Here is a 121,896-nt window from a genome sequence, read left to right as displayed (position 1 = left end):
CATGTCATTATTAATTGACGGTATGTTCATTCACTTTTTCGTTCATTCATGCAGTCAGCCATTCGCTTAATCGTTCATTCCTCCTCATTCAAGACTTCAACGCAGGAGTCTTTACCGACAAAGCGGGACGCAGACTCGGACATGGCGCCAGGCCATCGCAGAACATGCTTTTAATGTGTTAGAAGGAAAGCGTTGAACGTCAGCTCCCTTCTCCTTAATATAAGTCAATGTGTAATGAGTTCTGCCTGCTCCTCTATTATTTAACTGAAGTAAATAATGTATCTTCGTTTGCCCTGTTTGAGTTACACGCCTCCTTTATAAACCACAGTTTGCTGCTCTGATAGTAGTTGATGGGGAGACGCACCCGGCCGCTGTCCTTCGCGCCGCACTTTGCACCGTAGATCTTTGATGCGTCTTTGTGCACGTGTCCTCGTGCACCGCGAGACGTTCACGCGCACGCCGCTCGCGCAGGGACCTACAAGTTATGCTCAGAAACACTGTTTAGAGCGCTTACAACGCCAGCAAACGCTGTTTTGAACGCCTTAATGCAAGACTTACTACTTGTTTGGAAATGCATGTGTAACATTACAAACATGATAAAACAGCTTGTTATCACATCCAAACACTGTTTTGAAACAAAATATGAGTTTTCAGCGGCCGCTGTCCTTCGCGCCGCACTTTGCACCGTAGATCTTTGATGCGTCTTTGTGCGCGTGTCCTCTTGCACCACGAGACGTTCACACGCACGCCGCTCACGCAGGGACCTACATGTCTGTGTACTCTCCTCGAGTGTCCTGGTAAAGATGTGTAGTCTTTTGTGTTCGTTAAACGTAGGCTGTAATGAACAACAGGTATCGCAGTTTGGCAATGAATGGATAATTTGGTTTTAAAATGAATGAAAACGCCGTTTAGAAGATACTTTTAATGTAGACACTTTTTTTAGAAGGCTCTAGTACAGGGCTATTCAACTATATTTATCTGCGGGCCAGATTTGGCAGAGGGCCAGAACGTAATTTGTTGACGGGGGGGGGTGGCGAACGTAAAGCCTGGTTATACGCGTCCGCGCGGCGAAAATTACATAATCGCTGTGGCACCGCCCGTGCGCGAGGGCCTCGCGCGCTGTCGATTCGCGAGTTTGTCCTGGATACAATGGATCCCGGCTGCAGAAACATTTCAGCTGAAGACTGCCAGGGGTGAATAAGGCATACCAAGCGTTTCTATCTCAGGTGCATGGCAAGGGCCAACATCTGATGTGATGTGGATGAAAACATGTGGCCAACTGCTGAAGACCACTTACATTACACATAACAAGACTGTTCAGGGGTGGGTTTCCCGAAACGTTCGTAGCGCCAAGTACTTCGTAACCTCGTATGAAACGTACGAGGTTAAGAAGTACTTAGCGCTATGAACGTTTCGGGAAACCCACCCCAGTTTTGTATTCTGTTTTTCCCCCTTGTGTGCCTTTTTTTTGTATATGTGTATTTTTACACATATGGGACCATGGCTAATTATGTTTACAATTACAGTAATTATTTTTTGGGTTAGGCCACAATTCACAGTAATGTCCCAAATACAGTAAAATATACCCTTTACTGCAAAACTGTTACTGACTCCTTTTTTGTCTAATCTACATTCCATATAGTACCTAACTGTCACGTTGTGGGGGGGCCCCCTACCGGTCGCCCCCGGTTACAGCGGCAGCGGTCCTGTTTTTGGTCACGTGATGTTCGTCCCTCAGGTGGGCGGGACCCGTGATCCGTCTCACCTGAGGGTCGTTTGTTCGTCTATATATGTCTTGTCTTTGTACCAGTTGACTGCTGGTTATTATTTCCTTCATTTGGAACAATGCACGGGTTTTTGGTTTGCACACTTTCTATTAAACCATCCTCTTTCCCTGAGACTTGGCGTGATCGCTTCCTTTTTGAGTTGCTCACCCTGCCCGTCACACTAACAGTAAATATCACTCATTGTGTAGACAGTATGCTGCCAAAAATGCACACATTTGAAAAAAGTCCAAACAAAGCGGATTACAGTAAAAATAAACTGACTAAGAAAACAGTTCTGTTTTCTTAGTACTGTTTCTGTATTGCCATCAAATGTTAGTTTTTTACAGTGGTTATGCAGTGATTGATTATGTTCATCTCAAATAGAGAATCTGTGCTAGTGTTTGAAAGAATGATTGGATACTGAACCAGGTTTGCTGTGTTTTAACAAAGTGGTGTATAAAGAGAAAACCTTGCTGTGTTTTAACAAAGTGGTGTATAAAGAGAAAACTTTGTTTGCGTTGTGAAATGCAGAGTTGTTATTTAGTTAAGAAAATGCACTTTTGAACATGATATTAACCATATATACCCATTCATTTCCTGTGACGGTCACATTTGACCGACAACAACACAGATGTAAAACGTTGGTTTAAAACACTCAAAATTCAATGAAAAATATGATCATCACTTTTATATGTTCCAGTGCATAGTGTGGAGGATGGCATAAGGCCTTGCAGCAATCAGATGTAAAACACAATATTTATGAGTGGTTTAAGTTGTAAATCGGTCAGATTTGACCCGAACACGTCATTCATCTGGTAAAGAGGGGCTTGCTTTCCTCTCTTGTTACCACTGACTGCTTTTTCTCTGGGTGATGGAAGACATAGTGAGTCTGGTTTGGACCAAGGAGGGCTTCGGGAGCAGTAGCGTGCTTTGACCCGTTTCATCGCTTTGACTTTGATTTCAGGAATAAATGCGGATGTAGTGGCTCTGCAATCCAGCATATTTCTGGCATGTGTGGGAAGAAAACTCAGTTTAATTATTTAGAAACTTGTATTTTAAATCTATGAACACTTTTTTTTTTTTTTTTTTTTTCATTTTGTCATTAATCTCAAACATAAACATGGAGGTTGTGTGAAATTTTATCTAAAATAAGAACAGCAAGATACTTTTTTTACCTAATTACCCAAATGAATATATGAAGGCATGGATGTGGAACGTGTAAAGAAGGAATAACAAAAGAAGGAATTATAAGAAGGAACGTATTAGCAACCAACAAAGCCAAGCTTAGCACTTCCATCTCAATGACGGGTTAACTATTAAAGATAAGATAAGATAAGATAAGATAGTCCTTTATTGATCCCGCAGCGGGGAAATTTGCAATATTACAGCAACAGAGAGGAAGAGACAAGGAGAGGGAGTAAAAAGACAATATATAAGGTAGATAATAATTTAAAAAAACAAAAAAATGTATGTATATTGGTTACAGAAATATGTGCTATTAAAAATGTAGTAATCTTATGTAAGGTGTTATTGCACATAGAAGTAGTAGCTATTGCACATTAGCCATATTGAAAGAAGAATTGCACAGTTTGTCCGGCATGTGGTAGCAATGTTAAACATTAACTACAGATTATTGAGTGCAGTGCGTGTTGAACAGTCTGACGGTGTGTGGAAGGAAGGACCTGCGGTATCTCTCCTTCACACACCACGGGTGCAGCAGCCGGGCACTGAAGGAGCTGCTCAGTGTGGTCCGAGAGTGGTGCATGGGGTGGGACAGGTTCTTTAGCATGTGTTTTAGCTTAGACCTCATTCTCCTGTCTCCCACCACCTCCACTGGGTCAAGAGGACACCCGAGGACAGAGCTGGACTTCCTTATGATCCTGTCCAGTCTCTTCCTGTCAGCGGTGGAGATGCTGCTACCCCAGCAGACCACTCTGTAGAATATGGCTGATGCCACCACAGCATCAAAGAAGGACCTCAGGAGTGACCCCTGCACACCAAAGGATCTGAGTCTCCTTAGGAGATACAGTCTGCTCTGACCCTTCCTGTAGAGAGCAGCTGTGTTGTCAGTCCAGTCCAGCTTGTTGTTAAGGTGGACACCAAGGTATTTGTAGGACCAATTGTGAGAGTGTGCTTATGTGTGCGCGCCTGTGTGTGTGTGTGTGTGTGTGTCTCAGATACAACTTCCTAAAGCATTGATGTTATGTGTCCTGCCAAAGGACTTCTCTTTAAACAGAATTATGAAGAGAAGAAATATTGTCTCAACATAAACATGTCAGAACTGTTCCAAAGAGCAACAGTGATTTACTTATTTATTATTTTTTTCTATCTTATGTAAATGTTTGAAAAAAATTAAAATGGTATATATAATTGGAATGGGTTCAAGGGTTTATATCAAAATGTTTGTCCTAAAAAAAATTATAAAATGCATATATGAAAGTATAAAATGTTTTTGTTTATTCCAAAATGAATCCCACTGATCATAACTTGTCACTGAAGAGTGTAGGAAGGTTACAAAAACTGAACCTCGACTCCAAGTATGCAATGTAATCGGTTTCTTTTCACAGAATAAAAGTTACTAAACTACTCTTGTATCGCTTAGCGGCTACCGAGACGTGTGAGGTGTTGGGCCTGACATCCTCACACTGTCCACTAGGGGCGCTACTGCCGATATGGACGGTTGTGCCAGCGGGACAGAACGTATGAAATCACATGCAGCCATAGCAGCCAGAGAACGCTGCGTAAACAGCAACCAAAGCGTCTTGTTTGGATTCTAAAGTTAGCTAGCGCTACCTTTAACAATCGTGGATCGACAAAGTTTAATACATACAGCTTTATTTCTTGATTTTATATCTGTGTTTAAATTGTATTTAGTTGGACTGGTTATTAAGACCAGTGTGTGATCGTGTTTTGGTGACCATTTAGGCTTTCAGGGTGAACGCTGAATTATAAAGTTCAGTGTGATGGCGAGCTGCTGCAGCTGGTTGAAGAGGTGGCGTAAGCCTGCAAAGTAAGTCAGTGTATTTTGATTATACTGTCCATACATCGCTGATGTCTGAATTGTACTTTAACTTTTAATCCGCACGACCACGTAATTGCCGCGTAGATGAGCTTAAATCTGTTTTTCTTAATAGTACTATGTATTTAGACAAAGTATTGTATATACAATGGCATACATGTGTTTGTAAATGTGGTCTGTACATTTCTGTACTGATCTGTACTATATGAGGTGTGTTGTGGGTTCCACCTCATCAACTCCTTCAACTGTTCTTTAAGGTTTATATACGGTTAACCCTCAGTCATTAAGGTGTTTGAGAACAAATTGTGATGTATTGACATTTATTGCAATATCATTTTAAATCTAGATTACCATCACTAAGTTAGACTTGACAGTGTTTTCGAGAGACCATTTTGTTCTGAAGAAAATCTGTCTGATTACTGAGAACTAATACCAAGTTCAGAGAAAATTCTTCTTATGTAGGCGACACTATAGACATGATATGTGATATAGTGAGTGTGTAGGCTACACTATAGACATGATATGTGGTATAGTGAGTGTGTAGGCTACACTATAGACATGATATGTGGTATAGTGAGTGTGTAGGCTACACTATAGACATGATATGTGGTATAGTGAGTGTGTAGGCTACACTATAGACATGATATGTGGTATAGTGAGTGTGTAGGCTACACTATAGACATGATATGTGGTATAGTGAGTGTGTAGGCTACACTATAGACATGATATGTGGTATAGTGAGTGTGTAGGCTACACTATAGACATGATATGTGGTATAGTGAGTGTGTAGGCTACACTATAGACATGATATGTGGTATAGTGAGTGTGTAGGCTACACTATAGACATGATATGTGGTATAGTGAGTGTGTAGGCTACACTATAGACATGATATGTGGTATAGTGAGTGTGTAGGCTACACTATAGACATGATATGTGGTATAGTGAGTGTGTAGGCTACACTATAGACATGATATGTGGTATAGTGAGTGTGTCTTTCTCTTTCAATGTTGGAAACATGGCCTCCACCTTGGAAGCAGTTTAAGTTGGTTTGTGAACACTAACAGAGCACCTCTGTTCTTCATAACATCTCTCTGCTTCAGCCCTGTTTGTTGGAGAAATGACCAAAAACACAGTGTGCACACATACTAAACACAAAGCTCCCTCTGTTGGGGGTACAGATTATTTCTTACCTTTCACTAGCTGTGCAGTGAACTTGGTGAACTTTCTTGGCATGGAAAACTTTGAATTTCATAGTAAAGATCTTTCCAAAACTGGTGCACTCTCACTATTGGCCAATGTTCTACTGTTTCCTGGTGTAAGTTGTTTTATGGTGAGAGTGAATTGGGTAAAATATTAGTTAATATTAGTTAAATATTAAATATTAGTTAATCCCAGTTGCAGCTATACCCTAAGAGGTGGAAGACCCAGAGTCTTTCCCTTGATTGAGTATACAGCTCAAACCACAACCCCAACGTAAAGAGTACTCCAAAATCAGTGATAAAGCTTGCTGCCTACTGCTAATTTAGTGTCACCGAATGCTAAACACTAACACTGCCCTCCAACAACCTGGCCACTAATCCTTCAGGACTAAAGTGCAAATCCCCAGCTAATCCCAGAATAGTGTGACAGTCCTGGGCCAGAACATTTCACGGGGCAGTGCCCACACGCAGCCTGAGTCATTGTCTGTGCGTGCTATCGATGGAAGGAGGTAGGGCACAGGCGGACCACTATCAAGAGCCCCGTGCTAGCGTTGTGTTTGTGTGTGCTCACAGGAAGGTGACGTTGTTGATGGTGGGCCTGGACAACGCTGGCAAGACTGCAGCCGTGCGGGGCATTCAGGGAGGTGAGGCTACACTTGGTGTGTGTGAGTGTGTGTGAGTGTGTGTGTGTGAGTGTGTGTGTGTGTGTGTGTGTGTGTGAGTGTGTGTGAGTGTGTGTACGTGTGAGTGTGTGTGGTATGCCATTCATCCATCACCTTAAACTCCTAATGCCAAGGTGCAGATGCCATAGTGTTTTATACCCACCCTTTCATACAGCATATCGTGATTAATATACTGGTTTGTCATTTGTAGCTGCTATTTCTTGCTTTTATTTACTTATTATTCTCTTCTTTTTCAAAGTCTATCTTTTCTTCAAGTTCAGCTCGCTCCAAGGTTAAAGCTACTGCGGGTCGCTAAGCGCACCGTAGTCTCACAGTAACGCATGTCTCTCCCTCAGAGAACCCAGTCAATGTGGCCCCCACGGTGGGCTTCTCCAAGGTGGACCTGAAACAAGGCAAGTTCCAGGTGACCATCTTCGACCTCGGCGGCGGGACGCGCATCCGCGGCATCTGGGAGAACTACTACTCAGAGTCGCATGGCGTGGTGTTCGTGGTGGACTCCAGCGACATCCAGCGGATCCATGAGACCAGAGCCACCCTGGCCGAGGTCCTCCGACACCCTCGCATCGCCGGCAAGCCCGTGCTAGTGTGAGTGGCACGTCTCTCGTTACGTCTCACACGCGTCTCACGCACGTCTCGTTTCCCGCACCTCCTCGCAGCCTTCAGAGCACCCCTGCACTTCAACACCATAGTTCCTACAACGTCACTGTGAGAAGCACAGACCTTAGATCATCCACATGACATCTCCTGTCATAGATGTTTCTCCAACGTGATATTGTGGTAACAGACATCACGAGACACAACATCGCAGACGGCAGACACCATGAGGATGTATTGGTTGTCCAGTGTTGTTTGTGTTTTGTCCGTGTTAGGCACATACACGCACACACACACACACACCTCTTCAGTGCTCTGAAGTGCAGACCTTGAGTCATGTGTTTGTGACAGCTTTCACTTGGTGGCGTACACATACAGCTCACTCTAACCCCCCTCCCCCTCCCCTTAGACTGGCCAATAAGCAGGACCGGGACGGAGCATTGCTTGAAGGCGAAATCATTGAGAGCCTGTCATTGGAGAAGCTGGTCAATGAGCATAAATGTCGCTGTCAGCTTGTGAGTATTTATTCAGTGAGCATCCTCACAGCAGTGAGAAACTTGGCAGCCTACAAGGTTTTCCTGTGGGGTGGGGGGGTTGCTAGCTTACTGCAGACTTTGGCAGCACTCTGCTAGCTAACAGCAAGGCTGCCATTTGATGAGTGAAATCCAGCTGTAGAAAACAAGCCAACGAGACGAGGCTGAACTTGTGCTGACCTCACCAGGAGCCGTGCTCGGCGGTGTTGGGCTACGGCCGGACGGTGGACAAGTCCATCAGGAGAGGCCTGAAATGGCTCCTGAGCAACATCGCCGAGGACTACGAGGCGATCGCCGAGCGCGTGCGGAGGGACACGGCCAAGCAGCGGGCCTGGGAGGAGCAAGACAGGAAGGAGCGAGCGGAACGAGTGCGGCAAATACGGGAGGAGAGGTCAGGAAACCGCGTGTGTGTGAGAGACAGTACTGTTTTGGTTCTGGTGAAATATATATTTTGAAGGGTTTACTCTTCCTGTAGGGACAGGAAAGAGCGTGAGGAGGCGGAGCAGGAAGAGAGGCGAGTGAAGGAGAAGAAGGAGGAGGAGGAGGGTGCCAACATGCCCAACCCGTTCCAGCCAATTTACAATGTTGTTCATGAGGCAGGTTTCCCTCCCAGCCAATGAGGTGTTTAATGTGCCTCAATGTTCCTCTTAATCAGACCACTGTTCAAACTTCAGTTAATTTAGTAAATTATTTCAGGAGGACAATAAGGAGACGGGAAAGGGAGAGGACGCCCTGCAGGGCGGCGCTCTGAATTGCAGGAGCAAACCGAAGGAGGATGTTGAGAGCACCAAATCAGGTCAGAATGTTTCATATGATCCAAATAAAATGTATTAAGTTGTTTTAAAGTGATTACTCTTTTTGCTGTTGTGGAAGGGTGTCTGTTGGGTGTGGGATTACTTATCTCCTTCATCTTGGTAGTACCAGTATCCTAGGCCCACGCTCTAGTCCCCTAGGCCCATGCTCTAGTCCCTTAGGCCCACACTCTAGTCCCCTAGGCCCACACTCTAGTCCCCTAGGCCCACACTCTAGTCCCCTAGGCCCACGCTCTAGTCCCCTAGGCCCATGCTCTAGTCCCCTAGGCCCACACTCTAGTCCCCTAGGCCCACACTCTAGTCCCCTAGGCCCACCCTCTAGTCCCCTAGGCCCACGCTCTAGTCCCCTAGGCCCACGCTCTAGTCCCCTAGGCCCACGCTCTAGTCCCCTAGGCCCACACTCTAGTCCCCTAGGCCCACCCTCTAGTCCCCTACGCCCACGCTCTAGTCCCCTAGGCCCACGCTCTAGTCCCCTAGGCCCACGCTCTAGTCTGTTCTGATCTGCAATACATCCCTCAGCATTTTCCCCTCTTAACACACCTGACTCACCTCAGCGAACACTTGATTCGCTGATTAAATTAATCACTAATGTTAAAACATGTCGCGCACTAAGTTATACAGAGCTGCGGGCTTCTACCAGTAGAACTTGATAGCCTTGCTTTAGATAATTAACCTGAATTAACACTTAAAATGACAGCTTTAATAAAAACTACAATTGCTATTTAATTAGGGTCAACAAACAGTCAGCAGAACTGAGACACCCTGGGAAACAGATCGTTGGCTGCCTAATCTAGGCTGCTAAAAGGCTTTATCTCCTCCTCAGGGCCAGCAGACCAAGCCCAAAAGAAGAGCAGGAAACTGCGTCTGAGGTGGAGAAACAACAGGGTTGAACCTCTGAGGGTTGAGGACTCCACCTAGAGCCCCACTCCACCACCTTCACCAGGTGAGAGTTCTAGCCAAACTTACTTAAGCAGCACTGAAACACGTGACACTCACTGGACTTCACTGTTTTTTTGTTTTACACAATGTGTAATTTATTTTTTGTAGCATTTATAATTCCAATTGTGCTTGTAGAAAACAATATGTTACCTTATAACTACGGTGAAACCAACATGGAAGTCTACTCCAAAGAATCCCTAATCTGACCTCAGATTTTCAATAACATGCCTTTTGTGTTTTGGTGGAGTTTTTACAAAAGCGTCATTTTACTTCTGTTTGTAATTGGATGGGCAACTCCCAAAGTTTCTAGACTTCCTAAACTTGAGCCGCTTGGAGATACACGGCACTCTGGCACTCTGGTAACTGTTCAAACCCCCCCCAAAAGCGCGTCCTCCTGCATGAGCCACTAACACCTTTTTTCCCCCCTCCCAGTTTTATGTTGTGACCAGGTCTCCTTGCACTCGCCCCGTCACTAACGACCCCCTCGCCGTCTCTCCCATACGATCAGTGCTGAACCAACAAGCGTACTTACTGTTCTACATCCGGTAAGTTCAACCTAATGTTTAAACCAGCTCCAGATTTTTGAATAGTGGAATATTTAGAAAGGCATTTTATACACTTTTATTCCCCCCCCCCCCAATCCATCATGTTTAGGTCAACAGATCTTAAACTGAGACTGTAACTCTGTGACCCATGGTCCCGGTCATTGCTCCCCTCGCCCGGTCACCACGGCCAAGGTGAACGGGCCTCAGTTCACCTCCAACGTCTTCATCGGTCCACAGCTTCCTCCTCACATGGGGAAGGTATCACCACACCACTGCACCATGCCAGGAAATCTGACTGGGAACTGGTTGTTATTGTTCACTAGTATAATTGAGAGGGCTGTGTTTTGTTTGTTTACACTGTTAAACTCTTACTTTCTGTTCCTGATATTCAGATTTCCCATAACTGACCGCTGTTCACTTTGCAGAATAACTCTCCCGTGAAGGCTCAAAGCCTGGCAGCAGCAACAGCAGCAGCGTCCCGAAGACGGGCCCTGGATCGGGCCGGGGAAAGACAGCGCGGCCGAGCCAGAGCCAGCCCAGCTCCTGCAGTTCTTCGGCAGTTGAAGTGGACATCGGTGGAGAACCCATGCCACGACAGCCTAAGAAGAAAAGGCCAAGACACTAACATCATTATTATTATTATTATATTACACTTACTATAATATTTACTATTACGTCTACATTTCTATAATCATTAACTTCATATTTTACAATTAGATATTCTGTATTTGTCACGGTACGCCGGCCCCCTACCGGTCGCCTCCGTCCACAGTGGCAGTTGTCGTTGTTGTTGTGGTGTTTGTCCCTGAGGTGGGCGGAGCCCGCGATCCGTCTCACCTGAGGGTGAGCTAATGTATGTTTTGTGTTCTGTGTTTCAGCTGCTGGACTGCAGGGGGTGTGTCCCTGCCTTGTCCCTGCCTTCCTGCCCCTTCATGTTTTGTGTGCTGCCGCTGTGTGCCACACACCTAGTGGAGGGGAGTGTGGCTTGGTGGGGGTGGGGGGCCTGTCTCCGTACGGGGGCCCCCTACCGGTCGCATCCGTCCACAGCGGCAGTTGTCGTCGTTGTTGTTGTGGTGTTCGTCCCTCAGGTGGGCGGAGCCCGCGATCCGTCTCACCTGAGGGTCGTTTGTTCGTGGTCATGTCTCGTGGTAAGTGTTTCTCTGTGTGATGTTTGTGTGAAGAGTTCCGCCGTGCTTATGTGTTGTGTGTGTGGCACGGCGAGGACCAGGGCTGTCTTCCCTGGGAAAACTCTTCATGTTGTGTGGGTGTTTAAAGTGTGTACGTATGAACGGGACGTGTGGATCAGTGTGCGTGCTCGTTATGTTAAATGTTAAATGGTTTGTGTGTGACGCTGATACCGCTCGTCACTGTCGCCTCGCTCCCCGTGTTGTCTTGTGTTTCATGTGGGGAGCGACTGCGAACATGAGCGGCGCGTCACTATTTTGTATGTACGTAGAGCGCGCATTTGTGGGTCCCGTCTGTTCGTTATTTGTACCGTTTTTTTGTGTCTAGTCTTTGCGTGTGTGTTTTGTCCTAGCGTGTTTGTGATTTGTTATGTTAAATGTAATTCCACGCATGCTCCTCCCCTTAAATGTGTGTTGGGGGGGACCGGCTGTGGTCCCGTGCCACGGAGTGTGGCACGGAGGGTGTAGCTCCCGAGGGAGGCCCTGACCAGGAACGTGGGGGGTTCTCCTGAATTGGAGGAGACCCCTCCCCCATGGTAGGGGGATCAGGGTAAGTGCGCATGTGTGTTTTGTGTTGGTGTGTGTATGGGTGTGTGTGTATGTGTGTGTTTTTTATGTGCAGGTCTTCTCCCTGGCGGCGGATCGTGGTTTTCCTGGACCTTGTTGGGGTTTCTACCTGGCAGGAGCCCCCTTATGTTGTGGGGTGACCGGAGCCTGGTCTTAAAGAGCCTCTCCCTATAGGGCTGGGGCCCCCGGCTGTTTGGTGACCATGGGGCTCTGGTCTGAAGAGCTCCTGCTGAAGATGCAGATCCTCCCTCCTGCCCGGGGTGACCAGGAGGCCCTTGGGGCTGTACCCCAGCCCGCGATGGGGGTGCTTTGGGCCTCGGTCTCTGGCGCTCCATGGTTGGGTGGAGGAGTCCACCTCGTGATGGGAGGCCCCGGCTGGGGCTGACTCCCCAGGAGGCTGGGGTGACCCCTAGCAGAAGGCAGGGGTCAGCTCCGGGAGGAGGTAGGTCCAGGAGGGGACGTAGCCACACCCCAGGGAGGTAACCTGCACATACGTACACCACGGACGAATAAGGAGCCGTAGCTCCTCGTCCTCACACCTGTGGGGCTAAGCGGCCAAATGCCGGTTAGGGCGTGAGGGCCCTGTGACCGACTGGGGCGTGGTTTTGTGTTGTTGACGGCCCAGTCGGTCCAGGGTCCCGCCCAGGTAGGTGAGCTAATGTATGTTTTGTGTTCTGTGTTTCAGCTGCTGGACTGCAGGGGGTGTGTCCCTGCCTTGTCCCTGCCTTCCTGCCCCTTCATGTTTTGTGTGCTGCCGCTGTGTGCCACACACCTAGTGGAGGGGAGTGTGGCTTGGTGGGGGTGGGGGGCCTGTCTCCGTACGGGGGCCCCCTACCGGTCGCATCCGTCCACAGCGGCAGTTGTCGTCGTTGTTGTTGTGGTGTTCGTCCCTCAGGTGGGCGGAGCCCGCGATCCGTCTCACCTGAGGGTCGTTTGTTCGTGGTCATGTCTCGTGGTAAGTGTTTCTCTGTGTGATGTTTGTGTGAAGAGTTCCGCCGTGCTTATGTGTTGTGTGTGTGGCACGGCGAGGACCAGGGCTGTCTTCCCTGGGAAAACTCTTCATGTTGTGTGGGTGTTTAAAGTGTGTACGTATGAACGGGACGTGTGGATCAGTGTGCGTGCTCGTTATGTTAAATGTTAAATGGTTTGTGTGTGACGCTGATACCGCTCGTCACTGTCGCCTCGCTCCCCGTGTTGTCTTGTGTTTCATGTGGGGAGCGACTGCGAACATGAGCGGCGCGTCACTATTTTGTATGTACGTAGAGCGCGCATTTGTGGGTCCCGTCTGTTCGTTATTTGTACCGTTTTTTTTGTGTCTAGTCTTTGCGTGTGTGTTTTGTCCTAGCGTGTTTGTGATTTGTTATGTTAAATGTAATTCCACGCATGCTCCTCCCCTTAAATGTGTGTTGGGGGGGACCGGCTGTGGTCCCGTGCCACGGAGTGTGGCACGGAGGGTGTAGCTCCCGAGGGAGGCCCTGACCAGGAACGTGGGGGGTTCTCCTGAATTGGAGGAGACCCCTCCCCCATGGTAGGGGGATCAGGGTAAGTGCGCATGTGTGTTTTGTGTTGGTGTGTGTATGGGTGTGTGTGTATGTGTGTGTTTTTTATGTGCAGGTCTTCTCCCTGGCGGCGGATCGTGGTTTTCCTGGACCTTGTTGGGGTTTCTACCTGGCAGGAGCCCCCTTATGTTGTGGGGTGACCGGAGCCTGGTCTTAAAGAGCCTCTCCCTATAGGGCTGGGGCCCCCGGCGGTTTGGTGACCATGGGGCTCTGGTCTGAAGAGCTCCTGCTGAAGATGCAGATCCTCCCTCCTGCCCGGGGTGACCAGGAGGCCCTTGGGGCTGTACCCCAGCCCGCGATAGGGGTGCTTTGGGCCTCGGTCTCTGGCGCTCCATGGTTGGGTGGAGGAGTCCACCTCGTGATGGGAGGCCCCGGCTGGGGCTGACTCCCCAGGAGGCTGGGGTGACCCCTAGCAGAAGGCAGGGGTCAGCTCCGGGAGGAGGTAGGTCCAGGAGGGGACGTAGCCACACCCCAGGGAGGTAACCTGCACATACGTACACCACGGACGAATAAGGAGCCGTAGCTCCTCGTCCTCACACCTGTGGGGCTAAGCGGCCAAATGCCGGTTAGGGCGTGAGGGCCCTGTGACCGACTGGGGCGTGGTTTTGTGTTGTTGACGGCCCAGTCGGTCCAGGGTCCCGCCCAGGTAGGTGAGCTAATGTATGTTTTGTGTTCTGTGTTTCAGCTGCTGGACTGCAGGGGGTGTGTCCCTGCCTTGTCCCTGCCTTCCTGCCCCTTCATGTTTTGTGTGCTGCCGCTGTGTGCCACACACCTAGTGGAGGGGAGTGTGGCTTGGTGGGGGTGGGGGGCCTGTCTCCGTACGGGGGCCCCCTACCGGTCGCATCCGTCCACAGCGGCAGTTGTCGTCGTTGTTGTTGTGGTGTTCGTCCCTCAGGTGGGCGGAGCCCGCGATCCGTCTCACCTGAGGGTCGTTTGTTCGTGGTCATGTCTCGTGGTAAGTGTTTCTCTGTGTGATGTTTGTGTGAAGAGTTCCGCCGTGCTTATGTGTTGTGTGTGTGGCACGGCGAGGACCAGGGCTGTCTTCCCTGGGAAAACTCTTCATGTTGTGTGGGTGTTTAAAGTGTGTACGTATGAACGGGACGTGTGGATCAGTGTGCGTGCTCGTTATGTTAAATGTTAAATGGTTTGTGTGTGACGCTGATACCGCTCGTCACTGTCGCCTCGCTCCCCGTGTTGTCTTGTGTTTCATGTGGGGAGCGACTGCGAACATGAGCGGCGCGTCACTATTTTGTATGTACGTAGAGCGCGCATTTGTGGGTCCCGTCTGTTCGTTATTTGTACCGTTTTTTTTGTGTCTAGTCTTTGCGTGTGTGTTTTGTCCTAGCGTGTTTGTGATTTGTTATGTTAAATGTAATTCCACGCATGCTCCTCCCCTTAAATGTGTGTTGGGGGGGACCGGCTGTGGTCCCGTGCCACGGAGTGTGGCACGGAGGGTGTAGCTCCCGAGGGAGGCCCTGACCAGGAACGTGGGGGGTTCTCCTGAATTGGAGGAGACCCCTCCCCCATGGTAGGGGGATCAGGGTAAGTGCGCATGTGTGTTTTGTGTTGGTGTGTGTATGGGTGTGTGTGTATGTGTGTGTTTTTTATGTGCAGGTCTTCTCCCTGGCGGCGGATCGTGGTTTTCCTGGACCTTGTTGGGGTTTCTACCTGGCAGGAGCCCCCTTATGTTGTGGGGTGACCGGAGCCTGGTCTTAAAGAGCCTCTCCCTATAGGGCTGGGGCCCCCGGCGGTTTGGTGACCATGGGGCTCTGGTCTGAAGAGCTCCTGCTGAAGATGCAGATCCTCCCTCCTGCCCGGGGTGACCAGGAGGCCCTTGGGGCTGTACCCCAGCCCGCGATAGGGGTGCTTTGGGCCTCGGTCTCTGGCGCTCCATGGTTGGGTGGAGGAGTCCACCTCGTGATGGGAGGCCCCGGCTGGGGCTGACTCCCCAGGAGGCTGGGGTGACCCCTAGCAGAAGGCAGGGGTCAGCTCCGGGAGGAGGTAGGTCCAGGAGGGGACGTAGCCACACCCCAGGGAGGTAACCTGCACATACGTACACCACGGACGAATAAGGAGCCGTAGCTCCTCGTCCTCACACCTGTGGGGCTAAGCGGCCAAATGCCGGTTAGGGCGTGAGGGCCCTGTGACCGACTGGGGCGTGGTTTTGTGTTGTTGACGGCCCAGTCGGTCCAGGGTCCCGCCCAGGTAGGTGAGCTAATGTATGTTTTGTGTTCTGTGTTTCAGCTGCTGGACTGCAGGGGGTGTGTCCCTGCCTTGTCCCTGCCTTCCTGCCCCTTCATGTTTTGTGTGCTGCCGCTGTGTGCCACACACCTAGTGGAGGGGAGTGTGGCTTGGTGGGGGTGGGGGGCCTGTCTCCGTACGGGGGCCCCCTACCGGTCGCATCCGTCCACAGCGGCAGTTGTCGTCGTTGTTGTTGTGGTGTTCGTCCCTCAGGTGGGCGGAGCCCGCGATCCGTCTCACCTGAGGGTCGTTTGTTCGTGGTCATGTCTCGTGGTAAGTGTTTCTCTGTGTGATGTTTGTGTGAAGAGTTCCGCCGTGCTTATGTGTTGTGTGTGTGGCACGGCGAGGACCAGGGCTGTCTTCCCTGGGAAAACTCTTCATGTTGTGTGGGTGTTTAAAGTGTGTACGTATGAACGGGACGTGTGGATCAGTGTGCGTGCTCGTTATGTTAAATGTTAAATGGTTTGTGTGTGACGCTGATACCGCTCGTCACTGTCGCCTCGCTCCCCGTGTTGTCTTGTGTTTCATGTGGGGAGCGACTGCGAACATGAGCGGCGCGTCACTATTTTGTATGTACGTAGAGCGCGCATTTTTGGGTCCCGTCTGTTCGTTATTTGTACCGTTTTTTTGTGTCTAGTCTTTGCGTGTGTGTTTTGTCCTAGCGTGTTTGTGATTTGTTATGTTAAATGTAATTCCACGCATGCTCCTCCCCTTAAATGTGTGTTGGGGGGGACCGGCTGTGGTCCCGTGCCACGGAGTGTGGCACGGAGGGTGTAGCTCCCGAGGGAGGCCCTGACCAGGAACGTGGGGGGTTCTCCTGAATTGGAGGAGACCCCTCCCCCATGGTAGGGGGATCAGGGTAAGTGCGCATGTGTGTTTTGTGTTGGTGTGTGTATGGGTGTGTGTGTATGTGTGTGTTTTTTATGTGCAGGTCTTCTCCCTGGCGGCGGATCGTGGTTTTCCTGGACCTTGTTGGGGTTTCTACCTGGCAGGAGCCCCCTTATGTTGTGGGGTGACCGGAGCCTGGTCTTAAAGAGCCTCTCCCTATAGGGCTGGGGCCCCCGGCTGTTTGGTGACCATGGGGCTCTGGTCTGAAGAGCTCCTGCTGAAGATGCAGATCCTCCCTCCTGCCCGGGGTGACCAGGAGGCCCTTGGGGCTGTACCCCAGCCCGCGATGGGGGTGCTTTGGGCCTCGGTCTCTGGCGCTCCATGGTTGGGTGGAGGAGTCCACCTCGTGATGGGAGGCCCCGGCTGGGGCTGACTCCCCAGGAGGCTGGGGTGACCCCTAGCAGAAGGCAGGGGTCAGCTCCGGGAGGAGGTAGGTCCAGGAGGGGACGTAGCCACACCCCAGGGAGGTAACCTGCACATACGTACACCACGGACGAATAAGGAGCCGTAGCTCCTCGTCCTCACACCTGTGGGGCTAAGCGGCCAAATGCCGGTTAGGGCGTGAGGGCCCTGTGACCGACTGGGGCGTGGTTTTGTGTTGTTGACGGCCCAGTCGGTCCAGGGTCCCGCCCAGGTAGGAGAGCAAATGTATGTTTTGTGTTCTGTGTTTCAGCTGCTGGACTGCAGGGGGTGTGTCCCTGCCTTGTCCCTGCCTTCCTGCCCCTTCATGTTTTGTGTGCTGCCGCTGTGTGCCACACACCTAGTGGAGGGGAGTGTGGCTTGGTGGGGGTGGGGGGCCTGTCTCCGTACGGGGGCCCCCTACCGGTCGCATCCGTCCACAGCGGCAGTTGTCGTCGTTGTTGTTGTGGTGTTCGTCCCTCAGGTGGGCGGAGCCCGCGATCCGTCTCACCTGAGGGTCGTTTGTTCGTGGTCATGTCTCGTGGTAAGTGTTTCTCTGTGTGATGTTTGTGTGAAGAGTTCCGCCGTGCTTATGTGTTGTGTGTGTGGCACGGCGAGGACCAGGGCTGTCTTCCCTGGGAAAACTCTTCATGTTGTGTGGGTGTTTAAAGTGTGTACGTATGAACGGGACGTGTGGATCAGTGTGCGTGCTCGTTATGTTAAATGTTAAATGGTTTGTGTGTGACGCTGATACCGCTCGTCACTGTCGCCTCGCTCCCCGTGTTGTCTTGTGTTTCATGTGGGGAGCGACTGCGAACATGAGCGGCGCGTCACTATTTTGTATGTACGTAGAGCGCGCATTTGTGGGTCCCATCTGTTCGTTATTTGTATTTGTTCGTTATTTTTTTGTGTCTAGTCTTTGCGTGTGTGTTTTGTCCTAGCGTGTTTGTGATTTGTTATGTTAAATGTAATTTCACGCATGCTCCTCCCCTTAAATGTGTGTTGGGGGGGACCGGCTGTGGTCCATGGCACGGGACCACAGCCTGTCCCCCCCAACACACAGGGCGTAGCTCCCGAGGGAGGCCCTGACCAGGAACGTGGGGGGTTCTCCTGAATTGGAGGAGACCCCTCCCCCATGGTAGGGGGATCAGGGTAAGTGTGCGTGTGTGTTTTGTGTTGGTGTGTGTATGGGTGTGTGTGTGTATGTGTGTGCAGTGGCGGACTTAGCAATTTGGGGGCTCAAGGTGAATTTAGCTAGGGGGCCAATCAACATTAATATGCGAGAAATAAGTTAGCTAGTCAGGGGGGCCCTACAGTGGGCTGCAGTGGGAGGGGCCCAAGGCAATTGCCTACCAATGCCTCTATGCAAAGACCGCCTCTGTGTGTGTGTATGTGTGTGTGTGTGTGCGCGTTTGTGCACAGGGTGTGTGTGAGGCGTCTAGTGCAGTAGTGTAAAAGTTCTTGTAGTTAGTGCATGTCTCTTTCTGCTCGCAACTTTCTCCTTTCAGCTACTGCCGCTGGCTAGCCCCCTCACCGGGGGTAAAACGAGGAGCTGAGTGCGTAAGTCTCCTCTGCCAGTACACAGCCTGTCCACGCCAAGACTCCTGCAGTGCCTCCTCGCGGCCACACACGTAAACTGGGTCCTCGTGGTCCCAGGCTAAACTGCAGGGGATCTCGGAGCAGCAGTGGGCCCCAGAGATGCGGTGTGTAGGCCCACCACAGGGTGGACACGTCCTAGCACCCATCAACCACTGCCCCAACTATGGGCAAATAGCCCCACTGCCTTGTGGGTAGCCTTTTTTCAGGCAAGGGCTAAGGGAGCACACCCTGACAGAAAAGTAAGGCGCTGGTGGCGCGCAATAGGCGGACCTGAACAGAAACAGGACCCGGCAGCCTCCTGCAGATAGCGCACCCCCTACAGCACTTAAAAATCTCCTGGCGCAGGTATCCACCTCTGACCAATGGTGATATTACCGATCCACATCTGGTTGAAGTCTGACAGCGATGGGGTGTCTGGCGACGGGGGCAGGTTTGAATTGGCTGGGAGCTCCTAGTCAGAGCCCTACATGTCAGCGTCATAGGGTATTGGTCGCTCACAGCTGGGGCTGAGTGGCAGCTGTTCTCGGCAGACCCCTGTGTGACTGAGCAGCCCTATTTAGGGACCGCACTGCTCACCTCAGTTTTGAGGAGGGACCTTGAAAAGGTGGTCTAAAAAACGCCCGCGTAACTTGTACCTGGACAGGCTACCTCACCTGCCGGGTTATTCCATATCTGCGGTCGAAAAAGGAAAAATCGACGAAATATTGTAGAAGTGTTTTTCTTTGAATTTCCTCATAGCTACAATTGATAACAAAAAAGAGAAAATAAATAAAACAAGGAGAGGGTCAAGGGGGAAAGGTGGAAAGATCAACTACAAGAAGAGAGATCCAGTCTGTTAGGAGAATAAAGGTAAGAGTAAAAATGAAATAACTGTTCCAGGGAAAGCACCTGATTGTCTGGACAACAAGGAGGTAAACCTCACACAAAGATAAACATACACATACAAAATTTCTTCACTCTGGTATGTGGATGCTGGCCTCTAACCCAGCAAAAGACATTCATCCCATGTTGATAACACATTTGCTAATTTGCTGTCATCTACCTGTTCAATAGCTATTAATATCAACAACATTCAAACTTACAGTTCAGCTGAAAAACATTCACCTGTTATTACCATGTAATATTTAATTAGAGTTTATTGATAAATTCTTTTTTTTGCAGAAGCATCTTTGAAGAGTTCTGAGGTTGTGGCTTTTGAGGACATCGAACAGGCAAATATAAGCACTATGCAACCACCCAGTGAGTCAAGCACATATACATCACATCCCATAATACTGGGATGATACTGGTATTATGTTTTACCATAATATTCGCTCCAGGGGGATAAAAGGTCCAGGAGTGTAGAGTCTTTTTCTTCTTTGAATTTCCTCATAGCTACAACTGAGAAAAGAAAAACAAGGAGAGGGTCAAGGGGGAAAGGTCGGAAAATCAACTACAGGAAGAGAGATCCAGCCTGTGAGGAGAATAAAGGTAAGAGTAAGAATGAAATAACTGCTCCTGGATAATCACCTGATTGTCTGGGTGATAGTGAGGCAAACCTCACACAAAGATAAACACATACACACAAACTCTCTGCTGAATGAGTTGAACAGGTGATAAAGAGATTAATTTGAATTTGGTGTGTGTGTATAACTTTGACTCAGTCCCTATCATGACTCCACTCTATGGTAGGTGCAGGACGGCCACTTGCCCAACACTAGAGCTCCTCCTCCAGCTCTGCTACTGCTGTGATCTCCTGCACAACTGACACACCGCAGATTCCTGGACAAACTACACACGCACATAAACACAAAAATACACACATGGTGCAAATAAACTACAGCATTATGAAAATGAATTCACTTGTGACAATTCTTCTTAATAACATGAGATTCAGTGTCAGTGACTGTTTGAAGTCCAGTATTCTGCGATATATTGTTAACTAAACACAAAAAATATATTGATTACTTAAATAGCAATATTAAATGAGACCTAACTGTTCACTGTTCACTTTAGGTGATTAAACTATAAACAGGTGTGCTTGACAAGTGGTGTTTGTGGTTTCATTCATGAATGAATGAAATGAAAATTTAAATTGGTCCATTCCACAGCTTTTAAAAAAATAATGCCCCGGGTACAGCCGCTAACTCCTCCCTTTGGACGTGTATGTCTCCCATGTGGAGTTGGAGTATTTGGGGGATGGCGGTGTGAAGAGAGGGGAGCCCCATGTCTTCTATTCAGGGGGGGGGGAAGTTGGAATGCTCAGAAGAGGAAGATCTGAAGATGGAGCAACCCCCCCCCCCCCCCCCCCCCCCACCTCTGCCTCTGAGGGTGGAGACATGCACACTCAACAAAGAGAAGGTGCACAGCGGCACGCAATCCCGGCCCGTCTAACATACCATAACATCATAACGTCATAACATACCCTGGTCAAGAAGGCTGGAGACCTCCCTCCAGATACCAGTGGGGGATCTACCAGGACCCAGAAAGCAGCTACGCAGGTGCTAAGGCAGCTGGTGCGGAGGCTGGGGTGTGCTCTGAGAGGGTGCCCAGGGGTGGAGCACGACTCCCAGCTGCTCTTACTCCCAGTGTGCCTCTCCGAGGCTCAGTCCCAACCGTCGCAGGGTTTCCTCCCTTGGCGGCGTTTAGGGGTTTGCCGCCCCTGCTCGGTACAGGGGTTCAGGGGTAATAATAATACCTCCTCTGCACCCCAGCCTCATCTGTGCCATGTTTTCTAAGGTGGGAGAAAGAGTAAGCCAAAGAAGAAACAGGATTAGTCCCCATACAGTTGAGAAAACTTTTATTCTTAAATAAAAATTGTTCTTTGTAACATTGTTCATCTGGTCTCAGTTTATTGAGCATGTTTGTGTTGTCATGTATAAGTCCATCTTGGTGTGGATTTATAAACATGAGTTCTTTATGCAATTCCTGTACAGTCCCAAACTTCTTGATAGTTGGTAATGTTATACATGAGTCCTTTATGTAATTCCTGTTTAGTCCTATCCATCATCCACACTGGTTACTCAGGGCAGTGGGTTGATCCTCCCTCATATCTGGTTAGGCAGGAGGTGGCTGGCCCAGGATGGATCTTTGGAAAGGCTCGTCTCTCCTCATCTCGGTGTGCCTCGAGTAGGCAGGCAGCCATGTGGAGAAGATAGAACAGGGAAAATTAGCTCTGTATAAGGACATATACGTGACAGATGAAATTATAAACATTTCTGGAGTGTGGCAGCAACTCCTTCATTAAACTAAATTACTACAGCCTAGCTTAAAAAGGCAGACCCAGAAGGTAACATAGACTTGGGAGCATTCTGAGACATTAGCATCCATCCACTGCACTGTCAACAAACTTGAGTGACCACGTGCAGTGACAGGATGACAGCACCAGCGCTCCAGTCTACCATAAAACCCTTCGCCTATGAACCCCTGGATCTGTACCTTTATCTAAGGGGGCTTATTAGTTACCAAACGCTAAACTTAATAAGTGGGTTTTCAACCTAGACTTAAAGATTGAGACTGTGTCAGAGTCTGGGACGCATTTTGGAAGATTATTCCAAAGCTGGGGGGGGCTTACAAGAAAAGGCTCTTCCCCCTGCTGTTACTTTATTAATTGTTGGAACTAACCAATCTACTCAGAAGAATCTCATTATCAAGACTGCTTAAAAACATTTTGAGATTTGCATATAGTCTGGTTGTCACATGTCAATCAATAGCTCTGAGGTGTGGCAAAATTTACTTCAGCAGCTATATCTCAGCAATGCTTTGACCAATCTTCATGAAAATTGATCAGCTAATAGGGCACATGACTTTGAGGTCACAGGTCCAAGATGACCATGATTGTCCAATAGGGGGCGCTAAAAACATGGGAAAAACTGTTTCTCAGAAACCATTAGACACAACAAGCCAAAACTTTACATGCATCATCAGGGGCCCAAGTGGTATCAAGGCACACAATGATGACATCATCACTCAAAAAAAACATGGCCGCCATGAGCCAATTAATTTAAATTTTTATTAATTGGCCATTTGACAGACTTACTATTGGCCAATCAACATGAAACCTCACCACTGTGCATATCTCAAGACTCTGTTACGCTGTGCAGTTTCGAAACATTTGTGAAAACCATGCATAACACCTCCATATTTTCGCTTAGGATTATGAAACTTGATTCTTTTGATTCCTTGCACTACACCTGACAACTTTGCAATTACAAGTTCTATTTAAAAATGCATAGTTTTGTCACATTCATCAATTGTTTGAAAACAGCTCTTTACGAACTAGTCCTAGGAATTTTATCCAATTATGGCAAAATTGGTATGAGCATAATCTGTAGACTCTGGAGGTAAAAACTGCCTCCATAACTTTGCAGTTACATCTCATAACAAAAAGTGCACTGCCTGACCAGAAATAAACCTTTTATTTCACCAAAATGTCCTATTTCATTTCTGAGATTAATGAGATATCAGTATGGTAGTACTTGGGCTCCATCTAGTGGCCAAATTCCAGAACTGAATAAAAACTATTGCTCACATGAAATACCACACAAACACACCACAAAGCTGATCTCAGCATGTGATTTAGTTCTGTGATCTAATAATTTCAGTGGCATTTTTTTCCACTGAAACAGCTTTCTTTCAACTTTTGGGTCTAAAGGACCTTTTGGGCTTCTTTATGCCTATTAAGGCCAAAAAGCCTATTCGTGTGTGAACCCGCCAATCGCCGCTTGCGGCTATATTTGCATTTGCAACTGTTGCTTCATTCATCATAGCTTGAATAAAATATTTCGGAAGAAAACGTGTATCAAAATATTTTGGTTGTCTGAAAAGTTTGGTGTACATACTAAATAGTAATCATCATATACCTGCAGACTCACTTATTTACAGCGCAACTTTTAATATGAAGGCCTGAAAAACATCCTTAACCAGTCATTAAGACTTATGCACTTAAAAATTCCTTAAGTATGGGAACAGAATTCATAAGGAAGTCATACATGATTTTGCTTGTTTGACCTGTTCAGACAACAAGAATTCCTTTTGGCTCTCTTTTGCCATCCTAGAAAAAAAAGTGGCTAATACTGAGCACTTGAGAACTCTCCAGGATGATACAGAGACCACACGCCTCATCAAGAATCCTCCACAAGATGAGACAAAACCATCAAAGATATGCTCATTATGCATGAGATAAATTATCATTTGGAAAATTACTGGCACTGTAGCTTGCAACCGCTCTAGATGTTGCACACAAATTTATGAAAAAAAATCTGAACTTTTCTCAGAGAAATCAGAACTTTCTTTTACCACACACTGTTTCTCATGCAGGATCCTATATTACTTGCAAGAGATAATCGAGAGAAGGCTTACTTATTGATTTGTTGAACACTCTAGTTAACACTTTCGCATCCCACTTGCAATCTATTTCTACTATTATGGGATGCCTATTCAAATAGATTGCAAGTGGGATGTTTTATGATTACCGATCCCACTTCCAATCTATTTCTACTATTATGGGATGCCTATTCAAATAGATTGCAAGTGGGATGTTTTGTGATTACCGATCCCACTCTCTCTCTTTTCACACACACACACTCTCTCTCTCTCTCCACACATACACACAAACACTCTCTCTCTCTTCACGCACACACACACACACACACACACACACACACACACACACACACACACTCTCTCTCTCTCTCAACAGACACACACAAACACACTCTCTCTCTCTTCACACACACACACAAACACTCTCTCTTCACACACACACACACACTCTCTCTCTCTTCACACACACACAAACACTCTCTCTCCACACACACACAAACACTCTCTCTCTCTTCACACACACAAACACTCTCTCGCTCTCTTCACACACACACACATACTCTCTCTCTCCCACTTCCAATCTATTTCTACTATTATGGGATGCCTATTCAAATAGATTGCAAGTGGGATGTTTTGTGATTACCAATCCCACTTCCAATCTATTGCCAGTATATTCAAATAGATTGCTAGTGGGATGTTTTGTGATTACAGATCCCACTTGCAATCTATTTCTACTATTATGGGATGCCTATTCAAATAGATTGCAAGTGGGATGTTTTGTGATTACCGATCCCACTTCCAATCTATTTGAATGGGATCCCACTTCCAATCTATTTTCATGTGTCAAGTAGATTGGAATTGGGATGATTCATGATTACCATCCCTCTTCCAATACACACACACACACATACACACTCACTCATACACACTCACTCACACACACACACACACACAAATTCATACACACACTCACTCACACACACACATACACACTCATGCACACACACTCACTCACACACACACTCACACACACATACACACTCACTCACACACACACACACACACACACACACACACACACTCTCTCTCTCTCACACACACACACACACACACACACACACACACACACACACACACACACGTCAGAGTCCCCCTGACTCACTGTGTGAGTTTGATTAAATTTGCACAAAGTAAAAATTTTGGCTGAAAAAACTGCATCCCAATTCCAATCAATTCAAATCAATTGGGATGATTTGTACTTACCAATCCCACTTCCAATCTATTTGAATAGGATCCCACTTCCAATTTATTTTCATGTGCCAAATAACTTGGAATTGGGATGCCATTCACATAGATTGACTTCTAAGTATTTTATTTAAAATAAATGACTGAAACACTTCAAAAACCATTTATTCATCTTCCCCATGTCTGGTTTATGCAAGCTAACTCCTAGGCGATTTCTCATGTAAAATTACAAAAAATTATCAGTGTTTTGAAACGTCTGAACTTGGCAGCGAATAGCTCCGCCATTATGATGCTAACTTCCGCTAGCATCTATATGGGATTTCGCATATAACGTTAGCATCAAGCTAACTCCTAGGCGATGTGCATGTTACAATAAAGCTTTGAATCCTTTGAATCAAGCAAATTGTGTTGTATTATTTCTTAGCTAACCAGCACAGTCAATAACACAATATATAATGAGTAGTTCTAGCCTGCTGTTTAGATCACAAACAATTATCAGTGTTTTGAAACGTCTGAACTTGGCAAAGAATAGCTCCGCCATGATAATGCTAACTTTCGCTAGCATCTATATGGGATTTCGCATATAACGTTAGCATCAAGCTAACTCCTAGGCGATTTCTCATGTAACATAAGCAGATATCTAAATCCAAAGGGATCTCCCATATAATATTAGCATCAAGCTAATTGTTACAGAAGTGGTGAAGTGCAGAACCAGCAGATTAAAGAACTCTTTTCCCCACTGCCATCAGACTCTCAAACTCTTTTTTTTGCACTGTCATTTGCACTACACTATGGGCTACAGCAATATATTTATATTTATTACTAAGGAATCCCATGTTGGTGGAGGGAACAGTGGTGATGAGGAGGTGTTGGGTAGATGTTAAAGAAAGGAATACGGAAGGACAAGTGGTCCCCAAATGTATGAACATTTGTGTTTAAACTTTAGGCCTATGCCTACAGCGCAATAGCTTAGGCTATTGGCTGCCAAACGCCAACGCTTCGAGCTACGGACTTCATGCTCGGGATGCTGCATCAGGCCATCACAGAGATGACCTCCACCGATTTTGGGACCTCTACGTCAAAATTTGGGCCCTCAGCGTCCCCAAATGTATGCACATTTGTGTTTAAACTTTAGGCCTACGACTACAGGGCAATAGCTTATTGGCTGCCAAACACCAACGCTTCGAGCTACGGACTTGCAACTTGGGATCCTGCATCAGGCCTTCACAGAGACGACCTGGACCGATTTTGGGACCCCTATGTCAAATTTTGGCCCCTCAGCGTCCCCAAATGTATGAACATTTGTGTTTGACCTTTAGGCCTACGACTACAGCGCAATAGCTTATTGGCTCCCAAACGCCAACGCTTCGAGCTACGGACTTGCAACTCAGTATCCTGCATCGGGCCATTACAGAGATGACCCCGACCAATTTTGGGACCTCTACATTACATTTTGGCCCCTCAGCGTCCCCAAATGTATGAACATTTGTGTTTAAACTTTAGGCCTACGACTACAGCGCAATAGCTTATTGGCTGCCAAACGCCAACGCTTCGAGCTACAGAGTTGCAACTCAGGATGCTGCATTGGGCCATCACAGAGACGACCTCGACCGATTTTGGGACCTCTACGTCATTTTTTGGCCCCTCAGCGTCCCCAAATGTATGCTTGTGACCGCTCTGTGTTAGAAAAAAAACACCTTCAAAACTTAGCCACGCCCATTAAAGTGAATGGAGAAGGCCCAAACGCATGCTACGCCCAAACCGTGTGACCTAGGGGTCTGTGCTTCGGTTTGGTTCATCAGTGGGGTGTCCACATAAAGCTTGTTTAACGGCGTGCGGCTGCGTCCAGCCGTTTGGAAGCACTGGTACACCATGTCTGCAATTTCTAAAATGGCAGACAGCATGCCGTGCCATGTGCTTTTTTTTAGGTTTAGGGTTGCGGTGAGGCTTCTGAAGCACGTAGGGTCATGACATTTTTTATGTGGGTTGTCTGAGGGCCCATAAATGACATATTGGAGCCCCACCCCCCTAAGTGGGCGGGAACAAAAAATTGCCTTTTTACCTGTCCGTGAAAAATGAATGGAAATAGATTGGGAGCGGGATGTGGCCAATCAGGGCTTAGGGAGGTGCTTTGACATTGGGGCTTCGAATGCTGGTTTGTCCCGGGGCCCTCGACCACATATCCGAAAACCGCGTGGCTAGGACCTTCCAGAGCCTTGTAAAAAAATCTGAAAAAAATATTCCTGAAAAATATTTTCAATGGACTTTTGAATGGACTGGGAAAAGGGATCTGTGTCCAGATAAATTGGAAGTGGGATGCGATAGGGTTAGGGTTAGTGGTGTGAAAATTCCGTGAAAATTCCGCTTGGTTTTCGGACTCATGCTTACAGTATGTTGTTCCAGAGCCCTCCCAGACATCCCCTATGAAATTTCATGACCCTACGACCTCGGGAAAGTCACTTCCTGTTCCACTTACTGGTTCGTTTTTCGACTTCCCGACCGCTTACGGACACGAGCTTTTAGTATGTTGTTTCTGGTCCCCTGCAAAGTTTCGAGCCGATTGGCCCATGGGAACACCTACTTCCGGGCCACGCCCACTTTGGGGGGCGGGGCTTAAATATGTTGTTCCAGGCCCCCCCCCCCCCACTACTCCCCTATCAAGTCTCAAGCCGATCGGCCAATGGGAACACCTACGTCCGGGCCACGCCCATGTTTGGGGGCGGGGCTTCAATATGTTGTTCCAGGGGCCCCCCACTACCCCCCTATCAAGTTTCAGACCCCTACGACATTCGGTTCTCTTCCTGCGCTCCTACCTCTAATTCCTGAACTTGTACACGCCCACCTGGGGTGGGTAGTGGCCAACCATCCCACTTGCAATCTATTTCAATACCAAGCAAACACATGGAATAAACTGGAAATGGGATGTGGGTGGGGTGTGTCCAAACGTCCCACTTACAATCTATTTGAATAGCATGCCAACACATAGAATAAATTGGAAATGGGATGCCATGCCCGTTTGCCCATTATGCCACGTGTTAGGTCTTAAAACTGACTCTGGATCAGTGTGCGGTATTGGGTGTGGTCCACAAATAGCTCGAGAGCGCCCCTACAGGCGTCCGCGAACCCACTATTGACCGTGGTAATCTGGTCAGTAAAGGTAATCGCATCGTGTCCAATCTGCAATTTAGTTAAAACAGCAACTGGGATCCGTGTTCGGGTTGCGATACCACTTGGCCACTATGGCGCCCACTGGCAATCTATCTGAATGGGAAGTGGGATGTGAAATAGGGGTACTTTACTTACTCTGGAAAGCCTTGAGTACTTCACTGCAATTTAGGTAGTGAAGGTTTTTATTAGTCTCTATATCTTTTTCTTTAGTACACTTGTTAGACACCTGGAATCTTCTTGTGTATGTGTGTGTTCAAATGTAATCATTAGAGCTTACAGAAATAAACATTTTATTATATATATAAAATCAATCTCTGTCTTACCCCATCTTGAAAAACATTCCATATAACTGAACATTAGATACGGAATGAGAATTACAGCTCTGGGCATGACTTTATTTACTATAAATGTATGTTAGTGTGATGCTAGATTTCAGCAAATGTTTTGCTTGTTACAATTCACCAAAAATACATCTGTTTTATATCCAAAGTTATTCAAACATCTGTGCATGAAAATACATCTAAAGTACAAACATATTCTGTTTACTCCACCAATATACCTGGTCATGCAAAAGTGTAGGACAGGTCCCACTTATAACATAGACCAAAATCAATTAGTCAGTACCTCATTAAAGGAGTGTTCATCTATCTGCAAAATGTACATTACATACTGCAACATCATACAGCATATATTAAGCTAATACTGTGCCATTACTCTTATTAGCTATACAGTACAAAAGTAATTTTGTGAATCATAGCTTTTTCTTTTTTTAAAACAACCATTCAAGACTCTTCATTGAAAAGTAACATTACTCATACCAAACAACATAAAGACTATAGATCCTTGTAATTTATTACATGCACAAAAAACATTCTGCATAGTTACCTCAGGATATGTCAACAGAAAATAACAATCATAGAACAATATATAACTATAGTCACCATGACAACAGTTATCATAAGTGTTAGTATTTCAAAGTGCAAACAGAGCAGAGTTCCTAGGCGTGTTAAACCTGATGTGATTCGCTAAAATCGGTGCTCCTTATTTAAAAGGACTTCTGAGTTTAAGGATTTAGCTTTTTGCTAATTCAAAATGTTAAAAATGTTTGACTTTCTTCCTCTCTCTTTCATTTAAAGTGCAGGCACAGTAAGAAATGCACAAACATCTCCATCTTCAAGTAAAATCCATGTTGGGGTTTATTTTGGTCTGTAGGTCTGGCTGGCAGCTCTCAGGTGATCGGGAGGTTCTTCACAAACTCTCTTAAGCTCTTGTGGATATTGGAAGTTTGGGAAGCAGCACAGTCCAGCAGCGCGGGGCCCATGACTATTAATCCATCCAATGTAAACAGTACAACTTTTAGCTTCTATAAAGAAACTTAATACCCTTATGTATGATCTAAGTGCACAATCAAATGATCATATTCTATTCGATGGCTTAGTTTGCACCAGTTAGTGTACATCTGTATTTTTTTAACAGAAAATGTTTGCATGTCCTCTGTAATCTAGCTAACTATCCTATTTTTTAAGCAGTTTGAAGGGCAGTTTGGATCAGCAGAGCGGAGATGGAACACAATAAAAAATAATATATAAGAGGATAAATAACTAAAAATATTGATATAGGCCAGGGCAATATTTTGAAAGAACAATGGAGAAGTAAAAACTGCAGCCAAAATCAGTGCTGTGTTAGCTTCTTGTGACTGTTGTTGCTATCTGAAAGCCACAGTTTAAAGCTCACTGCAGGCTAACTGACCGGAGTCCTCCAGCGAGAAGGGCGTTCATGCTCCAAATGGGGGTGCAGTTCTGCACCATGCTGTCCAGAGCTTGGGAGGACCAAGACTCAAAAGGGAACCCATCGTCCATTGGGCGGCCCGTTAACACACAAATTACACAAAAACAAATTATACAGATGAATACACAAGTCACAAATAAATCACACAATCAGGCTAAGTATAAGGTAACTAGAATGAAAGTTCTGGGTGTTGATATTGTCAATTTAAATGTCTTGTCATGAACGCCAGGTTTTCATTCCGTGTCGGAGTGATGATACTGGTATTGTAGGCTCCAACTGCAGTGTTACTCCCCAGGTGAACCTCGGAGAAGAAAGATATGTGATGTGGTAAATATGTAACAGATAAGAGGATCTAGACCTCTACAAGACATTTCAGACCTTGACAACACAAGTCAGATGTCGACAACACAACACAGACCCCCATCACAGCACAGAAACTTATAATACAAGAAAACGCAGACCCTTCGAACACAAATCAGACTACTACAACAATTTCAGACCTCTGCAATACGTAAGATATAAATACTATATAATTTATTAATAATCGAAAATTCTTTATACCTGCATATGGATCCTCACTCTCATTCATTGTCCATTTTGTGGACATGTCAGACCTCTACAACACAGCAACTTTCAGACCTTTGCAACAAGACTGAATTGTGTTGTAGATATCTGACCTACATTGCAAAGGTCTCACTTGTTAATGAGAAAAAAACGAACATCTCTCCAAACTTAATGCAAATGGATAAATCTTTTTTACAATAAAATCTGTAGCGAAGTCCATGAATGAACTACGGATTGAGCAGAGAGGGACTGAACATCCAGTAACAAAATATCTCACCATATATACATTTGAAAATACCTTGAGGCTGCTTCTGCCTGTACTGCCAAAGGGCAGAGAAAGGCTCAACTCATTTATTGTAGTTTGCTGTGAAAATCCCTGCCTGTATTGATTGATTCATGGAGTATCAAAACGTCAAACTTCATGTGTGCAACTGGAAAAAATATCACAGCAGCTATAAAAAACAAACAAAAAACTATAGAGAATTGGAACGTCAGCAGACACGAAAGACGCAATGCATTATGGGAGTTTAGGACACAGAAGCTACAGTAGCGACTGGTTAACTAAGAGGCTCAATTACTTTAATTCAGTACGAATTACGATGAAATGGTGAATGCTTGCTGTGTTATCAAGTGCCACAATCGCTCTCACGACAGGAGAGGGAAATGTATCGAAAATGGAGTATGTGTTTTCAGCTACAAAACCTACAAAAAATGTGTACAATCAATACTACTACTACTACAATAATAATACATATAGTATATAATATATATACACACAGAGTATATGGAAATGTATAAAATCAATACTACTACTACTACAATAATAATAGTCAAAGTCAAAGTCAAATTTATTTATATAGCGCTTTTCACAACACACGTTGTCACAAAGCAGCTTTACAATCGTATGGGTCCAGAATCCTAATGAGCAAGCCAAAGGCGACAGTGGCGAGGAAAACTCCCTATAAGGTGGGGATTAGGAAGAAACCTCGGGAGGACCAAGACTCAAAAGGGAACCCATCCTCCATTGGGCGGCCCGTTAACACAAGTCCGTGGCCGCAATGTGGTTTCAAAGTTCCACAGCAACAGTCAAGGCTCCTGTTCCCCGGCCAAGCAGCCTCAGTCCCCTCGGTGCAGGCGGTGGGCCTCAGGCGGGCCAGCATCAGCACGACCCCTCGTGCCAACGGCTCATCCAACCCCGGCATCAGCACATTCACCGGCAAGCCAGACCATCCCCCAGGTGCCTGTATCCAATCGTCTTGGGTGGAGGCATGCAAGAAGATAGACAATACAGACTGAGTGGACATGAATTTAAACCACCATTGATTTAAATGTACATAGCTCACGTGCCAGTGATGAGCATGTGGCTCCGGCAGGCTAATCTATAGCAGCATAACTAAAGGGAGGGGTTCAGAGGTGACCACAGGCATGAGGGCTCACTGAGACATTGCTTTCCAGTCAAGTCATTGTCACAAATAGAGTGATGCCATGACACAGCTGGAGGACAGCATCAACATCTCAGATCACCAGAAATCTCAACGTCTGGGGGCCCCCAAGCCCCTACACCTTACAAGGGAAATATTAGCTGAAGGCTTGATTAAATAGGTGAGTCTTAAGTCTAGGTTTAAAGATTGGAACTGTGTCAGAATCTCGGATTGGAGCTGGAAGGCTATTCCATAATACATGGGTCATTCTACAGAAATGTCAGTTTTTCTGTACCTAGACTTAACAGGGCAGTTGCATTTTAAAATCCCTCAAATTTAGGGATTTATTTACATTTTAAGACAAAACAACATGATATTTGAACAATTATATCTTTTTGAACCACTTATGAGTCAGTTTTTCTTTTCAACCATTTTAGTGTTTTTCCAAGTTCTGTCCTCGTTGTCATGCTGGGAAACTAAGGGCTTTAATTTTTGAATGGAAAACATTTTCTGTTTAAATTGTTGTTGTTGTCATGCTGACCGGTGTCAGCCAGAGGAGGATGGGTTCCCCCCCTGAGTCTTGGTTCCTCTCAAGGTTTCTTCCTCATGTAAAAAAAACTAGGGAGTTTTTCCTTGCCACTGTCACCCTTGGCTTGCTCACTGGGGGCTAGGACTCGGCACTTGTAAAGCTGCTTTGTGACAACAACTGTTGTAAAAAGTGCTATATAAATAAAATTAGATTGATTGATTGATTGATTGATATACTTTATTAACTCAACTGCAGTTATGTGTCCATAAAGGTCCAATATGTCACACAAAATATAAAAAAAAAACACAATATTGCAAATAAATATAATAAAATACATAATAAATGTGTACGTCCCCTATATTCATGTTACTGTATGACAAAAGACTATTATTTTAATATAGAAAGCCATGCTGATGACATCACAGGAAGTCATTTTGTTTCCTCTCTGAAGATTATATTGAAAACAGACACATTGTATGTTCAATGTCATTTTTCATTTTTTTATAAATTTTATCAACTACCCTAAGATTTCCTTCGAAGCTTCAGTGCAAGTCACTGGTATGCCCTACTTTAATCTTTGGAAAATGAACATAGAATTATAAAAATTGATTAATTTATACATAATTCAGTGAGTAGTTCATGACAGTCAACATGTGGTTTGATTCCCTGTGGCAGCTATTTTGTAAAAAAAAACTGTTATGACAGTTGTCACCGGTGTTACTGTCACGATGGGTAACGGTACATGAAATCTTCAAATAAATGTACAAAAAAGGCAAAAAGCCATTTAGGTGTACCTTATGTATGTTCTTATAGCCAATCAGTACAGTAATAATGTAGTATAATTTAAAATCCTAAAAAAATAAATTTATGTAGGAAAAATGTCCACCTGTCAAAAGTGGACGTTTTTGTAGAATGACCCACATATAGTATATATGTATATACATATATACAGTATATAGAAATGTGTACAATCAATACTTCTACTACTACTATAATAATAATGAAGGGAAACGTTAATTCCCTTTATTTTGTCAAAATACCAGTTTTTTTTCTTCTGTATTTATCTCGTGGCGGTGAGTGATATCACATGCACGGTCCATTTATTCTTGGATGCGTGTCCTAAAACATGGCGGCCACTACCCAGCATGCAATGCGTCGTGACGTAGATTCCCATTCTATATACAGAGCAGTGATCATAGCCAAAACATCCATTCATCTAGATTATTCTATACTATACTTTCACACTCTGCAATCTACAGAGCAAACATTTAGGCAAAAGTCAAAAACGAAATAATAAAATAATAATTGTATCAAGAATAAATGACATAAATTTTGCACAGAAGCAGCTTCTATCTATCCAGCCAGCTAGCTAGTAGCACACATGGTGAACCTAGCTGTGTACGTCCGCTATTATAGTGAGAGATATTGCAAAATAACATCCATTTATCCTTCCATCTTTTATGGTTCTTCATCAAACCCCTCAGGACTTCAAAGCACCTTCATGACTGTTATGTATATGACTACACAGTAGTGGTGAAGTGTACTTACTGGCCATGGTCCTTCACTAGACAGAGACAAATGAAGACATGAGCGTAGTATTAAAACACCTCATAACACTGTTGTCCTCATCGCCTCTACTATGTGCAACCTACCTACACAACTTCTCACTCACAATTCCTTCACAAATGGCAGCAAATTATTAATAGCTGGACACTTACTTATTATAAACGTACCGATTCGCTGACAATATCCTGCGATTCCATCCTTTCCGCTTGTAAAACCTCACGGTAGTGCTGGCTAGGAGCTGCTAACTAGTTAGCACACGAGCTAAAAGCTCACGAGACACTAACCACGCAGAACTGACACACGAGGACCAGCACGCCTCCACCCTTCTAATTCAAATATGATTGGTTGATTAAGCTGCCAATCCATAATAAAAGCTCTCAATGTAATAGGTCCTTTCTCTCTTTTACCTAGAAACAACGGTGTGAAATATTCTGATTGGTTGATTTTTTTATTTCACTGCTAATGTTTTTTTTTCCAGCAACGAAAAGTGGATTTGAAAGCCGATTTAGAGGAAAAATACAAATTATTGGTGAAGCGTTATTAACATATATTACATATAATAGACAAATCATTTTTTCAAGATTAATGGACCTTCAGAGAAGGCCTTGAAGTCCCTGACGGTTCGCCACTGCTACACACTAGCTAGCTAGTAGGAGATGTGGCTGTAGGAGGTTAAGAGGATGTTTACAGCTCGCCAGCGCGAGGGGCGGTACTTAGTAAGGTCATCGGTCATGTAATGAATGACACCCGAATCACCCAATCACACAAGGATATAAGCTCAACATTCTATTTGCCAATGTCCATGTATTTCTCATGGATACTGTAGCTATGAATACATTTGGAATTTTCAAAAGAATACTGGTAATGGCAACCAAGCTTAAACAAAATATCAGTTTCAATCTTGAGTCAGATATCAACACACAGATTCAAGACTTTTCAACAAGAACATTGACATTTTAACTATCAAAAGCAATGGTAATCTTTCTCATGTTACTTCTCATGTAGATTAACATTTTAAAGTGTAACAGCATAAAATGGATGTTCATTGATGTACAGTGAATTAAGATAAAAACTGTGATGTTTAATGTGTTGTTTCAGAACACTAAGAAGCGTACTTCTACAGCTGTATACGGCCTAGGAAAGAACATATCACCTTCAAAGCGGCTTAGGGATTATTTGGTGGATGGAGTTTCAACATTTACAAGTGAAGGTCCCAAGTCTGAAGCCACAGAGAAAACTCCTCAGATGAAGCCAGACACCTCCTTTAAAACTGAGGTAAATTCAGATGTAGGTGAACAATTGTGATAAATGGTTCTAAAGCCTCAAGCCTGAACTGTAGTAGCAGGTTAGAAATATGCCCTCCATTTTGTGCAGGTAGTGAATGATCGATGAAAATAACTTTTTTATTGTCTTGATTTAGCCTGCAAAGAGGAGGAAGAGGGAGACTGAGATGCTGGAGAGTCTGGGAAAGCCCTCAGAGTTTGTGGAGGAGTGCTATATGAACAACGCTGCTATTCTTCCACACCTCTGTTCACTCCCAACCACTGCTCACTCATCCAACACAGCCATGAGCTCCATCTGTGGCCAGCTGAGCAGAGACGATCCCTTGATGATCCACGGCCACAGTGTGCAGGGGTACCAAGACATCTACCACCGTGTCGTGGATCCCATGCTCAGGACTCCCTCCGGACAGCCTCGGCCCTACAGCTTGGATCTGGGCCGCAGGATTAAGCAGCGCCTGTGGGAGGTGCTGTACTGTCCCAGTCAACAAGAGGAAGTGCAGCCTGATGGACAGCTCCGTGTTTCTGAGACCTTCTCCACACCTACTCTACAAAGCTTCGCGCCACATGTTGAAGTGGACATCAGTGGAGAGCCCATGCCGCGACAGCCTAAGAAGAAAAGGCCAAGACACTAACATCATTATTATTATTATTATATTACACTTACTATAATATTTACTATTACTTCTACATTTCTATAATCATTAACTTCATATTTTACAATTAGATATTCTGTATTTGTCACGGTACGCCGGCCCCCTACCGGTCGCCTCCGTCCACAGTGGCAGTTGTTGTTGTTGTGGTGTTTGTCCCTGAGGTGGGCGGAGCCCGCGATCCGTCTCACCTGAAGGTGATCTAATGTATGTTTTGTGTTCTGTGTTTCAGCTCCTGGACTGCAGGGGGTGTGTCCCTGCCTTGTCCCTGCCTTCCTGCCCCTTCATGTTTTGTGTGCTGCCGCTGTGTGCCAGTCGCATCCGTCCACAGCGGCAGTTGTTGTTGTTGTGGTGTTTGTCCCTCAGGTGGGCGGAGCCCGCGATCCGTCTCACCTGAGGGTGATCTAATGTATGTTTTGTGTTCTGTGTTTCAGGTGCTGGACTGCAGGGGGTGTGTCCCTGCCTTCCTGCCCCTTCATGTTTTGTGTGCTGCCGCTGTGTGCCACACACCTAGTGTAGGTGGACACCAAGGTATTTGTAGGACCAAGTGTGAGAGTGTGCTTATGTGTGCGCGTGTGTGTGTGTGTGTGTCTCAGTCATACAACTTCCTAAAGCATTGATGTTATGTGTCCTGCCAAAGGACTTCTCTTTAAACAGAATTATGAAGAGAAGAAATATTGTCTCAACAGAAACATGTCAGAACTGTTCCAAAGAGCAACAGTGATTTACTTATTTATAATTTTTTTCTATCTTATGTAAATGTTTGAAAAATAATTAAAATGGTTTATATAATTGGGATGGGTTCAAGGGTTTATATCAAAATGTTTGTCCTAAAAAAAATTATAAAATGCATATATGAAAGTATAAAATGTTTTTGTTTATTCCAAAATGAATCCCACTGATCATAACTTGTCACTGAAGAGTGTAGGAAGGTTACAAAAACTGGACCTCGACTCCAAGTATGCAATGTAATCGGTTTCTTTTCACAGAATAAAAGTTACTAAACTACTCTTGTATCGCTTAGCGGCTACCGAGACGTGTGAGGTGTTGGGCCTGACATCCTCACACTGTCCACTAGGGGCGCTACTGCCGATATGGACGGTCGTGCCAGCGGGACAGAACGTATGAAATCACATGCAGCCATAGCAGCCAGAGAACGCTGCGTAAACAGCAACCAAAGCGTCTTGTTTGGATTCTAAAGTTAGCTAGCGCTACCTTTAACAATCGTGGATCGACAAAGTTTAATACATACAGCTTTATTTCTTGATTTTATATCTGTGTTTAAATTGTATTTAGTTTGACTGGTTATTAAGACCAGTGTGTGATCGTTTCTTGGTGACCATTTAGGCTTTCAGGGTGAACGCTGAATTATAAAGTTCAGTGTGATGGCGAGCTGCTGCAGCTGGTTGAAGAGGTGGCGTAAGCCTGCAAAGTAAGTCAGTGTATTTTGATTTAACTTTTTAAATTTTTTTTAAACTAATTGTACTTTAACTTTTAATCCGCACGACCACGTAATTGCCGCGTAGATGAGCTTAAATCTGTTTTTCTTAATAGTACTATGTATTTAGACAAAGTATTGTATATACAATGGCATACATGTGTTTGTAAATGTGGTCTGTACATTTCTGTACTGATCTACTATATGAGGTGTGTTGTGGGTTCCACCTCATCAACTCCTTCAACAGTTCTTTAAGGTTTATATACGGTTAACCCTCAGTCATTAAGGTGTTTGAGAACAAATTGTGATGTATTGACATTTATTGCAATATCATTTTAAATCTAGATTACCATCACTAAGTTAGACTTGACAGTGTTTTCGAGAGACCATTTTGTTCTGAAGAAAATCTGTCTGATTACTGAGAACTAATACCAAGTTCAGAGAAAATTCTTCTTATGTAGGCTACACTATAGACATGATATGTGGTATAGTGAGTGTGTCTTTGTCTTTCAATGTTGGAAACATGGCCTCCACCTTGGAAGCAGTTTAAGTTGGTTTGTGAACACTAACAGAGCACCTCTGTTCTTCATAACATCTCTCTGCTTCAGCCCTGTTTGTTGGAGAAATGACCGAAAACACAGTGTGCACACATACTAAACACAAAGCTCCCTCTGTTGGGGGTACAGATTATTTCTTACCTTTCACTAGCTGTGCAGTGAACTTGGTGAACTTTCTTGGCATGGAAAACTTTGAATTTCATAGTAAAGATCTTTCCAAAACTGGTGCACTCTCACTATTGGCCAATGTTCTACTGTTTCCTGGTGTAAGTTGTTTTATGGTGAGAGTGAATTGGGTAAAATATTAGTTAATATTAGTTAAATATTAAATATTAGTTAATCCCAGTTGCAGCTATACCCTAAGAGGTGGAAGACCCAGAGTCTTTCCCTTGATTGAGTATACAGCTCAAACCACAACCCCAACGTAAAGAGTACTCCAAAATCAGTGATAAAGCTTGCTGCCTACTGCTAATTTAGTGTCACCGAATGCTAAACACTAACACTGCCCTCCAACAACCTGGCCACTAATCCTTCAGGACTAAAGTGCAAATCCCCAGCTAATCCCAGAATAGTGTGACAGTCCTGGGCCAGAACATTTCACGGGGCAGTGCCCACACGCAGCCTGAGTCATTGTCTGTGCGTGCTATCGATGGAAGGAGGTAGGGCACAGGCGGACCACTATCAAGAGCCCCGTGCTAGCGTTGTGTTTGTGTGTGCTCACAGGAAGGTGACGTTGTTGATGGTGGGCCTGGACAACGCTGGCAAGACTGCAGCCGTGCGGGGCATTCAGGGAGGTGAGGCTACACTTGGTGTGTGTGAGTGTGTGTGAGTGTGTGTGTGTGAGTGTGTGTGTGTGTGTGTGTGTGTGTGAGTGTGTGTGAGTGTGTGTACGTGTGAGTGTGTGTGGTATGCCATTCATCCATCACCTTAAACTCCTAATGCCAAGGTGCAGATGCCATAGTGTTTTATACCCACCCTTTCATACAGCATATCGTGATTAATATACTGGTTTGTCATTTGTAGCTGCTATTTCTTGCTTTTATTTACTTATTATTCTCTTCTTTTTCAAAGTCTATCTTTTCTTCAAGTTCAGCTCGCTCCAAGGTTAAAGCTACTGCGGGTCGCTAAGCGCACCGTAGTCTCACAGTAACGCATGTCTCTCCCTCAGAGAACCCAGTCAATGTGGCCCCCACGGTGGGCTTCTCCAAGGTGGACCTGAAACAAGGCAAGTTCCAGGTGACCATCTTCGACCTCGGCGGCGGGACGCGCATCCGCGGCATCTGGGAGAACTACTACTCAGAGTCGCATGGCGTGGTGTTCGTGGTGGACTCCAGCGACATCCAGCGGATCCATGAGACCAGAGCCACCCTGGCCGAGGTCCTCCGACACCCTCGCATCGCCGGCAAGCCCGTGCTAGTGTGAGTGGCACGTCTCTCGTTACGTCTCACGCGTCTCACACGCGTCTCACGCACGTCTCGTTTCCCGTACCTCCTCGCAGCCTTCAGAGCACCCCTGCACTTCAACACCATAGTTCCTACAACGTCACTGTGAGAAGCACAGACCTTAGATCATCCACGTGACATCTCCTGTCATAGATGTTTCTCCAACGTGATATTGTGGTAACAGACATCACGAGACACAACATCGCAGACGGCAGACACCATGAGGATGTATTGGTTGTCCAGTGTTGTTTGTGTTTTGTCCGTGTTAGGCACATACACGCACACACACACACACACACCTCTTCAGTGCTCTGAAGTGCAGACCTTGAGTCATGTGTTTGTGACAGCTTTCACTTGGTGGCGTACACATACAGCTCACTCTAACCCTCCTCCCCCTCCCCTTAGACTGGCCAATAAGCAGGACCAGGACGGAGCATTGCTTGAAGGCGAAATCATTGAGAGCCTGTCATTGGAGAAGCTGGTCAATGAGCATAAATGTCGCTGTCAGCTTGTGAGTATTTATTCAGTGAGCATCCTCACAGCAGTGAGAAACTTGGCAGCCTACAAGGTTTTCCTGTGGGGTGGGGGGGTTGCTAGCTTACTGCAGACTTTGGCAGCACTCTGCTAGCTAACAGCAAGGCTGCCATTTGATGAGTGAAATCCAGCTGTAGAAAACAAGCCAACGAGACGAGGCTGAACTTGTGCTGACCTCACCAGGAGCCGTGCTCGGCGGTGTTGGGCTACGGCCGGACGGTGGACAAGTCCATCAGGAGAGGCCTGAAATGGCTCCTGAGCAACATCGCCGAGGACTACGAGGCGATCGCCGAGCGCGTGCGGAGGGACACGGCCAAGCAGCGGGCCTGGGAGGAGCAAGACAGGAAGGAGCGAGCGGAACGAGTGAGGAAAATACGGGAGGAGAGGTCAGGAAACCGTGTGTGAGAGAGAGACAGTACTGTTTTGGTTCTGGTGAAATATATATTTTGAAGGGTTTACTCTTCCTGTAGGGACAGGAAAGAGCGTGAGGAGGCGGAGCAGGAAGAGAGGCGAGTGGAGGAGAAGAAGGAGGTGGAGGAGGGTGCCAACATGCCCAACCCGTTCCAGCCAATATACAATGTTGTTCATGAGGCAGGTTTCCCTCCCAGCCAATGAGGTGTTTAATGTGCCTCAATGTTCCTCTTAATCAGACCGCTGTTCAAACTTCAGTTAATTTAGTAAATTATTTCAGGAGGACAATAAGGAGACGGGAAAGGGAGAGGACGCCCTGCAGGGCGGCGCTCTGAATTGCAGGAGCAAACCGAAGGAGGATGTTGAGAGCACCAAATCAGGTCAGAATGTTTCATATGATCCAAATAAAATGTATTAAGTTGTTTTAAAGTGATTACTCTTTTTGCTGTTGTGGAAGGGTGTCTGTTGGGTGTGGGATTACTTATCTCCTTCATCTTGGTAGTACCAGTATCCTAGGCCCACGCTCTAGTCCCCTAGGCCCATGCTCTAGTCCCTTAGGCCCACACTCTAGTCCCCTAGGCCCACACTCTAGTCCCCTAGGCCCATGCTCTAGTCCCCTAGGCCCACACTCTAGTCCCCTACGCCCACGCTCTAGTCCCCTACGCCCACGCTCTAGTCCCCTAGGCCCACGCTCTAGTCCCCTAGGCCCACGCTCTAGTCTGTTCTGATCTGCAATACATCCCTCAGCATTTTCCCCTCTTAACACACCTGACTCACCTCAGCGAACACTTGATTAGCTGATTAAATTAATCACTAATGTTAAAACATGTCGCGCACTAAGTTATACAGAGCTGCGGGCTTCTACTAGTAGAACTTGATAGCCTTGCTTTAGATAATTAACCTGAATTAACACTTAAAATGACAGCTTTAATAAAAACTACAATTGCTATTTAATTAGGGTCAACAAACAGTCAGCAGAACTGAGACACCCTGGGAAACAGATCGTTGGCTGCCTAATCTAGGCTGCTAAAAGGCTTTATCTCCTCCTCAGGGCCAGCAGACCAAGCCCAAAAGAAGAGCAGGAAACTGCGTCTGAGGTGGAGAAACAACAGGGTTGAACCTCTGAGGGTTGAGGACTCCACCTAGAGCCCCACTCCACCACCTTCACCAGGTGAGAGTTCTAGCCAAACTTACTTAAGCAGCACTGAAACACGTGACACTCACTGGACTTCACTGTTTTTTTGTTTTACACAATGTATAATTTATTTTTTGTAGCATTTATAATTCCAATTGTGCTTGTAGAAAACAATATGTTACCTTATAACTACGGTGAAACCAACATGGAAGTCTACTCCAAAGAATCCCTAATCTGACCTCAGATTTTCAATAACATGCCTTTTGTGTTTTGGTGGAGTTTTTACAAAAGCGTCATTTTACTTCTGTTTGTAATTGGATGGGCAACTCCCAAAGTTTCTAGACTTCCTAAACTTGAGCCGCTTGGAGATACACGGCACTCTGGCACTCTGGTAACTGTTCAAACCCCCCCCAAAAGCGCGTCCTCCTGCATGAGCCACTAACACCTTTTTTCCCCCCTCCCAGTTTTATGTTGTGACCAGGTCTCCTTGCACTCGCCCCGTCACTAACGACCCCCTCGCCGTCTCTCCCATACGATCAGTGCTGAACCAACAAGCGTACTTACTGTTCTACATCCGGTAAGTTCAACCTAATGTTTAAACCAGCTCCAGATTTTTGAATAGTGGAATATTTAGAAACTTTTATTCCCCCCCCAATCCATCATGTTTAGGTCAACAGATCTTAAACTGAGACTGTAACTCTGTGACCCATGGTCCCGGTCATTGCTCCCCTCGCCCGGTCAGCACGGCCAAGGTGAACGGGCCTCAGTTCACCTCCAACGTCTTCATCGGTCCACAGCTTCCTCCTCACATGGGGAAGGTATCACTACACCACTGCACCATGCCAGGAAATCTGACTGGGAACTGGTTGTTATTGTTCACTAGTATAATTGAGAGGGCTGTGTTTTGTTTGTTTACACTGTTAAACTCTTACTTTCTGTTCCTGATATTCAGATTTCCCATAACTGACCGCTGTTCACTTTGCAGAATAACTCTCCCGTGAAGGCTCAAAGCCTGGCAGCAGCAACAGCAGCAGCGTCCCGAAGACGGGCCCTGGATCGGGCCGGGGAAAGACAGCGCGGCCGAGCCAGAGCCAGCCCAGCCCCTGCAGTTCTTCGGCAGTTGAAGTGGACATCGGTGGAGAACCCATGCCACGACAGCCTAAGAAGAAAAGGCCAAGACACTAACATCATTATTATTATTATTATATTACACTTACTATAATATTTACTATTACTTCTACATTTCTATAATCATTAACTTCATATTTTACAATTAGATATTCTGTATTTGTCACGGTACGCCGGCCCCCTACCGGTCGCCTCCGTCCACAGTGGCAGTTGTCGTTGTTGTTGTGGTGTTTGTCCCTGAGGTGGGCGGAGCCCGCGATCCGTCTCACCTGAGGGTGATCTAATGTATGTTTTGTGTTCTGTGTTTCAGCTGCTGGACTGCAGGGGGTGTGTCCCTGCCTTGTCCCTGCCTTCCTGCCCCTTCATGTTTTGTGTGCTGCCGCTGTGTGCCACACACCTAGTGGAGGGGAGTGTGGCTTGGTGGGGGTGGGGGGCCTGTCTCCGTACGGGGGCCCCCTACCGGTCGCATCCGTCCACAGCGGCAGTTGTCGTCGTTGTTGTTGTGGTGTTCGTCCCTCAGGTGGGCGGAGCCCGCGATCCGTCTCACCTGAGGGTCGTTTGTTCGTGGTCATGTCTCGTGGTAAGTGTTTCTCTGTGTGATGTTTGTGTGAAGAGTTCCGCCGTGCTTATGTGTTGTGTGTGTGGCACGGCGAGGACCAGGGCTGTCTTCCCTGGGAAAACTCTTCATGTTGTGTGGGTGTTTAAAGTGTGTACGTATGAACGGGACGTGTGGATCAGTGTGCGTGCTCGTTATGTTAAATGTTAAATGTTTTGTGTGTGACGCTGATACCGCTCGTCACTGTCGCCTCGCTCCCCGTGTTGTCTTGTGTTTCATGTGGGGAGCGACTGCGAACATGAGCGGCGCGTCACTATTTTGTATGTACGTAGAGCGCGCATTTGTGGGTCCCGTCTGTTCGTTATTTGTACCGTTTTTTTGTGTCTAGTCTTTGCGTGTGTGTTTTGTCCTAGCGTGTTTGTGATTTGTTATGTTAAATGTAATTCCACGCATGCTCCTCCCCTTAAATGTGTGTTGGGGGGGACCGGCTGTGGTCCCGTGCCACGGAGTGTGGCACGGAGGGTGTAGCTCCCGAGGGAGGCCCTGACCAGGAACGTGGGGGGTTCTCCTGAATTGGAGGAGACCCCTCCCCCATGGTAGGGGGATCAGGGTAAGTGCGCATGTGTGTTTTGTGTTGGTGTGTGTATGGGTGTGTGTGTATGTGTGTGTTTTTTATGTGCAGGTCTTCTCCCTGGCGGCGGATCGTGGTTTTCCTGGACCTTGTTGGGGTTTCTACCTGGCAGGAGCCCCCTTATGTTGTGGGGTGACCGGAGCCTGGTCTTAAAGAGCCTCTCCCTATAGGGCTGGGGCCCCCGGCTGTTTGGTGACCATGGGGCTCTGGTCTGAAGAGCTCCTGCTGAAGATGCAGATCCTCCCTCCTGCCCGGGGTGACCAGGAGGCCCTTGGGGCTGTACCCCAGCCCGCGATGGGGGTGCTTTGGGCCTCGGTCTCTGGCGCTCCATGGTTGGGTGGAGGAGTCCACCTCGTGATGGGAGGCCCCGGCTGGGGCTGACTCCCCAGGAGGCTGGGGTGACCCCTAGCAGAAGGCAGGGGTCAGCTCCGGGAGTAGGTAGGTCCAGGAGGGGACGTAGCCACACCCCAGGGAGGTAACCTGCACATACGTACACCACGGACGAATAAGGAGCCGTAGCTCCTCGTCCTCACACCTGTGGGGCTAAGCGGCCAAATGCCGGTTAGGGCGTGAGGGCCCTGTGACCGACTGGGGCGTGGTTTTGTGTTGTTGACGGCCCAGTCGGTCCAGGGTCCCGCCCAGGTAGGAGAGCAAATGTATGTTTTGTGTTCTGTGTTTCAGCTGCTGGACTGCAGGGGGTGTGTCCCTGCCTTGTCCCTGCCTTCCTGCCCCTTCATGTTTTGTGTGCTGCCGCTGTGTGCCACACACCTAGTGGAGGGGAGTGTGGCTTGGTGGGGGTGGGGGGCCTGTCTCCGTACGGGGGCCCCCTACCGGTCGCATCCGTCCACAGCGGCAGTTGTCGTCGTTGTTGTTGTGGTGTTCGTCCCTCAGGTGGGCGGAGCCCGCGATCCGTCTCACCTGAGGGTCGTTTGTTCGTGGTCATGTCTCGTGGTAAGTGTTTCTCTGTGTGATGTTTATGTGAAGAGTTCCGCCGTGCTTATGTGTTGTGTGTGTGGCACGGCGAGGACCAGGGCTGTCTTCCCTGGGAAAACTCTTCATGTTGTGTGGGTGTTTAAAGTGTGTACGTATGAACGGGACGTGTGGATCAGTGTGCGTGCTCGTTATGTTAAATGTTAAATGGTTTGTGTGTGACGCTGATACCGCTCGTCACTGTCGCCTCGCTCCCCGTGTTGTCTTGTGTTTCATGTGGGGAGCGACTGCGAACATGAGCGGCGCGTCACTATTTTGTATGTACGTAGAGCGCGCATTTGTGGGTCCCATCTGTTCGTTATTTGTATTTGTTCGTTATTTTTTTGTGTCTAGTCTTTGCGTGTGTGTTTTGTCCTAGCGTGTTTGTGATTTGTTATGTTAAATGTAATTTCACGCATGCTCCTCCCCTTAAATGTGTGTTGGGGGGGACCGGCTGTGGTCCATGGCACGGGACCACAGCCTGTCCCCCCCAACACACAGGGCGTAGCTCCCGAGGGAGGCCCTGACCAGGAACGTGGGGGGTTCTCCTGAATTGGAGGAGACCCCTCCCCCATGGTAGGGGGATCAGGGTAAGTGTGCGTGTGTGTTTTGTGTTGGTGTGTGTATGGGTGTGTGTGTGTGTATGTGTGTGCAGTGGCGGACTTAGCAATTTGGGGGCTCAAGGTGAATTTAGCTAGGGGGCCAATCAACATTAATATGCGAGAAATAAGTTAGCTAGTCAGGGGGGCCCTACAGTGGGCTGCAGTGGGAGGGGCCCAAGGCAATTGCCTACCAATGCCTCTATGCAAAGACCGCCTCTGTCTGTGTGTATGTGTGTGTGTGTGTGCGCGTTTATGCACAGGGTGTGTGTGAGGCGTCTAGTGCAGTAGTGTAGAAGTTCTTGTAGTTAGTGCATGTCTCTTTCTGCTCGCAACTTTCTCCTTTCAGCTACTGCCGCTGGCTAGCCCCCTCACCGGGGGTAAAACGAGGAGCTGAGTGCGTAAGTCTCCTCTGCCAGTACACAGCCTGTCCACGCCAAGACTCCTGCAGTGCCTCCTCGCGGCCACACACGTAAACTGGGTCCTCGTGGTCCCAGGCTAAACTGCAGGGGATCTCGGAGCAGCAGTGGGCCCCAGAGATGCGGTGTGTAGGCCCACCACAGGGTGGACACGTCCTAGCACCCATCAACCACTGCCCCAACTATGGGCAAATAGCCCCACTGCCTTGTGGGTAGCCTTTTTTCAGGCAAGGGCTAAGGGAGCACACCCTGACAGAAAAGTAAGGCGCTGGTGGCGCGCAATAGGCGGACCTGAACAGAAACAGGATCCGGCAGCCTCCTGCAGATAGCGCACCCCCTACAGCACTTAAAAATCTCCTGGCGCAGGTATCCACCTCTGACCAATGGTGATATTACCGATCCACATCTGGTTGAAGTCTGACAGCGATGGGGTGTCTGGCGACGGGGGCAGGTTTGAATTGGCTGGGAGCTCCTAGTTAGAGCCCTACATGTCAGCGTCATAGGGTATTGGTCGCTCACAGCTGGGGCTGAGTGGCAGCTGTTCTGGCCAGACCCCTGTGTGACTGAGCAGCCCTATTTAGGGACCGCACTGTTCACCTCAGTTTTGAGGAGGGACCTTGAAAAGGTGGTCTAAAAAATGCCCGCGTAACTTGTACCTGGACAGGCTACCTCACCTGCCGGGTTATTCCATATCTGCGGTCGAAAAAGGAAAAATCGACGAAATATTGTAGAAGTGTTTGTCTTTGAATTTCCTCATAGCTACAATTGATAACAAAAATGAGAAAATAAATAAAACAAGGAGAGGGTCAAGGGGGAAAGGTGGAAAGATCAAGAAGAAGACTACAAGAAGAGAGATCCAGTCTGTTAGGAGAATAAAGGTAAGTGTAAAAATGAAATAACTGCTCCAGGGAAAGCACCTGATTATCTGGACAACAAGGAGGTAAACCTCACACAAAGATAAACATACACATACAAAATTTCTTCACTCAGTATGTGGATGCTGGCCTCTAACCCAGCAAAAGACATTCATCCCATGTTGATAACACATTTGCTAATTTGCTGTCATCGACCTGTTCAATAGCTATTAATATCAACAACATTCAAACTTACAGTTCAGCTGAAAAACATTCACCTGTTATTACCATGTAATATTTAATTAGAGTTTATTGATAAATTCTTTCTTTTTGCAGAAGCATCTTTGAAGAGTGCTGAGGTTGTGGCCTTTGAGGACATCGAACAGGCAAATATAAGCACTATGCAACCACCCAGTGAGTCAAGCACATGTACATCACATCCCATAATACTGGGATGATACTGGTATTATGTTTTACCATAATATTCGCTCCAGGGGGATAAAAGGTCCAGGAGTGTAGAGTCTTTTTCTTCTTTGAATTTCCTCATAGCTACAACTGAGAAAAGAAAAACAAGGAGAGGGTCAAGGGGGAAAGGTCGGAAAATCAACTACAGGAAGAGAGATCCAGCCTGTGAGGAGAATAAAGGTAAGAGTAAGAATGAAATAACTGCTCCAGAAAAATCACCTGATTGTCTGGATGATAGTGAGGCAAACCTCACACAAAGATAAACACATACACACAAAATCTCTGCTGAATGAGTTGAACATGTGATAAAAAGATTAATTTGAATTTGGTGTGTGTGTATAACTTTGACTCAGTCCCTATAATGACTCCACTCTATGGTAGGTGCAGGACGGCCACTTGCCCAACACTAGAGCTCCTCCTCCAGCTCTGCTACTGCTGTGATCTCCTGCACAACTGACACACCGCAGATTCCTGGACAAACTACACACGCACATAAACACAAAAATACACACATGGTGCAAATAAACTACAGCATTATGAAAATGAATTCACTTGTGACAATTCTTCTTAATAACATGAGATTCAGTGTCAGTGACTGTTTGAAGTCCAGTATTCTGCGATATATTGTTAACTAAACACAAAAAATATATTGATTACTCAATATTAAATGAGACCTAACTGTTCACTGTTCACTTTAGGTGATTAAACTATAAACTGGTGTGCTTGACAAGTGGTGATTGTGGTTTCATTCATGAATGAATGAAATGAAAATTTAAATTGGTCCATTCCACAGCTTTTTAAAAATAATGCCCCGGGTACAGCCGCTAACTCCTCCCTTTGGACGTGTATGTCTCCCATGTGGAGTTGGAGTATTTGGGGGATGGCGGTGTGGAGAGAGGGGAGCCCCATGTCTTCTATTCGGAGTGGGGAAGTTAGAATGCTCAGAAGAGGAAGATCTGAAGATGGAGCAACCCCCCCCCCCCCCCACACCTCTGCCTCTGAGGGTGGAGACATGCACACTCAACAAAGAGAAGGTGCACAGCGGCATGCGCTCCCGGCCCGTCTACACTGAATTTCCTACTCGTGGGTTCCATAAAGTACAGTATAACATAACATAACATACCCTGGTCAAGAAGGCTGGAGACCTCCCTCCAGATACCAGTGGGGGATCTACCAGGACCCAGAAAGCAGCTACGCAGGTGCTAAGGCAGCTGGTGCGGAGGCTGGGGTGTGCTCTGAGAGGGTGTCCAGGGGTGGAGCACAACTCCCAGCTGCTCTTACTCCCAGTGTGCCTCTCCGAGGCTCAGTCCCAACCGTCGCAGGGTTTCCTCCCTTGGCGGCGTTTAGGGGTTACAAGAAAAGGCTCTTCCCCCTGCTGTTACTTTATTAATTGTTGGAACTAACCAATCTACTCAGAAGAATCTCATTATCAAGACTGCTTAAAAACATTTTGAGATTTGCATATAGTCTGGTTGTCACATGTCAATAAATAGCTCTGAGGCGTGGCCAAATTTACTTCAGCAGCTATATCTCAGCAATGCTTTGACCAGTCTTCATGAAAATTGATCAGCTAATAGGGCACATGACTTTGAGGTCACAGGTCCAAGATGGCCACGATTGTCCAATAGGGGGCGCTATAACATGGGAAAAACTGTTTCTCAGAAACCATTAGACACAACAAGCCAAAACTTTACATGCATCATCAGGGGCCCAAGTGGTATCAAGGCACACAATGATGACATCATCACTCAAAAAAACATGGCCACCATGAGCCAATTAATTAAAATTTTTATTAATTGGCCATTTGACAGACTTACTATTGGCCAATCAACATGAAACCTCACCACTGTGCATATCTCAAGACTCTGTTACGCTGTGCAGTTTCGAAACATTTGTGAAAACCATACATAACACCTCCATATTTTCACTTAGGATTATGAAACTTGATTCTTTTGATTCCTTGCACTACACCTGACAACTTTGCAATTACAAGTTCTATTTAAAAATGCATAGTTTTGTCACATTCATCAATTATTTGAAAACAGCTCTTTATGAACTAGTCCTAGGAATTTTATTCAATTATGGCAAAATTGGTATGAGCATAATCTGTAGACTCTGGAGGTAAAAACTGATTAAAAATTTTTGCATTTTTACATTTTCAGGTGGGTCCATTTTCCCACTATATTATTGTGGCCATGCCATATATGACCTATATTGCTAGAACTCATAAACCATGTAAGCGATGAACTCCCAATTTGAAAGCCTTTTATAGCTTGAGGTCCTTGTGAGGTATGCCAAGTCTGTTTCAAATCGGGGGCGCTACAGTACCCAAAAACCTTAAAAATCATTTAAACTCATGCTGCAATCCTGTTATGCAGAATACAGACAAGTAATGGGTCTTGTATGATTCAGATCAATGAGTTCTATAACTTTGCAGTTACATCTCATAACAAAAAGTACCCTGCCTGACCAGAAATAAACCTTTTATTTCACCAAAATGTCCTATTTCATTTCTGAGATTAATGAGATATCAGTATGGTAGTACTTGGGCTCCATCTAGTGGCCAAATTCCAGAACTGAATAAAAACTATTGCTCACATGAAATACCACACAAACACACCACAAAGCTGATCTCAGCATGTCATTTAGTTCTGTGATCTAATAATTTCAGTGGCATTTTTTTCCACTGAAACAGCTTTCTTTCAACGTTTGGGTCTAAAGGACCTTTTGGGCTTCTTTATGCCTATTAAGGCCAAAAAGCCTATTCGTGTGTGAACCCGCCAATCGCCGCTTGCGGCTATATTTGCATTTGCAACTGTTGCTTCATTCATCATAGCTTGAATAAAATATTTCGGAAGAAAACGTGTATCAAAATATTTTGGTTGTCTGAAAAGTTTGGTGTACATACTAAATACTAATCATCATATACCTGCAGACTCACTTATTTACAGCGCAACTTTTAATATGAAGGCCTGAAAAACATCCTTAACCAGTCATTAAGACTTATGCACTTAAAAATTCCTTAAGTATGGGAACAGAATTCATAAGGAAGTCATACATGATTTTGCTTGTTTGACCTGTTCAGACAACAAGAATTCCTTTTGGCTCTCTTTTGCCATCCTAGAAAAAAAAGTGGCTAATACTGAGCACTTGAGAACTCTCCAGGATGATACAGAGACCACACGCCTCATCAAGAATCCTCCACTAAGATGAGACAAAACCATCAAAGATATGCTCATTATGCATGAGATAAATTATTATTTGGAAAATTACTGGCACTGTAGCTTGCAACCGCTCTAGATGTTGCACACAAATTTATGAAAAAAAATCTGAACTTTTCTCAAACAGAGAAATCAGAACTTTCTTTTACCACACACTGTTTCTCATGCAGGATCCTATATTACTTGCAAGAGATAATCGAGAGAAGGCTTACTTATTGATTTGTTGAACACTCTAGTTAACACTTTCGCATCCCACTTCCAATCTATTTCTACTATTATGGGATGCCTATTCAAATAGATTGCAAGTGGGATGTTTTGTGATTACCGATCCCACTCTCTCTCTTTTCACACACACGCACACACACACACACACACACACAAACTCTCTCTCTCTTCACACACACACACACACAAACACTCTCTCTCTCTCTTCACACACACACACAAACACTCTCTCTTCACACACACACACACTCTCTCTCTCTCTCTCCACACACACACACAAATACAAACACACTCTCTCTCTCTTCACACACACACACACTCTCTCTTCATACATACACACACACACACTCTCTCTCTCTCTTCACACACACACAAACACTCTCTCTCTCTTCACACACACACACATTCTCTCTCTCTCTCCCACTTCCAATCTATTTCTACTATTATGGGATGCCTATTCAAATAGATTGCAAGTGGGATGTTTTGTGATTACCGATCCCACTTCCAATCTATTGCCAGTATGTTCAAATAGATTGCAAGTGGGATGCTTTCTGATTACCGATCCCACTTGCAATCTATTTCTACTATTATGGGATGCCTATTCAAATAGATTGCAAGTGGGATGTTTTGTGATTACCGATCCCACTTCCAATCTATTTGAATGGGATCCCACTTCCAATCTATTTTCATGTGTCAAGTAGATTGGAATTGGGATGATTTATGATTACCATCCCTCTTCCAATACACACACACACACACATACACACTCACTCACACACACACACACACACACACACACACAAATTCATACACGCACACACTCACTCACACACACACATACACACTCATGCACACACACTCACTCACACACACACTCACACACACATACACACTCACTCACACACACACACACACACACACACACACACTCACACACACACACACACACACACACACACACACACACACACACACACACACACATGTCAGAATCCCCCTGACTCACTGTGTGAGTTTGATTAAATTTGCACAAAGTAAAAATTTTGGCTGAAAAAACTGCATCCCAATTCCAATCAATTCAAATCAATTGGGATGATTTGTACTTACCAATCCCACTTCCAATCTATTTGAATAGGATCCCACTTCCAATTTATTTTCATGTGTCAAATAACTTGGAATTGGGATGCCATTCACATAGATTGACTTCTAAGTATTTTATTTAAAATAAATGACTGAAACACTTCAAAAACCATTTATTCATGTTCCCCATGTCTGGTTTATGCAAGCTAACTCCTAGGCGATTTCTCATGTAAAATTACAAAAAATTATCAGTGTTTTGAAACGTCTGAACTTGGCAGCGAATAGCTCCGCCATTATGATGCTAACTTCCGCTAGCATCTATATGGGATTTCGCATATAACGTTAGCATCAAGCTAACTCCTAGGCGATGTGCATGTTACAATAAAGCTTTGAATCCTTTGAATCAAGCAAATTGTGTTGTATAATTTCTTAGCTAACCAGCACAGTCAATAACACAATATATAATGAGTAGTTCTAGCCTGCTGTTTAGATCACAAACAATTATCAGTGTTTTGAAACGTCTGAACTTGGCAAAGAAGCTCCGCCATGATAATGCTAACTTCCGCTAGCATCTATAAGGGATTTCGCATATAACGTTAGCATCAAGCTAACTCCTAGGCGATTTCTCATGTAACATAAACAGATATCTAAATCCAAAGGGATCTCCCATATAATATTAGCATCAAGCTAATTGTTACAGAAGTGGTGAAGTGCAGAACCAGCAGATTAAAGAACTCTTTTCTCCACTGCCATCAGACTCTCAAACTCTTTTTTTGTCATTTGCACTACACTATGGGCTACAGCAATATATTTATATTTATTACTAAGGAATCCCATGTTGGTGGAGGGAACAGTGGTGATGAGGAGGTGTTGGGTAGATGTTAAAGAAAGGAATACGGAAGGACAAGTGGTCCCCAAATGTATGAACATTTGTGTTTAAACTTTAGGCCTATGCCTACAGCGCAATAGCTTATTGGCTGCCAAACGCCAACGCTTCGAGCTACGGACTTCATGCTCGGGCTCCTGCATCAGGCCATCACAGAGATGACCTCCACCTATTTTGGGACCTCTACGTTAAAATTTGGGCCCTCAGCGTCCCCAAATGTATGCACATTTGTGTTTAAACTTTAGGCCTACGACTACAGGGCAATAGCTTATTGGCTGCCAAACACCAACGCTTCGAGCTACGGACTTGCAACTTGGGATCCTGCATCGGGCCATTACAGAGATGACCACGACCAATTTTGGGACCTCTACATCACATTTTGGCCCCTCAGCGTCCCCAAATGTATGAACATTTGTGTTTAAACTTTAGGCCTACGACTACAGCGCAATCGCTTATTGGCTGCCAAACGCCAACGCTTCGAGCTACGGACTTGCAACTCAGGATCCTGCATCGGGCCATTACAGAGATGACCACGACCAATTTTGGGACCTCTACATCACATTTTGGCCCCTCAGCGTCTCCAAATGTATGAACATTTGTGTTTAAACTTTAGGCCTACGACTACAGCGCAATCGCTTATTGGCTGCCAAACGCCAACGCTTCGAGCTACAGAGTTGCAACTCAGGATCCTGCATCGGGCCATCACAGAGACGACCTCGACCGATGTTGGGACCTCTACGTCATTTTTTGGCCCCTCAGCGTCCCCAAATGTATGCTTGTAACCGCTCTGTGTTAGAAAAAAAACACCTTCAAAACTTAGCCACGCCCAAACCATATGACCTAGGGGTCTGTGCTCGGAGTCTGGGTGGCGTATAATAACACTCTGGAAGCACGTGCAGATACGTGCAGGTTTGGTCCTTCAGGGGCCCCACACTCATGGTCTTGTGCTTTAAAAGTGTTAGAAGAGATTCTGCCTAAAAGGGCAAATTCAAACGTTAGCCACGCCCACACCGTATGACCTAGAGGTCTGTGCTTACAGTATGTTCATCGGGGAGAGGGGTGGATGCACAGGCCATAAGTGTGTGCAGCTAAGTGCAGGTTGAGGCCCCCAAGGGCCCCTTTGGAGTGTTTTTTACATTAAAGTGAATGGAGAAGGCCCAAACGCATGCCACGCCCAAACCGTGTGACCTAGGGGTCTGTGCTTCGGTTTGGTTCATCAGTGGGGTGTCCACATAAAGCTTGTTTAACAGCGTGCGGCTGCGTCCAGCCGTTTGGAAGCACTGGTACACCATGTCTGCAATTTCTAAAATGGCAGACAGCATGCGTGCCATGTGCTTTTTTTTTAGGTTTAGGGTTGCGGTGAGGCTTCTGAAGCACGTAGGGTCATGACATTTTTTATGTGGGTTGTCTGGGGGCCCATAAATGACATATTGGAGCCCCACCCCCCTAAGTGGGCGGGAACAAAAAATTGCCTTTTTACCTGTCCGTGAAAAATGAATGGAAATAGATTGGGAGTGGGAAGTGGCCAATCAGGGCTTAGGGAGGTGCTTTGACATTGGGGCTTCGAATGCTGGTTTGTCCCGGGGCCCTCGACCACATATCCCAAAACCGCGTGGCTAGGACCTTCCAGAGCCTTGTAAAAAAATCTGAAAAAAATATTCCTGAAAAATATTTTCAATGGACTTTTGAATGGACTGGGAAAAGGGATCTGTGTCCAGATAAATTGGAAGTGGGATGCGATAGGGTTAGGGTTAGTGGTGTGAAAATTCCCTGAAAATTCCGCTTGGTTTTCAGACTCATGCTTACAGTATGTTGTTCCAGAGCCCTCCCAGACATCCCCTATGAAATTTCATGACCCTACGACCTCGGGAAAGTCACTTCCTGTTCCACTTACTGGTTCGTTTTTCGACTTCCCGACCACTTACGGACACGAGCTTTTAGTATGTTGTTTCTGGTCCCCTGCAAAGTTTCGAGCCGATTGGCCCATGGGAACACCTACTTCCGGGCCACGCCCACTTTGGGGGGCGGGGCTTAAATATGTTGTTCCAGGCCCCCCCCCCCCCCACTACTCCCCTATCAAGTCTCAAGCCGATCGGCCAATGGGAACACCTACGTCCGGGCCACGCCCACGTTTGGGGGCGGGGCTTCAATATGTTGTTCCAGGGGCCCCCCACTACCCCGCTATCAAGTTTCGGGCCCCTACGACATTCGGTTCTCTTCCTGCGGTCCTACCTCTAATTCCTGAACTTGTACACGCCCACCTGGGGTGGGTAGTGGCCAACCATCCCACTTGCAATCTATTTCAATACCAAGCAAACACATGGAATAAACTGGAAATGGGATGTGGGTGGGGTGTGTCCAAACGTCCCACTTGCAATCTATTTGAATAGCATGCCAACACATAGAATAAATTGGAAATGGGATGCCATGCCCGTTTGCCCATTATGCCACGTGTTAGGTCTTAAAACTGACTCTGGATCAGTGTGCGGTATTGGGTGTGGTCCACGGATAGCTCGAGAGCGCCCCTACAGGCGTCCGCGAACCCACTATTGACCGTGGTAATCTGGTCAGTAAAGGTAATCGCATCGTGTCCAATCTGCAATTTAGTTAAAACCGCAACTGGGATCCGCGTTCGGGTTGCGATACCACTTGGCCACTATGGCGCCCACTGGCAATCTATCTGAATGGGAAGTGGGATGTGAAATAGGGGTACTTTACTTACTCTGGAAAGCCTTGAGTACTTTACTGCAATTTAGGTAGTGAAGGTTTTTATTAGTCTCTATATCTCTTTCTTTAGTACACTTGTTACACACCTGGAATCTTCTTGTGTATGTGTGTGTTCAAATGTAATCATTAGAGCTTACAGAAATAAACATTTTATTATATATATAAAATCAATCTCTGTCTTACCCCATCTTGAAAAACATTCCATATAACTGAACATTAGATATGGAAATAGCTAAGACTGGCACAATACGGAATGAGAATTACAGCTCTGGGCATGACTTTATTTACTATAAATGTATGTTAGTGTGACGCTAGATTGTAGCAAATGTTTTGCTTGTTACAATTCACCAAAAATACATCTGTTTTACATCCAAAGTTATTCAAACATCTGTGCATGAAAATACATCTAAAGTACAAACATATTCTGTTTACTCCACCAATATACCTGGTCATGCAAAAGTCTAGGACAGGTCCCACTTATAACATAGACCATAATCAATTAGTTAGTACCTCATTGAAGGAGTGTTCATCTATCTGCAAAATGTACATTACATACTGCAACATCATACAGCATATATTAAGCTAATACTGTGCCATTACTCTTATTAGCTATACAGTACAAAAGTAATTTTGTGAATCATAGCTTTTTCTTTTTTTAAAACAACCATTCAAGACTCTTCATTGAAAAGTAACATTACTCATACCAAACAACATAAAGACTATAGATCCTTGTAATTTATTACATGCACAAGAAACATTCTGCACAGTTACCTCATGATATGTCAACAGAAAATAACAATCATAGAACAATATATAACTATAGTCACCATGACAACAGTTATCATGATAAGTGTTAGTATTTCAAAGTGCAAACAGAGCAGAGTTCCTAGGCGTGTTAAACCTGATGTGATTCGCTAAAATCTGTGCTCCTTATTTAAAAGGACTTCTGAGTTTAAGGATTTAGCTTTTTGCTAATTCAAAATGTTAAAAACGTTTTGAGAAAGAGAGACTTTCTTCCTCTCTCTTTCATTTAAAGTGCAGGCACAGTAAGAAATGCACAAACATCTCCATCTTCAAGTAAAATCCATGTTGGGGTTTATTTTGGTCTGGAGGTCTGGCTGGCAGCTCTCAGGTGATCGGGAGGTTCTTCACAAACTCGCTTAGACTCTTGCGGATATTGGAAGGTTGGGAAGCAGCGCAGTTCAGCAGCGCAGGGCCCATGTGATCATGAAGGGCTTGGCACAGGTGGACAGTGGCCCCTCTCACGCTTCCACCCCTCCCGTGGACCGTACCACTGTTGCTGGAGGTCCCCAGGAGCTACCAGAGCAGAGGGAGCACCTTCTGCTCAACCAGTTGTGGCTTGCGGGGGTAGAGTTCCCTAACCAGCTCTATAAAAAGAACATTTAAAAGGAACAATGATAAATAAATCAACCCTGGACAGCACTGGGTTATTACAGAAGCATTTTCTTAACCTAGAAAGATTTCATTCAATTAAAGTGACAGTATTTGGTAACTATGGTAACTCTCTGGAATGATTATTATCAATATTATAAATATTATTAATTAATATAGGAATTATAGTATTTCTGGTAAATCTTTTATCTTTTTTTTAATCTCTGGCATCTCTTAGCATATCAGTGGAATGACTTTCTGAAAGAAAAGTTTTTTGATAAATGTATTTGAATTTGTAGAATATTTCTGTATACACAACCACAAAAGATTAGACACTGTATATTGTTTACTTACCTGCAACTTTATCAACAAGATCCACTTTAGCTTTTCCACTGAGATATTGAGCCTTTGTGCAAAACGGTTGAAGTTATCTGAAAAAAAAGACAGATCAAGGATAGTGTTGGTCAAGTTTAGCAATATTTAGCAGGGATGTAGTTTTCCACCATCTTATCAAAGTCGTGGTGGGAGGACAGGAACAGCAGGATACGCCGGCCAAAGCGCCTGAGACGAGGAACAGACCCCAAAACAGGAGAGAACTATTTATCTTACCAGGGCACAATTTTACAAGGCTGTCTGTGTCTAGAAAACACGACAGTGCTTCTATTACTCTACAATTTAGCAGCATTTGCTGACTTCAGAGTATCAGACTAGGAGACTAAAAGAATCAGCAAAAGATTACTATCTGGGAAACTGAATAAGCTTTGTAGAATTCTCCTTCTGATCCCAGTACTAACCTGGTTTCTTGGGAAGAGTCCTGTGCCAACTTGGAGACTGCAGGAATAATTCGCTCTGCACCAATCTTCTCTACCAAAGTAGCCAAGTGCCTAGCAGTACACTTTCTTACTGCAGCATTCTGATGACTTTTGAGGAAAACAGAAGGAAAAAAATTAGGGCATTCAAAAAAAGAAGGTAATAACTATTAATCCATCCAATGTATACAGTACAACTTTTAGCTTCTATAAATAAACTTAATACCCTTATGTATGATCTAAGTGCACAATCAAATGATCATATTCTATTTGATGGCTTAGTTTGCACCAGTTAGTGTACATCTGTATTTTTTAAACAGAAAATGTTTGCATGTCCTCTGTGAGCTAGCTAACTAGCCTATTTTTTAAGCAGTTTGAAGGGCAGTTTGGATCAGCAGAGCGGAGATGGAACACAATAAAAATAATATATAAGAGGATAAATAACTAAAAATATTGATATAGGCCAGGGCAATATTTTGAAAGAACAATGGAGAAGTAAAAACTGCAGCCAAAATCAATGCTGTATTAGCTTCTTGTGACTGTTGTTGCTATCTGAAAGCCACAGTTTAAAGCTCACTGCAGGCTAATTGACCAGAGTCCTCCAGCGAGAAGGGCGTTCATGCTCCAAATGGGGGTGCAGTTCTGCACCATGCTGTCCAGAGCTTGGGAGGACCAAGACTCAAAAGGGAACCCATCCTCCATTGGGCGGCCCGTTAACACAAATTACACAAAAACAAATTATACAGATGAATACACAAGTCACAAATAAATCACACAATCAGGCTAAGTATAAGGTAACTAGAATGAAAGTTCTGGGTGTTGATATTGTCAATGTAAATGTCTTGTGATGAACGCCAGGTTTTCATTCCGTGTCGGAGTGATGATACTGGTATTGTAGGCTCCAACTGCAGTATTACTCCCCAGGTGAACCTCAGAGAAGAAAGACATGTGATGTGGTAAATATGTAACAGATAAGAGGATCTATACCTCTACAAAACATTTCAGACCTTGACAACACAAGTCAGAACTCGACAACACAACACAGACCCCCATCACAGCACAGAAACTTATAATACAAGAAAACGCAGACCCTTCGAACACAAATCAGACTACTACAACAATTTCAGACCTCTGCAACACGTAAGATATAAATATTATATAATTCATTAATAATCGAAAATTCTTTATACCTGCATATGGATCCTCACTCTCATTCATTCATGTCAGACCTCTACAACACAGCAACTTTCAGACCTTTGCAACAAGACTGAATTGTGTTGTAGATATCTGACCTACATTGAAAAGGTCTCACTTGTTAATGAGAAAAAAACGAACATCTCTCCAAACTTAATGCAAATGGATAAATGTTTTTTACAATAAAATCTGTAGCGAAGTCCATGAATGAACTACGGATTGAGCAGAGAGGGACTGAACATCCAGTAACAAAATATCTCACCATATATACATTTGAAAATACCTTGAGGCTGCTTCTGCCTGTACTGCCAAAGGGCAGAGAAAGGCTCAACTCATTTATTGTAGTTTGCTGTGAAAATCCCTGCCTGTATTGATTGATTCATGGAGTATCAAAACGTCAAACTTCATGTGTGCAACTGGAAAAATATCACAGCAGCTATAAAAAACTAACAAACAAAAACTATAGAGAATGGGAACGTCAGCAGACACGAAAAACGCAATGCATTATGGGAGTTTAGGTCACAGAAGCTACAGTAGCGACTGGTTAACCAAGAGGCTCAATTTTCTTTACTTTAATTCAGTACGAATTACGATGAAATGGTGAATGCTTGCTGTGTTATCAAGTGCCACAATCGCTCTCACGACAGGAGAGGGAAATGTATCGAAAATGGAGTATGTGTTTTCAGCTACAAAACCTACAAAAAAATGTGTACAATCAATACTACTACTACAATAATAATACATATAGTATATAATATATATACACACAGAGTATATGGCAATGTATACAATTAATACTACTACTACTACAATAATAATAGTCAAAGTCAAAGTCAAATTTATTTATATAGCGCTTTTCACAACACACGTTGTCACAAAGCAGCTTTACAATCGTATGGGTCCAGATCCCTAATGAGCAAGCCAAAGGCGACAGTGGCGAGGAAAACTCCCTATAGGGTGGGGATTAGGAAGAAACCTCGGGAGGACCAAGACTCAAAAGGGAACCCATCCTCCATTGGGCGGCCCGTTAACACAAGTCCGTGGTCGCAGGGTGGTTTCAAAGTTCCACAGCAACAGTCAAGGCTCCTGTTCCCCGGCCAAGCAGCCTCAGTCCCCTCGGTGCAGGCAGTGGGCTTCAGGCGGTGTGGGCCTCAGGCGGGCCAGCATCAGCACGACCCCTCGTGGCAACGGCTCATCCAACCCCGGCATCAGCACATTCACCGGCAAGCCAGACCATCCCCCAGGTGCCTGCAGGTGCCTGTCTCCAATCGTCTTGGGTGGAGGCATGCAAGAAGATAGACAATACAGACTGAGTGGACATGAATTTAAACCACCATTGATTTAAATGTACATAGCTCACGTGCCAGTGATGAGCATGTGGCTCCGGCAGGCTAATCTATAGCAGCATAACTAAAGGGAGGGGTTCAGAGGTGACCACAGGCATGAGGGCTCACTGAGACATTGCTTTCCAGTCAAGTCATTGTCACAAATAGAGTGATGCCATGACACAGCTGGAGGACAGCATCAACATCTCAGATCACCAGAAATCTCAACGTCTGGGGGCCCCCAAGCCCCTACACCTTACAAGGGAAATATTAGCTGAAGGCTTGATTAAATAGGTGAGTCTTAAGTCTAGGTTTAAAGATTGGAACTGTGTCAGAATCTCGGATTGGAGCTGGAAGGCTATTCCATAATACATGGGTCATTCTACAGAAATGTCAGTTTTTCTGTACCTAGACTTAACAGGGCAGTTGCATTTTAAAATCCCTCAAATTTAGGGATTTATTTACATTTTAAGACAAAACAACATGATATTTGAACAATTATATCTTTTTGAACCACTTATGAGTCAGTTTTTCTTTTCAACCATTTTAGTGTTTTTCCAAGTTCTGTCCTCGTTGTCATGCTGGGAAACTAAGGGCTTTAATTTTTGAATGGAAAACATTTTCTGTTTAAATTGTTGTTGTTGTCATGCTGACCGGTGTCAGCCAGAGGAGGATGGGTTCCCCCCCTGAGTCTTGGTTCCTCTCAAGGTTTCTTCCTCATGTAAAAAAAACTAGGGAGTTTTTCCTTGCCACTGTCACCCTTGGCTTGCTCACTGGGGGCTAGGACTCGGCACTTGTAAAGCTGCTTTGTGACAACAACTGTTGTAAAAAGCGCTATATAAATAAAATTTGATTGATTGATTGATATACTTTATTAACTCAACTGCAGTTATGTGTCCATAAAGGTCCAATATGTCACACAAAATATAAAAAAAAACACAATATTGCAAATAAATATAATAAAATACATAATAAATGTGTACGTCCCCTATATTCATGTCACTGGTGTTACTGTATGACAAAAGACTATTATTTTAATATAGAAAGCCATGCTGATGACATCACAGGAAGTCATTTTGTTTCCTCTCTGAAGATTATTGAAAACAGACACATTGTATGTTCAATGTCATTTTTCATTTTTTATAAATTTTATCAACTACCCTAAGATTTCCTTCGAAGCTTCAGTGCAAGTCACTGGTATGCCCTACTTTAATCTTTGGAAAATGAACATAGAATAATAAAAATTTATTAATTTATACATAATTCAGTGAGTAGTTCATGACTGTCAACATGTGGTTTGATTCCCTGTGGCAGCTATTTTGTAAAAATAGGGTTGTTAGGGTTGTTTGACAGTTGTCACTGGTGTTACCGTCACGATGGGTAACGGTACATGAAATCTTCAAATAAATGTACAAAAAAGGCAAAAAGCCATTTAGGTGTACCTTATGTATGTTCTTATAGCCAATTAGTACAGTAATAATGTAGTATAATTTAAAATCCTAAAAAAAGAAATGTATGTAGGTGTCCACCGGTCCAAAATGTCCACCGGTCAAAAGTGGACGTTTTTGTAGAATGACCCACATATAGTATATATGTATATACATATATACAGTATATAGAAATGTGTACAATCAATACTTCTACTACTACTATAATAATAATGAAGGGAAACGTTAATTCCCTTTATTTTGTCAAAATACCAGTTTTTTTTCTTCTGTATTTATCTCGTGGCGGTGAGTGATATCACATGCACGGTCAATTTATTCTTGGATGCGTGTCCTAAACCATGGCGGCCACTACCCAGCATGCAATGCGTCGTGACGTAGATTCCCATTCTATATACAGTGCAGTGATCATAGCCAAAACATCCATTCATCTAGATTATTCTATACTATACTTTCACACTCTGCAATCTACAGAACAAACATTTAGGCAAAAGTCAAAAACGAAATAATAAAATAATAATTGTATCAAGAATAAATGACATAAATTTTGCACAGAAGCAGCTTCTATCTATCCAGCCAGCTAGCTAGTAGCACACATGGTGAACCTAGCTGTGTACGTCCGCGATTATAGTGAGAGATATTGCAAAATAACATCCATTTATCCTTCCATCTTTTATGCTTCTTCATCAAACCCCTCAGGACTTCAAACCACCTTCATGACTGTTATGTATATGACTACACAGCAGTGGTGAAGCGTACTTACTGGCCATGGTCCTTCACTAGACAGAGACAAATGAAGACATGAGCGTAGTATTAAAACACCTCATAACACTGTTGTCCTCATCGCCTCTACTATGTGCAACCTACCTACACAACTTCTCACTCACAATTCCTTCACAAATGGCAGCAAATTATTAATAGCTGGACACTTACTTATTATAAACGTACCAATTCGCTGACAATATCCTGCGATTTCATCCTTTCCGCTTGTAAAACCTCACGGTAGTGCTGGCTAGGAGCTGCTAACTAGTTAGCACACGAGCTAAAAGCTCACGAGACACTAACCACGCAGAACTGACGCACGAGGACCAGCACGCCTCCACCCTTCTAATTCAAATATGATTGGTTGATTAAGCTGCCAATCCATAATAAAAGCTCTCAATGTAATAGGTCCTTTCTCTCTTTTACCTAGAAACAACGGTGTGAAATATTCTGATTGGTTGATTTTTTAATTTCACCGCTAAGGTTTTTTTTTCCAGCACAAGCACGAAAAGTGGATTTGAAAGCCGATTTAGAGGAAAAATACAAATTATTGGTGAAGCGTTATTAACATATATTACATATAGTAGACAAATATTTTTTTCAAGATCAATGGACCTTCAGAGACTACACACTAGCTAGCTAGTAGGAGATGTGGCTTTAGGAGGTTAAGAGGATGTTTACAGCTCGCCAGCGCGAGGGGCGGTACTTAGTAAGGTCATCGGTCATGTAATGAATTACACCCGAATCACCCAATCACACGAGGATATAAGCTCAACATTCTATTTGCCAATGTCCATGTATTTCTCATGGATACTGTAGCTATGAATACATTTGGAATTTTCAAAAGAATACTGGTAATGGCAACCAAGCTTAAACAAAATATCAGTTTCAATCTTGAGTCAGATATCAACACACAGATTCAAGACTTTTCAACAAGAACATTGACATTTTAACCATCAAAAGCAATGGTAATCTTTCTCATGTTACTTCTCATGTAGATTAACATTTTAAAGTGTAACAGCATAAAATGGATGTTCATTGATGTACAGTGAATTAAGATAAAAACTGTGATGTTTAATGTGTTGTTTCAGAACACTAAGAAGCGTACTTCTACAGCTGTATACGGCCTAAGAAAGAACATATCACCTTCAAAGCGGCTTAGGGATTATTTGGTGGATGGAGTTTCAACATTTACAAGTGAAGGTCCCAAGTCTGAAGCCACAGAGAAAACTCCTCAGATGAAGCCAGACACCTCCTTTAAAACTGAGGTAAATTCAGATGTAGGTGAACAATTGTGAAAAATGGTTCTAAAGCCTCAAGCCTGAACTGTAGTAGCAGGTTAGAAATATGCCCTCCATTTTGTGCAAGTAGTGAATGGTCGATGAAAAGAACTTTTTTATTGTCTTGATTTAGCCTGCAAAGAGGAGGAAGAGGGAGACTGAGATGCTGGAGAGTCTGGGAAAGCCCTCAGAGTTTGTGGAGGAGTGCTATATGAACAACGCTGCTATTCTTCCACACCTCTGTTCACTCCCAACCACTGCTCATTCATCCTACACAGCCATGAGCTCCATCTGTGGCCAGCTGAGCAGAGACGATCCCTTGATGATCCACGGCCACAGTGTGCAGGGGTACCAAGACATCTACCACCGTGTCGTGGATCCCATGCTCAGGACTCCCTCCGGACAGCCTCGGCCCTACAGCTTGGATCTGGGCCGCAGGATTAAGCAGCGCCTGTGGGAGGTGCTGTACTGTCCCAGTCAACAAGAGGAAGTGCAGCCTGATGGACAGCTCCGTGTTTCTGAGACCTTCTCCACACCTACTCTACAAAGCTTCGCGCCACATGTTGAAGTGGACATCGGTGGAGAGCCCATGCCGCGACAGCCTAAGAAGAAAAGGCCAAGACACTAACATCATTATTATTATTATTATATTACACTTACTATAATATTTACTACTACTTCTACATTTCTATAATCATTAACTTCATATTTTACAATGAGATATTCTGTATTTGTCACGGTACGCCGGCCCCCTACCGGTCGCCTCCGTCCACAGTGGCAGTTGTCGTTGTTGTTGTTGTGGTGTTTGTCCCTGAGGTGGGCGGAGCCCGCGATCCGTCTCACCTGAGGGTGAGCTAATGTATGTTTTGTGTTCTGTGTTTCAGCTGCTGGACTGCAGGGGGTGTGTCCCTGGCCTTGTCCCTGCCTTCCTGCCCCTTCATGTTTTGTGTGCTGCCGCTGTGTGCCACACACCTAGTGGAGGGGAGTGTGGCTTGGTGGGGGGTCTGTCTCCGTACGGCGGCCCCCTACCGGTCACATCCGTCCACAGTGGCAGTTGTTGTTGTTGTGGTGTTTGTCCCTCAGGTGGGCGGAGCCCGCGATCTGTCTCACCTGAGGGTCGTTTGTTTGTGGTCTTGTCTCGTGGTGTTTCTCTGCGTGGTGTTTGTGTGAAGAGTTCCGCCGTACTTATGTGTTGTGTGTGTGGCACGGCGAGGACCAGGGCTGTCTTCCCTGGGAAAACTCTTCATGTTGTGTGGGTGTTTAAAGTGTGTACGTATGAACGGGACGTGTGGATCAGTGTGCGTGCTCGTTATGTTAAATGTTAAATGTTTTGTGTGTGACGCTGATACCGCTCGTCACTGTCGCCTCGCTCCCCGTGTTGTCTTGTGTTTCATGTGGGGAGCGACTGCGAACATGAGCGGCGCGTCACTATTTTGTATGTATGTAGAGCGCGCATTTGTGGGTCCCATCTGTTCGTTATTTGTATTTGTTCGTTATTTTTTTGTGTCTAGTCTTTGCGTGTGTGTTTTGTCCTAGCGTGTTTGTGATTTGTTATGTTAAATGTAATTCCACGCATGCTCCTCCCCTTAAATGTGTGTTGGGGGGGACCGGCTGTGGTTCTGTGGTAGCTCCCGAGGGAGGCCCTGACCAGGAACGTGGGGGGTTCTCCTGATTTGGAGGAGACCCCTCCCCCATGGTAGGGGGATCAGGGTAAGTGCGCATGTGTGTTTTGTGTTGGTGTGTGTATGGGTGTGTGTGTATGTGTGTGTTTTTTATGTGCAGGTCTTCTCCCTGGCGGCGGATCGTGGTTTTCCTGGACCTTGTGGGGGTTTCTACCTGGCAGGAGCCCCCTTATGTTGTGGGGTGACCGGAGCCTGGTCTTAAAGAGCCCCTCCCTATAGGGCTGGGGCCCCCGGCTGTTTGGTGACCATGGGGCTCTGGTCTGAAGAGCTCCTGCTGAAGATGCAGATCCTCCCTCCTGCCCGGGGTGACCAGGAGGCCCTTGGGGCTGTACCCCAGCCCGCCATGGGGGTGCTTTGGGCCTCGGTCTCTGGCGCTCCATGGTTGGGTGGAGGAGTCCACCTCGTGATGGGAGGCCCCGGCTGGGGCTGACTCCCCAGGAGGCTGGGGTGACCCCTAGCAGAAGGCAGGGGTCAGTTCCGGGAGGAGGTAGGTCCAGGAGGGGACGTAGCCACACCCCAGGGAGGTAACCTGCACATACGTACACCACGGACGAATAAGGAGCCGTAGCTCCTCGTCCTCACACCTGTGGGGCTAAGCGGCCAAATGCCGGTTAGGGCGTGAGGGCCCTGTGACCGACTGGGGCGTGGTTTTGTGTTGTTGACGGCCCAGTCGGTCTAGGGTCCCGCCCAGGTAGGTGAGCTAATGTATGTTTTGTGTTCTGTGTTTCAGCTGCTGGACTGCAGGGGGTGTGTCCCTGCCTTCCTGCCCCTTCATGTTTTGTGTGCTGCCGCTGTGTGCCACACACCTAGTGGAGGGGAGTGTGGCTTGGTGGGGGGGGGGTCTGTCTCCGTACGGCGGCCCCCTACCGGTCGCATCCGTCCACAGCGGCAGTTGTCGTTGTTGTGGTGTTCGTCCCTCAGGTGGGCGGAGCCCGCGATCCGTCTCACCTGAGGGTCGTTTGTTCGTGGTCATGTCTCGTGGTAAGTGTTTCTCTGTGTGATGTTTGTGTGAAGAGTTCCGCCGTGCTTATGTGTTGTGTGTGTGGCACGGCGAGGACCAGGGCTGTCTTCCCTGGGAAAACTCTTCATATTGTGTGGGTGTTTAAAGTGTGTACGTATGAGTGGGAAGTTTGGATCAGTGTGCGTGCTCGTTATGTTAAATGTTAAATGGTTTGTGTGTGACGCTGATACTGCTCGTCACTGTCGCCTCGCTCCCCGTGTTGTCTTGTGTTTCATGTGGGGAGCGACTGCGAACATGAGCGGCGCGTCACTATTTTGTATGTACGTAGAGCGTGCATTTGTGGGTCCCATCTGTTCGTTATTTGTATTTGTTCGTTATTTTTTTGTGTCTAGTCTTTGCGTGTGTGTTTTGTCCTAGCGTGTTTGTGATTTGTTATGTTAAATGTAATTTCACGCATGCTCCTCCCCTTAAATGTGTGTTGGGGGGACCGGCTGTGGTCCATGACACGGGACCACAGCCGGTCCCCCCCAACACACAGGGCGTAGCTCCCGAGGGAGGCCCTGACCAGGAATGTGGGGGGTTCTCCTGAATTGGAGGAGACCCCTCCCCCATGGTAGGGGGATCAGGGTAAGTGTGCGTGTGTGTTTTGTGTTGGTGTGTGTATGGGTGTGTGTGTGTATGTGTGTGCAGTGGCGGACTTAGCAATTTGGGGGCTCAAGGTGAATTTAGCTAGGGGGCCAATCAACATTAATATGCGAGAAATAAGTTAGCTAGTCAGGGGGGGCCCTACAGTGGGCTGCAGTGGGAGGGGCCCAAGGCAATTGCCTACCAATGCCTCTATGCAAAGACCGCCTCTGTGTGTGTGTATGTGTGTGTGTGTGTGCGCGTTTGTGCACAGGGTGTGTGTGAGGCGTCTAGTGCAGTAGTGTAGAAGTTCTTGTAGTTAGTGCATGTCTCTTTCTGCTCGCAACTTTCTCCTTTCAGCTACTGCCGCTGGCTAGCCCCCTCACCGGGGGTAAAACGAGGAGCTGAGTGCGTAAGTCTCCTCTGCCAGTACACAGCCTGTCCACCGCCAAGACTCCTGCAGTGCCTCCTCGCGGCCACACACGTAAACTGGGTCCTCGTGGTCCCAGGCTAAACTGCAGGGGATCTCGGAGCAGCAGTGGGCCCCAGAGATGCGGTGTGTAGGCCCACCACAGGGTGGACATGTCCTAGCACCCATCAACCACTGCCCCAACTATGGGCAAATAGCCCCACTGCCTTGTGGGTAGCCTTTTTTCAGGCAAGGGCTAAGGGAGCACACCCTGACAGAAAAGTAAGGCGCTGGTGGCGCGCAATAGGCGGACCTGAACAGAAACAGGATCCGGCAGCCTCCTGCAGATAGCGCACCCCCTACAGCATTTAAAAATCTCCTGGCGCAGGTATCCACCTCTGACCAATGGTGATATTACCGATCCACATCTGGTTGAAGTCTGACAGCGATGGGGTGTCTGGCGACGGGGGCAGGTTTGAATTGGCTGGGAGCTCCTAGTTAGAGCCCTACATGTCAGCGTCATAGGGTATTGGTCGCTCACAGCTGGGGCTGAGTGGCAGCTGTTCTGGCCAGACCCCTGTGTGACTGAGCAGCCCTATTTAGGGACCGCACTGTTCACCTCAGTTTTGAGGAGGGACCTTGAAAAGGTGGTCTAAAAAATGCCCGCGTAACTTGTACCTGGACAGGCTACCTCACCTGCCGGGTTATTCCATATCTGCGGTCGAAAAAGGAAAAATCGACGAAATATTGTAGAAGTGTTTTTCTTTGAATTTCCTCATAGCTACAATTAATAACAAAAATGAGAAAATAAATAAAACAAGGAGAGGGTCAAGGGGGAAAGGTGGAAAGATCAAGAAGAAGACTACAAGAAGAGAGATCCAGTCTGTTAGGAGAATAAAGGTAAGTGTAAAAATGAAATAACTGCTCCAGGGAAAGCACCTGATTGTCTGGACAACAAGGAGGTAAACCTCACACAAAGATAAACATACACATACAAAATTTCTTCACTCAGTATGTGGATGCTGGCCTCTAACCCAGCAAAAGACATTCATCCCATGTTGATAACACATTTGCTAATTTGCTGTCATCGACCTGTTCAATAGCTATTAATATCAACAACATTCAAACTTACAGTTCAGCTGAAAAACATTCACCTGTTATTACCATGTAATATTTAATTAGAGTTTATTGATAAATTCTTTCTTTTTGCAGAAGCATCTTTGAAGAGTGCTGAGGTTGTGGCCTTTGAGGACATCGAACAGGCAAATATAAGCACTATGCAACCACCCAGTGAGTCAAGCACATGTACATCACATCCCATAATACTGGGATGATACTGGTATTATGTTTTACCATAATATTCGCTCCAGGGGGATAAAAGGTCCAGGAGTGTAGAGTCTTTTTCTTCTTTGAATTTCCTCATAGCTACAACTGAGAAAAGAAAAACAAGGAGAGGGTCAAGGGGGAAAGGTCGGAAAATCAACTACAGGAAGAGAGATCCAGCCTGTGAGGAGAATAAAGGTAAGAGTAAGAATGAAATAACTGCTCCAGAAAAATCACCTGATTGTCTGGAAGATAGTGAGGCAAACCTCACACAAAGATAAACACATACACACAAAATCTCTGCTGAATGAGTTGAACATGTGATAAAAAGATTTATTTGAATTTGGTGTGTGTGTATAACTTTGACTCAGTCCCTATCATGACTCCACTCTATGGTAGGTGCAGGACGGCCACTTGCCCAACACTAGAGCTCCTCCTCCAGCTCTGCTACTGCTGTGATCTCCTGCACAACTGACACACCGCAGATTCCTGGACAAACTACACACGCACATAAACACAAAAATACACACATGGTGCAAATAAACTACAGCATTATGAAAATGAATTCACTTGTGACAATTCTTCTTAATAACATGAGATTCAGTGTCAGTGACTGTTTGAAGTCCAGTATTCTGCGATATATTGTTAACTAAACACAAAAAATATATTGATTACTCAATATTAAATGAGACCTAACTGTTCACTGTTCACTTTAGGTGATTAAACTATAAACTGGTGTGCTTGACAAGTGGTGATTGTGGTTTCATTCATGAATGAATGAAATGAAAATTTAAATTGGTCCATTCCACAGCTTTTTAAAAATAATGCCCCGGGTACAGCCGCTAACTCCTCCCTTTGGACGTGTATGTCTCCCATGTGGAGTTGGAGTATTTGGGGGATGGCGGTGTGGAGAGAGGGGAGCCCCATGTCTTCTATTAGGAGGGGGGAAGTTAGAATGCTCAGAAGAGGAAGATCTGAAGATGGAGCAACCCCCCCCCCCCACACCTCTGCCTCTGAGGGTGGAGACATGCACACTCAACAAAGAGAAGGTGCACAGCGGCATGCGCTCCCGGCCCGTCTACACTGAATTTCCTACTCGTGGGTTCCATAAAGTACAGTATAACATAACATAACATACCCTGGTCAAGAAGGCTGGAGACCTCCCTCCAGATACCAGTGGGGGATCTACCAGGACCCAGAAAGCAGCTACGCAGGTGCTAAGGCAGCTGGTGCGGAGGCTGGGGTGTGCTCTGAGAGGGTGTCCAGGGGTGGAGCACAACTCCCAGCTGCTCTTACTCCCAGTGTGCCTCTCCGAGGCTCAGTCCCAACTGTCGCAGGGTTTCCTCCCTTGGCTGCGTTTAGGGGTTTTCCGCCCCTGCTCGGTACAGGGGTTCAGGGGTAATAATAATACCTCCTCTGCACCCCAGCCTCATCTGTGCCATGTTTTCTAAGGTGGGAGAAAGAGTAAGCCAAAGAAGAAACAGGATTAGTCCCCATACAGTTGAGAAACTTTTATTCTTAAATAAAAATTGTTCTTTGTAACATTGTTCATCTGGTCTCAGTTTATTGAGCATGTTTGTGTCGTCATGTATAAGTCCATCTTGGTGTGGATTTATAAACATGAGTTCTTTATGCAATTCCTGTACAGTCCCAAACTTCTTGATAGTTGGTAATGTTATACATGAGTCCTTTATGTAATTCCTGTTTAGTCCTATCCATCATCCTTTATCCATCATCCACACTGGTTACTCAGGGCAGTGGGTTGATCCTCCATCATATCTGGTTAGGCAGGAGGTGGCCGGCCCAGGATGGATCTTTGGAAAGGCTCGTCTCTCCTCATCTCAGTGTGCCTCGAGTAGGCAGGCAGCCATGTGGAGAAGATAGAACAGGGAAAATTAGCTCTGTATAAGGACATATACGTGACAGATGAAATTATAAACATTTCTGGAGTGTGGCAGCAATTCCTTCATTAAACTAAATTACTACAGCCTAGCTTAAAAAGGCAGACCCAGAAGGTAACATAGACTTGGGAGCATTCTGAGACATTAGCATCCATCCACTGCACTGTCAACAAACTTGAGTGACCACGTGCAGTGACAGGATGACAGCACCAGCGCTCCAGTCTACCATAAAACCCTTCGCCTATGAACCCCTGGATCTGTACCTTTATCTAAGGGGGCTTATTAGTTACCAAACGCTAAACTTAATAAGTGCGTTTTCAACCTAGACTTAAAGATTGAGACTGTGTCAGAGTCCGGGAGGCATTTTGGAAGATTATTCCAAAGCGGGGGGGGGCTTACAAGAAAAGGCTCTTCCCCCTGCTGTTACTTTATTAATTGTTGGAACTAACCAATCTACTCAGAAGAATCTCATTATCAAGACTGCTTAAAAACATTTTGAGATTTGCATATAGTCTGGTTGTCACATGTCAATAAATAGCTCTGAGGCGTGGCCAAATTTACTTCAGCAGCTATATCTCAGCAATGTTTTGACCAATCTTCATGAAAATTGATCAGCTAATAGGGCACATGACTTTGAGATCACAGGTCCAAGATGGCCACGATTGTCCAATAGGGGGCGCTATAACATGGGAAAAACTGTTTCTCAGAAACCATTAGACACAACAAGCCAAAACTTTACATGCATCATCAGGGGCCCAAGTGGTATCAAGGCACACAATGATGACATCATCACTCAAAAAAACATGGCCGCCATGAGCCAATTAATTAAAATTTTTATTAATTGGCCATTTGACAGACTTACTATTGGCCAATCAACATGAAACCTCACCACTGTGCATATCTCAAGACTCTGTTACGCTGTGCAGTTTCGAAACATTTGTGAAAACCATGCATAACACCTCCATATTTTCACTTAGGATCATGAAACTTGATTCTTTTGATTCCTTGCACTACACCTGACAACTTTGCAATTACAAGTTCTATTTAAAAATGCATAGTTTTGTCACATTCATCAATTGTTTGAAAACAGCTCTTTATGAACTAGTCCTAGGAATTTTATTCAATTATGGCAAAATTGGTAATCTGTAGACTCTGGAGGTAAAAACTGATTAAAAATTTTTGGATTTTTACATTTTCAGGTGGGTCCATTTTCCCACTATATTATTGTGGCCATGCCATATATGACCTATATTGCTAGAACTCATAAACCATGTAAGCGATGAACTCCCAATTTGAAAGCCTTTTATAGCCTGAGGTCCTTGTGAGGTATGCCAAGTCTGTTTCAAATCGGGGGCGCTACAGTACCCAAAAACCTTAAAAATCATTTAAACTCATGCTGCAATCCTGTTATGCAGAATACAGACAAGTAATGGGTCTTGTATGATTCAGATCAATGAGTTCTATAACTTTGCAGTTACATCTCATAACAAAAAGTGCCCTGCCTGACCAGAAATAAACCTTTTATTTCACCAAAATGTCCTATTTCATTTCTGAGATTAATGAGATATCAGTATGGTAGTACTTGGGCTCCATCTAGTGGCCAAATTCCAGAACTGAATAAAAACTATTGCTCACATGAAATACCACACAAACACACCACAAAGCTGATCTCAGCATGTGATTTAGTTCTGTGATCTAATAATTTCAGTGGCATTTTTTTCCACTGAAACAGCTTTCTTTCAACTTTTGGGTCTAAAGGACCTTTTGTAAGTAAGTAAGTAAGTAAAGTAAAATACATTTATATAGCACTTTTCACAGGCACAAGCCACAAAGTGCTTTACAACGGAAAATAAAATAAAATAAATCAAAGACACAAAAACACACACTATAAAACAGAAATAAAATACAGTGTACAAGGTCAACGGCTGCAACCTCCACCACTAACCAAACGCCTGCGTAAAAAGGAAAGTCTTTAGCTGTTTTTTAAAAGTATCTACAGTGTCAGCTGATCTTAAATGTGGAGAAAGTGTGTTCCACAGTTTTGGAGCAACCACCTTAAATGCTCGGTCTCCACGAGTCTTTAGACATGAGCGTGGCACAGACAGTAAACTCAGGTTGTTTGACCTGAGTAATCGTGATGAAGTGTAGGGGTGAAGCAGGTCAGCGACATACACAGGAGCTGTGTTGTGTAGTGCTCTGTATGTTAAAGTTAAAATCTTGAACTGGATCCTGAATTCTACAGGAAGCCAGTGTAAGGATTTTAAAATGGGTGTTATGTGAGACCGTCTGCTTGACTTGGTCAGTAACCTCGCTGCAGCGTTTTGAATTATCTGTAAACGACCACGAGCTGATACACTGAGAGATGAAAACAAGGCATTACAGTAGTCTATGTGAGATGAAATAAACGCATGGATCAGCATCTCTAGATCTGCTGTTGAAACCATAGATCTCAGTTTACTGATATTTCTCAAGTGGAAGAAACAGGATCTTGACAGCTGTTTAACATGAGAATCAAATGCTAAAGACTGATCGAAGATAACTCCCAGATTTCGGAGGCTAGTGTGGACAGCAGAGGAAAGAAGTCCAAGATTTTGCTTAATCGTTTGACTAAGCCTATCAGGAGCAATGATCAATACCTCAGTCTTGTTATCATTTAGCTGTAGGAAGTTATTTTTGGGCTTTTGGGCTTCTTTATGCCTATTAAGGCCAAAAAGCCTATTCGTGTGTGAACCCGCCAATCGCCGCTTGCGGCTATATTTGCATTTGCAACTGTTGCTTCATTCATCATAGCTTGAATAAAATATTTCGGAAGAAAACGTGTATCAAAATATTTTGGTTGTCTGAAAAGTTTGGTGTACATACTAAATACTAATCATCATATACCTGCAGACTCACTTATTTACAGCGCAACTTTTAATAAGAAGGCCTGAAAAACATCCTTAACCAGTCATTAAGACTTATGCACTTAAAAATTCCTTAAGTATGGGAACAGAATTCATAAGGAAGTCATACATGATTTTGCTTGTTTGACCTGTTCAGACAACAAGAATTCCTTTTGGCTCTCTTTTGCCATCCTAGAAAAAAAAGTGGCTAATACTGAGCACTTGAGAACTCTCCAGGATGATACAGAGACCACACGCCTCATCAAGAATCCTCCACTAAGATGAGACAAAACCATCAAAGATATGCTCATTATGCATGAGATAAATTATCATTTGGAAAATTACTGGCACTGTAGCTTGCAACCGCTCTAGATGTTGCACACAAATTTATGAAAAAAAATCTGAACTTTTCTCAAACAGAGAAATCAGAACTTTCTTTTACCACACACTGTTTCTCATGCAGGATCCTATATTACTTGCAAGAGATAATCGAGAGAAGGCTTACTTATTGATTTGTTGAACACTCTAGTTAACACTTTCGCATCCCACTTCCAATCTATTTCTACTATTATGGGATGCCTATTCAAATAGATTGCAAGTGGGATGTTTTGTGATTACCGATCCCACTCTCTCTCTTTTCACACACACGCACACAAGAGAGAGAATAGAGGGGGGCTTATTCCAAAAAGATTTACGACTTTGACCTCTAGTTGACCCCGCCCCTTAACTCACCGGAGCCGTATAACCCTAGACACCTGCGACACACACACACACACACATAAACAAACATGTGCACAAACCCTAGTCACACAGACCAGCGCTAAAAGATAGGGATCTCAGACACACACACCCGTAGTCTCACACACACCCACTCCCCTGAACAGAACAGGAGGATCTCAGACACACGCACACACACACACACACACACATGTCAGAGTCCCCTTGACCCACTGTGTGAGTTTGATTAAATTTGCACAAAGTAAAAATTTTGGCTGAAAAAACTGCATCCCAATTCCAATCAATTCAAATCAATTGGGATGATTTGTACTTACCAATCCCACTTCCAATCTATTTGAATAGGATCCCACTTCCAATTTATTTTCATGTGTCAAATAACTTGGAATTGGGATGCCATTCACATAGATTGACTTCTAAGTATTTTATTTAAAATAAATGACTGAAACACTTCAAAAACCATTTATTCATGTTCCCCATGTCTGGTTTATGCAAGCTAACTCCTAGGCGATTTCTCATGTAAAATTACAAAAAATTATCAGTGTTTTGAAACGTCTGAACTTGGCTGCGAATAGCTCCGCCATTATGATTCTAACTTCCGCTAGCATCTATATGGGATTTCGCATATAACGTTAGCATCAAGCTAACTCCTAGGCGATGTGCAGGTTACAATAAAGCTTTGAATCCTTTGAATCAAGCAAATTGTGTTGTATAATTTCTTAGCTAACCAGCACAGTCAATAACACAATATATAATGAGTAGTTCTAGCCTGCTGTTTAGATCACAAACAATTATCAGTGTTTTGAAACGTCTGAACTTGGCAAAGAATAGCTCCGCCATGATAATGCTAACTTCCGCTAGCATCTATATGGGATTTCGCATATAACGTTAGCATCAAGCTAACTCCTAGGCGATTTCTCATGTAACATAAGCAGATATCTAAATCCAAAGGGATCTCCCATATAATATTAGCATCAAGCTAATTGTTACAGAAGTGGTGAAGTGCAGAACCAGCAGATTAAAGAACTCTTTTCCCCACTGCCATCAGACTCTCAAACTCTTTTTTTGCACTGTCATTTGCACTACACTATGGGCTACAGCAATATATTTATATTTATTACTAAGGAATCCCATGTTGGTGGAGGGAACAGTGGTGATGAGGAGGTGTTGGGTAGATGTTAAAGAAAGGAATACGGAAGGACAAGTGGTCCCCAAATGTATGAACATTTGTGTTTAAACTTTAGGCCTATGCCTACAGCGCAATAGCTTATTGGCTGCCAAACGCCAACGCTTCGAGCTACGGACTTCATGCTCGGGCTCCTGCATCAGGCCATCACAGAGATGACCTCCACCGATTTTGGGACCTCTACGTCAAAATTTGGGCCCTCAGCGTCCCCATATGCACATTTGTGTTTAAACTTTAGGCCTACGACTACAGGGCAATAGCTTATTGGCTGCCAAACGTCAACGCATCGAGCTACGGACTTGCAACTTGGGTTCCTGCATCAGGCCTTCACAGAGACGACCTGGACCGATTTTGGGACCCCTATGTCAAATTTTGGCCCCTCAGCGTCCCCAAATGTATGAATATTTGTGTTTAAACTTTAGGCCTACGACTACAGCGCAATAGCTTATTGGCTGCCAAACGCCAACGCTTCGAGCTACAGAGTTGCAACTCAGGATTCTGCATCGGGCTATCACAGAGACGACCTCGACCGATTTTGGGACCTCTACGTCATTTTTTGGCCCCTCAGCGTCCCCAAATGTATGCTTGTGACCGCTCTGTGTTAGAAAAAAAACACATTCAAAACGTAGCCACGCCCAAACCGTATGACCTAGGGGTCTGTGCTCGGAGTATGTTCATCATTGGGTGGCGTATAATAACACTCTGGAAGCACGTGCAGATACGTGCAGGTTTGGTCCTTCAGGGGCCCCACACTCATGGTCTTGTGCTTTAAAAGTGTTAGAAGAGATTCTGCCTAAAAGGGCAAATTCAAACGTTAACCACGCCCAAACCGTATGACCTAGAGGTCTGTGCTTACAGTATGTTCATCGGGGAGAGGGGTGGATGCACAGGCCATAAGTGTGTGCAGCTAAGTGCAGGTTGAGTCCCCCAAGGGCCCCTTTAGAGTGTTTTTTACATTAAAGTGAATGGAGAAGGCCCAAACGCATGCCACGCCCAAACCGTGTGACCTAGGGGTCTGTGCTTCGGTTTGGTTCATCAGTGGGGTGTCCACATAAAGCTTGTTTAACGGCGTGCGGCTGCGTCTAGCCGTTTGGAAGCACTGGTACACCATGTCTGCAATTTCTAAAATGGCAGACAGCATGCCGTGCCATGTGCTTTTTTTTAGGTTTAGGGTTGCGGCTTCTGAAGCACGTAGGGTCATGACATTTTTTATGTGGGTTGTCTGAGGGCCCATAAATGACATATTGGAGCCCCACCCCCCTAAGTGGGCGGGAACAAAAAATTGCCTTTTTACCTGTCCGTGAAAAATGAATGGAAATTGGGAGTGGGATGTGGCCAATCAGGGCTTAGGGAGGTGCTTTGACATTGGGGCTTCGAATGCTGGTTTGTCCCGGGACCCTCGACCACATATCCCAAAACCGCGTGGCTAGGACCTTCCAGAGCCTTGTAAAAAAATCTGAAAAAAGATTCCTGAAAAATATTTTCAATGGACTTTTGAATGGACTGGGAAAAGGGATCTGTGTCCACGAACCATCTATCAGATAAATTGGAAGTGGGATGCGATAGGGTTAGGGTTAGTGGTGTGAAAATTCCGTGAAAATTCCGCTTGGTTTTCGGACTCATGCTTACAGTATGTTGTTCCAGAGCCCTCCCAGACATCCCCTATGAAATTTCATGACCCTACGACCTCGGGAAAGTCACTTCCTGTTCCACTTACTGGTTCGTTTTTTGACTTCCCGACCACTTACAGACACGAGCTTTTAGTATGTTGTTTCTGGTCCCCTGCAAAGTTTCGAGCCGATTGGCCCATGGGAACACCTACTTCCGAGCCACGCCCACTTTGGGGGGCGGGGCTTAAATATGTTGTTCCAGGCCCCCCCCCCCCCCCCCCCCCCCACTACTCCCCTATCAAGTCTCAAGCCGATCAGCCAATGGGAACACCTACGTCCGGGCCACGCCCACGTTTGGGGGCGGGGCTTCAATATGTTGTTCCAGGGGCCCCCCACTACCCCCCTATCAAGTTTCGGGCCCCTACGACATTCGGTTCTCTTCCTGCGCTCTTACCTCTAATTCCTGAACTTGTACACGCCCACCTGGGGTGGGTAGTGGCCAACCATCCCACTTGCAATCTATTTCAATACCAAGCAAACACATGGAATAAACTGGAAATGGGATGTGGGTGGGGTGTGTCCAAACGTCCCACTTACAATCTATTTGAATAGCATGCCAACACATAGAATAAATTGGAAATGGGATGCCATGCCCGTTTGCCCATTATGCCACGTGTTAGGTCTTAAAACTGACTCTGGATCAGTGTGCGGTATTGGGTGTGGTCCACGGATAGCTCGAGAGCGCCCCTACAGGCGTCCGCGAACCCACTATTGACCGTGGTAATCTGGTCAGTAAAAGTAATCACATCGTGTCCAATCTGCAATTGAGTTAAAACAGCAACTGGGATCCGCGTTCGGGTTGCGATACCACTTGGCCACTATGGCGCCCACTGGCAATCTATCTGAATGGGAAGTGGGATGTGAAATAGGGGTACTTTACTTACTCTCTGGAAAGCCTTGAGTACTTCACTGCAATTTAGGTAGTGAAGGTTTTTATTAGTCTCTATATCTTTTTCTTTAGTACACTTGTTACACACCTGGAATCTTCTTGTGTATGTGTGTGTTCAAATGTAATCATTACAGCCTACGTTTAACGAACACAAAAGACTACACATCTTTACCAGGACACTCGATGACAGTACACAGATATGTAGGTCCCTGCGCGAGCGGCGTGCGCGTGAACGTCTCGCGGTGCACGAGGACACGCGCACAAAGACGCATCAAAGATCTACGGTGCAAAGTGCGGCGCGAAGGACAGCGGCCGGGTGCGTCTCCCCATCAACTACTATCAGAGCAGCAACCTGTGGTTTATAAAGGAGGCGTGTAACTCAAACAGGGCAAACGAAGATACATTATTTACTTCAGTTAAATAATAGAGGAGCAGGTAGTACTCATTACACTATGACTTAAGGAGAAGGGAGCTGACGTTCAACGCTTTCCTTCTAACACATTAAAAGCATGTTCTGTGATGGCCTGGCGCCATGTCCGAGTCTGTGTCCCGCTTTGTCGGTAAAGACTCCTGCGTTGAAGTCTTGAATGAGGAGGAATGAACGATTAAGCGAATGGCTGACTGCATGAATGAACGAAAAAGTGAATGAACATACCGTCAATTAATAACGACATGTTATTTTGTGTTTTATTGCGTTTTATTGCTAGCAATAATTAATAATTATTAATAATCAAACCAAATCTAATATTGTTTTGTTACATTTTAACAAGGATTTATTTGTTTCAAGACACAAGAAACCGGAGGGGGATGATATATTTAAAATTGTCATTTATTTAAAAAAAGATAATCCACAGCACCATCTGCTGGGCACGCAAAGTGTTACGTGCGAGACCAGCCTGCCCCCTACTGTGTTTTTATATGAAAACCACATTACATTTCTTGGGACTATGATGACTTTGAACAGGTTTACAAATCGTAGAGGCGTATGGTTTATCTAGAGCTAATGAAAGTGTCCCAAGAGAACATATAACAGGAAAAATAATATAACAGAAAAAAAAATTGCTGGATAGACTATGGTAATGGTTATACGTACATGGGAAAAGGTCTTCAAACGGGGTTCTTTCCTGGGGTGTGTTTGTAAGAACGTGTCTGGGTTTGCTGAGTAGAACAGGTGTACAGAAGGGTGAGGTTCTTCTCCTTTACTAATACAGAGTAACTACTGATATTCAGAAAGTATGAGGAACTGACACACACCCACACACACCCCTCCCCAACTGCTCTGTCTGTCTCTAGCACCTTTTTATAAGGAACTGTGTGTAGGAACACTCACGAAGTCTCTGCTGTTCGATGCTGAGGGAAACATGGTGTGTGCCAGCTGCGTTTCTCTGACTGGCCCCCTGCTCACTGTGACCACTAAGAGCTTCTCAAAGCGATATCACTGAAGGACCGTTCTTCTGAGCGCATGGAAATTATGAGTTTGCTGTCAGATTACAGATTTTCCTTTGCGCTTTCTCTTTTATACTTTTTGTAAATATTACTTTGCCTGATTCTGTTTATGTAATAGTTTATTTATCAGTTTTCACTTCATTCGGGTTTGGCTGCCTACAGCTTGTCTCAAGAAAATCCATGAATCTGTGAGAGATGAAGAAGAAACGTTGCACTGCACCACATTTCATGGTAGGAACAAACATTGGCAGCCCTCCATTTCTGCTCAGAAACACCCAAAAACTGTAAAAACATTAAATAAAGATTATTTGACAATAAAGAACATGAATTAAACAACATTGAAATAAATTGTAAAAATAAAATCATTTTATAAAACACAGGAGCCAATCATTAACATTCTGAATTGAAGTTTCTGCACTTTTTCCTGAACATGTGACTTGTCATGGTTGACCTTCCACCCCACTAGCTGTATATGAAAAAATTAGTGGTGGGACTTTAACGCGTTAATTTCGATTAATTAATTACAGGAAAATTAACGCACTAAAAAAAATTAACGCATTTTAACGCATTTAACGGACGAGACACTTTTGCACCGTGGAATGTTTCTCAGTGCGCGAGTTCCAGACATACAGTACAGATATGGACGCACAATAAGATCATGATGGATATGACTGAAGAGGCTACGCTGGTGGATGGGAAATTTAAATATAAACTTCCAGATGGAAGTAGGCTACAAACAAAAATAGTGTTATTTACACTTTATGTAGGAAGGAGTTCGCTTATCACAGGAGCACTTCCACCCTTCGTTACCACCTCAACGCAAAACATGTTGCAGCTAAAGCTGGGCGTATACTGTGCGATATTTTAAATCGTGTACTCAGCTCCAGCTCAAACTACGACTAAATCGCAGGGAGAGTCGGCTCGTGGAGCTGCTTCAACAGTGCGATACTCTCACGAGGAGCGATTTGAATTTCAAACATGTTTGATATTCTTGCGACGCTGTGATTTCTGATCGGGAGTTGTGAATCGCTCCTCGTATACCTGTGTAAACTATACGATGCACGACACGCGATTGAGCCGAAACGAGAGAAAAATCGGCTGAAAATGGGCCAAAAATCGCACAGTGTACGCCCAGCTTAATGCGCAGGTCAGTAATGATAACTTAGCTGCTAAATGTATTCCTAATACGATAGGGTGACCAAACGTCCGTAATTCATATCCTGTGAGGAAATGTCCTGGTTTTTAAATTACCTTCATTGGACCATTAAGACTGGATTAAACTTTCGCGAGTGACCGTAGCGCGCGACTCCGCCGCGTTTATACATGATGCGTCACATTGTTTGTGTTGTCCGCTCCCTGTGATCGAAGATAAAGACTTACAAGAAGCGCTGCGAATTGCGTCAACTGATGCAAGTTACGAACTACCGTCCAGGGGTGAGTTTCCCAAAACGTTCTTAGCGCCAAGTACTTCTTAACCTCGTACGTAAGAATGAGGTAACGAAGTACTTGGCGCTAAGAACGTTTAAGGAAACTCACCCCAGAAAGACAATGTCGAAGAAAATCCAGCAGCTGTATGATGAGGAATAGGAAGTAAAACAGGTTATTGTGAAGAGCGCCACAAATGTGGCTCTGACTGGGGATCACTGGACCTCTGTTAGAAACAAGAATTATCTTGGTGTGACAGCTCATATAGATGATGACTCTATAGATGATGAAGATCCAGTCATTTGCTTTGAGCATGCAGAAGACCACTTCTAGGCACTATGGAGATGCCTGTGGCAGAAGCCTGGGAAATTAAAGAAATTGCTAAAATGCTATTAAAAACATCTTCTGATTTACTTCAATTCTTCCAATATCCTGAGCAAAACTCCCAAAATGAAACAATATTTTTGATCAGAATTTCCAATGTTCTGAACTGTTTTCTGCACACTACACATATATTGGTCTGTGTAGTAGACTGGTGGAAAAATAAACAAGATGTTGAAGTTTATGATTATGTTCATTGATTCATTCATCATTCAAACTTAAATTAATATTTCTCATGTTAAATACTGAAATGCGATTAAAATGCGATTAATTTCGATTAATTAATTACAAAGCTTCCGATTAATTCGATTAATTTTTTTAATCGCGTCCCACCCCTAGAAAAAATATAATAATAATGTGCAGGTCATCATCATTTAGCATTCTGTAGCATTTTGTTCACCTCTCTCTTTCTCTCACTGTGTGTGTGTGTGTGTGTGTGTGTGTGTGTGTGTGTGTGTGTGAGGTGGTGATGGGGTGTGTGTGTGTGTGTGTGTGTGTGTGTGTGAGAGAGAGAGAGAGAGAGAGAGAGAGGAGAGAGAGAGTGAGAGAGAGAGAGTACACTGGCTCTGTTTATAAGAAGCAGTGTGTGTGTGTTCTGCTATGAAGGAAGTCCCAGGCTCATCTCTCGTCTTTGAAGACTCAACATGATCCTGAACGTGATCCTCAACACTGTGTCCTTCTCTGCTCTCCTGCAGTCTCTGTCTGGTAACTCACAGCCAGCGTCAACCATGCTCACTTCTGATGTGGAACATTTTACATTTCTTCTTCGCCTGTAGAAGATAGCTGTAACACTCTGCAATTGGTTATGTAATGATAATGAGAGACTTCGATCACACTGCAAACGTTTTTATGTCCGATTTTGGTGTGTTTGCAGGGTTCGAGGCCATCGTGCATCTAACCCAAGAGAAGACTATGGACGTCAGTGTTGGACAGAATGTAAAAGTTCTGTGTAAAAAAGATCAAAGTAGATGGGCAATATCATGGTACCAACAGAAGCAGGGAGATGTTCCAAAGTTCTTACTTGCTGACAGCAGCAGGGCCAGTGGTCTACCCAGCAGGTTCACATACACCGACAACGGCATGGATGAATACCTGAATATCAACGGGATGCAGGTGGAAGATGAGGCAGTTTACTACTGCGGCTGCATCATCTGTGAGGACCATCACAGTGTTGCAGCCTGTCACACTGCCTGTATAAAAACCTCCAGTGTCCTGAAACTACTCTGACTCCGTCTGGTACATGAGATCTAGCACAGGACGCCGTTGATTACGTGCTGGTCGGGGATGTCTGGGTTCCAGGGTTCTGGGTGGGGGTGTTGGGTGTGGCCGTGGGACGCTGGGCTTCATGACTGAGGGGTTTTTGTACAGCGTTGTCACACAGTGACACGGCAGCATTGGGGTCGGGACGGAGCTGAGACTCGGTAGGTCCTCACCACTCTCTCACCGCACAAATCACAAATCCATGTGAGATTTTACAATTGTTTGAAACATGCTGAGTTGTGTCTCAGCTGAACAAAGTCAGTTTTCTTTGGTATGTTGTTCCCTTTGTATCTGTCAGTTAGCCCATCTGTGCAGTTAGAACACACACACACACAAACACACACACACACACACACACACACACACACACACTCGTGATTACTAGGGGGCTGAGGTGCACACGTGCCCAGAGCGGTGGGCAGCCCTAGCCCGGGGAGCAGTTGGGGTTAGGTGCCTTGCTCAAGGGCACCTCAGTCATGGCCTCAGGTCTGGGAGTTGAACCCACGACCCTCCGGTCACAAGACCAGTTCCCTAACCGCCAGGCCATGACTGCCCCTAAATTTTGCCTTCAAAATTGGAATTTGAACTCTAATACAAAAATGATGACTGCATCATGTATGTTTAACTCGTCATAATAATGATATTTGTTTTGTGTTGCCATTAAAATTTTTTTATTATTATTTTGAATTTTTTTATTACTTGTTAAAAGCGGAGGACAAATTTCGATTGCGGTGTAAAAATCACAATTGCCAAAATATGGCACATTTTTATGTATTTATTAGTTTGCTTATTCTACTGACCGATTGTAACATAACTGCTGTTCATTATAATACATGTTCAGTGGAAAACCTTATAGAGAACAGACAGATACAATAGGTTACTTTGAATTGCTACAGACTAAATGACCTTCACGCATGAACCCATCATGTAGACTGACTGGTGATTGAAGGTCAATCAAGGATCCTTTTCCATATGTTCATCAGATCTAGTTGGAAATGTACTAAAGAACTTTGGTTACATTTCTACAGAGGCACAAATAATTAACAAACCATTGGTTTAATGTCATGGGATTCCCCAAATGTTAATGTTAGGTTAGGTTAATGTTAGAGTTATGTTTAGAATTAGGATTGGGTTTTGGATTGATGCTTCAGATTGGGGATAGGTTTAGAGTTTAGAATTAGATTTACAATCTTTTTATTCCATTTAGATTTCAGCTGCTTTTATTTGATATTTAGATGAATGTTAGAGAATGATAAAATAATCATCTACAAAGTGTCAACATTACCAGAAGTATTACCAGGACTTGTATTATATAATTATAAAGCTCTGAAGACAGAAATACATGGCAAATGAAAAAAAATGAAGTTATAATGAGCCATAATGAAATGTTTCTGCTCATGTCCAGCTCGTCCCGCATCTCCCCAGACCCTATTGGTCCTGGCTCCCTCCCAGGCTCCACCCTCTGGGGGCGTGGCCAGCATGCTGTGCCTCGCTCGGGGTTTCTACCCTGATGACGCCACCCTGTCCTGGCCCGAGGACGGCACCACCATGGCGGGTCCCGTGGTCCAGACGGTGGCGTCTCGGCGCCAGACCGATGGCACGTTCTCACGGAGCAGCTTCCTGAATCTCAGCACCGAATGCTGGAATTCTGGACACAGCTACACCTGCACCGTCAGACACTCCGCCCTGACCAGCCCTGTGAGCTCCACCACCGGGATGGAGAAGTGTAGTTAGACGGGTGGAGGAGATGATGCAGCGCTCACGCTGTACTCCTAAACGCAGACGGGAAAAAAGGTGGAGAAACACGTCTACAGAACATCTGAGTTAATGTCACTTCAGCTCCTGGTTTCTTCTTTGTAGATGTTGTTTTGTTTAGTAGCTCACTGGACCTGTACTGACAGCTGCATGTGTTTCCCTTAATAAAATACATCTCAAACATTTAAAGTGATGTGTGAGGTTTTGTGAGCGATTGTACCACGGATGATATTTGCGTGTTCAGTAATTACAACCTGCACTGTCCTGCTAGACAGTTGGGATTTCCATGTGAGTTAACTGTGAAAATTTGCTCTGTTTAGTTCATATGCAACAAATTCATACATTTTTAAAACAATATTATGACATTTAGAATTTCAATATAACAAGAATCCTAAGACATCTCGTAATCCAGTATGCTAATAACCTCTTGCTGCTTCAACTCTATTTCCACATTTAATCTTAATGTGTGTCCTGCAAATTACATTTGACTTGTACATTCACAGGAGACAAAGAAATTCCAATGCTGTCAAAAACTGTCAGATTTTTCATAGTGTATCTCAATAATAAATGATTTAAATGTGATATTAGTCTTGATAACCACACTACATTATTGTTGTGTAAGTTAATTACACTGATATGCTGACTTGCTGTTTATGTACAGGGGTAGAAAAATGAACATTAATGCAAATGAATTTTTCATGATATGATTAGGAGAACTAGGTGAACAGCAGATGATTGTTACACCAGTACTGCGGTTTGTCTGTGCAAGTGCAAAATCCGTAGGGCTCTCGTAACATGAGGCCACTAGAATTAAACCCAAATCTTCTTTTGGAAGATTTTTTAATCCAATTCAATCCTGTGCAACTTGACAGTTAATTGAATGAGTTGACAGGTTGTGAGCTACATCTTAAAAGGTGGATGCATTTCTTGAGAATCAGATAGAAACACAGCATTCAAGGAGAGATCTATAAATACCCCCACTATCTCCTCAGTGATCACATTTACATAGAATAGTTTCTGTCCATTTTCACACACCTGTTATGGTTGATGTCTTACTTCCTGTCCGTGTGTGTGTGTGTGTGATGGAGATATATTCAAGCGTGTGCCGTGGGAGTGAGTTGATCTGGGAAGACATTGAAGACTCCTCTTTGATCGTCTAGAGGACAGGACACCATGGACATCCATTTCTCCTCCATCAGCTTTCTGCTCCTGTTCACATTGTCTGGTGAGCGTAGCCCGTCTCTGAGCCTTGTGCTGAGCGCGTAACTACAAATAACATGAACAAAAAACTGTTGAACTGCTTATGAGTTTTGTGTTATGTTGAATAATGCAACTTGTTTTTTCTTTTCTCCTAAAGGTTTGGAGGCTCTTGTGCTCACCCAGGAAAAATCTCTATCAGTTAACGTTGGCCAGAATGTGAAGCTTCTGTGTTCAGACAGCTCTGGAAACAGGTACATAGCCTGGTACCAGCAGAAACCTGGTGAACGTCCGAAGTTCTTGCTGGTTAGCAGCACTCGAGCGAGTGGACTGCCTGGTCGGTTCACTTACAGTGAGTCCGGGTCCCAGGAATACCTTCACATCAACGGCGTCCAGGTTGAGGATGAAGCACATTATTACTGTGCTTGCCATGGTTGTGAGGACTCACACACAGTGTTGCAGTGTAGATTCCCTCCTGTACAAAAACCCCAGCGAGAGCTGAACTGGAGCAAAACTGGCTGAAGATGCCGGACTCTGCCTGGTACCAGTAACTGCAGTTGGGGGGAGCTGAGCAATGAATCCCACATCACTTCCTGTCCCAGCCGTGGTCATTTTTTGCCTGTTTGGCTTGTTTGAACTAAACAGTCGTGATCACTGAAGCATTCAGTTAATGCAGTTATATAAAATAAAACTTTAATAATTTTACAATACAGCATGGGACACTGATTTTCTAGGTTGGCTTGTAGCCGTGTCACTGATTTCTGTCTGTGTCTGTCTGTAGCTGCTTCCTCGGACAAGGCAGTGGGCCTGCTCAGTGGCCCAGGGTCAGTGCCCTCGTCGAGGCCATTTACCCGGCGCTTTGTTGCCTTCACCCTGGCAGGCAGACCATCACCGGCGTCAGAGTGAACAGGTGGGCTGCCATTATGAGGGACTATGGCGTCAACAGGGGCGTAGTCCTGGGCAGCCCTGGCTTCGTGGCCCGGACCAGAATACAGCTCTTTGAGCTGAATCAGAGGACGCTGACCCAGTGGTGAGTTTACCCACCTTTAAGTCTTTTTGGTTTGAAATTGATCTCGTCGACACTGTGAGCTATACAGGCTGATTACTGATAGGCTGTGTTGCATTTCTGTTACAGGTACAACGCCAGGAAGAAGAAGCAGGAACAAGACGTTCTGTGAGCGTTGGCCAGTCCAGCACTCCAGCACTGGCCTCAGAACCCCTCCCTCCCGCGCTGAGCTAGCTCCCGGAGCGTCCCACGCACGCCCAACCAGCCTATGACTTCAACATCAAGGCGGACGCTTCCGGACAGGCTTCCCAGTGCGTCTGAGGCCACCTTCCTCCAATCTCCGACGATGCTCCAGCCATCCCTGCTCCACAAGATGGGGTGCCTTCTGCCACTCCCACTGGCCCCGCCACACAGCCTGGGCCTAAAGTGCCCCGGACCACAGCATCCCCAGAGGACATGAAAAAAAAATTCCTTTAGAATTCCAAGACTATCCTGATACTCGGGTTATCTTGGACTGCACTGAGCTCAGGTGTCAGACACCATCATCACCACTCCTACAAAGTGAGATGTACTCCACATACAAGTCTCACTGCACCATGAAGGGCCTAGTTGGCATCGCCCCACACGCTGCAGTGACATTTGTCTCCTCACTTTACGCTGGGTCAGTCAGTGACAGTTATTCAAACAGTCAGGATTGGCCAAGTTGCTCACAGAAGAAATGGCGGTGATGGTTGACAAGGGCTTGCTAATTACTGATTGTGTTAAGTACAAAGTCTACTGCCCACCATTTTTGTCAAAGCAAAGTCAGATGCCTGCATACCAGGTATCTGAAACACAATCCATAGCCCGTCTTAGTGTACGCGTAGAACATGTTATAAGGAGAATAAAAAAAAAACAAGTTGTTTGATGGCATAATTTCCCTTTCCCACACAGTAAACATTAACCAGTTATTTACAGTGGCATGCCTGTTGTCAAACTATCAAAACAAAGCACTAGTTAAGTCATGGGTTAAATAAAGCTCATGTTAGGAACAGCACGTGACCTCCCGGATTATTCCATACACCTGCTGCTCCTTAACTCACCATTTCACGAATACTTAAGCTTCTCTCTCTCACTTCCGGGTTGCGAAGTATTGTTGGCATGCCACTTACCAAGCGTTCTACCTCCGTGATTGATCTCCTGTGTACTGACCTCTGCTCTCATTCCAGATCTCGTTCCCAGCCTAGCCCTTGTGTGTATTTTAATTAAAATAATTAACACCCTTGAGCCAGTGTGGCTTTGGAGATAATGCCGTTTGCCCTGATGGATAATTAAAGTCTAGTTCTTAGCATAGAAACGTAAATCGACAATATCATCTGTATCGTCTTTATGCACGGATAAACGAAGGGAGTCGGAATTTGGCACAACACTGGCTGAAAGCCAAATCTGTCGCACGTGAAATGCTACATGTACCGTTCAGAAACTGATCAGTTCAGTAGATATACGCGGCTTTTAGCCTGGTGCGGCTTATACAACATTTAACATTAAAAAAAACAAAACGTTGTAGTATTAAGTTTAATATAATCTTGGATTGTTTCATTAAAATGGAATTCTGCACTTAAAATCAATTCAATAACTAAAAATTATTTATTTTATGCCTATATTCATATTTTCCTTTAACTGCTTACACCCCCACGTCCCACAGTAAAATGGTTTGATCCTGCACTGACTGTGGCTGGACTGTACACAGCAGTGGGAATTTAACATTTCTGATAGGCCTACTACACCAATCTGATCTAGATATCTGACAGATAAAAATGGCCAGTTGTTACAACTATGGAGCACAAAAAAGAAATGACAAAAGGAAAGGAGAAGAAGCTCATAGAGGTGAAAGAGATTATATGAAGAGGCTTTTAAAAGAGAGAAAGGACAGCAGGCCACGCAAGACTTTGTACATGTTTCTGTAATATGACAGTTTTTAAGAATTTATTTTAAAAAGTGAGAGAATGTCATGACCATAAAAATGTCAGAACCATAAAAAATGAACTGAGAATGATTTTTAGAAAATTACAACATTGTTTTTATTGGTTCACAATGAGCAAAAATGTGTTTCATTAATTTTATTATTAACAAAAAAAATGCACATCTGTCACGTTGTCACGTCTGTGTCTATGGATCTCCGTGGGTGCGGTTACGTCTTGTGATAATTCGTCTCACCTGTGGCTCGTCTCGTCATCACGTGGGGTTTATGTGGTTTGTCTACTTAATGTGCGTTTGCGCAATGTCCTGTGCTCGTCGTTGTTTGAGTCTTACACGCGTCTGTATGTGTAGGTGTTATACGTGCGCTTAGGGCAGGCATGTCAAACTCAGTTTGGCTGTGGGGCCGGATCCAGACTTTCTGTTCTCAGGAGGGCCGGATCAGTAAAAGAATGTCAACTCCAAATATTTAGCTTTGTATTTCAGTACTATGCTTTATCGTTCAGCCTACATTTTTAGCCTACCCTACATATTATAATCATGGATGAAAAGGGATCTTTTCTAAGCACAACACATTTATTCACAAACAATGAAAAAAAAAAAGATTTGAAAAGAATGCAGTTTTACACCTGAAGCAACTCACCACATTAACAAACTCAAGTGGGAGCTATGAAAAAAAATATTTTCACCTTAATTGTCATACTGCTTTGAAATAAATTAAAAAAGAAATACAAAATAAAAGTTATAGCAGTGCATGGGTAGTCAAACTACTAGGCTGGGCCTACTGAAGCTGAGAACATACTGCACAATATTAATTATCTTTAATATGAAACCAGATGAATCTTATTTTTAATGATCTGTATTCATGAGTGCAAACAAATTTCGTGTCATCACACTTTTTTTCTCTCTCTCTCACTGCATTCCTGCAGTCTACTTGCTGCTGCTGGCTCCTGTAACTTGGCATCTTTTTGCCTTCACAAGTGCATCGATATAAGGTGTCAAATCCTGAGTAGCAGCACATTTAACAATGTCATTCAAGTGTTTATTTGTTAACCTTGAGCGCTGCTTTGTTTTATTATTGTTCATTACGGAGAACACCTGTTCACAAAGATAAGTAGTCCCAAACATGGATAGAACTTATGCAGCCATGGCTGTTAATTTGGGGTAACCTGGCACGAGATATTGATAAAACGTATTCAATTCCACAGACCCAAATTTATCCTTCGTAGCGGAATCGCATCCTGTGACTGAATCCTTAACTCTTGTCAGTGCTGTATGCTGTCATTTACTGCCCTCTAGCGACCGGAGAGAGCATTTGATTTGTATTCATTTTTTTTAAATCACAACTTTTGATAGAAATGAGCTAGAGACTCGCTTCTTTTTTTGACATAATCAGAAATTTATGCCGGGCCGTATGTTTGACATGCCTGGCTTAGGGCGTCATCTGTGTGTTGAAATAAACCGTGACGTTCGTCTGAAAGAGGATTTCTGTCTCGTCCTTCGCCACCCTCCGGACGTCACAGAATGACAAGCCGAATCAGAGACAGTATGTCAGGCTATACCACCCAGGCAAAGAAGGGCCGGAGACCCAGCAAGCGACATCATGCCTCTTCCCCTGCCCAGCACCGCAAAGCCACGATGACTCCTGAGATGATGCAGCAGGAGAGCTCCACCGCTGAGATGGCGGAGTATTACTGCGAGACCGTGGAACGGATGTGGAGAGAACGACACCCCTCTCCTTCCTGAGACCGCTCACCTCCATGGGTAGGTGCCGTCGAGATCTGCGCCACAGAGAAAACCCTGGAGGGTGAGTTCTCGGAAGAGGGCTCGGAAGGCAAGGAAGAAGAGGAGGAAGAAGAGGTAGAGCACTATCCCCCCTCCATATGCTCCGCCCCTACCGTGGATTACGGTCAGGGTGAGGAGGAAGAGGAAAGCGAAGAGGAAGACCAGGCTCCCTCGGTTTGTTTGTATACTACGGTGAGGGTGAAGAGGGAGAAGAGGAGGCTTATCCCCCCTCCGTATGCTCCGCCCCCACTGAGTATTACGGTGAGGGCGAAGAGGAGGACCATCCTCTGTGGACTCCGCCCCCACCGAACGCTACGGTGAGGGTGTGGAAGAAGATTATACAGAGTACACGGACGACGAGCAGTACACGGAGGAGGAAGAGGGGAGTTCGCTCCTCTCGGAGTACTCTGCTGGGACCGTGAAGGGGAGGAGGACTCCTGGGGAAGACGTGTCCTCCGCACGCTCAGAGGCCAGCGCTATGGGCTACTCCCGGTGTGAGAGCCCGGCAGAGCCCATGAACTGGAGCCTGGGCAGCGAGGAGGAGGAGATGGAGACCGAGGAGACTCCCGCTGTCAGGCTCAGTGAAGAAGCACGGGGAGGAGGGGGGTTTCCCCGATGTGAGTCACCACCGAGGAGAGAGAGAGAGCGTGGGCGGAGCCATCCTGCAGCCCCCTCGGGGGCTACTGGAGAGACCAGTCGCGCTGCACCAAGCGCGTCGGCCAGCCGCGCCGCACCCGGTGGAGGGTTTGCGGCGAGGGCAGGAAGAGGACCGCCCACCGCAGCTCCTGCAGCTCCTGTGTTCTCCCCACTGGCAGCTCTTCTCAAGGCGTGAAGCCTGGTGCCATTTACATGTTTGTCTGTTCCTGTGTTCGTGAATATTCCCGTATGTCTGCCTAACCCCCTTTTCCCTCTCGTACCTCTGTGTGTGAATGTGCCTGTTTGTGTGTTCGTCAATGTCCCGTTGTGTTTGTCTAACGCGTTTTCCCCCGTCTTCCCAGAAAGGGTGTTCTAGGCGGTTTGTGGCGTGGCGGACTCTTCACCGAGGGCGGTCATCTCCCAGACGCAGGACGGAGCGCTGCGGATCCGCCCATCGTTGTGGGTTCGGGGCACTTGGTCCTGTTGGCACCCCGGGACGGGTAGTGCCCTTGGTGGGGGAGTCTGTCACGAGGTCCCCGACCCCTCCCTTTTGGGCGTGTGTTTACGTTGTCTGCGTCTACTCGTCTGCGTCTATGAATCTCCGTGGGTGCGGTTACGTCTTGTGACAATTCGTCTCACCTGTGCCTTGTCTCGTCATCACGTGGGGTTTATGTGGTTTGTCTACTTAATGTGCGTTCGCGCAGTGTCCTATGCTCATTGTTGTTTGACTCTTACACGTGTCTGTAGGTGTTATACGTGCGCTTAGGGCGCCATCTGTGTGTTGAAATAAAGCGTGATGTTCGTCTGAAAGAGGATTTCTGTCTCGTCCTTCGGATGTCACAACATCAATAAAGTTTAGCTGAATAAATGTTTGTTACTCAGTGGAAGAATAATTTTCCAGCAATTCAAAAAATAAAAGCTTTTAGTGTGTCATCATCTTTAAATCCAGTGTAAAATATGATCAGTTTAGGCTCACTCTGGAAGCGTTGTAGATTAAACCGCTCACACTTGAGGTTTCGATTTTCTTCCTCCAGATGAGCAATCTCGCTCTTTGCTGCCTCAAGCTGTTCTTCTACAAACAGAGTCTCCTCCAGATAGTCATGATCACCCAGTGCCTCTATGACCTGCTTAGAACTGTGTTGGAGGAGAGACAAAAGAAAATGGGAATAAAAAAGCATTTACACAAACTACCTTTGACTTAAAGTGCTTTGATAATAATGTTATGGATTACCAGACCTTACTTCATGCACTGCACCAACTCCACCAGTTGAGTACCCCTGGTCTATACAGTACCTTTTAGTTATAACAAGCATTCTGTTGTACATTTGAAGATCTTGATGTAGACTCAAGCAGTATGCAAAAAGAAAACTCAACATGACCAATCAGAATATTATACACTAGTGTCACATCAATTACTGTTCAATGTGGAAATTTCATATTGTACACATGTTGCATTCAATGTCACTTTGATTACCTTCATCTTTTAATGCTTGATGTATCCTCTTCTGTTCCATTCATGTTGTGCTCAAATAGTAAGGTAGGAAAAATGAAAAAGACCACGTAAGCCAAAACTCAGAGTGAAACATTTTAAATGTCATTCCATCAATCATGATACAATAATCAAAATGTTGGTGTCCTGTATGAAATTGTCTTCAATGTCTATACAGTACCTTTTAGTTATAACAAGCTGTAACGTTTCAGGGGGACAGGCGTGACGCAAGTGCAAGATAGGACTAGTTTAATAAAGAAACAAGAAACAGACTAGACAGACAAAACTATCGGGTACGCTAACATTAGCTTAACAGAAACATATACAACGAGACGGCCAAACTGAGCAACAACACAGAGAGGAAACTAATAAATACAACGAGACCAAACGGGAAGCTGTAAACAGACACAGAGTAAAACTGAGACAGATAATGGACACAGAAAACACATACGGTGAGGTAAACCAGAGCGAGGGCAAGGAAGACAGAGGGATGCACTTACTAACAATGACCGACACGGAGGACAGAAACAGAAGGGAAGATATACACTGAACAGGGGAGTGAAACGAGGTTCAGGTGTGGCCACTAACGACGGGGCGGAGCAGACAGCACAGAACTGGGGAACTAGGCGGGACCAGGGAGGAGGGCGGAGCTGGACGTAACACAAGCATTCTGTTGTACATTTGAAGATCTTGATGTAGACTCAAGCAGTATGCAAAAAGAAAACTCAACATGACCAATCAGAATATTATACACTAGTGTCACATCAATTACTGTTCAATGCAGAAATTTCACAATGTACACATGTTGCATTCAATGTCACTTTGATTACCTTCATCTTTTAATGCTTGATGTATCCTCTTCTGTTCCATTCGTGTTGTGCTCAAATAGTACGGTAGGAAAAATGAAAAAGACCACGTAAGCCAAAACTCATAAAGAGTGAAACATTTTAAATGTCATTCCATCAATCATGATACAATAATCAAAATGTTGGTGTCCTGTATGAAATTGTCTTCAATGTCTATACAGTACCTTTTAGTTATAACAAGCATTCTGTTGTACATTTGAAGATCTTGATGTAGACTCAAGCAGTATGCAAAAAGAAAACTCAACATGACCAATCAGAATATTATACACTAGTGTCACATCAATTACTGTTCAATGTGGAAATTTCATATTGTACACATGTTGCATTCAATGTCACTTTGATTACCTTCATCTTTTAATGCTTGATGTATCCTCTTCTGTTTCATTCGTGTTGTGCTCAAATAGTAAGGGAGGAAAAATGAAAAAGATCAAGTAAGCCAAAACTCAGAGTGAAACATTTTAAATGTCATTCCATCAATCATGATACAATAATCAAAATGTTGGTGTCCTGAATGAAATTGTCTTCAATGTCTATACAGTACCTTTTAGTTATAACAAGCATTCTGTTGTACATTTGAAGATCTTGATGTAGACTCAAGCAGTATGCAAAAAGAAAACTCAACATGACCAATCAGAATATTTTACACTAGTGTCACATCAATTACTGTTCAATGCAGAAATTTCATATTGTACACATGTTGCATTCAATGTCACTTTGATTACCTTCATCTTTTAATGCTTGATGTATCCTCTTCTGTTCCATTCGTGTTGTGCTCAAATAGTACGGTAGGAAAAATGAAAAAGACCACGTAAGCCAAAACTCATAAAGAGTGAAACATTTTAAATGTTATTCCATCAATCATGATACAATAATCAAAATGTTGGTGTCCTGTATGAAATTGTCTTCAATGTCTATACAGTACCTTTTAGTTATAACAAGCATTCTGTTGTACATTTGAAGATCTTGATGTAGACTCAAGCAGTATGCAAAAAGAAAACTCAACATGACCAATCAGAATATTATACACTAGTGTCACATCAATTACTGTTCAATGTGGAAATTTAATATTGTACACATGTTGCATTCAATGTCACTTTGATTACCTTCATCTTTTAATGCTTGATGTATCCTCTTCTGTTCCATTCGTGTTGTGCTCAAATAGTACGGGAGGAAAAATGAAAAAGACCACGTAAGCCAAAACTCAGAGTGAAACATTTTAAATGTCATTCCATCAATCATGATACAATAATCAAAATGTTGGTGTCCTGTATGAAATTGTCTTCAATGTCTATACAGTACCTTTTAGTTATAACAAGCATTCTGTTGTACATTTGAAGATCTTGATGTAGACTCAAGCAGTATGCAAAAAGAAAACTCAACATGACCAATCAGAATATTATACACTAGTGTCACATCAATAACTGTTCAATGTGGAAATTTCATATTGTAGACATGTTGCATTCAATGTCACTTTGATTACCTTCATCTTTTAATGCTTGATGTATCCTCTTCTGTTCCATTCGTGTTGTGCTCAAATAGTACGGGAGGAAAAATGAAAAAGACCACGTAAGACAAAACTCATAAAGAGTGAAACATTTTAAATGTCATTCCATCAATCATGATACAATAATCAAAATGTTGGTGTCCTGTATGAAATTGTCTTCAATGTCTATACAGTACTTTTTAGTTATAACAAGCATTCTGTTGTACATTTGAAGATCTTGATGTAGACTCAAGCAGTATGCAAAAAGAAAACTCAACATGACCAATCAGAATATTATACACTAGTGTCACATCAATTACTGTTCAATGTGGAAATTTCATATTGTACACATGTTGCATTCAATGTCACTTTGATTACCTTCATCTTTTAATGCTTGATGTATCCTCTTCTGTTCCATTCGTGTTGTGCTCAAATAGTACGGTAGGAAAAATGAAAAAGACCACGTAAGCCAAAACTCATAAAGAGTGAAACATTTTAAATGTCATTCCATCAATCATGATACAATAATCAAAATGTTGGTGTCCTGTATGAAATTGTCTTCAATGTCTATACAGTACCTTTTAGTTATAACAAGCATTCTGTTGTACATTTGAAGATCTTGATGTAGACTCAAGCAGTATGCAAAAAGAAAACTCAACATGACCAATCAGAATATTATACACTAGTGTCACATCAATTACTGTTCAATGTGGAAATTTCATATTGTACACATGTTGCATTCAATGTCACTTTGATTACCTTCATCTTTTAATGCTTGATGTATCCTCTTCTGTTTCATTCGTGTTGTGCTCAAATAGTAAGGGAGGAAAAATGAAAAAGATCAAGTAAGCCAAAACTCAGAGTGAAACATTTTAAATGTCATTCCATCAATCATGATACAATAATCAAAATGTTGGTGTCCTGAATGAAATTGTCTTCAATGTCTATACAGTACCTTTTAGTTATAACAAGCATTCTGTTGTACATTTGAAGATCTTGATGTAGACTCAAGCAGTATGCAAAAAGAAAACTCAACATGACCAATCAGAATATTTTACACTAGTGTCACATCAATTACTGTTCAATGCAGAAATTTCATATTGTACACATGTTGCATTCAATGTCACTTTGATTACCTTCATCTTTTAATGCTTGATGTATCCTCTTCTGTTCCATTCGTGTTGTGCTCAAATAGTACGGTAGGAAAAATGAAAAAGACCACGTAAGCCAAAACTCATAAAGAGTGAAACATTTTAAATGTTATTCCATCAATCATGATACAATAATCAAAATGTTGGTGTCCTGTATGAAATTGTCTTCAATGTCTATACAGTACCTTTTAGTTATAACAAGCATTCTGTTGTACATTTGAAGATCTTGATGTAGACTCAAGCAGTATGCAAAAAGAAAACTCAACATGACCAATCAGAATATTATACACTAGTGTCACATCAATTACTGTTCAATGTGGAAATTTAATATTGTACACATGTTGCATTCAATGTCACTTTGATTACCTTCATCTTTTAATGCTTGATGTATCCTCTTCTGTTCCATTCGTGTTGTGCTCAAATAGTACGGGAGGAAAAATGAAAAAGACCACGTAAGCCAAAACTCAGAGTGAAACATTTTAAATGTCATTCCATCAATCATGATACAATAATCAAAATGTTGGTGTCCTGTATGAAATTGTCTTCAATGTCTATACAGTACCTTTTAGTTATAACAAGCATTCTGTTGTACATTTGAAGATCTTGATGTAGACTCAAGCAGTATGCAAAAAGAAAACTCAACATGACCAATCAGAATATTATACACTAGTGTCACATCAATAACTGTTCAATGTGGAAATTTCATATTGTAGACATGTTGCATTCAATGTCACTTTGATTACCTTCATCTTTTAATGCTTGATGTATCCTCTTCTGTTCCATTCGTGTTGTGCTCAAATAGTACGGGAGGAAAAATGAAAAAGACCACGTAAGACAAAACTCATAAAGAGTGAAACATTTTAAATGTCATTCCATCAATCATGATACAATAATCAAAATGTTGGTGTCCTGTATGAAATTGTCTTCAATGTCTATACAGTACTTTTTAGTTATAACAAGCATTCTGTTGTACATTTGAAGATCTTGATGTAGACTCAAGCAGTATGCAAAAAGAAAACTCAACATGACCAATCAGAATATTATACACTAGTGTCACATCAATTACTGTTCAATGTGGAAATTTAATATTGTACACATGTTGCATTCAATGTCACTTTGATTACCTTCATCTTTTAATGCTTGATGTATCCTCTTCTGTTCCATTCGTGTTGTGCTCAAATAGTACGGGAGGAAAAATGAAAAAGACCACGTAAGCCAAAACTCATAAAGAGTGAAACATTTTAAATGTCATTCCATCAATCATGATACAATAATCAAAATGTTGGTGTCCTGTATGAAATTGTCTTCAATGTCTGTACAGTACCTTTTAGTTATAACAAGCATTCTGTTGTACATTTGAAGATCTTGATGTAGACTCAAGCAGTATGCAAAAAGAAAACTCAACATGACCAATCAGAATATTATACACTAGTGTCACATCAATTACTGTTCAATGAGGAAATTTCATATTGTACACATGTTGCATTCAATGTCACTTTGATTACCTTCATCTTTTAATGCTTGATGTATCCTCTTCTGTTCCATTCGTGTTGTGCTCAAATAGTACGGGAGGAAAAATGAAAAAGACCACGTAAGCCAAAACTCATAAAGAGTGAAACATTTTAAATGTCATTCCATCAATCATGATACAATAATCAAAATGTTGGTGTCCTGTATGAAATTGTCTTCAATGTCTATACAGTACCTTTTAGTTATAACAAGCATTCTGTTGTACATTTGAAGATCTTGATGTAGACTCAAGCAGTATGCAAAAAGAAAACTCAACATGACCAATCAGAATATTATACACTAGTGTCACATCAATTACTGTTCAATGTGGAAATTTCATATTGTACACATGTTGCATTCAATGTCACTTTGATTACCTTCATCTTTTAATGCTTGATGAATCCTCTTCTGTTCCATTCGTGTTGTGCTCAAATAGTAAGGGAGGAAAAATGAAAAAGATCAAGTAAGCCAAAACTCAGAGTGAAACATTTTAAATGTCATTCCATCAATCATGATACAATAATCAAAATGTTGGTGTCCTGTATGAAATTGTCTTCAATGTCTATACAGTACCTTTTAGTTATAACAAGCATTCTGTTGTACATTTGAAGATCTTGATGTAGACTCAAGCAGTATGCAAAAAGAAAACTCAACATGACCAATCAGAATATTATACACTAGTGTCACATCAATAACTGTTCAATGTGGAAATTTCATATTGTAGACATGTTGCATTCAATGTCACTTTGATTACCTTCATCTTTTAATGCTTGATGTATCCTCTTCTGTTCCATTCGTGTTGTGCTCAAATAGTACGGGAGGAAAAATGAAAAAGACCACGTAAGACAAAACTCATAAAGAGTGAAACATTTTAAATGTCATTCCATCAATCATGATACAATAATCAAAATGTTGGTGTCCTGTATGAAATTGTCTTCAATGTCTATACAGTACTTTTTAGTTATAACAAGCATTCTGTTGTACATTTGAAGATCTTGATGTAGACTCAAGCAGTATGCAAAAAGAAAACTCAACATGACCAATCAGAATATTATACACTAGTGTCACATCAATTACTGTTCAATGTGGAAATTTAATATTGTACACATGTTGCATTCAATGTCACTTTGATTACCTTCATCTTTTAATGCTTGATGTATCCTCTTCTGTTCCATTCGTGTTGTGCTCAAATAGTACGGGAGGAAAAATGAAAAAGACCACGTAAGCCAAAACTCATAAAGAGTGAAACATTTTAAATGTCATTCCATCAATCATGATACAATAATCAAAATGTTGGTGTCCTGTATGAAATTGTCTTCAATGTCTGTACAGTACCTTTTAGTTATAACAAGCATTCTGTTGTACATTTGAAGATCTTGATGTAGACTCAAGCAGTATGCAAAAAGAAAACTCAACATGACCAATCAGAATATTATACACTAGTGTCACATCAATTACTGTTCAATGAGGAAATTTCATATTGTACACATGTTGCATTCAATGTCACTTTGATTACCTTCATCTTTTAATGCTTGATGTATCCTCTTCTGTTCCATTCGTGTTGTGCTCAAATAGTACGGGAGGAAAAATGAAAAAGACCACGTAAGCCAAAACTCATAAAGAGTGAAACATTTTAAATGTCATTCCATCAATCATGATACAATAATCAAAATGTTGGTGTCCTGTATGAAATTGTCTTCAATGTCTATACAGTACCTTTTAGTTATAACAAGCATTCTGTTGTACATTTGAAGATCTTGATGTAGACTCAAGCAGTATGCAAAAAGAAAACTCAACATGACCAATCAGAATATTATACACTAGTGTCACATCAATTACTGTTCAATGTGGAAATTTCATATTGTACACATGTTGCATTCAATGTCACTTTGATTACCTTCATCTTTTAATGCTTGATGAATCCTCTTCTGTTCCATTCGTGTTGTGCTCAAATAGTAAGGGAGGAAAAATGAAAAAGATCAAGTAAGCCAAAACTCAGAGTGAAACATTTTAAATGTCATTCCATCAATCATGATACAATAATCAAAATGTTGGTGTCCTGTATGAAATTGTCTTCAATGTCTGTACAGTACCTTTTAGTTATAACAAGCATTCTGTTGTACATTTGAAGATCTTGATGTAGACTCAAGCAGTATGCAAAAAGAAAACTCAACATGACCAATCAGAATATTATACACTAGTGTCACATCAATTACTGTTCAATGTGGAAATTTCATATTGTACACATGTTGCATTCAATGTCACTTTGATTACCTTCATCTTTTAATGCTTGATGTATCCTCTTCTGTTCCATTCGTGTTGTGCTCAAATAGTACGGTAGGAAAAATGAAAAAGACCACGTAAGCCAAAACTCATAAAGAGTGAAACATTTTAAATGTCATTCCATCAATCATGATACAATAATCAAAATGTTGGTGTCCTGTATGAAATTGTCTTCAATGTCTATACAGTACCTTTTAGTTATAACAAGCATTCTGTTGTACATTTGAAGATCTTGATGTAGACTCAAGCAGTATGCAAAAAGAAAACTCAACATGACCAATCAGAATATTATACACTAGTGTCACATCAATTACTGTTCAATGTGGAAATTTCATATTGTACACATGTTGCATTCAATGTCACTTTGATTACCTTCATCTTTTAATGCTTGATGAATCCTCTTCTGTTCCATTCGTGTTGTGCTCAAATAGTAAGGGAGGAAAAATGAAAAAGATCAAGTAAGCCAAAACTCAGAGTGAAATATTTTAAATGTCATTCCATCAATCATGATACAATAATCAAAATGTTGGTGTCCTGTATGAAATTGTCATCAATGTCTATACAGTACCTTTTAGTTATAACAAGCATTCTGTTGTACATTTGAAGATCTTGATGTAGACTCAAGCAGTATGCAAAAAGAAAACTCAACATGACCAATCAGAATATTATACACTAGTGTCACATCAATTACTGTTCAATGAGGAAATTTCATATTGTACACATGTTGCATTCAATGTCCCTTTGATTACCATCATCTTTTAATGCTTGATGTATCCTCTTCTGTTCCATTCGTGTTGTGCTCAAATAGTACGGGAGGAAAAATGAAAAAGACCACGTAAGCCAAAACTCATAAAGAGTGAAACATTTTAAATGTCATTCCATCAATCATGATACAATAATCAAAATGTTGGTGTCCTGTATGAAATTGTCTTCAATGTCTGTACAGTACCTTTTAGTTATAACAAGCATTCTGTTGTACATTTGAAGATCTTGATGTAGACTCAAGCAGTATGCAAAAAGAAAACTCAACATGACCAATCAGAATATTATACACTAGTGTCACATCAATAACTGTTCAATGTGGAAATTTCATATTGTACACATGTTGCATGCAATGTCACTTTGATTACCTTCATCTTTTAATGCTTGATGTATCCTCTTCTGTTCCATTCGTGTTGTGCTCAAATAGTACGGGAGGAAAAATGAAAAAGACCACGTAAGCCAAAACTCATAAAGAGTGAAACATTTTAAATGTCATTCCATCAATCATGATACAATAATCAAAATGTTGGTGTCCTGTATGAAATTGTCTTCAATGTCTATACAGTACCTTTTAGTTATAACAAGCATTCTGTTGTACATTTGAAGATCTTGATGTAGACTCAAGCAGTATGCAAAAAGAAAACTCAACATGACCAATCAGAATATTATACACTAGTGTCACATCAATTACTGTTCAATGTGGAAATTTCATATTGTACACATGTTGCATTCAATGTCACTTTGATTACCTTCATCTTTTAATGCTTGATGAATCCTCTTCTGTTCCATTCGTGTTGTGCTCAAATAGTAAGGGAGGAAAAATGAAAAAGATCAAGTAAGCCAAAACTCAGAGTGAAACATTTTAAATGTCATTCCATCAATCATGATACAATAATCAAAATGTTGGTGTCCTGTATGAAATTGTCTTCAATGTCTATACAGTACCTTTTAGTTATAACAAGCATTCTGTTGTACATTTGAAGATCTTGATGTAGACTCAAGCAGTATGCAAAAAGAAAACTCAACATGACCAATCAGAATATTATACACTAGTGTCACATCAATAACTGTTCAATGTGGAAATTTCATATTGTAGACATGTTGCATTCAATGTCACTTTGATTACCTTCATCTTTTAATGCTTGATGTATCCTCTTCTGTTCCATTCGTGTTGTGCTCAAATAGTACGGGAGGAAAAATGAAAAAGACCACGTAAGACAAAACTCATAAAGAGTGAAACATTTTAAATGTCATTCCATCAATCATGATACAATAATCAAAATGTTGGTGTCCTGTATGAAATTGTCTTCAATGTCTATACAGTACTTTTTAGTTATAACAAGCATTCTGTTGTACATTTGAAGATCTTGATGTAGACTCAAGCAGTATGCAAAAAGAAAACTCAACATGACCAATCAGAATATTATACACTAGTGTCACATCAATTACTGTTCAATGTGGAAATTTAATATTGTACACATGTTGCATTCAATGTCACTTTGATTACCTTCATCTTTTAATGCTTGATGTATCCTCTTCTGTTCCATTCGTGTTGTGCTCAAATAGTACGGGAGGAAAAATGAAAAAGACCACGTAAGCCAAAACTCATAAAGAGTGAAACATTTTAAATGTCATTCCATCAATCATGATACAATAATCAAAATGTTGGTGTCCTGTATGAAATTGTCTTCAATGTCTGTACAGTACCTTTTAGTTATAACAAGCATTCTGTTGTACATTTGAAGATCTTGATGTAGACTCAAGCAGTATGCAAAAAGAAAACTCAACATGACCAATCAGAATATTATACACTAGTGTCACATCAATTACTGTTCAATGAGGAAATTTCATATTGTACACATGTTGCATTCAATGTCACTTTGATTACCTTCATCTTTTAATGCTTGATGTATCCTCTTCTGTTCCATTCGTGTTGTGCTCAAATAGTACGGGAGGAAAAATGAAAAAGACCACGTAAGCCAAAACTCATAAAGAGTGAAACATTTTAAATGTCATTCCATCAATCATGATACAATAATCAAAATGTTGGTGTCCTGTATGAAATTGTCTTCAATGTCTATACAGTACCTTTTAGTTATAACAAGCATTCTGTTGTACATTTGAAGATCTTGATGTAGACTCAAGCAGTATGCAAAAAGAAAACTCAACATGACCAATCAGAATATTATACACTAGTGTCACATCAATTACTGTTCAATGTGGAAATTTCATATTGTACACATGTTGCATTCAATGTCACTTTGATTACCTTCATCTTTTAATGCTTGATGAATCCTCTTCTGTTCCATTCGTGTTGTGCTCAAATAGTAAGGGAGGAAAAATGAAAAAGATCAAGTAAGCCAAAACTCAGAGTGAAACATTTTAAATGTCATTCCATCAATCATGATACAATAATCAAAATGTTGGTGTCCTGTATGAAATTGTCTTCAATGTCTGTACAGTACCTTTTAGTTATAACAAGCATTCTGTTGTACATTTGAAGATCTTGATGTAGACTCAAGCAGTATGCAAAAAGAAAACTCAACATGACCAATCAGAATATTATACACTAGTGTCACATCAATTACTGTTCAATGTGGAAATTTCATATTGTACACATGTTGCATTCAATGTCACTTTGATTACCTTCATCTTTTAATGCTTGATGTATCCTCTTCTGTTCCATTCGTGTTGTGCTCAAATAGTACGGTAGGAAAAATGAAAAAGACCACGTAAGCCAAAACTCATAAAGAGTGAAACATTTTAAATGTCATTCCATCAATCATGATACAATAATCAAAATGTTGGTGTCCTGTATGAAATTGTCTTCAATGTCTATACAGTACCTTTTAGTTATAACAAGCATTCTGTTGTACATTTGAAGATCTTGATGTAGACTCAAGCAGTATGCAAAAAGAAAACTCAACATGACCAATCAGAATATTATACACTAGTGTCACATCAATTACTGTTCAATGTGGAAATTTCATATTGTACACATGTTGCATTCAATGTCACTTTGATTACCTTCATCTTTTAATGCTTGATGAATCCTCTTCTGTTCCATTCGTGTTGTGCTCAAATAGTAAGGGAGGAAAAATGAAAAAGATCAAGTAAGCCAAAACTCAGAGTGAAATATTTTAAATGTCATTCCATCAATCATGATACAATAATCAAAATGTTGGTGTCCTGTATGAAATTGTCATCAATGTCTATACAGTACCTTTTAGTTATAACAAGCATTCTGTTGTACATTTGAAGATCTTGATGTAGACTCAAGCAGTATGCAAAAAGAAAACTCAACATGACCAATCAGAATATTATACACTAGTGTCACATCAATTACTGTTCAATGAGGAAATTTCATATTGTACACATGTTGCATTCAATGTCCCTTTGATTACCATCATCTTTTAATGCTTGATGTATCCTCTTCTGTTCCATTCGTGTTGTGCTCAAATAGTACGGGAGGAAAAATGAAAAAGACCACGTAAGCCAAAACTCATAAAGAGTGAAACATTTTAAATGTCATTCCATCAATCATGATACAATAATCAAAATGTTGGTGTCCTGTATGAAATTGTCTTCAATGTCTGTACAGTACCTTTTAGTTATAACAAGCATTCTGTTGTACATTTGAAGATCTTGATGTAGACTCAAGCAGTATGCAAAAAGAAAACTCAACATGACCAATCAGAATATTATACACTAGTGTCACATCAATAACTGTTCAATGTGGAAATTTCATATTGTACACATGTTGCATGCAATGTCACTTTGATTACCTTCATCTTTTAATGCTTGATGTATCCTCTTCTGTTCCATTCGTGTTGTGCTCAAATAGTAAGGGAGGAAAAATGAAAAAGATCAAGTAAGCCAAAACTCAGAGTGAAACATTTTAAATGTCATTCCATCAATCATGATACAATAATCAAAATGTTGGTGTCCTGTATGAAATTGTCTTCAATGTCTATACAGTACCTTTTAGTTATAACAAGCATTCTGTTGTACATTTGAAGATCTTGATGTAGACTCAAGCAGTATGCAAAAAGAAAACTCAACATGACCAATCAGAATATTATACACTAGTGTCACATCAATTACTGTTCAATGAGGAAATTTCATATTGTACACATGTTGCATTCAATGTCACTTTGATTACCTTCATCTTTTAATGCTTGATGTATCCTCTTCTGTTCCATTCGTGTTGTGCTCAAATAGTAAGGGAGGAAAAATGAAAAAGATCAAGTAAGCCAAAACTCAGAGTGAAACATTTTAAATGTCATTCCATCAATCATGATACAATAATCAAAATGTTGGTGTCCTGTATGAAATTGTCTTCAATGTCTATACAGTACCTTTTAGTTATAACAAGCATTCTGTTGTACATTTGAAGATCTTGATGTAGACTCAAGCAGTATGCAAAAAGAAAACTCAACATGACCAATCAGAATATTATACACTAGTGTCACATCAATTACTGTTCAATGAGGAAATTTCATATTGTACACATGTTGCATTCAATGTCACTTTGATTACCTTCATCTTTTAATGCTTGATGTATCCTCTTCTGTTCCATTCGTGTTGTGCTCAAATAGTACGGGAGGAAAAATGAAAAAGACCACGTAAGCCAAAACTCAGAGTGAAACATTTTAAATGTCATTCCATCAATCATGATACAATAATCAAAATGTTGGTGTCCTGTATGAAATTGTCTTCAATGTCTATACAGTACCTTTTAGTTATAACAAGCATTCTGTTGTACATTTGAAGATCTTGATGTAGACTCAAGCAGTATGCAAAAAGAAAGCTCAACATGACCAATCAGAATATTATACACTAGTGTCACATCAATTACTGTTCAATGTGGAAATTTAATATTGTACACATGTTGCATTCAATGTCACTTTGATTACCTTCATCTTTTAATGCTTGATGTATCCTCTTCTGTTCCATTCGTGTTGTGCTCAAATAGTACGGTAGGAAAAATGAAAAAGATCAAGTAAGCCAAAACTCAGAGTGAAACATTTTAAATGTCATTCCATCAATCATGATACAATAATCAAAATGTTGGTGTCCTGTATGAAATTGTCTTCAATGTCTATACAGTACCTTTTAGTTATAACAAGCATTCTGTTGTACATTTGAAGATCTTGATGTAGACTCAAGCAGTATGCAAAAAGAAAACTCAACATGACCAATCAGAATATTATACACTAGTGTCACATCAATTACTGTTCAATGAGGAAATTTCATATTGTACACATGTTGCATTCAATGTCACTTTGATTACCTTCATCTTTTAATGCTTGATGTATCCTCTTCTGTTCCATTCGTGTTGTGCTCAAATAGTACGGGAGGAAAAATGAAAAAGACCACGTAAGCCAAAACTCATAAAGAGTGAAACATTTTAAATGTCATTCCATCAATCATGATACAATAATCAAAATGTTGGTGTCCTGTATGAAATTGTCTTCAATGTCTATACAGTACCTTTTAGTTATAACAAGCATTCTGTTGTACATTTGAAGATCTTGATGTAGACTCAAGCAGTATGCAAAAAGAAAACTCAACATGACCAATCAGAATATTATACACTAGTGTCACATCAATTACTGTTCAATGTGGAAATTTAATATTGTACACATGTTGCATTCAATGTCACTTTGATTACCTTCATCTTTTAATGCTTGATGTATCCTCTTCTGTTCCATTCGTGTTGTGCTCAAATAGTACGGGAGGAAAAATGAAAAAGACCACGTAAGCCAAAACTCATAAAGAGTGAAACATTTTAAATGTCATTCCATCAATCATGATACAATAATCAAAATGTTGGTGTCCTGTATGAAATTGTCTTCAATGTCTATACAGTACCTTTTAGTTATAACAAGCATTCTGTTGTACATTTGAAGATCTTGATGTAGACTCAAGCAGTATGCAAAAAGAAAACTCAACATGACCAATCAGAATATTATACACTAGTGTCACATCAATAACTGTTCAATGTGGAAATTTCATATTGTACACATGTTGCATTCAATGTCACTTTGATTACCTTCATCTTTTAATGCTTGATGTATCCTCTTCTGTTCCATTCGTGTTGTGCTCAAATAGTACGGTAGGAAAAATGAAAAAGACCACGTAAGCCAAAACTCAGAGTGAAACATTTTAAATGTCATTCCATCAATCATGATACAATAATCAAAATGTTGGTGTCCTGTATGAAATTGTCTTCAATGTCTATACAGTACCTTTTAGTTATAACAAGCATTCTGTTGTACATTTGAAGATCTTGATGTAGACTCAAGCAGTATGCAAAAAGAAAACTCAACATGACCAATCAGAATATTATACACTAGTGTCACATCAATTACTGTTCAATGCAGAAATTTCATATTGTACACATGTTGCATTCAATGTCACTTTGAATACCTTCATCTTTTTATGCTTGATGTATCCTCTTCTGTTCCATTCGTGTTGTGCTCAAATAGTAAGGGAGGAAAAATGAAAAAGATCAAGTAAGCCAAAACTCAGAGTGAAACATTTTAAATGTCATTCCATCAATCATGATACAATAATCAAAATGTTGGTGTCCTGAATGAAATTGTCTTCAATGTCTATACAGTACCTTTTAGTTATAAAAAGGTTATAACAAGCATTCTGTTGTAAGGGAGGAAAAATGAAAAAGATCAAGTAAGCCAAAACTCAGAGTGAAACATTATGAATGTAACGATTCTCGGTTAGGAGGCGGATGCAAACGCTGAAGTCGAGTATGTACAAAGTCCTTGTGTGGAATCATACACGGATCCTGGCCATCTGGCTTCAACTGGCTTCTGGCTTCGGCTACCGGCCTGGGGGCTGCTACAACCGCTACTAACTCTGCTCGGGTACCGGCCTGGGGGCTGCTACAACCGCTGCTAACTCTGCCCGGCTACCGGCCTGGGGGCTGCTACAACCGCTGCTAACTGCTCGGCTACCGGCCTGGGGGCTGCTACAACCGCTGCTAACTCTGCCCGGCTACCGGCCTGGGGGCTGCTACAACCGCTGCTAACTCTGCTCGGCTACCCGCCTGGGGGCTGCTACAACCGCTGCTAACTCTGCTCGGATACCCGCTGGGGGCTGCTACAACCGCTGCTAACTGCTCGGCTACCGGCCTGGGGGCTGCTACAACCGCTGCTAACTCTCCTCGGCTAGCCCTAGCTAACAGATTAAATTGCAATAATGCCACCAAAGAAAGCTAGCAACGTATCGGAGGAAGAAATGGAAGAGATCAGAAAATCCCTGAACTTCATGTCAGAAGAACTTAGTAAAGTGGCCAAACAGCAGGTTATGCTACTTGATTTATTAGGGGAAGTCAAACAACTTAAAAACCTCATCAAAGAAAAAGATCAAATAATTGAGAGACTTGAACGACGAATTGACGACCTTGAACAATACTCAAGAATGGACGATTTAATTATAAGTGGACTAGAGACAATGCACAGAACTTACGCCAGTACTACTGCTGGAAGTAAAGATGGAGAGGATGCCTCGCCAAGGGAATTACAAACACTGGAAACGCAAGTTATAAACTTTTTTGAGGAGAGGAACATAAAAATTCAAGGTAAAGACATTGTAGCTTGTCACACTCTCCCCAGAAAAGATAGCAAAACGAAGCCAGCTATTATAATTCGATTTGCAAACAGGAAGAACAAGATTGAGTTGCTGAGACAGGGAACAAAGCTGAAGGGGACAGGGGTGTATGTGAATGAGCACCTCACCAAAAAGAACGCAGACATAGCCAGAAAAGCAAGGATACTCAGGAAACAAAATAAAATACAATCAACATGGACAAGGAATTGTAAAGTAATGATACGGTTAAACGGAACACCAGAACTAGCAGAGGTAATCATGATAAGGGAGATAGAAGATTTAAATCAGTACATATAAGGATAAGTCACTTGTCATGATAAAATAAACATAGTTACTTTGACATGGAGACTAATACTAGATTGGATTCACAACAAATGACAGACCTAAATGAGGATTATTCATTTCCATTGAATAAACTAAATGAGGTTTATTCATTTCCATTCAATGAAATTGATGAGGAAGACTTTGAGCACATTAACAAGGACTGTGTGGTTGAGTATGTAAATAGACAGTATGGTAAAGGTGAAATTTTGAATTTTAGTACTACTGACCAGATAGAACATAAAATATATGAGTTTGGAAATGACATTGATCCAGAAAACAACTTCTACAATAACAACAATAACTCGTGTGAGTATTACACTAGTGAACAGTTCAATAGTAAGGTCAACATGGAAGGAGCATTTTCTATAATACACTTCAATAGCAGAAGCCTTAACAAAAAATTTTCTAAAATTAAGGAGTATTTGAATAAATTCAAAAAGTTTAGTGTCATTGCAGTAACTGAAACGTGGCTTGAACATGATAAAGACTATGCAGTAGGGTTGGAAGGATATGAACTGTTCACGGTTAACAGGGTTAATAAAGTAGGAGGGGGAGTTGCTCTCTATGTTGATTCAGATTTACAATGTAATATGGTCACAGATATGTCATATGCAATAGATAATATAATGGAGTGTGTAACTGTAGAAATTAATATAGAAAAAACAAAAAATATATTAATTAGTTCCGTATATAGAACACCAGGAACCTGCCTTGATACATTCAGTGCTAGATTAGAGAGTATACTGGAACAGTTAAAAAAAGTACAAATTATATGTGGGGATTTTAATATTGATTTATTAAATCCAAAGGGATATAAAAAAACAACTGACTTCATAAATACACTATATAGTAATAGTTTATTCCCTGTAATTATAAAACCAACCAGAATAACTACAGACACTGCAACACTAATTGATAACATATGGACAAACAAAATTGAGGATAGAATAATTGGCGGGCTGTTCATAATAGATATTAGTGATCACCTTCCCGTTTTTGCAGTCTTTCAGAACATGTTTATAGTTAAAAAAGAACACAGGACAAAAACTTATAAATTAGTTAGACATAGAACTCCAGAAACTATTACAGCTCTCAAGGAGGACTTAATGAAACAAGATTGGACAGAAGTATATAAAAATAATGATCCAGATAAGGCATATGGGGTTTTTCTGTCCATACTAACAGGGTTTTATGAAAAAAATTGTCCTTTAAAAAAAATTAAAGTAAGGAACAAATTTGAAGGCAAGCCATGGATAACAAAGGGAATTGCAAATGCATGTAAAAAGAAAAACTTATTATATAATAGATTCTTAAAGCAAAGAACAAAAGAAGCCGAATATAAATATAAGAGGTACAAAAATAAATTAGTAAGTATTATTAGAATTAGCAAGAAGGATTACTATCAGAAAGTACTAGAGCAGTGTAGGAATAATATGCAAGGAATTTGGAAAGTACTAAATAGCATAATTAGAAAAAATGATGGAAAAACAAGTAACCCTAAGTATTTTGTGAAAGACAACCAAACAATTGTAAATAAAGCAAAAGAAATTTCAAATGAATTTATTGATTATTTTGCTAATGTAGGATATAATTTAGCAAGGGAGATTGTGGAACCTAAAATAAAGGATGGAATAGCATATGACATAATTACTAAAAACCCTCACTCCATTTTTATCAGGGGAACAGAAGAAAATGAAATACTTGAAATCATAAATAAATGTAAAAATAAAAAGTCTGCTGATTACAACGATATGGATATGACATTGGTGAAAAACATTATAAAATGCATAGTGAAACCTTTTACACATATTTGTAATCAGTCACTGCAGACAGGCATTTTTCCTAATAAAATGAAAATAGCCAAAATTATTCCTATCTACAAAAGTGGTGATAGACATCAATTTTCTAATTATAGACCAGTTTCTCTTCTACCTGTTTTCAAAAATTTTAGAAAAACTATTTGTTCATAGACTCGATGAATTTCTAGAAAAGCACAACCTATTGAGTGATCATCAATATGGTTTTAGAGAAAATAGGTCCACTTCAATGGCAGTAATGCAACAAGTAGAAGACATAGCTACAGCAATAGATAATAAGGAATATACAGTTGGAGTTTTTATAGACCTAAAAAAAGCATTTGACACAATTGATCATGATATATTGTAAAAAAACTGGAAAGATATGGAATGAGAGGGGTAGCATACTCATGGCTCAAAAGTTATTTAGGCAATAGATATCAATATGTGCAAATAGGGAATAGTAAATCTGACTTATTGAATGTTACTTGTGGTATTCCTCAAGGTTCAGTGTTGGGGCCTAAACTGTTCATATTATATGTAAATGACATTTGTAAAGTCTCAAATCTACTAAAAACTGTATTATTTGCTAATGATACACATTTATATTGTTCTGGGGAAAAACTGGAATGGCTTCTGAATACAGTAGGAAGAGAATTAAGTACTATAAAGAGATGGTTTGACATTAATAAGCTATCATTGAATCTAACTAAAACAAAGTTTATGATATTTGGTAACCGAGAAATTAGAACTGAGGTAAAACTTAGTATAGATGATGTTGAAATTGAAAGAGTGTACGAAAAAAAATTTTTGGGGGTGATAATAGATAATAAATTATGTTGGAAACCACACATAAATAATGTAAAAACTAAAATGGCTAGAACTATTGCAATACTGTATAAAACCAAACATATTTTAAATCAAAATTCACTATATATACTGTACTGTTCTCTAATAGTTCCATACATGACCTATTGTGTGGAGATATGGGGAAATGCATATAAAACGAACACACATCCAATTTTCATGCTGCAGAAAAAAGCAATACGAATTATCAACCAAGCAGGATATTATGAATCAACCAATAAACTGTTTCTTAAAAAACATGCTCTAAAATTTCATGATATAGTTGATTTACATATTGCACAGATAATGTATAAGGCGGAAAAAAATTCTCTTCCTAACAGTATACAAAAGTTATTTGAAATCAGAGGCAACACATATGAACTTAGGGAAACAAGTAGATTTAAAAAAACAAGAGCAAGGACTAATATAAAAAATAGATGTGTATCGGTCAGGGGGTTAACTTTATGGAATAGTTGCAGTAAGGAAATGAAAATGTGTAGTTCAGTAAGTAAATTCAAAAAAATGTACAAGAGTAAAATAGTAAATTCTTATAAACTTGTACAGTGATTATATACTGATTCATTTATTTATTATATATTTAATCTTATTTTGTGACTTGGCTTTGATATACAAATTGTGAGAATGGCTTAATGTAAAAAGGGTAGGTAAAATAAGCTACAAGCTTCAACCTATACCTTTTCGGTTATATGTATTTTGCTGACAGGTTTATTTATAACTGAGGTTGTGTTGTTGTTTTGTTTGTTTTGTTGGTATATATATTCTTTTTGATTGTGGAGCACATAACCGAAATAAAAACTTTTCAAATTTCAAATTTCAAATTTCAAATGTAATTCCATCAATCATGATACAATAATCAAAATGTTGGTGTCCTGTATGAAATTGTCTTCAATGTCTATACAGTACCTTTTAGTTATAACAAGCATTCTGTTGTACATTTGAAGATCTTGATGTAGACTCAAGCAGTATGCAAAAAGAAAACTCAACATGACCAATCAGAATATTATACACTAGTGTCACATCAATTACTGTTCAATGAGGAAATTTCATATTGTACACATGTTGCATTCAATGTCACTTTGATTACCTTCATCTTTTAATGCTTGATGTATCCTCTTCTGTTCCATTCGTGTTGTGCTCAAATAGTACGGTAGGAAAAATGAAAAAGACCACGTAAGCCAAAACTCAGAGTGAAACATTTTAAATGTCATTCCATCAATCATGATACAATAATCAAAATGTTGGTGTCCTGTATGAAATTGTCTTCAATGTCTATACAGTACCTTTTAGTTATAACAAGCATTCTGTTGTACATTTGAAGATCTTGATGTAGACTCAAGCAGTATGCAAAAAGAAAACTCAACATGACCAATCAGAATATTATACACTAGTGTCACATCAATAACTGTTCAATGTGGAAATTTAATATTGTACACATGTTGCATTCAATGTCACTTTGATTACCTTCATCTTTTAATGCTTGATGTATCCTCTTCTGTTCCATTCGTGTTGTGCTCAAATAGTAAGGGAGGAAAAATGAAAAAGATCAAGTAAGCCAAAACTCAGAGTGAAACATTTTAAATGTCATTCCATCAATCATGATACAATAATCAAAACGTTGGTGTCCTGTATGAAATTGTCTTCAATGTCTATACAGTACCTTTTAGTTATAACAAGCATTCTGTTGTACATTTGAAGATATTGATGTAGACTCAAGCAGTATGCAAAAAGAAAACTCAACATGACCAATCAGAATATTATACACTAGTGTCACATCAATTACTGTTCAATGCAGAAATTTCATATTGTACACATGTTGCATTCAATGTCACTTTGATTACCTTCATCTTTTAATGCTTGATGTATCCTCTTCTGTTCCATTCGTGTTGTGCTCAAATAGTACGGGAGGAAAAATGAAAAAGACCACGTAAGCCAAAACTCATAAAGAGTGAAACATTTTAAATGTCATTCCATCAATCATGATACAATAATCAAAATGTTGGTGTCCTGTATGAAATTGTCTTCAATGTCTATACAGTACCTTTTAGTTATAACAAGCATTCTGTTGTACATTTGAAGATCTTGATGTAGACTCAAGCAGTATGCAAAAAGAAAACTCAACATGACCAATCAGAATATTATACACTAGTGTCACATCAATAACTGTTCAATGTGGAAATTTCATATTGTACACATGTTGCATTCAATGTCACTTTGATTACCTTCATCTTTTAATGCTTGATGTATCCTCTTCTGTTCCATTCGTGTTGTGCTCAAATAGTACGGTAGGAAAAATGAAAAAGATCAAGTAAGCCAAAACTCAGAGTGAAACATTTTAAATGTCATTCCATCAATCATGATACAATAATCAAAATGTTGGTGTCCTGTATGAAATTGTCTTCAATGTCTATACAGTACCTTTTAGTTATAACAAGCATTCTGTTGTACATTTGAAGATCTTGATGTAGACTCAAGCAGTATGCAAAAAGAAAACTCAACATGACCAATCAGAATATTATACACTAGTGTCACATCAATTACTGTTCAATGCAGAAATTTCATATTGTACACATGTTGCATTCAATGTCACTTTGATTACCTTCATCTTTTAATGCTTGATGTATCCTCTTCTGTTCCATTCGTGTTGTGCTCAAATAGTACGGGAGGAAAAATGAAAAAGACCACGTAAGCCAAAACTCATAAAGAGTGAAACATTTTAAATGTCATTCCATCAATCATGATACAATAATCAAAATGTTGGTGTCCTGTATGAAATTGTCTTCAATGTCTATACAGTACCTTTTAGTTATAACAAGCATTCTGTTGTACATTTGAAGATCTTGATGTAGACTCAAGCAGTATGCAAAAAGAAAACTCAACATGACCAATCAGAATATTATACACTAGTGTCACATCAATAACTGTTCAATGTGGAAATTTCATATTGTACACATGTTGCATTCAATGTCACTTTGATTACCTTCATCTTTTAATGCTTGATGTATCCTCTTCTGTTCCATTCGTGTTGTGCTCAAATAGTACGGTAGGAAAAATGAAAAAGATCAAGTAAGCCAAAACTCAGAGTGAAACATTTTAAATGTCATTCCATCAATCATGATACAATAATCAAAATGTTGGTGTCCTGTATGAAATTGTCTTCAATGTCTATACAGTACCTTTTAGTTATAACAAGCATTCTGTTGTACATTTGAAGATCTTGATGTAGACTCAAGCAGTATGCAAAAAGAAAACTCAACATGACCAATCAGAATATTATACACTAGTGTCACATCAATTACTGTTCAATGTGGAAATTTCATATTGTACACATGTTGCATTCAATGTCACTTTGATTACCTTCATCTTTTAATGCTTGATGTATCCTCTTCTGTTCCATTCGTGTTGTGCTCAAATAGTACGGTAGGAAAAATGAAAAAGATCAAGTAAGCCAAAACTCAGAGTGAAACATTTTAAATGTCATTCCATCAATCATGATACAATAATCAAAATGTTGGTGTCCTGTATGAAATTGTCTTCAATGTCTATACAGTACCTTTTAGTTATAACAAGCATTCTGTTGTACATTTGAAGATCTTGATGTAGACTCAAGCAGTATGCAAAAAGAAAACTCAACATGACCAATCAGAATATTATACACTAGTGTCACATCAATTACTGTTCAATGAGGAAATTTCATATTGTACACATGTTGCATTCAATGTCACTTTGATTACCTTCATCTTTTAATGCTTGATGTATCCTCTTCTGTTCCATTCGTGTTGTGCTCAAATAGTACGGTAGGAAAAATGAAAAAGACCATGTAAGCCAAAACTCAGAGTGAAACATTTTAAATGTCATTCCATCAATCATGATACAATAATCAAAATGTTGGTGTCCTGTATGAAATTGTCTTCAATGTCTATACAGTACCTTTTAGTTATAACAAGCATTCTGTTGTACATTTGAAGATCTTGATGTAGACTCAAGCAGTATGCAAAAAGAAAACTCAACATGACCAATCAGAATATTATACACTAGTGTCACATCAATAACTGTTCAATGTGGAAATTTAATATTGTACACATGTTGCATTCAATGTCACTTTGATTACCTTCATCTTTTAATGCTTGATGTATCCTCTTCTGTTCCATTCGTGTTGTGCTCAAATAGTAAGGGAGGAAAAATGAAAAAGATCAAGTAAGCCAAAACTCAGAGTGAAACATTTTAAATGTCATTCCATCAATCATGATACAATAATCAAAACGTTGGTGTCCTGTATGAAATTGTCTTCAATGTCTATACAGTACCTTTTAGTTATAACAAGCATTCTGTTGTACATTTGAAGATATTGATGTAGACTCAAGCAGTATGCAAAAAGAAAACTCAACATGACCAATCAGAATATTATACACTAGTGTCACATCAATTACTGTTCAATGCAGAAATTTCATATTGTACACATGTTGCATTCAATGTCACTTTGATTACCTTCATCTTTTAATGCTTGATGTATCCTCTTCTGTTCCATTCGTGTTGTGCTCAAATAGTACGGGAGGAAAAATGAAAAAGACCACGTAAGCCAAAACTCATAAAGAATGAAACATTTTAAATGTCATTCCATCAATCATGATACAATAATCAAAATGTTGGTGTCCTGTATGAAATTGTCTTCAATGTCTATACAGTACCTTTTAGTTATAACAAGCATTCTGTTGTACATTTGAAGATCTTGATGTAGACTCAAGCAGTATGCAAAAAGAAAACTCAACATGACCAATCAGAATATTATACACTAGTGTCACATCAATAACTGTTCAATGTGGAAATTTCATATTGTACACATGTTGCATTCAATGTCACTTTGATTACCTTCATCTTTTAATGCTTGATGTATCCTCTTCTGTTCCATTCGTGTTGTGCTCAAATAGTACGGTAGGAAAAATGAAAAAGATCAAGTAAGCCAAAACTCAGAGTGAAACATTTTAAATGTCATTCCATCAATCATGATACAATAATCAAAATGTTGGTGTCCTGTATGAAATTGTCTTCAATGTCTATACAGTACCTTTTAGTTATAACAAGCATTCTGTTGTACATTTGAAGATCTTGATGTAGACTCAAGCAGTATGCAAAAAGAAAACTCAACATGACCAATCAGAATATTATACACTAGTGTCACATCAATTACTGTTCAATGCAGAAATTTCATATTGTACACATGTTGCATTCAATGTCACTTTGATTACCTTCATCTTTTAATGCTTGATGTATCCTCTTCTGTTCCATTCGTGTTGTGCTCAAATAGTACGGGAGGAAAAATGAAAAAGACCACGTAAGCCAAAACTCATAAAGAGTGAAACATTTTAAATGTCATTCCATCAATCATGATACAATAATCAAAATGTTGGTGTCCTGTATGAAATTGTCTTCAATGTCTATACAGTACCTTTTAGTTATAACAAGCATTCTGTTGTACATTTGAAGATCTTGATGTAGACTCAAGCAGTATGCAAAAAGAAAACTCAACATGACCAATCAGAATATTATACACTAGTGTCACATCAATAACTGTTCAATGTGGAAATTTCATATTGTACACATGTTGCATTCAATGTCACTTTGATTACCTTCATCTTTTAATGCTTGATGTATCCTCTTCTGTTCCATTCGTGTTGTGCTCAAATAGTACGGTAGGAAAAATGAAAAAGATCAAGTAAGCCAAAACTCAGAGTGAAACATTTTAAATGTCATTCCATCAATCATGATACAATAATCAAAATGTTGGTGTCCTGTATGAAATTGTCTTCAATGTCTATACAGTACCTTTTAGTTATAACAAGCATTCTGTTGTACATTTGAAGATCTTGATGTAGACTCAAGCAGTATGCAAAAAGAAAACTCAACATGACCAATCAGAATATTATACACTAGTGTCACATCAATTACTGTTCAATGAGGAAATTTCATATTGTACACATGTTGCATTCAATGTCACTTTGATTACCTTCATCTTTTAATGCTTGATGTATCCTCTTCTGTTCCATTCGTGTTGTGCTCAAATAGTACGGTAGGAAAAATGAAAAAGACCATGTAAGCCAAAACTCAGAGTGAAACATTTTAAATGTCATTCCATCAATCATGATACAATAATCAAAATGTTGGTGTCCTGTATGAAATTGTCTTCAATGTCTATACAGTACCTTTTAGTTATAACAAGCATTCTGTTGTACATTTGAAGATCTTGATGTAGACTCAAGCAGTATGCAAAAAGAAAACTCAACATGACCAATCAGAATATTATACACTAGTGTCACATCAATTACTGTTCAATGCAGAAATTTCATATTGTACACATGTTGCATTCAATGTCACTTTGATTACCTTCATCTTTTAATGCTTGATGTATCCTCTTCTGTTCCATTCGTGTTGTGCTCAAATAGTACGGGAGGAAAAATGAAAAAGACCACGTAAGCCAAAACTCATAAAGAGTGAAACATTTTAAATGTCATTCCATCAATCATGATACAATAATCAAAATGTTGGTGTCCTGTATGAAATTGTCTTCAATGTCTATACAGTACCTTTTAGTTATAACAAGCATTCTGTTGTACATTTGAAGATCTTGATGTAGACTCAAGCAGTATGCAAAAAGAAAACTCAACATGACCAATCAGAATATTATACACTAGTGTCACATCAATAACTGTTCAATGTGGAAATTTCATATTGTACACATGTTGCATTCAATGTCACTTTGATTACCTTCATCTTTTAATGCTTGATGTATCCTCTTCTGTTCCATTCGTGTTGTGCTCAAATAGTACGGTAGGAAAAATGAAAAAGATCAAGTAAGCCAAAACTCAGAGTGAAACATTTTAAATGTCATTCCATCAATCATGATACAATAATCAAAATGTTGGTGTCCTGTATGAAATTGTCTTCAATGTCTATACAGTACCTTTTAGTTATAACAAGCATTCTGTTGTACATTTGAAGATCTTGATGTAGACTCAAGCAGTATGCAAAAAGAAAACTCAACATGACCAATCAGAATATTATACACTAGTGTCACATCAATTACTGTTCAATGAGGAAATTTCATATTGTACACATGTTGCATTCAATGTCACTTTGATTACCTTCATCTTTTAATGCTTGATGTATCCTCTTCTGTTCCATTCGTGTTGTGCTCAAATAGTACGGTAGGAAAAATGAAAAAGACCATGTAAGCCAAAACTCAGAGTGAAACATTTTAAATGTCATTCCATCAATCATGATACAATAATCAAAATGTTGGTGTCCTGTATGAAATTGTCTTCAATGTCTATACAGTACCTTTTAGTTATAACAAGCATTCTGTTGTACATTTGAAGATCTTGATGTAGACTCAAGCAGTATGCAAAAAGAAAACTCAACATGACCAATCAGAATATTATACACTAGTGTCACATCAATAACTGTTCAATGTGGAAATTTAATATTGTACACATGTTGCATTCAATGTCACTTTGATTACCTTCATCTTTTAATGCTTGATGTATCCTCTTCTGTTCCATTCGTGTTGTGCTCAAATAGTAAGGGAGGAAAAATGAAAAAGATCAAGTAAGCCAAAACTCAGAGTGAAACATTTTAAATGTCATTCCATCAATCATGATACAATAATCAAAACGTTGGTGTCCTGTATGAAATTGTCTTCAATGTCTATACAGTACCTTTTAGTTATAACAAGCATTCTGTTGTACATTTGAAGATATTGATGTAGACTCAAGCAGTATGCAAAAAGAAAACTCAACATGACCAATCAGAATATTATACACTAGTGTCACATCAATTACTGTTCAATGCAGAAATTTCATATTGTACACATGTTGCATTCAATGTCACTTTGATTACCTTCATCTTTTAATGCTTGATGTATCCTCTTCTGTTCCATTCGTGTTGTGCTCAAATAGTACGGGAGGAAAAATGAAAAAGACCACGTAAGCCAAAACTCATAAAGAATGAAACATTTTAAATGTCATTCCATCAATCATGATACAATAATCAAAATGTTGGTGTCCTGTATGAAATTGTCTTCAATGTCTATACAGTACCTTTTAGTTATAACAAGCATTCTGTTGTACATTTGAAGATCTTGATGTAGACTCAAGCAGTATGCAAAAAGAAAACTCAACATGACCAATCAGAATATTATACACTAGTGTCACATCAATAACTGTTCAATGTGGAAATTTCATATTGTACACATGTTGCATTCAATGTCACTTTGATTACCTTCATCTTTTAATGCTTGATGTATCCTCTTCTGTTCCATTCGTGTTGTGCTCAAATAGTACGGTAGGAAAAATGAAAAAGATCAAGTAAGCCAAAACTCAGAGTGAAACATTTTAAATGTCATTCCATCAATCATGATACAATAATCAAAATGTTGGTGTCCTGTATGAAATTGTCTTCAATGTCTATACAGTACCTTTTAGTTATAACAAGCATTCTGTTGTACATTTGAAGATCTTGATGTAGACTCAAGCAGTATGCAAAAAGAAAACTCAACATGACCAATCAGAATATTATACACTAGTGTCACATCAATTACTGTTCAATGCAGAAATTTCATATTGTACACATGTTGCATTCAATGTCACTTTGATTACCTTCATCTTTTAATGCTTGATGTATCCTCTTCTGTTCCATTCGTGTTGTGCTCAAATAGTACGGGAGGAAAAATGAAAAAGACCACGTAAGCCAAAACTCATAAAGAGTGAAACATTTTAAATGTCATTCCATCAATCATGATACAATAATCAAAATGTTGGTGTCCTGTATGAAATTGTCTTCAATGTCTATACAGTACCTTTTAGTTATAACAAGCATTCTGTTGTACATTTGAAGATCTTGATGTAGACTCAAGCAGTATGCAAAAAGAAAACTCAACATGACCAATCAGAATATTATACACTAGTGTCACATCAATAACTGTTCAATGTGGAAATTTCATATTGTACACATGTTGCATTCAATGTCACTTTGATTACCTTCATCTTTTAATGCTTGATGTATCCTCTTCTGTTCCATTCGTGTTGTGCTCAAATAGTACGGTAGGAAAAATGAAAAAGATCAAGTAAGCCAAAACTCAGAGTGAAACATTTTAAATGTCATTCCATCAATCATGATACAATAATCAAAATGTTGGTGTCCTGTATGAAATTGTCTTCAATGTCTATACAGTACCTTTTAGTTATAACAAGCATTCTGTTGTACATTTGAAGATCTTGATGTAGACTCAAGCAGTATGCAAAAAGAAAACTCAACATGACCAATCAGAATATTATACACTAGTGTCACATCAATTACTGTTCAATGAGGAAATTTCATATTGTACACATGTTGCATTCAATGTCACTTTGATTACCTTCATCTTTTAATGCTTGATGTATCCTCTTCTGTTCCATTCGTGTTGTGCTCAAATAGTACGGTAGGAAAAATGAAAAAGACCATGTAAGCCAAAACTCAGAGTGAAACATTTTAAATGTCATTCCATCAATCATGATACAATAATCAAAATGTTGGTGTCCTGTATGAAATTGTCTTCAATGTCTATACAGTACCTTTTAGTTATAACAAGCATTCTGTTGTACATTTGAAGATCTTGATGTAGACTCAAGCAGTATGCAAAAAGAAAACTCAACATGACCAATCAGAATATTATACACTAGTGTCACATCAATAACTGTTCAATGTGGAAATTTCATATTGTACACATGTTGCATTCAATGTCACTTTGATTACCTTCATCTTTTAATGCTTGATGTATCCTCTTCTGTTCCATTCGTGTTGTGCTCAAATAGTAAGGGAGGAAAAATGAAAAAGATCAAGTAAGCCAAAACTCAGAGTGAAACATTTTAAATGTCATTCCATCAATCATGATACAATAATCAAAATGTTGGTGTCCTGTATGAAATTGTCTTCAATGTCTATACAGTACCTTTTAGTTATAACAAGCATTCTGTTGTACATTTGAAGATCTTGATGTAGACTCAAGCAGTATGCAAAAAGAAAACTCAACATGACCAATCAGAATATTATACACTAGTGTCACATCAATAACTGTTCAATGTGGAAATTTCATATTGTACACATGTTGCATTCAATGTCACTTTGATTACCTTCATCTTTTAATGCTTGATGTATCCTCTTCTGTTCCATTCGTGTTGTGCTCAAATAGTACGGTAGGAAAAATGAAAAAGACCACGTAAGCCAAAACTCATAAAGAGTGAAACATTTTAAATGTCATTCCATCAATCATGATACAATAATCAAAATGTTGGTGTCCTGTATGAAATTGTCTTCAATGTCTATACAGTACCTTTTAGTTATAACAAGCATTCTGTTGTACATTTGAAGATCTTGATGTAGACTCAAGCAGTATGCAAAAAGAAAACTCAACATGACCAATCAGAATATTATACACTAGTGTCACATCAATAACTGTTCAATGTGGAAATTTCATATTGTACACATGTTGCATTCAATGTCACTTTGATTACCTTCATCTTTTAATGCTTGATGTATCCTCTTCTGTTCCATTCGTGTTGTGCTCAAATAGTACGGTAGGAAAAATGAAAAAGATCAAGTAAGCCAAAACTCAGAGTGAAACATTTTAAATGTCATTCCATCAATCATGATACAATAATCAAAATGTTGGTGTCCTGTATGAAATTGTCTTCAATGTCTATACAGTACCTTTTAGTTATAACAAGCATTCTGTTGTACATTTGAAGATCTTGATGTAGACTCAAGCAGTATGCAAAAAGAAAACTCAACATGACCAATCAGAATATTATACACTAGTGTCACATCAATTACTGTTCAATGCAGAAATTTCATATTGTACACATGTTGCATTCAATGTCACTTTGATTACCTTCATCTTTTAATGCTTGATGTATCCTCTTCTGTTCCATTCGTGTTGTGCTCAAATAGTACGGGAGGAAAAATGAAAAAGACCACGTAAGCCAAAACTCATAAAGAGTGAAACATTTTAAATGTCATTCCATCAATCATGATACAATAATCAAAATGTTGGTGTCCTGTATGAAAT

At 42.2% G+C, this 121,896-nt stretch overlaps 5 protein-coding genes and 2 long non-coding RNA genes across 8 annotated transcripts; 6 read left to right on the top strand and 1 right to left on the bottom strand.

Moving 5' to 3' along the window:
- Window positions 1–4,444: 4,444 nt before the first annotated feature.
- LOC143480999 (ADP-ribosylation factor-like protein 13B) lies at window positions 4,445–20,365 on the top strand. Its single transcript, XM_076978897.1, has 13 exons — window positions 4,445–4,776; window positions 6,559–6,629; window positions 7,004–7,253; window positions 7,672–7,777; window positions 7,984–8,186; window positions 8,271–8,391; window positions 8,492–8,591; window positions 9,431–9,550; window positions 9,979–10,091; window positions 10,201–10,349; window positions 10,517–19,767; window positions 19,903–19,998; window positions 20,200–20,365. The coding sequence occupies exons 1-8, from the start codon at window positions 4,730–4,732 to the stop codon at window positions 9,523–9,525; spliced, it is 993 nt and encodes a 330-aa protein (XP_076835012.1). The 5' UTR covers window positions 4,445–4,729; the 3' UTR covers window positions 9,526–9,550; window positions 9,979–10,091; window positions 10,201–10,349; window positions 10,517–19,767; window positions 19,903–19,998; window positions 20,200–20,365.
- A 14,428-nt stretch (window positions 20,366–34,793) lies between these two features.
- Window positions 34,794–36,929, top strand: LOC143481131 (uncharacterized). The gene is made up of 3 exons (XM_076979074.1): window positions 34,794–34,829; window positions 35,212–35,388; window positions 35,534–36,929. The coding sequence occupies exons 1-3, from the start codon at window positions 34,794–34,796 to the stop codon at window positions 36,026–36,028; spliced, it is 708 nt and encodes a 235-aa protein (XP_076835189.1). The 3' UTR covers window positions 36,029–36,929.
- Window positions 36,930–37,173: 244 nt separating this feature from the next.
- LOC143480458 (ADP-ribosylation factor-like protein 13B) lies at window positions 37,174–47,731 on the top strand. Its single transcript, XM_076978172.1, has 13 exons — window positions 37,174–37,478; window positions 38,765–38,835; window positions 39,210–39,459; window positions 39,889–39,994; window positions 40,201–40,403; window positions 40,488–40,608; window positions 40,709–40,808; window positions 41,480–41,599; window positions 42,028–42,140; window positions 42,233–42,381; window positions 42,549–47,133; window positions 47,269–47,364; window positions 47,566–47,731. Exons 1-8 carry the CDS (start codon window positions 37,432–37,434, stop codon window positions 41,572–41,574), a joined length of 993 nt encoding a protein of 330 aa, XP_076834287.1. The 5' UTR covers window positions 37,174–37,431; the 3' UTR covers window positions 41,575–41,599; window positions 42,028–42,140; window positions 42,233–42,381; window positions 42,549–47,133; window positions 47,269–47,364; window positions 47,566–47,731.
- Window positions 47,732–55,583: 7,852 nt separating this feature from the next.
- LOC143481141 (uncharacterized) lies at window positions 55,584–62,681 on the bottom strand. 2 transcript variants are annotated; one of them, XR_013121959.1, is made up of 4 exons: window positions 58,102–62,681; window positions 57,510–57,635; window positions 57,070–57,146; window positions 55,584–56,711 (listed from the first exon to the last, which is right to left on the bottom strand). It is a non-coding gene; the product is annotated as an uncharacterized LOC143481141 (long non-coding RNA). The 2 variants fall into 2 exon arrangements; XR_013121960.1 differs by having other exon boundaries at window positions 58,117–62,681.
- A 285-nt stretch (window positions 62,682–62,966) lies between these two features.
- Window positions 62,967–64,158, top strand: LOC143481130 (uncharacterized). The gene is made up of 3 exons (XM_076979073.1): window positions 62,967–63,218; window positions 63,342–63,518; window positions 63,664–64,158. The coding sequence occupies exons 1-3, from the start codon at window positions 63,216–63,218 to the stop codon at window positions 64,156–64,158; spliced, it is 675 nt and encodes a 224-aa protein (XP_076835188.1). The 5' UTR covers window positions 62,967–63,215.
- Window positions 64,159–66,697: 2,539 nt separating this feature from the next.
- On the top strand, window positions 66,698–69,094 carry LOC143480856 (uncharacterized). Its single transcript, XR_013121903.1, has 3 exons — window positions 66,698–68,496; window positions 68,632–68,727; window positions 68,929–69,094. It is a non-coding gene; the product is annotated as an uncharacterized LOC143480856 (long non-coding RNA).
- Window positions 69,095–81,667: 12,573 nt separating this feature from the next.
- Window positions 81,668–84,038, top strand: LOC143481129 (immunoglobulin kappa light chain-like). Its single transcript, XM_076979072.1, has 3 exons — window positions 81,668–81,749; window positions 81,919–82,236; window positions 83,710–84,038. The coding sequence occupies exons 1-3, from the start codon at window positions 81,689–81,691 to the stop codon at window positions 84,036–84,038; spliced, it is 708 nt and encodes a 235-aa protein (XP_076835187.1). The 5' UTR covers window positions 81,668–81,688.
- Window positions 84,039–121,896: the final 37,858 nt, after the last annotated feature.

The sequence above is a fragment of the Brachyhypopomus gauderio genome, chromosome 17, assembly GCF_052324685.1.
Source record: "Brachyhypopomus gauderio isolate BG-103 chromosome 17, BGAUD_0.2, whole genome shotgun sequence".
NCBI lineage: Eukaryota > Metazoa > Chordata > Actinopteri > Gymnotiformes > Hypopomidae > Brachyhypopomus > Brachyhypopomus gauderio.
This window is presented reverse-complemented; position numbering and strand designations above follow the sequence as displayed.

What these genes read in the sequence shown, in the direction of transcription:
- LOC143480999 (XM_076978897.1), top strand. Translation starts at nt 4,730, where the DNA reads ATGGCGAGCTGCTGCAGCTGGTTGAAGAGGTGGCGTAAGCCTGCAAA. An exon ending in TTTACAATGTTGTTCATGAG is followed by an intron (nt 8,392 to 8,491) that starts GCAGGTTTCCCT and finishes AAATTATTTCAG; the next exon opens with GAGGACAATAAGGAGACGGG. An exon ending in TGTTGAGAGCACCAAATCAG is followed by an intron (nt 8,592 to 9,430) that starts GTCAGAATGTTT and finishes TCTCCTCCTCAG; the next exon opens with GGCCAGCAGACCAAGCCCAA.
- LOC143481131 (XM_076979074.1), top strand. Translation starts at nt 34,794, where the DNA reads ATGTTTACAGCTCGCCAGCGCGAGGGGCGGTACTTA. An exon ending in AGCGCGAGGGGCGGTACTTA is followed by an intron (nt 34,830 to 35,211) that starts GTAAGGTCATCG and finishes GTGTTGTTTCAG; the next exon opens with AACACTAAGAAGCGTACTTC. An exon ending in ACACCTCCTTTAAAACTGAG is followed by an intron (nt 35,389 to 35,533) that starts GTAAATTCAGAT and finishes GTCTTGATTTAG; the next exon opens with CCTGCAAAGAGGAGGAAGAG.
- LOC143480458 (XM_076978172.1), top strand. Translation starts at nt 37,432, where the DNA reads ATGGCGAGCTGCTGCAGCTGGTTGAAGAGGTGGCGTAAGCCTGCAAA. An exon ending in AGGTGGCGTAAGCCTGCAAA is followed by an intron (nt 37,479 to 38,764) that starts GTAAGTCAGTGT and finishes GTGTGCTCACAG; the next exon opens with GAAGGTGACGTTGTTGATGG. An exon ending in CGTGCGGGGCATTCAGGGAG is followed by an intron (nt 38,836 to 39,209) that starts GTGAGGCTACAC and finishes TCTCTCCCTCAG; the next exon opens with AGAACCCAGTCAATGTGGCC.
- LOC143481130 (XM_076979073.1), top strand. An exon ending in ACACCTCCTTTAAAACTGAG is followed by an intron (nt 63,519 to 63,663) that starts GTAAATTCAGAT and finishes GTCTTGATTTAG; the next exon opens with CCTGCAAAGAGGAGGAAGAG.
- LOC143481129 (XM_076979072.1), top strand. Translation starts at nt 81,689, where the DNA reads ATGATCCTGAACGTGATCCTCAACACTGTGTCCTTCTCTGCTCTCCTG. An exon ending in TCTCCTGCAGTCTCTGTCTG is followed by an intron (nt 81,750 to 81,918) that starts GTAACTCACAGC and finishes GTGTGTTTGCAG; the next exon opens with GGTTCGAGGCCATCGTGCAT. An exon ending in TGCAGCCTGTCACACTGCCT is followed by an intron (nt 82,237 to 83,709) that starts GTATAAAAACCT and finishes GCTCATGTCCAG; the next exon opens with CTCGTCCCGCATCTCCCCAG.